This window comes from Eretmochelys imbricata, chromosome 3 (assembly GCF_965152235.1).
Source record: "Eretmochelys imbricata isolate rEreImb1 chromosome 3, rEreImb1.hap1, whole genome shotgun sequence".
NCBI lineage: Eukaryota > Metazoa > Chordata > Testudines > Cheloniidae > Eretmochelys > Eretmochelys imbricata.
Window position 1 is genome coordinate 21,529,443 of NC_135574.1, and position 144,179 is coordinate 21,673,621.

Below are 144,179 nucleotides of genomic sequence, written 5' to 3' on the forward strand. Positions count from 1 at the left end.
ATCTGTCAGCCAAGAAGGCCTAGTGTTGCCCACTCTCATTATTGGATTTTGAGTTGTACAATATTTCTCAGCTGTCATTTAAAAAATGAAGTACCTTTCTCAGTATTGCTAACCCTCACCGTTTAAAGGTCATGAGGCAGGCCCCACCAAATCATCAGATTGCTCTGCAATCATGATTTTTTTTTTTTTTTGAAAGAGTGAATCCTCTTTTTTGGGTATATTCCAATTTTTGAACTCCTCATGGCCACCACCACTGTATATGGCAACTGCAGTTTGCCATTTCTTGCCACAGTTGGTGGTTTTTTAAGCCCCAGATCCTGAAATTATGCAAATATACCCAGATCTCAGCTTTCATTAAAAAAAAGGAAGAAAGAAAGTTTCTAGCTCTTGTGGTTGTGGAGCTAAGTAGAGCCCTATGAAATTCTTTTTAATTTTTTAATTTATTTTTCTGGAATTTCACTTTATTACTCTTTAACATGGGAGGTGTCTGGGAGACCATACTGGATCCAGCCCCAGAGGGTAGGAGACCTGGGGAGGTCAGGTCTTGCCCCTCAGAGGAGAGTGCAGAGCAAGCCCACCCTGCACTCACTCCACAGGAACTGCTCCTGTCCTGCAGGGCTGGGCCCAGGTTTGGCCATTGAAACCTGGTGCCTGGGGACACAATGCCACTCAGGTCTGGCCCAGCTGCACCTCCATCATGATGGGGGTGGTGGTGACCAGGCCAAATTTGAGTGAGCAGCGCTGCAACCCCATGCGCCAGGTCACAACACCTGGAGCAGGGAGCCAGGCCCAGCACCACTGTACAATGGTAAATTATATTGATTATTTGCAAAACATTGAAATTTCACTTGTGAGGACACCAGGTATTTTACAACATCTAGTAGTTTTACTTTGCTTTGTAACAGCCAGACGACTTGGTTACTAAGTTACCCACCACCCATCTTCCTTAACTTGGAACAGACCATCCTGGAGCACCAACCAAAACAATCCCAAACCCAATGCCCTGTACCTCTGTTGCATTAATTGGAGGACTCAGCAGAGGAATCTGGACCTGAAAGGCGATTTGGAGCCTGAGGACAGGTCTACACTACAGATGTATATCAGTGTAACTGCGTTGCTCAGGGGTGTGAAAAATCCATACGCTTGAGCAATGTAGTTATACCAACCTAACGTCCTGTGTAGACAATGCTATGTTGCCGGGAGAACTTCTCTCGTCGACATAGCTACCAGCTCTCCGGGAGGTGGATTAACTAGGCTGATGGGAGAAGCTCTTCTGTCAGCATGGGAGTGTCTTCACTTAAGCTCTACAGCAGCACAGCTTCATCCATGTCGCATCCCTATGTCGCTAGGGAAGTGTTGGTATCCAGGGCATAGGGAGAGACATCAACAGCAAAGAGCAGCATAAGGCAGGACCAGCGGGAGGAGGGAAACAGCAGAAGTGAACCCAGAAGTAGCACTTTTTTAGGTGCAGAGAAACTGGCAGGTGGGAGAAGTTCAAATAAGAAACCAGCAACCGGGAACTGTGTTCCCTCTAAGGTGCGTGCCTGCACGGCCAGGAGCCCATGAAGGGCTGCGCATTGGATGAGGAGATCCGCACAGGCGCGCAGCCACAGGGGCCTGGACAGGAGAGAGGTTTAGGGTGAGGAGGGGAATTGCGGGTGGGTGGGGAGCTTGGGATGTGCAGGGAGAGACGTCTTTTCCTGGCCTCAGCCCGAGCCCCGGAGCTGCTGTGGCAGGGAAAGACGCTCTCCCTGAGCCCCAGGGCTGCTGCGGGGAGAGAGGGATGGGGGGGAGTCCTCTCTCCCCGCCTCAGCCACGGGGCAGCTTGCACCCCAAACCCCTCATCTCCGGCCCCACCCCAGAGCCCGCACCCCCAGCCGGAGCCCTCACCCCTGCCACACAGCCCAACCCTCTGCCTCAGCTCTGAGCCTCCTCCTGCACCCTCAACCCCTCATCTGTGGCCCCACCCGAAGCCCGCAACCCCAGCTGGAGTCCTCACCCCCCAACTCCAACCCTCTGCCCCAGCTCTGAGCCCCTTCCCACACTCCAATCCCCTTAGCCCCCCCCCCACACACACACACACATCACCTCCATATTGATGCACATAACAAAATTCACTCTGCACATGGATGGAAAAAATTAGAGGGAACGTTGCCTGGGAATAATTGCATATATGTATATTATGTCTAACTGTGGTGTGTTTTTTTTGTTTTTGTTTTTTTTGAGGGATGGGAAAGGATGTATGTGTGGTTAGTGTGTTTCTTTCAAAGTGTGAAAGTAAAGGCTTGATCCTGAAAACATTGACATCCATTACTAACTTTATTGCCTGGCCAGTATGAGTTTGTAAAATCAGGCCTCGAGTTTTAATAACATATTTTGGTGTTTATTTCGTTTCTACAGAAGAACAAAGACTCATGCTACAGTTTGTGTTTTCATGAGTTCAGCTACCAGGGGTGCCAAACAAAAGTGCCTCTAGGTCAGGATCAAAGTGCTCCTTTTGCGCTGAACTGCAAAGAGTTGCATACAAGGCTGAATCATATTCGGTATCTCATCAGAGGGCAAAGGTTATTAAGTGGGGGCATGAATCCTTCAGTGACAAATATATTGAGAACAATTCTGACACATTTTAGTTAGTGGATTCTTTTATTAAAGGTGATGACACTGCGTGGCACTATTGCTAAGATTTGGAAAGACTATGGAGCGGGAACTAGTTAAAGTACAAACACAACAGATGAGCGGCCTGTTTCAGCTTGGGACAAAGGACTACAGACACCCAGTGCCAGACGAACATTTTCAACATACCAAGAACAAGTGCAAGAGCCAGGAATTTGTAGAGTCACCCTTTGAAAGTAAGCTAGGCAAGGTGTAGTCGTGGCCGAGTGGTTAAGGCGATGGACTAGAAATCCATTGGGGTCTCCCCGCGCAGGTTCGAATCCTGCCGACTACGGGTTTCTTTTGGCTTCTTTTCCCCTTTGCAATTTAAGCAAACGCCCTCATGGGGCAGAGCAGCCGCAAAACAGGCCGGGGGAGCGACGCCTGCCCAGCACGGAGTCCCTGCGCGGCAGCTGGCTGCTAGCCGGGGAGCGATCGCGGGACTCCGAGCCGGGCCGGGGGCGGCAGGATGCAGCAGGGCGCAGCGCCGGCCGTGCTGGTCACCAGCAGGTGAGGCGGGCCGCCGGGCGGGGAACTTTCCCCGGGCCCGCAGCGGGCAGCTGCCGCTTCCTTCGCCGGGGCGCCTCGCTCCTGCGGCCGCAGCCCGCGCTGGGACACGGCCCCGGGACTCCCCCGCGCCCGCGGGGCTGCGGCCTGCGCCTCCCTTCCGCGGGCTCTGCCCCGACCCTGCCCGGGACTCGGTCTTGGCCGGACAGGGATTTGCGGGGGCTGCAGCGCCCTCCTGCTGGAGCCTCCCGCCCCAAGCCAGGGCAGCCTCGGCCGGGCGCCCCGCCTGAGCGCTGCCTGCGGCCACCCCCGGGCCAGGAACTGGGCGGCCGCGGCAGAGCCTGGTGCCCCCTCTGTGCCGCCGCGCTGGGGCCTCGGCCGGGCCTGGCTGCCAGGCGCCCCCCCGAGCTTCTGGGCTCTCCGGGGAGCCGCTGGCGCTCTGCCCTGGGCGGAGGAGGGGGTGGGCTAGGCAGCGCTCGCAGCAATCAGCTGTGATCCCTTTCCACAGTGCCAAGGGGGCACTGCGGAGGTGGGTGATGATCTGAAGGCGATCTGACCGCCTGGCAGTTCTGAATTGCCTCCCTCCCTCCCTTCCTCCCCCTGAACAGCTACCAGGCCAGCTTCCTGCTCTTGAGACTTTCTCTTTCCCAGATAGTGTCACCATTCTAAAGCCTGGCCCGCCTGGGAGGTTGTTAGTTCCTTTACTAAAAAGAAAAGGAGTACTTGTGGCACCTTAGAGACTAACCAATTTATTTGAGCATAAGCTTTCGTGAGCTACAGCTCACTTCATCGGATGCATACTGTGGAAAGTGTAGAAGATCTTTTTATACACACAAAGCATGAAAAAATACCTCCCCCCACCCGATAAGCTATTACCAGCAGGAGAGTGGGGTGGGGGGAGGTATTTTTTCATGCTTTGTGTGTAAGATCTTCTACACTTTCCACAGTATGCATCCGATGAAGTGAGCTGTAGCTCACAAAAGCTTATGCTCAAATTAATTGATTTGTCTCTAAGGTGCCACAAGTACTCCTTTTCTTTTTGCGAATACAGACTAACACGGCTGTTACTCTGAAACCAATCCCTTTACTGGTATCCAAAGTTATGGGACTGGCAACAAACTCTTGAACTTCAAAGGTTTCAGCGCTGACCCTTGGGTTCTGGGCTCTGCAGGTGAGAAACACAAACCTGTGGCAACAATCAGTCTCTTTCTGTGCAGCAGGACTCCCTTCATATTAGCCTGCCTCTGAATAGCTTTACAGGCAGGTACCGCCAGGCGATGGTTCTGCAAAGCCTGTTATGATGCTGCATGGCAATGCCAGCAATGCCTTCTTAATTGGTGTAAAGTAATCCATTTTAATTTCTGCCCTGCTAGGAATTCTGGATGTGAGATTACAAGTGAAAAATGTGTGGCTTCTCTTAAAATGTTCGAGGTTCTCTGCAGCTGTAGAGTACAGCTATCTACTGCTATAGAGTAGTGTATACAGTCATCAAAATTATTTATTTATAACCACGGAGCTGGGAAGGGCACAGGCTGCTTTATGGCCTTCTTTGTGACTGTAGGTAATTCACCTAAAACAATTTTACAAATGGGTGATTCGACAAATAATATCCTGAAAGTAAACATTGCTCACTCTTCAGTAAGGGCCTAATCCTGCCAGGGGCTGAGGGCATTTGGCTGCTCCTCAGTCAAAAGGATAATAATTAATTAATATAAACCTAATTTTTTATAAGAAAAGTTTAGAATTTGTAGAACGCAGCAGAAATTGCTGAGTTCCTAAAATTGTGGGATTGGCATGTTTGTTTCCATGCTTGTTGGAGAATGAGTATGTGCAAGGTACAGTAGAAATACCATCTTTTTGTTCTGTGTTTGTACAGCACCTCGCACAATGTGATCCTGATCCATGAGCAGGTATCCTTGTTGCAACCGTACAAATAATAAATAATCTTGTAAATTAAGTATAGGGGAAAAATCTGCATGTGCTTTTAATAGTACCCATTATCAGATGTGCATAGACCAGCCTTCATCTTTATTTCTGTTTGTAGTCTACTGTAAGCTTGGTGATATTTAACTAGGCAGCGTGCCTAGTGGCTTGAGCACTGGTCTGGGGCTTAGGAGACCTGAGTTCTGCTTGTGGTTCTCCCACTGACCTACTGGGTCATCTCCATGCCTCAGTTTCCCCATCTGTAAAATGGGGTTAGTGATACTGCCCTCCTCTGCACAGTACTTTGAGATCTACTAATGAAAAGTGCTATATAAGAATTATTATTATGTTCTATATGTAAAATACATTAAAAGGGGAGTGTTAACTAGTGGTAGGAGATTAACAAACACAACAGATTAACATTGTATATTCCTCCCCCTTTACTCTTTGGCTGTTGCTCCATCACCTGCCTTATTTCAGCATAACTCCAGCTGCCCTCCACTCCACTCCCCTTTCTTTTCTCATCTCCCTTCCTTTGTTTTTCCCTTTAGCCCTCTCTCCCTTCCCTTCCCATCTCTTCTCTCCTCCCCCCCCCCTTAACAGCTTTAATGGATATAATACAATGTACGATCAACAACACCCCATAAAAATCATATGAAAATCAAAATAAACTAACAAAAAATCATGGCACTAACATGTTGTTTGTGAACCATCACTCTGTTAGCTCCGCTTGTATGTTCTGTTGCCTTCCACCACCCCTTGTATGTCTTGTCTATTTAGGCCCCCAATTCTGCCATCATGCTTGCACTTAGCTTTACTGCTAGGGGCATCATTTCAGAACTATTATGGAAGGGGGAGAAGGAGGCCAAAGTTGTGTCAGTATATAGAACATTATATGTGATTATATCATATCCTGCAAAGTCTGGGCAGGATAGAGTGGACGATATATTGGTGCATATAGACCCCGGACAAGTCTGTGTGGGGGACCAAGGTCTGGTGGCAGGCAATTGCCTCCCTTGTCCCATAACAAATGATGCCCTGTTTACTACTATGATAGTCCCACTGATATCAATGGAATGACTCATGGTAAAGTTTAAGCATTTCTCTAATGTTGCAGGGTCGGAGCCTTGGATTGTAAACTCTTCTGGGCAGGGATTGTCTTTTACTCAGTGTAATTATAGAAGGCTGAGCATGGTGGGGCCCCTGGGTGCTACCAAAATTCAATTAATAACAATATTGAGAGAGCCAAAATGTCCTAGGGACATTCATTTTGAAACTTTTAATTCAAAAACTCGAAAGTCGCTTCAGATAATGCATCTGCCTGAATTTCCCTGCCAATTCTTGTGGTTTTAGGATCGCAATTTCCTAATTAAAAATAAATAAATAAATGAAATTCTCTCCCCTGTTACTGTGGGAGAGATTTGCCCAAATAACAGGGAAACTGCACCTGGGAAACAATGACGATGAATCTGACCATACGCAAAGTGCTGTCAAAGGCACAAAGTTAACAAACTGCAAACAAAAATATCATTCCCCTCTCTAATCTCTTTCCGTTATAGTAATCTTAGCTGTTATTTCTGACAATATGAAAAAAGCCCAAAAATCAGTGTGATTTTTTTTTCTGGGCAGGTGGATAGCCCTTTAAGAACTCTGATTCAGTAACCCTTGTAGTTAAACTAGTGTTTTGATCCCAATACATAGAAGTCATTTGCTATCTTAATATACAAGAATGTTGACTAGCTGCTAGATTTCATCTAGACAAAAGAGTTGTTCCATGGACTGAGGAAGCTGGAATAACGGTAGATGGTTTGTCGATACATTTTCCTGTTCTTATTGTTGGGGGTGGGGAGAGGGAGAACAGATCGCTTTATGAATCTGCAATATAGAGATGTGTCTAAGGATTTGTTACCAGAAACAGAACTTAGTCAAAACTACCAGCCTGCTGAACTGTTGACTAACTCTTACTGCTGCAATCTGAGTCAGTAAGCATTTGGGGAGTGTTGTCTCTAATGTAAATCCAGATTTAAAACAAAACAGATTTTACTGTCAGATGTCCCTTACTCAGCATTGTTGGCTGCCACTGATGGAGAAGACACTCCAAATAACAGCCATAATTTATATGTGAGCGAAGCCATCTTTTGTGCAAACATCTAAGCAGTATGGGCAAAATTCTGTTTTCTTACATCAGGACAACCCTGGTAAAGTCAATTCACTAGTGTAACTGAGAACAGAATTTGGCTTGATTTTAAAATGAGTCTTTGCCAGTGTTTAGAGGGAAAAAAAAGGGAATTTGGACAAGACAGAATACCACATAAAGCATATAACATTAGGTACCTAGGGTGAAATCCTGGCCTCAATGAAGTCAGTGGGCCTAGGATCATGTTCCTTTTCAACACGATCTGTAAAGAGGGGTGGGTGAGAAATTGGGTTAGTGTGCTTGGGGTTTTTTTTGTTTTTTTTTAAAATGATTTATAAAGAAATCTCAGTCTTTTTGTTTAAAAAAAAATTCAACTTGGTTTTTACATTAGAAATTATGTCTTGTCTACTCTGGAAAACTCATCAGTATCTAAAGAACTAGTTCGATTATGACATCACATTAAAGCACACAGGGAAACCTGACATGTTGAGAGGGGGAGGGATTTGTAGTTAGATTATTTAAAACTATTTCTTTTCTGGGTTTTTTTAAAGCACATTTAAAACTCTAATACCTAATGAACACTTGGAAGCCTGCCTGTAACAATTGAGGCGTGAGAATTTATAATGAACATCTCTGAGCCTCAAGAAATTCTCAGACAAATCCAGGGAAGACCGGATTTGTCATTCCTGTTATTTTTAAGGGTAAAAACAAGGAGGAAAAAAAAATTAATTCAAAAGAAACTCAATTTTTTACACATACACCCTCTTTTTCATTTCACTTTTAAAAAACAGGCAGGGAAGGAAAAACAGGGAGATGCGTGTTCAAATAATATTTAATGCTATTGATTACAAAAGCACCACTTGGTGGACCAAATTCCTTTTTGGTGGTAGTGTAAAGCTAGAGTTACACTAACAGTGTCAGTGGAATTACTGTAGATGTACACTGGTGAAATAGGAAAACATCACCATCTCTGTGCATAGTGTTTTATTTTCCAGCCAGTGATACTACACTATCTGTTTTGTTGAACACAAAGTTTGGCCCTTATAAAATGTCTTGCTTTCTACCAGTGAACAAGGGGTGTAATGGGATGCTGGCATTCCCTCTTCAAAACTATTGTAGATAATTTGGGGTAGCTTCTCAGATATGGAACCAGGTGGAAGATAATACTGTGGATCTTAAAATGGCAGAAGAAGAAAACAAGTTGGAGTGGGATTAAATGAGCATATTGATTGTGTTCTTGTCTAACTTTTTAAGCATTTTGGAAAACGTGTATGTTAAAGCATCTGCCAAATAATTTTAATTTCGTCTTGTGCAAAACATTATCTTTGTTCTTACCAAGCCAGGTGTCGCTGCTCAGTAACATTTCCTTGATCTGTTGGACTTTACCATTTCCAAACAGTTTCATCTTTGTTTCTTTTTCTCTTTCAACAAACATAGTTATAGGTGCATTATCTGAGTACTGTACACAATCTTAAATTATGAACATTTTGACACTAAAATATTGTTAATCGTTTTATATTAAACTTTCTTAATTTGTTTTGGCAAACTGAGATAAAGCTGCTCATGGTCTCATTAATATAGCTTTCTTTTGCTTATGACATGATCCCTTTTTCATTAACTCTTAGGACAGTGGGTAATCTTTCACTCTATACACTCTTATCTGAAATGTCATTACTGCTACCATCTGGGTCTTTGCCTACTTAGCATTTACTTGGTAAAATTCTTCTTTGTATAATACTTGTGCTTTTCTTTCTTTTTTTAAAGTTACGTTGAAAAACTAATCATGCTATTTCTAGCATCAACTTTGGATGCTTACCCTCACGGTATTGCTGGTTTCTGTACAGCACTTTGGCATAATTGAAAAGTGTTATCGAAATGAATTTCAAATGTAGGGCTAGATCCTCCGCTGATGTAATTTGGTATATCTCTCTGGCAGTCAGGGGAGCTACCGCAATTTACACCAGCTGAGGATTTACTCCATGGTTTTTTTTATGCATTGTGCGTACACATAGTGATACAGCACATACACATCTAGCCATTCTTTTTCTCCCTTCTGAATTACAGTGACTTACTTAGGGCTTGTTTGAAAAACTACAGTAGCACAGCTTAAGCGCTTCACTGTAGACACTCACTACAGCAGTGGTCCTCACACTTTTTCCATTGCGCCCCGCCCCTTACCCATAATGCAACCTGTCCGCCCCCACTCCCCCGAGCTGCAGCTGAGAGCGGAGCCGGGGCTGGAGCTGGCGACTGAGTGGTGCTCCCTCCCTGGCCTTTGTGGAGGCTGGTCCAGGCCCCACCGCCTCCTCCCCCGAAAAATATTTCCCTGTGCCCCGCTAGGGAGGCACATGCCCCACAGTTTGGGGACCAGTGCACTACAGTGATGGGAGAGATTCTCCCATTGGCATAGTTAATCCACCTCCCCGAGAGGCAGCAGCTAGGTCAACAGAAGAATTCTTCCATCGACCTAGCACTGTCTACACTAGGGGTTCGGCTGACTTAACTGTGTTGATTTTTCACACTCCAGAGCAAGGTAGCTGGGTTGACTTAACTTTTGAGTGTAACCTGGCTTTAGAATTTTTGCGTGTTGACCTACACGTAAGTACAGCCTTCTGGGACTATCCGAACAGCCGGAACATAGTGCCTTGGTGTATACTCTGGAATTTGTAATGTTAATGAAAATACTGTACTGTACTGTACGACTTAGTGTACTGCTTTTCCCAAAACCTCCCTCCATTAATCCTTAACCATACTCCACCACAAAACAATAAAGAAGGATCTTGAGAGCACTATCATATTCACATTAGAGAAAGGAAGCTCATTGGCTAGGGCACTTATCTAGGACTCAGGACATCCAAATTCAATTCCCTTCTCTGCCACAGACTTCATGTGTGACATGGGCAAGTCACTTAGTCTCCCTGTGCCTCCCTAAGGATAAAATCGGGAGAATACCTCGTAGGGGTGTTGGGAGGGTAAAGACTGAGAGGCACTCAGATACTACATTAATGGGGCCATATAAGTACCTAAAGTAAATAGCTGTCTGCTACTTAATCTGTCTAAAATATCTTGCACTTGCCTTTTGTCCTAATGGATAGGAGATCAAAGTACAAATTACTGTTGACCTATCACTCAAAGGTAGACACATCTGAGGTAACAACTGTTTAACTAAGCACAGCAACAGTGTACAATGATTAGAACAGGAGGATGAATGATACTCTTTTTGGAAAGTGAATTGGAACATCTTTCATGTCAGATGGATGCCTGGTATCCTCACTGCTCCTATTTGCTTTTGAAATGGTGCCGTAGTAACTGAAGATGGTCACTGTGGTTCTGTTTGGAAGACGAGTTTCTTTTACCTGGCAATAAACAATTTATATTAATAATATCTAGCATCAGCCCAGCTAAAGTTTGAATCAATTTCTGATTAGCTGGTAGTTCTCAATGCTCTTCTTCATCTTAGCTGCCTCGTTCACTTCATGAGCTTCAGCACAATTCCAGTGATCTGAAGAAACCTCTGAAGCACGTAAATCGATCAGTGTAATAAGAGGGAGGGAGACACTTGGAAAGAAGCAAAAAGAACTATGAAATGTGACCTGTTTCCAAACACGTGGCCATACTGGATAGCAAATACTTAAAACAGAGGCCAAGTTTGCAAGTCCCAGACACAGCTGTTGTTTTAAAATCTACCAAGTAATGTGTAATCCAGTTCTTCTGCAGGCCCAAGCTCTATCAAAACACTAACTTGTCAGTAGGTCTGGCTTTATGATTTGTGGACCCTGTGTAAAGGCAGGGCCCCAAGCTGTCAGAAAGGGAATGGGCTGGCTGATGAACTGCAGAGTTGAGGCTTTGTCTTCATTGCCGAAAGGGAGGGTGTGTATGTCTGGTCTACAATAGAAAATTAAATCAGCTCAGCTTGAAAAATCCATATACCCACATCCAAGCCAACCTAACCCTTGGTGTAGAGAGTGCTAGGCTGACGGAAGAATTTTTCTGTTGACCTAGTTACTGCCTTTTGGAGAGGTGGATTAAATACAGTGAGGGGAAAATCCCTCCCATCACTGGAGTGAGTGTCTACACTGAAGCACTACCGTGGTGCAGCTGCACAGTTTAAAGTGTAGACACAGCCTGTGTGTGTGTTTTACAGTGACTATTGCACAATAGCTATGTCACTGAAAAATCTTAATAGAGACAAGGCACTGTAGTTTTTACTGCCAGGTAGCTAGCACTCCCCACCCGTGGTTGACCTTGCCTAGTTGCCATGGTAGAACTACAGTGCATTGCCTCCATTAGGACTTTACAGTAGGATAGCTGATGCACGTTAGTTATCCTATGGTAATAACACACTTTTTTTTATCTGTAAAGACAAAACCTTAGAATCTGAATCTCTCTTTGGCTCTCAAGCACATGTTCACATTGTGTCTCAGGCTGTCCCTGCTTTCAAGCAGATTCCTGTTTTTCCTATCAGTGTTCCTTATTCCCTCCTTACTCAGGCAGAACTCTCCAGGTGAAATGCTGGCCCCTTGAAGTTAGTGGCAAAGCTCCCATTGACTTCAGTGAGGCCAGGATTTAACCTTCAGCCGTTACTGTGGACTTTGCCTGAGTATGCAGTGTTGCATAGGTCTCGTGAATTTTAGCCAGATGCAGCTCTGCTTATAACTCGAGGTGCAAAATCCAGGGCTCCTATTCTCCTGGCCCAGAATATGAGTAACTGTCACTGTAGTTGTAGAATAAATAAGTTAGCTCAAATTTGGTTAAAGAAATATGTGTTATAAAGAAAGGCCTTGAAAGTAATGAGTTATAAAGCGAGAAGGAATGAAGGAGGTTGTCTGGTCCAAAGAATCACTGATGAAATAAAGGGAAATTTCTAAAAAGAAGGGCTCTGACTGATAGGGGTGACTGCAGAGGCTTTAAATAAGACAAAGAGAATTTGTTGTAAAAAGAGCCACCGTGGGCTTTCCCACCCCACATACCAGCATTATCTCCAACACTGGGGCCTATGTGAATGCGGGTGCAAAGGAAAAACTATTGGTCAAGAAGAACGAGGGGAAGAGATAGGGAGGAAAGGGCTTAGGGAGAAACGCTATTGTAAATTGTATCTGGTTTAAGACTGGAAATAAAAGTGAACTGTCTCAAATTGTTTTTTAGCTGAAGTCAGTAATTGGCAATGACATTGCCTGTTTAAGGGGTATAAAAAGTAAACTCTTAAAAGGTTCATTACTAATACCTGCTTGAACATGTTGGAGCCAACCACTATGGGTCTAAGCACCACTGGGCTTAGCCCTTTTGCAAGTATCTTGATCAAAGTCTTATAAATGTTTTGCTACTGTTTGGATGCAGTAAATTGCTTGTTGTTTATTGCTTATTTTTTGGGCTTTTTAAGCATGTTTAGAGCAATTGTATAAATACCATTCAGGCTTTGGATTTAATAAAGGAATTTATGGTTAAATTAGTGTCATGATAATATCCTACATAATAATAATAAATATTTCCAACAGTAATCAATGGAAGTTATGTGTATACCAGAGAGGAGGACTGGGCCTAGAGGTCCAGTCCCGTAATTCACTGTGGCAACAAACAACCTTTGCAGCAATAATGTTGGTTGCTTTGGCCCCCGTGGTGTATGTTTAAAAAAAAAAAAAGTATTCTAAGATATCTGAGGGTTCAAAGCAGGCAATGCCACAGAGGCTGAGGCTGATGGTCCTTTCTCCATCTCATCTGTGGGTGGAGCATGCTGAAGGTGAGCAAATGGCAGGAAGTTCATTTGTGCACGTTTAGGTGATGTGGCTGTGAAAATCTGTAGACCTGCTTGTGGTGATTTGCATGCTATGAAAAGTGGTTTTGCTTTGGTTAATTGGAGTTGCTGTTCTTTGCAAAGGGGCAGGCATTTTAAACAGAGTAATACAAAGTACAATAGAAGGTATTTCTTAGTAGAATAGAGGATGATTAACCTTTTCACAGATAATCTCAAATAGTATAAAGTAGAAATTTAAATGTAATATATATTTAAAGGGGGCTTAGGTGCTTCTGAAATGGGAGTTAGGTGCTGATCTGCATCTTTACGCACCTAAATACCTTTGGAAATATGACCCTTTGGCTAAAATCCTGTGGAGGTTAGTTAGCAACATATTGGAGAAGTTTCTTTTGGCTGCAGCAAATTTCAAGTTTGCGATTAAAAATGAATGCAAAATACTTTTCAGTCTTGATGCTAAAGTGTATGGGTTTTGCAGTGTATCTTGTTAAGCTGAGTATAGTCAGTGCTGCTTTAAATACTTACATGTTACACAAGCAACATTTGTTATTTCTTTCACAGCATAGTTGGTGGTGTCATATTTTCACTAGATAGCAATGGTTTAAGGACCAAATTTAATTCCAGCTCCAAAGCCTATTAAAATGGGAGTCTTTTCATTGAATTCAGTGGACCTTGGATCAAGTGTTCTTTGAGGCAATCTATAAAGGTGTTTCTGTCAGTGCTGTCTATATTTGAATCAACATTTTGTTTTCGTTCTTAGGGAAGTTCAGAATGCTCACACAGGGATAGACTTGTCAGTGCCAGAGTACCAGGAAATCCGTGGGAAGATGATGTCTGGCCATGTGGAATATCACATTGTAGCTGTTACCCGACTGGCTGCATTCAAATCAGGAAAGCACAAACCTGAAGATGTGGTTCAGTTTATGGTAAGTAGTTAATCATTGCTGTGTTTGATAAAGAAATCTTTTGGGGTTTTTTCCTCTATCAGCGTTTATTGTTTTTATTCTGTTGTAACATTACATGTTTGATCATATTCATAATCTTCAATATGACAGTACAGTCTGGGCTGTTACCAAAATAACAATACTTTGCATCTATAATTGTGCTTTTCAGCCAAACATTTCAAAGCACTTTACAAAAGTAGATGAATATTGTCTCCACATAAGACATGGAGCACAGAGATTTCCTACCCTATCTTCAACATCTTCTGAGGCTACCTATGCTCCCCAAGCTGTTCTCGCTAAGTAATAATGTGATTTATTGAATTTAATATGTACTCTTCAGTGAGATTGGTCTAATTCCCTGTTTATTGTTAGTCATCCTGGCATTTCACCTTTCCTGGGGAAGTCATAAAGTAAAGCTGATTTATAGGAATGGAATTTTATCCCATCAAATATTTTTTGCTCAGTTGTCCTCCGACTTTGTTGGAAAATAGTTTGAGCATGTGGAAGTAATTTTAAACCCTGAGTTTATAGGGTGGTAAGGTATATGCTTCACATTTGGTTTACTGTTATTATTTGTATTACCATAGCGCCTTGGACTTAGTCGTAGACTAAGACTCCATTGTGCTAGGTACTGTACAAACACAGAACAAAAAGATGGTCCCTGCCCCACGGAGCTGACAATCTAAGTATAGAACAGGCAGAGGAGTAAAATGAGACATTATTGGTCAGCATGACAGGCAGTGATCTCAGCACACCAGCAGCCTAACCATTGTCAAGTTTTTTTGTAGACATCATGGCAAAGAAGAGTTTTGAGAAGGTTTTGAAGAAGGATAATGAGATGGATTTGTGCATGTTTGTGGGGAGCACCTCCCCAAAATGAGGGGCAGCATAAGACAAAGCATGAAGGTGCTAATTTGAAAATGTAACAAGTGGGCAGTGGAGGCTGGATCATGGGCCTATCAGAGTCAGGAGTCGACCTTTTGACAGTGAATGAGAGATGATAGGTAGGGTGGGGATAAGCTGTGAAGGGCTTTGAAAGTGAAAGTTTATGTTTGATGTAACAGAGAAGGGGGAAGCCAGTGGAGGGAATTATTTTGGGGAAGTTTGGCCTTCATTATATAGGACGTCAGACTAGATTATCACAGTGGTCCTTTCTGGTCATGGAATCTATGAATCTGTGATTCAGGGAGATGGTGACATGAACAAAATGATGGGATAGGAAAATGATCTTTGCAGCAGCATTCTGAATAGACATGAGCAGGGCAAGATTGCATTTGTCTAGTCCAGAGAGGCGTAATCAAGACATGAGATGATAAAAGCCTGGATGAAAGTTTTAGCTGTGTGGATGGATAGGAAAGACTGCATGTTTTTGAGTTAGCTGATGTATTCAACAAAGAGACTATTATCTGTAGTTAGTCAATTGAACTGATTGTTTCTGGTCATCATGTCCTTCAAGGTTTTCGAAGTAGTAGAGCTCATCCTCAAACACTGAGTTTTTATTCAGAGGTTGGAAAAGGAAAACAAGCTTTCCTGATTTTTCAACTCCCCACTAGTTTCCTAACTATGAATGAACAAGTCATTGAACTGAACTAGTTGAATAAACTGAAATGAAGAAAATAGTTTGTCTAAACCTGAAAAAGAGGCTACTGCAGCCAAAAGCTGGTTTCACACTTCATAAGAATGTAAGAACAGCCATAGTGGATCAGACAAATGGTCCATCTAGCTTAGTATCCTGTCTTCTGTCAGTGGCCAATACCAGATGTTTCAGAGGGAATGAACAGAACAATTATCAAGATATCCATCCCCTGTCGTCCAGTCCCAGCTTCTGGCAATCAGAGGCTAGGGACACCCAGAGCATGGGGTTGCATCTCTGACCATCTTGACTAATGCCTATTGATAGACCTATCCTCCATGAATTTATGTAATTCTTTGTTGAACCCCATTATAGTTTTGGCCTTCACAACATGCCCTAGCAAAGCATTCCACAGGTTGACTATGCATTGTGTGAAGATTTGTTAAATCTTTCTAACCTTTTGTTAGTTTTAAACCTGCTGCCTATTAATTTCATTGGGTGACCCCTGGTTCTCGTGTTATTCTAAGTTATAAATAACACTTCCTTATGTGCTTCCTCTACACCATTCATGATTTTATAGACCTCTATCATATCCTATTTTAGTAATTTCTTTTCCAAGCTGAAAATTCCCAGTCTTTTAAATCTCCCCTCATATAGAAGTTGTTCCATACCCGTAATCATTTTTGTTGCCCTTCTCTGTACCTTTTCCAGTTCTACTGTATCTTTTTCTCCATCCTAATCTAGAGAAAGGTCCGAGTTGAAGATGACACCCAAGTTATGGGCCTGACTGGCAGGCAGGATGGTGTTGATATTATTACTGATTGAGAAAAGAAGTAGCAGACGGGGTTTTTGAGGGGCCGGGGAGATTAAGAACTCTGTTTTAGCCTTGTTGAAATTGAACTGGCTACTAGGCATTCACAAAGAGATGTCAGAGAGACCGGCCAAGAAAGAGAGAGGCCTGGAGTAGAAAGGCATATCTGTGAATTGTCAGCATAGAGATGGTAGCTGAATGTGTGTTTGCGGATGAGAGTGCCCAGAGATAAGGTGTAGGTGGAGAAGAGAAGGGGACCAAGGACAGAGTCCTGTGGAGCCCGCACAGAAAGTTGGCAGGTGGATGAGGAGGATCATCTGAACGACATGCAGAAGGAGCAATTAGGATGGAGAGGACAGAATCATAGGAACCAAGGGAGGACAGAATTTCAAGAAGAGGAACATGGTCTGTGGTGTCAAAGGTGGCTGACAGATCAAGGAGGATGAGGATGGAATATTTGTTCTGAGCTTTGGCTATCAGGAGGTCATTAGAGACTTTGGAGGCCGCGGTTTCAGCAGAGTGAAAAGCCTGGAAGCCAGATCGGAGAGGGTCTAGGGTGGAATTGGAGAAGAGGAATTGCAGACAACAATTACAAGCAGTGTGTTCAATGAGCTTAGAGATGAAAGAGAAGGCAGATGGGGCAGCAGCAGGAGAGGCAAGTGGAGTCAAGGATTAGTTTTTTGTTTTTTGTTTAAAATGGGAGCAACTAAAGCATGCTTGTGTTCTGAGGGGAAAGGGCTAGAGAAAAGGGAGCAGTTAAGCAGAAGAGTAAGGGAGGGGGTTGAGAGTGGGTGCAAGGGAGATCTGGGAATGGGATAAGATCACTCTGACAAGTGGAGGGGGTTATAGGAGGAGAGCAGATGAGAAAATTCTGCATCTGACCAGAGGGAAGGTGAAGAGAGTTGTAGGAGGGGATGGGAGAAATGGAGGCGAGCCAAAGGGCAGGGGAAGGTCCCATTGTATGTTGTCAGTTTTCTCTTGGCAGAAAATGTTGAGATCCTGTGAGAGGGAGAAGAAGAGGCTGGAGGAGGGAAGGGTTTGAGAAATGAGTCAAAGGCAGTGAACAGCACCCGGGATTGCAGGCGTGATATTCATTTGAGTTGGAGAAGTATAGTTGCTTTGCTCAGAAGGTGGCAGAACTGAAAGAGACGAATGAATTAGTCATGGAGGAAGTCAGCTGGTTTCAGGATTTCTGCCAGAGATGCTCTGCAGTGCGAGAGCAGGAGCAGAGGAAACAGATGTAAGGGGTTGGCAGGGAAGACCTTGTGTAACGCCGTCCGACCCTGGTCATCGGCGGGCGGGATCGAATCTGGGATCTCTGGAGCTAAACGCATGAGCCTCTACTGCATGAGCTAAAAGTCATATGGCTGTTAGCTCAGGCTGTAGAGCAGTCTCATTAATATCTCTCTCTAAATGGCCTTGGTGCCACTAGAGGGGACAGAACACCACACCCAGGAGATGTGCGGGTTACACTTGCAATGGCAGAGAGAGGCAAAAGAATCAAGGGTGGAGGAGAATGAAGCATGGAGAGGATCAATAATGATATCAGTGGAAGAGACTAGGGAGGGAGGGCTGAGAGCAAATGAGAAGTCATCAACACTGATGGACTGGAAGGCACAGAAAGGCTGAGTGACAGAGTGTGAGGGAAAGGGCTGATGGGAGATGTTGAAAGAGATTAGGTGATGGTCAGAGAGGGGCACCTTAGCAAAAGAGGGCAGAGACTGGTGAAGACCAAGTTGAGTGAAGAGCCCTTTTTGTGAGTGAGAGAGCTGAACAAGAACTACAGGTCAAATTAAGAGATGGGGTCGAGGAAACATACAGCTAGGGGGTTGGATGGGTCATCAGCATGCAGTTGAAGTCACCAAGGATGAGTGTGGGAGATTGTGAGGAGAGGGAGAGAGAGAGCAAGGAATCAAAATCAGAGAAGAAGGCTGATGAGGATGAGTTGGGCAATGGTAGATGACAGTGACATGGAGGGGCAGAGGAACAGTGAGAAAGAGGAAGAGGGAAGGTTTGGAAGCAGCAGGAACAGGAGAGGAGAAAGCCCTACAGCCCCACCACAGTCTGATTTAAGATGGGGACTGTGAGAGAAGAAGAGGCCTCTATAAGAGAGGGCAGCTGCAGTGTCAGATGGAGGGATCCAGGTCTCTTTGAGAACCAGGAGCTGGAGGGAGGGAGATATGAAGAGATGCTGGATGGTTATGATTTTTTTAGCGATGGAATGGGCAAAGGGGGGGAGGTGGTGGCGGCATGTGGAACAGAGATGTCAATTTTCTGTCATATCCTTGGGAGATCATATTGAATTAAGTTTAAATATCTTTGGGGTCCATTGTAGTAAATGAATGGCTTATGTATTATTGTGGGCCAGGATTGTATGTAACCTCTCAAAGGGAGAGACAGATGTGAGACCCGGGGTTCTATATGGAACAATGTGCCAGACAAGAATGGATTTTTGGAACAAAAAGTGTTAAGTGGTTTTCCTGGGGAATATCGAGGGCGGAGGTGGGAAAACTGTGGCCTGCAAGCCGTTTTAAGCCGGCCCGAGAGCTGCACCATGTGGCTCGGCCCCGCTCTGGCCGGGGCGCTGGGTCGGGGGCCACACCACATAGGTCGGACCCGCTCCAGCGAGGGCGCAGGATTGGGGGCTGCACCAGTGGCTCGGCCTCTCTCTGGCGCTGGGTCAGGGGCCACACCAGGCGGTTCAGCCCCACTCCGGCATTCCAGCCGGGGCACAGGGTTGGAGGCAGCACCACACGGCTCTGGGAAGCCACGGCATGGCCCTGCTCCAGCTCCTATGCTCTCCAATGGGAGCTGCAGGGGTGGTGCCTGCGGATGGGGCAGTGTGCAGAGCCCTCTGTCCATGCCTCCATGTAGGTGCCAGAGAAGGGACATGCCACTGCTTCTGGGAGCCGCTTGAGGTAAGCACCGCTTAGAGCCTGCACCTCCTGAGCCTCTCCCCCTGCCCCAACTCCTGCCCCAGCCCTGATCCCCCTCCCACTCTCCAAACCCCTCAATCTCAGCCCCACCCCAGAGCTCCCGCCCCCAGCTGAAACCTGCACCCCTTCCCATACCCCTGCCCCAGCCATGATCCCTCTTCTGCCCTCCAAACCCCTCGGTCCCAGTCCAGAGCACCCTCCTACACCCCAAACTCCTCATCCCCAGCCCCATCCCGGAGTCCGTACCCCCTCCCACACCCCAACCCCAATTTTGTGAGCATTCATGGCCCGCCATACAATTTCTATTCCCCTGACGTAGCCCAAAAGTTTGCCACCCCTGATCTAGGGGGAGGTGAATGCAAATTCCCCAACTCCGATTATGCAAAATCCCAGCCTTTTGAAGCTACGTCCTGGGGAGGGGGCCATTATCTTCTGCTCACTGCTGCATGAGGGCAAGATCAAAGGCCCAAGCTATATAAATGAAAGGCTGAACTATTAATGGTAGTTCAGGTTCTGAATCTGAGACAGTTATGAACTTGTCACCCAGTTGTGGGTTTTGAAGGAATTATATCTACTAAAGCCCGAGGCAGGAGTTGGGGTGACCTCTGATAAGCTTTTTAGCATGTGCATAGGTTCTTTTATTGTTTTTAATGTTTTCTCTGTAATGCTTTCACCTTAACAATAAATGTACTTGCTTAGAAAGAACTCTAACTGCAGGCAGTACGCTGCTTTGAAGAGAAAGCAAAGTACAGATGCTGGCCTTTTTAGGCAGTCTGGCTTGCTGGAAATATCATATTGTAGGCAGGGAACTGCACAACTTTATAAAACCCCTGGTCGGGAGGGAGAGAGATGCGGGTCTCTGCCCAAGACAGGAGCAGTCAGCCTAGAGTGGGGCCTTCAAAGGACCACAGAGGGATTGGTGCAGATGCCCTGAACTGTGACAGGGGGGTAACAACCTTTTATTGACTTGTTCTACAAGGTATGATGTGTGCATATAATCAAAACTAGTTTAACAAGGAAGACATATTTCACTTACAAATGTGAAAAACTCTATCCCTACCATTTCTTTGATTTGAACAATATAGCTTTACCTATTAACCTGCAGTTTGCATGCATGTTGGTTTGCATAGCATTTGGTATCAGTACATTTAAAATGCAACGTTCATATTGAGTATCAGCACAGCAGTTCACTTCCAAGATGAGTCTTCAAATCAGAGTCTTTGTGCATGTGAAGCTATTTAAACACATCCGTTTGTAAAGCACTGCAGATTGTAGTGTGGGCTGTAGATAAGCATTAACCTTGGGGTCACACTTGCTAAACTAAAGGAAAACTTGGCTGTGTTTCCTTTTAAAGTTCAGAATGTTCTCGGTATATAGAAACAATGGAGTTGCTTTATTTTTAAAACTGAATCATACCTGCTACTGAGAAGGTAAAGCTTAATTAGTGCACACAAACTGCCATTTTCTGGGGCAGAGATACACCGGCTTCTCTTATCTCAAATGCGTTTCTGCTGTTCACGCCTTGTCTTTCCAGAAGTAACAGTCCTCCATTGCCCCCTCCCCTTTTAGAATGCACCCAGCCCTTGATATTTTGTTTTATGTATCAGCCTAATACTCAGTGTAATGACTTACTAGTTCACAATTCAATTTGCTGATAAAGTTTATTGAAGGCTAAAATAACCCTGCCCTTACTGTCTCGCTGTCTTACATACAAAATGCAGCTTTATTATGTATGTACTACACCCACTAATAGTTCTTTGTCTCTCTTATATACGTGTGCATGTATATTTTATCGATGCATGCATGCAAATTTTGGCCTAAAATCTCCTCGTATGCCATCTGTGAATGGGGGATAACATTTCCCCACTTTAGAGGGATGTTGTGCAGATAAGTTCATCGTTTGTGGAGCACTCAAATACTAGGTGATACATGCAGCTGAAAAGCTCATGGGCTAATGAAACAATTCCACACTCAGTGCCTCGGTTGGTTGGTGTGCAGTAAATAAGATGTGGGGCCACATCTTGCTGAAAAGAAATATTGAGCATCCTCCTATTTGCACTTAATGAGGCAGGGTGAAAAAAATAGCATGTGATCGTGTAACTATGTCATAATACTGTGGCACAAGATTGCAACCTTAATTACATCTTAACTTCTTATTTTTTGAGTGCTTGACTTTGCAACCTGGGATTGGAATCTCTGTAAAAAGAGTTTGTTTGTTTGTTCGTTTGTTTGCTTTCTCTCGTGTCCTTTCAAAGCCTGCAGTTGTTTCATTTCAAAGGCCACAATGCCAGGCCTCCATTTTCTCGTAGTATGAAGAAGTGCTTTTTTAAAATGGAAAACACAGTTTAAATGTGCATACTGTAAAATATTGCAAAATGAAGAGTTGTACTCAGAAAGCTATCGGGCAGTGAGTTAAGGATACACCATGTCTTCTGCACACTGAAATCCTTGTGAACAAAAAGCACAAGGGCATAAGTTTGGGACGAGGGCTTTGTTGTGGGGTGTGCCTGTCCTATAATGCCCCCTGCTGACCTAAGGAGGCCCTGCAGGCACTCCCTGCTCCAGGCACTCCCTTAACAACAACACAGCCGAAAGGGGGATGTAAGACAAAATTCCCCTGACTGAGGTACTACTTTATTAAAGCCAAATAACCTTGAAATAAGGTCTCTCCCCAGGGGATCAGGGGTTGTACAGCCCTCCTCCTTCTTGGGGCTTGTAGTTTCAGTCCTGGGCTCTCTGGCCAGAAGTCTCTCCCTTTGGGCTCAGGGATTGCACAGCCCCCCTCCTTGTGGCCTGTGGACTCTGGGAGTTCCTCTCTCTTGGGAGAGGTGGTCTCTCTGAGAACACTTCCCTGAAACTGAGCCCTAAAGGCCTTTTAACAGGCCCAAAAGTACCTTATTGAATTAACTGCCTACATGGGCTCTTTAAATTAGCTTCTCACAGTAGCGGGGGGCACGGGGGGTCTAGAAGAATCACAGGTAATTGGAGAATATTGTCTGAACCACATATTACAGCTTAATAGTATTGATTTTTATTTATTTGCTAGAATAAAAAAAGATATTTTAGATATTTAATCCTGAGACTGGTACATGATAGACTATTCCAGCAGAGGGCACTTAAGCACTGTCTCAAATTATTTTGCATGATGTAATAACATGCAGACTTTCAGGTAGCAGATTAGTATGCTTGGGTTAGAGTATTTAGCACATTCTGTGTGCTGTATTGCACATTATGGTTGGTTGTTGTGGGAAGCCCACAAGGATTTTCAATGGTTTAATTAGTAATAATGTACCAGGGTGCACATTTGCTCTAAATTCAATAGTATAATTAAACACAAATTGAGATTTATGAAAAATTTGCACATTTGGTTTGCATAGGAAGATTAAAATTTTCTGGGGTGAAGAGAAAAAAAGTAATATTTAAGGTTTTTTTGTCTCATCCCAATGCTCAGTTTTGAATTTGAGTGTAATATTTTTGGGGTAGTTCTATGGATTAGTTGCTCTTTCATATTAGTTAAATAAATTAACTTGCTACTTATTACAATTAATTCTACATTTGACATATTGTGCACATCACTGAAGAACAATATCTGTTCTTTTGGAGAAGAAACAAGGAATCTCCTCTCCCCACTACACTGCAGAGCCTATGCCCCAGCCCCCTAGTGTAGATGCAATGTGTGCCAACAGAAGGAGTTCTGCCAGTAAAGTGTAACCCTTCTACCAATGACCTTAGGCAGCAACAAGGGCTGGGTCCTTTTTTTAGGCAGGGGATTCTCTGCAGTTTCTTAATTTTTGGCTCGAATGTCCACCAAGTGATCACTACCAATAACCGCTCTGAGTACCTTTGCTAGGCAAATCTGTGCCCACTTGCAAGCACAGACATTTAAACAAACAAACTTCATTGCGGGGGGGGGGGAGGAGGGGTGAAGGAGGGGTGGTGGAGGAGAAAAGGGAAAGGCCAGGTTGAATGGGACAAATATTTACAATTTCACACCTTCCACCACCGTTTACCCCAGGGTGCATAAGTCACAGTCCCAAACAATTGGACCCTGAATGGCTGATGCAGTTTGTTCTGCCTTCCAGCCTCCCACACTCAGTTCATGGTTCCCCAGCTTCCACACTTACAGTTTGTGATTCCAAGAGTTCAGGAAAATCAGAGTCCCTGTTTCGTAGGCAGCCCTGGGGCTCTACCTGTCCTGCTTTATTGCTTTCAGCACCTAGGACAGGCAGCCTCATCGGAGTCACTAAGCTGGCACAGACAGTTGCTACAAATCTCTCTGCTCTCGCTGGAGTGCTCTCTGTTGCTCTCACTCTGCTGCTGGAAGCTGTGACCTGTGCGTGAAACCACCTGCTGCTTTTCTTTGCCTACTGAGTGCTATGGCTGGGCCCAACTCCAACCTTGCTTTGCCTGCTGCTCAGGTGACCAGAACTGCTGCTGGGCTCTGGGTTCTGCTTGCCGCTGATGGGAACCTTTGGTGAGCTCTGTTCACATAAGGCAATGACAGGTCTTACAGAGCAATTTCAGATACAAGAAGTACAGTGGTTTTAAAAATCCATCAGAGTCCCTACCACCTAACAAGGTGTTCCCAGCACAGCATGTCCAGCCTTTGTACTTCTATCCCCTGGGTCTGTCTGTCCCTGGGCTCTTACCCCACCCCAGCAAACATTGGTTTAATCAGGGTGACTCCTACCCAGTCATTGTCTAGGCTTTGTGCAGGTGGGTTCCCAACAGGGTAATCTCAAAAATATGGGCCCCAAATACAAAACTTTGTCAAATTATACCCCCGTGTCCCCAAACTACCTGTTGTTTATATGTAAATGAGATACTGTCACTCAGTTGATGGCCCTTGTTGTCCAGCAGATGATAGCAGAGAACACATTAATATTTAAATGAGGTACTGCCTCACTCAGTCTTCTTTGTCTGGCTGAAGTAAATGTAGATCAACAACTATAGTATTACATTAAGATGGTTAAGCCAGATAATTGTGTCTAGAGTAGCAGAGTGTATTGCTGTCATGGCTCCTTTGTATTTGTGGGCATTGGGTTGTTGTATGTTCCATGGTCTGTTCTGTGTGGCCACAGTCGCACGCTGGAGAGTCTTTAATTTTCCATTTGTGCAGCAAGTATCCATATCTGCCATGGTTTGTGCAGATACAGTTTAGGGTTGCCCATGAGCTTCACGGGAGACCGAAGTCAGGGATCTTCCACACTGGATCTTTCACAAGGTGTCCATTTGTGACTTCTTGGGAACTCCATTCGGCTTTTCAAGCTTCATCAGGGTTGAAGTTGCATTGTTGAAGGTTAAATGCATGGGTCCAAAAGGGCTTACATGACTTCAAGCGGTGGTGAGGGATGTTGTTAAGGTCCTGGTGGGTGGGAAGACATTCGTTTTCCATGATCCACTGGAATTCCCAAAGTATTGTGGCATTGCGGTGAATGGATGGGGGAGCAATGTGCAACAGTACTGGCAGCCATGGCGGTGGGTCGACTTGAGGTTTCCAGTGATGCACCACATTGCAGTGTTCAGTTGGACATCAACAAGTCGAGTATGGCTACTTCTGATCCATACCAGTGCGCAGTACTCAGCTACGGAGTACAAAGGGCCATCGTTGATGTCCGTGACACTGATGCTCCCCAGGTTGTGCTTGCCAGTTTCTGGACCAGGTTGACCCTTGGTCTTTGTCACGCAGTGAGCTCCCCTTGGTCTCCAGCAGGTGGCATCAGAGAGCTCACTCAATTATGTCCCTTCTCTCATAGGCTTCAGGCCACAGAGTTTACAATAGGAACACCACCTCCCCAAGCAGCTGATAGGTGCCCTGCTCTGTTGGCATAGCTGCATGTACTCTGGGTTTTTTGTTAGCATAGTTATGTCAGTTAGAGGGTGGGGTTTTCTACAGACCCTCTGACCGACGTAACTATGTCCATATAAATTTTAAATGTAGACCAGGCGTCTCTCTCACACTCACATGATTTTGGAAGGGATTCTGGTTTGAAACCCTCTCCTGTAAGCTTGTGGCACTTAGCTAAGGATTAATGGGTAGTGACTCCAGAATACCAATGTGGCCATTCCTTCTTTCTTTCACTTTTCTGTTGATGCTGTTTATCAAAAGGAGTATCCATCTATCCTAGGTACCTCTACTACCTGGATGCTCATGTGCATTTAGATCCCACCTACAGACCTGCCCCTGCAGTGCTCACAGGAAGTGAGTCTAAAATCCTAGTCAATCACTCCTCTGGGCTTCCCGGTGTATTCTGTCATCTCTTCTTGTCTTGTTTAGATTACATGCTCTTTGGGATAGGTCTACTAGGGTTTCATTATTCAGCACCAAGCACATTATTCAAATAATAAATAATAATATAAAACTTTTTAAACTCACCACTTCTGGATGATAGTTCCAGGTGGCAGCATAATATTAATCTGAGGTTGTTATTACATAAGTGTCCTTGGTAAATCTCAGTTTTGGTTCCTTTCTGCTTCTGTGCTTCGGTTCTGTGAACTTTCTTTTATCCTGGTGCCAGTTACAAATGTTTTGTTCTCCTTCCTATACCCTGAGGCATGGGGCTTGATTCTCCTCTCATTTATTCCAATGTAAATTGAGAGTCAGTCCTTTGAAGTCATTGGAATTACATGAGTGTAGAACTAATAATAAATTGCAGGAGAATGAGGTGCAAAGGGGTTGGACTGCAGAAGAGGAGCTGATGAATAATTGCTAGACAAGTACAGCATTCCTTTTTTTAATTACTTCAAACTCTCTAATTGCATCTATCCACATAGATTCAAAGGTTGTTTTTTTTTTAAGGCCAAAAGGGGCCATTTTCATAGAATATCGGGGTTGGAAGGGACCTCAGGAGGTCATCTAGTCCAGCCCCCTGCTCAAAGCAGGACCAATCCCCAACTAAATCATTATAATCATCTTCTCTGACCTCCTGCGTAACCATTCACCCATTCGTTCCTGTGTCAAGCCCATAATTTCTCTTTGAATCAGACCATATCTTTTAGAAAGACATCTTGTCTTGAATTAAAGACTTGAAGTGATGAAGAATCCATCAGATCACTAGATAAGTTGTTCCAGTCATTAATTACCATCACTGTAAAAATATTTGCCTTATTTCTAGTCCTGCTTCCAAACATTGTTTTTTGTGATGCCTTTTCTGCTAAATTAAAGAGCCCCCTACCATCTGAGATCTTCTCCCTATGTAGGTACTTACAGATTCGTAGATTCCAAGGCCAAAATGGACCATGGTGATCATCTAATCTGACCTCCTGTGTAGCATAGGCCATAAAACTTCCCTCAAATAATTCCTATAGCATATTTTTTTAGAAAAACATCCTGTCTTGCTTTAAAAATTGTCAGTGATGGAGAATCCACCACAATCCTTGGTAAATTGTTCCATTGGTTAATTACTCCCACTGTTAAAAAGTTACATTTTATTTCTAATCAGAATTTGTCTAGCTTCAATTTCCAGTCATTGCATCATGTTTATACCTTTCTTTGCTAGATTGAGGGCCCCATTATTAAATATTTGTTCCCCATGTAGATACTTATAGACTGTAATCAAGGCACCCCTTAATCTTCTGTTTTGTTACGCTAAATAGATTGAGCTCTTTGAGTCTGTCACTATAAGACATGTTTTCCAATCCTTTATTGTTCTTGTGGCTCTTCTTTGAACTCTCTCTAATTTATCAACATCATTCTTGAATTGTGAGCACCAGAACTGGGCACAGTATTCCAGCAGTGGTCACATCAGTGCCAAATATAGAGGTAAATTAACCTCTCTGCTCCTACTTGTGATTCCTACTTATGTGTTCCAGGATTGCATTAGCCATTTCGTCCATGTACTAGGAGCTCACATTCAGCTGATGACCCCCAAATCTATTTTCAGAGTCACTTCTTCCCACTGGAGGTAGGTTAGCAAATGTGGCAGACATTCAGGCACCAACAGCGTAGAGCAGCTACCTACCAAGGTTGGCAAATCTGCCTTAAAGAGAAGCAGCAAACTGGGAAAAAGATCCATGCAGCTTTTTCCATTAGGATGCTAGCCTGGAGACGTTCCTACTTCCTGACCTCTCTCAGGGCAGGCAGCAAAGAGTCTGTTTGTAGCTGAATGTTAGGGGTCTGTGCTTTCAAAGAAGAATGTCTTGAGTTCTAATCCACGTCGTGTGCAACTAGCTGATGGCCATGCTGTCTGACTGAATACTGTGCTGGATTTTTATTTCATTACAGTAGGGGATCACAGTAATGCTGTGTGGTGAGCTACAAAGATGACAAGCTGACACCAAGCCAGATGGAAAGCTTTTTGGTACTGCATATTTTACACTGAGGCATCCAGGGGAAATGTTTCGTGGAGCATAACTCCCTGCCTGTTTGCTGTCTGTCTTTCACTCTTCTCTGTTCATAAACTAATCCAACATGCATATTTCATTACAGGTCTCTAAGAAGTACAGTGAGATTGATGAGTTTTACCAAAAGCTGACTGCCCGCTACCCACAGGCATCTCTTCCACCATTACCGAGGAAAGCTCTGTTTGTTGGGGAATCTGATATCCGAGAACGAAGAGTGGTGTTCAATGACATCATGAGGCTCATTGCCAAAGATTTGGAACTCGCAACAAGTCCTGAATTATTGGAATTCTTAGGTAACTAAAATAATTATATTGCACATGCACTCAGACCCCCCCCCCCCCGTTAAAACGATATGAAGTTAAGCACTCAAAAGTTAGGAAATACTAGAATTACGGTCTCCTGTGCAACCTTAATTCAGCCCCCCGTGTGCATATGCATTATGGTACAGCCTTTAATGACATGATCACATGCTGTTTTTTCCTTCCCTCATTCATTGCACAGGATGGACCTGCTCTGGAGATGAATGAGGGCTGCATATTGAAGGAGGCTGTTGTCTATAGACCTTGCTTTATTTGTTGCTGAAGTTGGAAGATGTGTAGTGAAAGAGACGGGACTGCAGGAAGAGAAAGGATGGTCTTATGGTTCAGGCAGTTGAATGCCGCCCTGGAGAACCGGATTTTGCGCCTGCCCCTGCCACAGGGTACCTGTGTGATCACTTAAAGCAATCTTTTCACGAGTGGTCACTAATTGTGTGTTCCTCATTTTCTGGATGCCTGACTTGAGATACTGGGGTCTGATTTGCAGAAATTCAGAGCACTCACAGCTGCAACTGAAGTCAATGGGAGCTATGCCATGAACGTATAAAATGCTATATAATGCTCTGAAAAACCAGGCCTTAGGCATCTCAAATTGGGCATCCAATATTAATGAATGCTTTTGACTCTGATCTGTCTGTGCCTCAGTTCTCCACCTGTAAGCGGAGGATAATACACCCACTTTCCTCGCAGAGGTGTTGTGAAAATCAATTAATTAATGTTTGTGAAGCACATGGATACTAGAGTGATAAATGCCATAGGAAAGCCTATGAGGAAATTAATAATTCTGTCTTCATGGTAGGATTTGAACAGTGTGCAGTAAATAAGGTCTGGGGCCACACACTGAACAATGAGAAAAGACAGTATTTAATAGCTGCTCCCTAAATGAATGAAGCAGAGGGTCCTGTGGGAAAAACAGGATGTGACCATATAATTAAAGACTGTATCATAATGCATACTCATAAGGGGTTGCACAGGTAATCTTAATTCTGGCATTTCCTAACTTTGGGGTGTTTGACATTGCAACCTTAATAATGTTCTTATAAACACAGTATTTTTGTGTGTAATTTTCTAGGTTTTTTAAAAAGCAAATTGGAAGATTATCTGAAGAGTTGGAACCTTTACATCCACTGCACAGACATCTGCCACTTGAGCTAACAGAGTAACTGATAGCAGTAGTAGGCCCTTATCCTCTGTGTGGACCAGCAGTAGAGGGGGATGCAACACTTTGCCAGAGGCTTTCACAGATATTTTCTGGAAGCAGAGGAATGATGAGACTTGGGAATTTTGGGTTCCGTTCCAGGTTCTGGAGTGGTGCATGCTCTAATACAGAGGTTCCCCAACTTTTCTTATTGCTTATCTCCTTCCAGATCTACCAGATGCCTGCGTACTCCTATCCTTCTCATCACTGATATTTTGTGTGTTCTTCGCAACACTACCTGTCTTTAGCCATCTGTCCATATTTCACTGTTACGTACAGATATATTTATAGTGTAACGTACATAACCGAAATAAAACCCCTTGACTAAGTTCTGAGCTCAGTTAGACTGGACAGTTGCTGGGCAACTGAACCCACGTTGTATGGTGGCTGGAGATGAGGGCTGTATATGTCAGCGTCTCTGTGTATCTGTGTGTTCTCATTGGTACATCTTGAAGTAAATTAACTACCTTATTTAATATAACAAATTTCCACAGAGTTTTAAAGCTTCATCTGAGTAGCCTATTATGAAAATGCAATAAATAAAATAATTAAAATCCACCATTATACAATTTCTCCCATATGCTCCCCAGAGATGTCTTGCGTACCCCCAGGGGTATGTGTACCACAGGTGGGCACAGTCTCTTCTACCCATTTTAGATTTTAATTTATGTGTGCAAATTGAAGAATTGCACCACATACTTATCTCAGCTTCATTTTTCATGCAGTCCAGGGTTGTACTTTTAGTTTTCACTCTCTGATGGGGTTTGACCTGAGAGCAGCCCAGATATGTTAAGTCAGTATCAAATATTTCAGATCTAGAGGTGCATATAATGGCATGTTAGTGGATAGGGGGAACTAACTCTCCAGTCCAGATTGCTGGATATAGTTGACAATAGCTGATTGTAAAGCTAGGAACACATTCCCCAAGCCTAACTATTGGGAACAAGTGGAAGAAATTGACAAAAAAAGTATGGCTGTGAGTTTAAATTGGCTCAGTTCTTCATGAATTATTGTTTTTTCGCAGGGACAAAATCTACTAGTGTCATTGACTTGAAAGGTAAAAATGTTCCTGAGGAGGAGGAGGAAGATGAAGAAAATGAAGAGTTAGATTTTTTCAAAGAGGAGAGGACATCCGACATACTCCCTCGGTTTGGGTTAATAAAAGATCAAGATGCTGAAAAAGAGGAGGAAGAGGAGGAAGAAGATGTAGATCCTCTTGGCATAATCAGGTATGACTGTCTTCTTTCTCTGTTTTATGCCATTTTTACGTATAGCATATGGGGCAGGTTTCACTTACACCATTGAAGTTGGAGTTGCAACAATATAAAGCATTTTTATTATGGTGTCCACGTGTGGGCTTTCTTGTTCTTCTTCCTGACTCCGAAGACCTCATATGATCCCGAGCAAAAGCAACAGTATCTGAAGACTCTGAATAATTAAATAAAGACCTACTTAGGTAAACAAACATAGATATCTACTTAACTTGTAATTCTAAGGCAATTATTTTCTTTATTTAAATCTGAAATCCCTCACTAATTCCCGAAACCACTTCTAAATTGCAACAGAAGCCCTGCAGCTAAATTGGCTTACCTATGTATCCAGGATTGTCAGCAGTGACAACAGCAATATTGTGGATTGTCAGCAGTGCCTAACTTGAGATACTTTAAAGTTTAAAGGATCTTGATATTCAGGAAATGCTAAACAACCCTCCTCCGAAAATCGAGCTCCTTTAAGGTATGTCAAGTCAGACACCCAGAATCACCAGTTACTTCTGAAAATCTTGTCTTAGGACTTTAACACTGCTCTGAACTGGTTCCTCCCTAGGATGGCAACATGGGATGGATCTTTCCTTTTACTTTTCCCATTTAAATCTGAATGTGACTTAACCTAAGGTCATTCCCAAGCCTGGGTCTCCCACGCTGCAGTTGGGCCAAGCAGAAATGTTTAATTCTGGAAGCATGTTTTAGAGCTCATTGCCACTATTAGAACAAGTTGCAATTACTAACTTTCAGACGTTGTTCTTTTTACTTAGTGTACTTCATTCCTTGATTGTCATTGGAATAGTTTAACTGTTATTCATTTAGCAATTGAACAGGTTCTTTGCCAAGTATCCAAATTATTTCTTTTTTTTTTTAAAGATGGATTTTTAAAAATTGGTTAAATTACTGTTTACAGTGAGACTCTAGGTATAGCAATACTTCCCACAAAATCAGCCTCAGCTGGGCAATTTACAAAAGAAGCTGTCCTTTTTTGGATAGGAAAATGATCTTTTGAGTTAGAAAACGTATTGTTGGATTTCCCACTTACACCAAAGATAAGCTGTAAAGAATTCACAGTGCCAAAATAAACAAGAAGTTTGCTTTCCCGTTCTGTGGTGGTTTGACTTGTGTCTAAAAGTCTGAATCTTTGGATCTCTTGAGTGTATCGAGGGATGAACAGATCTGGCACTTAATCCCCATTTAACTTCCTGTTCGCCACTTCCTACGAAAGCAGCATTCTTGCTGAAATCAATGGAGTTTTTCCTAAGTAAGAGCAAACAAGGCACTTAAAAATATGTACTCAGCTACAGTGGGAATCTCTGCATTGTTGGTGAATTTTTTAAAAATCAAATGCTTTGAAAAATAAACTCTTAACAGGTGGCTGTTCTGGCATCCAGCTAATCTGGTTCTTCTTCTTTTAAAAAGTTCTGCACAAAGCACCCGTATTAAGGGTGTTACAAAAGCCAGAAATTTAAAGTTGAAATGATAAGCCGGAATCTGACCTTATGTTGCTGCTACACTGGTGTAACTCCACCAGCTTCAGTGGAAGTAACTCCCATTTTACACCAAGGTAATGGAGATCAGAACCAGGCCTCATGTCTTGAGCAGCTCCTTTTGTGCCTATATTACTGATCTTATGCTACATATCTTTATTTATTATTATTTATGTGTATTTTTGTGGTACTTGGCCCCCCGGGACGCCATTGTGTGGAAGCACTGTACAAAAACATAAATATGTGCTGAACCCTGGCTTCAGGCACTCTGCCATAATTAAATGTCACAGTAACATCTCAAATAACATGGCCTGGTTTTTACCACTATAAAATATAAAAATACCAGCCAATTACTCCCCTCCCCCACTGCAAATAACATCTGTACATGTTGATAGCCTGTGTTAAGTCTTAAGTGAAAGACTGGGTTCAACCTGACCCCACAACAAGGCAGAGAAATGGCTAGTTTTATATTGACAGTGTATTGAGTTTCTCTTTAATCAACAGTATTGTCCATCTTTTCCATTTATTGCACACTTTGAAAAGTATGTAACAGTGACATCTGTGGCTGCTTTTCCTGTGGGAGGCTTTAACTTTGGTGGTCCTGATTTTTTTTTTCTTTTTTGTTTTTTGTTGTTGCTTAACCATATGGGCGTAAAGCTTTAGCTTGCAAACATGCTGTACTTGAAACGGCATAGTATGCTTGTGGTTTCTGAAAATACTCGTGCAGCCGATTCTAAAATGTTGCAGTGCGGTTTATAATGAGGAAATGGTGGTTCACCAGCTGGGTAAGGCTCAAGGAAGAAAACAAAAATGAACGTGAGGTCAAAGACATTGAAAATCTACTATTGTTAGAATAGGATGGTGGTGATAGCTGCAAGGCAGGAGTGGTCATTTCATGGTGATTAGGATACTACAGAAGGGATGTGGACAAATTGGAGAGAGTCCAGCGGAGGGCAATGGAAATGATCGGGGGTGGGGCACATGACTTACGAGGAGAGGCTGAGGGAACTGGTCTTGTTTAGTTTGCAGAAGAGAAGAGTGAGGGGGGATTTGATAGCAGCCTTCAACTACCTGAAGGGGGGTTCAAAAGAGGATGGAGCTTGGCTGTTTTCAGTGATGGCAGATGACAGAAGAAGGAGCAATGGTCTCAAGTTGCAGTGCGGGAGGTCTAGGTTGGATATTAGGAAACACTGTTTCACTGGGAAGATGGTGAAGCACTGGAATGAGTTACCTAGGGAGGTGGTGGAATCTCCATCCTTAGAGGTATTTAAGGCCTGGCTTGACAAAGCCAAAGCTGGGATGATTTAGTTGGGGTTGATACAGCTTTGAGCAGGGGTTTGGACTAAATGACCTCCTGAGGTCTCTTCCAACCCTAATCTTCTATGATTCTATGATACTTCTAGCAAACACATCTGCATAATTGAAATGGGCTACATCAGTATCATGCTGAAGTATTTAAAAATTAAACATTCCACTAAACCACTGAAGGGAAAGCCATGGCATGTTTATATCTGAGGGGCAGGGACAGGGTTGAGAAGCTGTTTATTGGCAGCCAGAACATCCTAGATAAGATTGATAAGCACCAGAAAAATCTTCATTCTGCAGAGGAAAAGGGTATAATTTGTCAGCTGCTTGGGAAGAGGTTTATTTGGGGTGAAGTGACACAAGGAAAGTGAGACTCATGGAGCATTCAAATGTCTGCCATATGGGTCTGTTCTCTGTCTCCAGTGGAGTCTGATAGGGGCTCTGCTCTCTGCAGATATGCAGGCAAGAAATTATTTTAGAATTTTTTACCTTTCTTTTCTGATGGAAGGGGGAGTGTTTCTGAGGGACCAAAATTGGACATGTCTCACTTTGAAACTTAAGCAATTAAGTAAGTTGTGCAACCTCCTTCACTGGAGGTTTTCAAAAAGAGGCTGGATAGCTATCTGTCTTGGATCCTGCATCTTGGCAGGGGATAAAACCAGGTAACCCTTGCGTCCCTTCTAACACTATGATTCTATATTGGTTGGTTGTGAGAGGCATTTCACTATTTAAGATACTACATAGAAAGATTAAACAGGTATTAGGTAACTAATAAGATATGTAAAGTACTGGTTAGAAGGTAGATGTCAGATTGTTGAAGGTATGCACTCTGTGCTGAATTTGATGGGAAACGGAGTCCCACAGGGCTCTGAATTCAGTAATCTTGAATATTTGTATTAATGGTTTAGTTTAGCCAAAGCTACCAAGGGTAAGAGCCTTAAGTTTGCAGACAATATTAAATTAGAAGGAGGAGTTAAGAGATGTACCTACAATGAAGGATAATCTTGATAGATTAGAAAAATGGTCAAATGGAATATAGGATGTCAAAGTGGACTTGCATCTGCTCGTAGGGTTGCCAGGTGTCCAGTTTTCGACCGGAATGCCCAGTCGAAAAGGGCGGCCCAACCCTGGCGGCTCTGGTCAGCACCGACAACCGGGCCATTAAAAGTCCGGTCGGCAGTGCTGCAGGTCTAAGGCAGGCTCTGCACTCCCACTGGCCAGGAATCGCTGCCAATGGGAGCTGGGGGGGTGCTGCCTGCGGGCGAGAGCAGCGTGAGGAGCCTCCTGGCCCCCTCATCTAGGAGCTGGACCGCTTCTAGGGCGCAGCACAGTGCCAGGACGGGTAGGGACTAGCCTGCCTTAGCCTTGCAGCACCGCTGACCAGGAGTTGTCTGAGGTAAGCCCGAGCCCCAACCCCCGCCCCAGCCCTGAGCCCCCTCAAACCCACAACCCCCTCCTGCACCCCAACCCCCTCATTCCTCCCAAGAGCCTCCACCCCCCGCCCAGAGCCCATACCCCTCCTGCAACCCAACCCTCTGCCTCAACCCGCAGCCCCCTCCTGCACTCCAAATCCCTTGGCCGCCCCCCAACCTGGAGCCCCCTCTTGTACCCCAGACCCCGCACCTCCAGCTGGAGCCCTCATCCCCTCCCTCACCCCAACTCCCTGCTCCAGGATGGAGACCCCTCCCTCACCCTGAACCCCTTATTTCTGGCCCCACCCTGGAGCCTGTACCCCCAATTAGAGCTCTCACCCCCACCCACACCCCTCGTCCCAGCCCAGTGAGGGTGGGGGAGAGCAAGACACCGAGGAGGGGGAATGCAGGGAGTGGGGCCTCAGAAAGGGGCGGGATAGGGGTGCGGCCTCAGAAAGGGGTGGGTCCTCAGGAAAGGGGCGGGGCTAGGGTGTTCGGTTTTGTGTGATTAGAAAGTTGGCAACCCTATCTGCTGGGCCTTGTCATCCCTGCTGCCATCAGGATTCTACCATTTTGCTAAAGTTGTTGGTCCTCAGGCCACTCATTCCTCCCCTCCCCACCCCGCACCCTTCCCACACAAATGGACCAGTCCTTGAATTCACAGTTTTATTTGGTCCTATGTTAGTAGTTTGTTATGGGTCTTTGACTGTATTTTCCAAAAACGTGACTGTATTTTCCCTGAGCCACCCCGCCACCTGCATGCGAACCCTTCCCTGATCTGACCTCCCCCCGCCACCTGCAATCCCCTCCAACCTGGTCCGAGCCCCCCCGCTGCCTGTCTGCAATCCCCCGGGGGCTGGTCTGACCCCCCTTCTCCCTTGCACACGAGGCTGGTCCTCCGAGCCCCTGAATGCAGGCTGGTGGTCCAAGCCTCCCTGCCACACACGGGGCTGGTGGTCCGAGGCCCCCTGTCGCCTGCCTGCAGGGCTGGTGGTCCGAACCACCCCGCCCCCCCGCTGCACGCCTGCGCGTGGGGCTGCCTGAGGCCCCCTTGTCCCCCTGTATGCAGGCAGGCTGGCCAGCCCAATCCGCTCTTCCTAGCCCCTCCCTCCAGCACAGTGCTGGGGTTGCCATGCTCCCCCCCTCCCAAAGTTCCTCCATGTCCCCCTAAGGGTCCCACGTGTGGGGGCGGGGTAGGCTGCGAGGTGAGATGCTGCTCACAGCCTGCTCCCACTGCCAGGGAGCCAGCAGAGCCCCTCTGCCTGCGGGAGCAGGGACCCCCTTCCCTGGGCAGGGCACGTGGCACAGCAGGTGCACAGGAAGGTGGGCATTCCCGGCCCTGGCTTCTCCCCCATGCAAGGTGGGAGCTGAGGGTGGCGCAGCAGGAGTGCTGCCCAGGAGGGCGGTGGGGAAGGTGCAGCAGCAGGAACGGGGGGGTGGGGGAGTGGCGAGCCCGGGCTGCTCCTGGGCGCGCTGTCACTGCCCGTCCCCGGCTCTGGTGCTGCTGCTGCCGCTGGAGGAGGCGGCAAGGGAGATTCCATTGCGGGTGTGCGGTGGCGAGAGCAAAGTGGGGGGTGGAGGGCACAGCTGCTTGCTACTGGCTCTGTGCCGTGATCCCAGAAAATACGGGACAATTTGCCCATATTTAACAAAAAGTCAGGTCATCTGGAAGAATGCTTAAATACGGGACTGTCCCGTTAAAAACAGGACATCTGGTCACCCTAGTCTTTGGGTGTATGAGCTCACCTCTGAATCCAGTTGAACTCTCCCACATCAGCAGCGACCCCACTGCTCTGTCCCATTCCCTTCTACCAGGGCACTATAATTAGGAACAGGGGCCAAGGCAGCAAGGAAAGGGGAAGGCCCATGTTACAAGGTGGTTGTTCAAATGTACTTTGGATAAGAAAAACAAGCAAAGGAGAACTCACTTCAAACGCTGTATTTTCCTCGCATGCAGTTGTAGGGCAGTATGTGTGTCCAGGCACACAGCTGTGAAGCCTTTAGAGTTCTAAAACAGGCAGATCTTTATGTGCTGTCAATTGTTGAGTCACCAGTGAAGGTCGCAAACCATGCTTGGACATCACTGCTGCCAAGGGCCACAAATATTTGTGCTGATTCCAATCGCATTGCTGTCGGAACTGCAGCTTACAAACCCCAGTAAACAGCCCTTCCTTTCCTCCTGTCCATTCACTCCTCTTGAGAAACATTTTAGGGCAACAACCTGAAGAGATTTTCAAAGCTGAGAAAGTGGTGTGGTGCCATAGCTCTTTTTTTAAAACTGTGGAGTGTGTATTGCTGATCCGGAGAGGGGCTGAGCCACTCCCCTTTAAGCCAGCTTCCTTTGGCTTTATTTGGAGCCTCAGTTCTCAATTTCGTGGGATCAGTTCTAAAATCTCTTTGGTTAACTGGTTTCTTGGGTAGGCTCCCCTGCTGTTTTTAAAAGTCTGGCTTAGCATTTCTGTTCCCTTTCAAACCCAGTAGATAGGAGCATGGGAGAGGATGGAAGAGGTGCTCTCATTTCTCTAGGAATTTTATTGCTATAGTTTATCTGTATGTCTGTTGATACAAATTGATCTGTGTTTTAGCTGTGTTAATTTCTTGGATACTTCCTTGATTCAGATCCCGTCCATCTGCATCAAAACTGAGATCCTTAAAAGCTTTGCACAGCCCAACTCTCACCTGTTTCATCACCTTCTGTTCCTTGTTTGTCTGTCTTTGCTACATAACTTTTTGCCCCCATTATGGACTCCTCCCACTGTTTGTTTCCCTGTGGCCTCCTAGGCCTGGATCCCACTCCCTGACGCGGTCTGTATTTCTTGTACATCATGCCTGCTTTAATACACTTTGTCCAAGAGATCTATAAACCCTCTTGGGGAGAACAATGTAGATATAAGATATAATAGAAGTATCAAAGTTGAATTTGTTGCAATAGGTACCTCTGCTTTTGAAAAGATTGCCATGAGATCTTCAGTGGCTCCTATTCCTTGTTTTTAATATTTTAACATAATAAACAATAAAATTTGCCACACACTTTCTGTGTATATAAAGGTGGAGGTGTGGAGATTATTTAAAAGCAAACAAACAAATCCTGCTTCAGAGCAAAACAGAGTTGAGCTAATAAGCCACATGCTAAACCCCACTCCACTTCTGGCACTGCTTCATCACTCAGTAATTGCTGCAAGAGTCAGAAAGGGATTTTTCCTGTCCAAGCAGAGCATGTTGTAATTGGTGTGGAGTGCTATACAGGGGGACTGGATGGCTCAGGGAGTGGGTCATGGGTTATAGATAGGGCTCTACCAAATTCACAGCTCTGAAAAACGCATCATGGACTGTGAAATCTGGTCTCCCCCCGTGAAATCGGGTCTTTTGTGAGCTTTTACTCTGTACTTTACAGATTTCACGGGGGAGACCAGCATTTCTCAAATAAGGGGTCCTGACCCAAAGGGGAGTTGTGTGGGGGGGTCATAAGGTTATTTTAGGGGGGTTGCGGTATTACCATCCTTACTTCTGTGCTGCCTTCAGAGCTGGGCGGCTGGAGCGTGGCGCCTCCTGACTGAGGGCCCAGCTCTGCAGGCAGCAGCGCAGAAGTGAAGGTGGCAATACCGTACCCTGCCATCTGTACTTATGCGCTACTGCTGTCGGCCGCTCTGCCTTCAGAGCTGGGCACTTCTCTCCCGCTGCCGCCACTCTGAAGGCAGCACCGCCACCAGCCGCGCAGAAGTACGGGTAGCAGTATCGCAACCCACCCCCTACAATAACCTTGCGACCCTCCCCTTCCCCACACACACTCCTTTTCGGATCAGAACCCCTACAATTACAACACTGTGAAATTTCAGATTTAAATAGCTGAAATCATGAAATTAACAATTTTTAAAATCCTATGACTGTGAAATTGACCAAAGGGGACCCTGAATTTGGTAGGGCCCTAGTTATAGAACCTTTCCTCTGTGGGGCCTCTCAAACAGTGTTGAGTGTGGATGTGCTGAAGAACGAACCATCTTCTGTAACTCATGCCCTCTGTAATGGTTTCTTCCTCAGTATAAATATGCTTCCTGAAGGTCACAGCTGAAGTCTGGTTAGGCACTTGGATTTGAATTTGGGAGTTCCTGACTCCCACTCCCATGTTCCATCCACTGCTGCTCATTCAGGATATCAAATTTGGCAGCCAAATGCAAAAAGAGAAATAGTGAATAAGCATTCTGATTTGGATGCCAGAGCACTCAAATTGGCATTGAGGTGCTAACCAGGTAGAGAAGTGTCTGCTCTATGATAATTTAGGATCCTAAAATTTGTCTCTGTGTATTCCTTTTTTTCCAGGTATAATTAATTGCTGGTTATTCCTGGGACAAATTTCAGTTCTTCCTCTGTCAGTGAGGGACCAATATTGGAGCAAGTTTTTAGTGAGGGGGCATTGTGCTGCTGCATGTGCATCACAACCACCACTCCCAAGAGGAGAAGGCGGGTGGTGGTGGTCGGGGACTCTCTCCTCCGGGGGACTGAGTCATCTATCTGCCGCCCTGACCGGGAAAACCGAGAAGTCTGCTGCTTGCCAGGGGCTACGATTCGCGATGTGACGGAGAGACTGCCGAGACTCATCAAGCCCTCGGATCGCTACCCCTTCCTGCTTCTCCACGTGGGCACCAATGATACTGCCAAGAATGACCTTGAGCGGATCACTGCGGACTACGTGGCTCTGGGAAGAAGGATAAAGGAGTTGGAGGCGCAAGTGGTGTTCTCGTCCATCCTTCCCGTGGAAGGAAAAGGCCTGGGTAGGGACCGTTGAATCGTCGAAGTCAACGAATGGCTACGCAGGTGGTGTCGGAGAGAAGGCTTTGGATTCTTTGACCATGGGATGGTGTTCCATGAAGGAGGAGTGCTGGGCAGAGATGGGCTCCATCTTACGAAGAGAGGGAAGAGCATCGTTGCCAGCAGGCTGGCTAACCTAGTGAGGAGGGCTTTAAACTAGGTTCATCGGGGGAAGGAGACCAAAGCCCTGAGGTAAGTGGGAAAGCGGGATACCGGGAGGAAGCACAGGCAGGAATGTCTGTGAGGGGAGGGCTCCTGCCTCATACTGGGAACGAGGGGCGATCAACAGGTTATCTCAAGTGCTTATATACGAATGCACAAAGCCTTGGAAACAAGCAGGGAGAACTGGAGGTCCTGGTGATGTCAAGGAACTATGACGTGATTGGAATAACAGAGACTTGGTGGGATAACTCACATGACTGGAGTACTGTCATGGATGGTTATAAACTGTTCAGGAAGGACAGGCAGGGCAGAAAAGGTGGGGGAGTAGCACTGTATGTAAGGGAGCAGTATGACTGCTCAGAGCTCCGGTACGAAACTGTAGAAAAACCTGAGTGTCTCTGGATTAAGTTTAGAAGTGTGTGCAACAAGAGTGATGTAGTGGTGGGAGTCTGCTATAGACCACCGGACCAGGGGGGATGAGGTAGATGAGGCTTTCTTCCGGCAGCTCACGGAAGCTACTAGATCGCATGCCCTGATTCTCATGGGTGACTTTAATTTTCCTGATATCTGCTGGGAGAGCAATACAGCAGTGCATAGACAATCCAGGAAGTTTTTGGAAAGCGTAGGGGACAATTTCCTGGCGCAAGTGCTAGAGGAGCCAACTAGGGGGGGCGCTTTTCTTGACCTGCTGCTCACAAACCGGGTAGAATTAGTGGGGGAAGCAAAAGTGGATGGGAATCTGGGAGGCAGTGACCATGAGTTGGTTGAGTTCAGGATCCTGACGCAGGGAAGAAAGGTAAGCAGCAGGATACGGACCCTGGACTTCAGGAAAGCAGACTTCGACTCCCTCAGGGAACGGATGGCCAGGATCCCCTGGGGGACTAACATGAAGGGGAAAGGAGTCCAGGAGAGCTGGCTGTATTTCAAGGAATCTCTGTTGAGGTTACAGGGACAAACCATCCCGATGAGTCGAAAGAATAGTAAATATGGCAGGCGACCAGCTTGGCTTAATGGTGAAATCCTAGCGGATCTTAAACATAAAAAAGAAGCTTACAAGAAGTGGAAGGTTGGACATATGACTAGGGAAGAGTATAAAAATAGTGCTCGGGCATGTAGGAATGATATCAGGAGGGCCAAATCGCACCTGGAGCTGCAGCTAGCAAGAGATGTCAAGAGTAACAAGAAGGGTTTCTTCAGGTATGTTGGCAACAAGAAGAAAGTCAAGGGAAGTGTGGGCCCCTTACTGAATGAGGGAGGCAACCTAGTGACAGAGGATGTGGAAAAAGCTAATGTACTCAATGCTTTTTTTGCCTCTGTCTTCACTAACAAGGTCAGCTCCCAGACTGCTGCGCTGGGCATCACAAAATGGGGAAGAGATGGCCAGCCCTCTGTGGAGATAGAGGTGGTTAGGGACTATTTAGAAAAGCTGGACGTGCACAAGTCCATGGGGCCGGACGAGTTGCATCCGAGAGTGCTAAAGGAACTGGCGGCTGTGATTGCAGAGCCATTGGCCATTATCTTTGAAAACTCGTGGCGAACGGGGGAAGTCCTGGATGACTGGAAAAAGGCTAATTTAGTGCCAATCTTTAAAAAAGGGAAGAAGGAGGATCCTGGGAACTACAGGCCAGTCAGCCTCACCTCAGTCCCTGGAAAAATCATGGAGCAGGTCCTCAAAGAATCAATCCTGAAGCACTTGCATGAGAGGAAAGTGATCAGGAACAGCCAGCATGGATTCACCAAGGGAAGGTCATGCCTGACTAATCTAATCGCCTTTTATGATGAGATTACTGGTTCTGTGGATGAAGGGAAAGCAGTGGATGTGTTGTTTCTTGACTTTAGCAAAGCTTTTGACACGGTCTCCCACAGTATTCTTGTCAGCAAGTTAAGGAAGTATGGGCTGGATGAATGCACTATAAGGTGGGTAGAAAGCTGGCTAGATTGTCGGGCTCAACGGGTAGTGATCATGGCTCCATGTCTAGTTGGCAGCCGGTGTCAAGTGGAATGCCCCAGGGGTCGGTCCTGGGGCCGGTTTTGTTCAATATCTTCATAAATGATCTGGAGGATGGTGTAGATTGCACTCAGCAAATTTGCGGATGATACTAAACTGGGAGGAGTGGTAGATACGCTGGAGGGGAGGGATAGGATACAGAAGGACCTAGACAAATTGGAGGATTGGGCCAAAAGAAATCTGATGAGGTTCAATAAGGATAAGTGCAGGGTCCTGCACTTAGGACAGAAGAATCCAATGCACTGCTACAGACTAGGGACCGAATGGCTAGGCAGCGTTCTGCGGAAAAGGACCTAGGGGTGACAGTGGACGAGAAGCTGGATATGAGTCAGCAGTGTGCCCTTGTTGCCAAGAAGGCCAATGGCATTTTGGGATGTATAAGTAGGGGCATAGCGAGCAGATCGAGGGACGTGATCGTTCCCCTCTATTCGACATTGGTGAGGCCTCATCGGAGTACTGTGTCCAGTTTTGGGCCCCACACTACAAGAAGGATGTGGATAAATTGGAGAGAGTCCAGCGAAGGGCAACAAAAATGATTAGGGGTCTAGAACACATGACTTATGAGGAGAGGCTGAGGGAGCTGGGATTGTTTAGTCTGTGGAAGAGAAGAATGAGGGGGGATTTGATAGCTGCTTTCAACTACCTGAAAGGGGGTTCCAAAGAGGATGGATCTAGACTGTTCTCAATGGTAGCAGATGACAGAACGAGGAGTAATGGTCTCAAGTTGCAGTGGGGGAGATTTAGATTGGATATTAGGAAAAACTTTTTCACTATGAGGGTGGTGAAACACTGGAATGCGTTACCTAGGGAGGTGGTAGAATCTCCTTCCTTAGAGGTTTTTAAGGTCAGGCTTGACAAAGCCCTGGCTGGGATGATTTAACTGGGAATTGGTCCTGCTTCGAGCAGGGGGTTGGACTAGATGACCTTCTGGGGTCCCTTCCAACCCTGATATTCTATGATTCTATGCATCTCTTGATCTATTGTTAAATTTCTGGTTATAAAAGATCCTCTGGTCATTATTTCCCAGGCTCTGGGGAGCGTTGCTGTGTACTCTTAAGCAGTTACCATATTTTAGCACAGTGGTATGTGCATTTCATAGATGGATGGAGTTATTCCAAATTTATGTATATAATTAAAGTTTGTAAAGCACTTCAAGATCCTTTGGGAAAGAGTTTAAGTAAATTATTTTTAGTATGCTTCATTTTCCTTCTTTTTAGACCCCTGAATATATTCGGTAGTGCTTATAAATGGTAATTTTTGTATTTATATAACCTTTCTCATCCCAGAGGATTACAAAGAGCTATGCAAATTTAAACGGCACTCTGTATAGCATGATCTCTTCATCCAGAATGAAAATGCAGCTACCGCTGGGGTAAAACACAGTGATTGTTTACTACTTTATAGCATCCCCACATTGCAGCCTAGGAAAATAAGTGGAGAATACCTTATCCAAGAGAAATGCTGGGAGAATTGTAGGTAGATGTAATAGAAGTATCTAAGTTGGAATTTGCTGCAGTAGGTACCTCTGCTTTTGAAAAGATTGCCATGAGATCTTCAGTGGATCCTATTCCTTGTTTGTAATAATTTAATATATAAAACAATAAAATTTGCCACATACTTTGTGTATAGAAGAATTACAGAGAACCAAATAACATAAAAAAACTGCAATAATATTGCCACTAGGTTGAACAGACTGTTAAATAATTTCTGTAATCCTTTTGGCAAACCTCTCTGTTGTTGTTTTACCCCATTCTGTGGTTCGTTCTTATTTAACAATAATATGGAGAGTCACCTGTAGCCATGTGGAGCATAACATGAAATCAAGCAGAAGCTACAGAAAACAGCCTTGCAAGCATAGAGGACAGTCTTAGGCTAACTGATGTAAATATGTAGAAAGCAGCAGATTTCTTAAAAGCTGTGCAGGGTAATTTCACAGCTAAACAAAATCCAAAGTCCCTTTATACTCCAGCTTTGTTATGAGAGCCAAGCATGATGTAATTGGGAAGCTTTTAAACATGCTAAGTCTCATGGGCTTTAGCATAATGGGTTGACTCAAGCCCTCAATTAGAATTTTAAAAAAAGCATTACCTCATTGATTAGCCTGATGTCTGTACTGAGCCACAGGAAATGTTTAATCAATAGATCTACGGAACTGCTTTGTAGATTAAACAAATTGCTAATAGGGGATGAATTTCAGTTACCTGTTGTCTTCTATTTAATGAGTTTAAATGAATCATTTCATAGAATCTCAAGGTTGGAAGGGACCTCAGGAGGTCATCTAGTCCAACCCCCTGCTCAAAGCAGGGCCAATCCCCAATTTTTGCCCCAGATCCCTAAATGGCCCCCTCAAGAATTGAACTCACAACCCTGGATTTAGCAGACCAATGCTCAAACCACTGAGCTATCCCTCCCCATTTGCTTTGAAAGAAGCCTGTTTGTGGGAGTGAATGTTCCTTCAGTTTAAATCCCTGGAAAATCTTGCATCCCCGTCCATCTGAACAATTAAGCACGCAACCCAACAGACTGAATGTTGGTTCTGTGGTCTCCTGTCCCAACATACCTGGTACAAAGATATGTACCCTATTTTAAAGGACCAAAGAATTGGCCATTGCAAAATGATTTTTGGGAGCAAACCATAAAACATTTCCAGATGTGCCATTAATTGTCTGGTATAACTATACAGTTATTAGCTGATGCAGATTAAAGTAGCCTAGGATCAGATTCTCCTGTGGTAATTGGATTGATCTGTAGTCTGGTAACACACTGTGGAACTTTTCCCATCCAGACTGCCAGCCGAGGGAAGAAGAATGGCATTGTAAAAGTACAGAGCTTAAAATACAGAACTGGGAATTGGCAAATCTAGGTTCTGCTCCTGGATCTGGCACAAGGTGTTCTTGGGTAAGTCATTTAACAGCTGTATGCCTTGGTTTCCCAATAGGAAAACAGAGATTAATACTTACTTCATAGGTGGGTTTGTGAGGCTGAATTCAGCTCCACCAAAAGCTTTGAGATCCTGTAATTGAAGGCACTCTAGAAATGCAAAATCAAATCTAGACTGTTAATGATGATGAAGGGCATAGAAGTTCATGGGAATCTTTCCATTAACTTCAGTGGGTTTTGGATCAACCTCCAAATGCTTTTTCACGTTGAGCGGAATATCTAAAATGAACAGCCAGCCTCTGTCCAGATCCTAGCAGATGGACGTGACTGTCATTGAAAACTACCACAGCCATGACGAGCCCCCCTATGGCAGTCTCAGGAGAGAGGACAAGGACTGATCATGTGTGAAGCGAGGTTAGGGTTGAGGAAGCTTGCCTAGCAGTAGGCTGTGCAAGATGTCCTCCTGTGACAGGGTGGGACTAACCACTGCAGCGCCTCCTGCTGGCTGTCCTGGGGATTAGCTATGTACGCCAGTGCACCCTCTTCCAGTGATGTCTCACTACCATCACTTCTGCTCCAGGGACCCACATCACTCCCAGGGCCACAGCATCCTGTTCAGGACACAGCCCTCCAGCTGCACCACACTCTGTGTTCCCCCCGTTCCAGGGGACAGTATCACAGTCCCTCAGTCCAGCCACCTCCTCAGTAGCAAGTGGGAGTGGGGACCCAGGCCCACCCACTAATCCAGGTCCTGGCTCAGGGACCCTGCAGATGGCTGCTGCTTGCAGCACCCCCTCCGATGCTCAGTAGATGTCCTTAGGCCACTTCCCCACAGCCCCAGCACCCTCTTTGCCCTTGCCTCAGGGCCTCAGCCTGCAAATGCCTACAGCCCACCAGGAGCTGCCTTTAGCTCCCTGGGTCTCTGCCTGCAGCACTGTTCTGTCCAGGGTGCTTGCTGCCTTCAGCTTGTAAGGCAGCCAGTCCATTTCCCTCCTCAAACTCCAGGGAGTGACTGAAACTGCTCTGTTCTTATATGGACCAGCCCGGCCCTGATTGGCTTCTCCTCGCATCCCCTCTCTGATTGGCTGCCTCCTGTGCAGCCTCCCAAGAGCTCCATTAACTCCTTAGAACCCAGTGTGCGGCAGGTGCCCCATCACACCTCCCAATAGCTCAAGATGTTTTGTGGGAACTAAAAGGAAAAATAAATACATAAATGAAAAAGTCCCCAGTGAGTAACAGTAGATGAGCGATAATGGGCAGATTCTCCACTGATGTGAATTTGCATTGGCTGTAGTGGCTGAGCACCAAGTTACACCAGCTGAGGACCTGGCCCATTATCTCAGTTTTTCAGGTGAGTAAACTGAGGCACTGAAAGGTCAAACTACTTGCCCAAGTTCACACACTGAGTCAGCAGCAAGGAGCTCTTCCTGAGCAGGCCCATACACAGCCGCAGGCCTCTTTCCACCTCACTCCCCAGTGCAGAGATCATTTGGGATTCAAATGCTTGAGGTTTGTACTTGTGGGTCCATGAAAACCTATTTGTGCTCCCTCTCACACACACATGCTCCCTGGTGCATCTCTTCCCACCCACCCCCCAATCCTTATCCCCAAATGAAGGAAAGGAGGGGGGAACCTGCAGTGAGAGACCATAGCACACCATCAGTTAGCTACGTGGGAGCAAGGGGAAAATTCTGTAATAAATCATACAGCTGTCTCGGTCGCATGTTGTATAAAATAATAATTCTCGGGGCATATGGAACCATAGAGGCCTTGCTGAGCATATCTGTCTACAGTCTCTGCAAAGTGCTGCTGGAATAGCAAGTGTTACTGCACATTATGTGATCCTGCGGAGGTTATTGTCGATAGAAAATATGTTTAGAAATTGTGTTTTAGGAACTGTGCCATGAAAAACAGGCATAGCATAAAATACAACCTACAGCTGTTCCTTTCTGATGTGTTAAACAAAATTCTGTGTGGGCTCTGTTGGAGCTAAGATGGAACTTTTTTGCTTTTCCCCTCCCAAAGTGTGACTTCTTCCTATCCAGATTTATTATTTGATTGTACAGTAGGAATTGATCTATAGAGAGCACAATAAATCTATTCAGACTTTCAGAGGTTCATTACAAACCATAGTGTGGATATTCATTTTTCTTTTTAAAAGCAGTGATGATTACTATACATGCCCTTTTAAGCCATGGTTTTGATCTTTTCACATTAAACTGAGACTCCTGTCTGGGACTTGATGGCTCTCAGCCATCAGGAAAGGGATGTAGAGCCTATTATGTTAACACTGTGTCTGAAGCTAGCCCAGGCCCAGTAACTGATATTCATTACAAAGCACCATAACAGGTTACACACTTAGCAGAAGAGAGGACAAGGGGCTGAAGCACACTTACTCCTAAAGTGGTCCATTCTGGTTAGCACTGAGAAGGCTGGTGGAGCAGTATGGGAAGTTTGTCTGTGCCAATGACGTATCTGTTCAATGAATAAATAAGACACAGTCTCTGGGTCTGTCCTTTGGATGTTTTACAACCATGCTAAATTAACTTTAAAAATACTAGTCTGCTTTGGAAAGCACCAGTGACATATTGCAGCTGGAGCACACAGCACACCTGGGAGGTATGTCATGCTATTGTTATTGTAGAGGTGAGTAACAGTCACCAAGATAGTGACCTGTCCAGGGTCTCACAGGAGTCCGCGGTGGAGCTGGAAGTCCAATGACTAGTTTTTGAGACTGTTGTGTTATGTGCTGTCAAGGGGGTTGAAGGTTGGGTTCTGACTTCAGACGCACTTAGGCCTTGTGCGCTGAGGTCTGAGTTCAACAAAACGCTTAACTCTAAGCATGTGCTTAAGTGCTTTGTTGAACAGGGCTGAACCTAAATACATGTTTAAAATCCTTAATGTTGGGGAAGACTGGGCCCTGTTTTACAGGTCATTCACTTTGTAATAACAGGTGCTGTTTGCAGCACTCTGTCATCAGTACTAACCTTTCTGTGGAGGCTATGATGGTGCCTCACTCATTACCCGGAGAAAATGTGGGCGCAATGGCCAACTGGAGAGAGGAAGCAAGGAGGCTAGTCGAGTAGCATCAATCCTGGAGAATGGAGTACTAACATAGCTCGTTACATTGTGGAGCACTGGCATTTGGCTCTCATTCTTAGGACTTGTCTACACAAGGTATTCATGGGGAAATTAGTGTGAAATAGCTCGGATGTGAATTTAAAGCACAGTGGATATTCCGACTAAGTCTCCATGTGGACACTCATTCCACACTTAGTGCCTTTGTGCAGTTTAGGTTGAATTATTCTTCATTTAAAGGCCTGATCTTGCCAGATGCAGAGAGCAATCAGAATTTCACCAAATAGGGTCCTATGACTCCATATAGCAGCCACTTATCCAACTATTGTGATTCCATATACAAACCTCATGTGCCCAAGTCCTGAAATTATTTACATGCAAAATGCAAAGGTTTGTGGGTTGAGAATCCAGAACACTTAGTGTCGGAGTCACGTATAAATGAAGCTAATTCTAAAAACAGTGGAAGACCAGCCTAAGCCAGGTGCTTCCTGGGACCATATCATCAACTAGTCAAGGTATTATACCTTTTAAATGGAGTAATTGTGTCTACATACACTACCTAGCTGTTGCTGGAATTTGTCCACTGCCTTAGTAACCAGCATTTGTCTTGCTTATAACAAGCTACTGAGATGTGGTGTAACAGGTATGTCAGGGGACGTTTTAGATTGGAGCATCCCTTGTACTTTGCTAGAGGTCTCTCTTAGGACGGTGGTGGGACTGTGTATATACCAAGCTCAGAGAAGTGGGTATCTTGAGACCAGACATGCCAAACCCACGAAAAAAACACAGAAATTGCATTTGTTTTTGGCTTAATTGGCTTGTGAGTTGCTTGTTGGCTAGTTTTTGGCTTGTTGCTTGTTTGGCTTGTTGTAGCTTGTTGCCTCCTTTTTTTTGATCGGCTCCCGGCAAGCAGGGGCAAAGGGGGGAGAGAGTCAGGGGTGCACAGCGGGCCCACCACAGTCCCAGACTGCACGCTGGGGGGATCTAGTCTCATAGAGTGTTGGGGTTCTTAGGGATTGGCTTGTTTGGCCTTGTTTTGAAATGGGATTAGCTTGATTTTTGGCTTATTGTGAAAGTTGGGGTGCTTATTTACTCCGTGAAAGTTGGAAACTGTGCTTGAGACATAATTTTCCCAAGAACCTCGAAGGCTAGAGTGAGGGTTGGGGTGAGGGGAAGGGGAATAGAAGGAAACAGGCCCTTTTCTTCTAGGTTTCTCTGTTCACTTTGTACACACAACATCAGAGATCTGCCCATGTCCCTTGTGCTCGTGTCTGCTCAGCATTTGGATGTAGTAGTGATGGAGCAGGCAGCAGCAGAGTGCGAATTTTGTCTCTTATGCCAATGAGCACAGCGGGTAACGGAGAGGCTGACTGGCATGTGCAGCAGGATCCACTGTGGACTGCCAGGAAATGAAGTACACTGGATGATTAGGCAGCATGAAATTAAACCCCTGCAAAGCAGTTTCTAAATGATTAAGCGCTGCTCTTCCAGAAGAATAACATCCTGTATTTAGGGCTTGATGTTCAGAGGTGTTGGATTCCTGCAACTCCTATTGCTTTCACTTAGAATTGTAGATAATCAGCACTTTTGAAAATCAGGTTAATTTCACATTCAAATAAATTCCTTGATTGAGTGGTTCTGAAAAATTATTCAAATATGACTCTGAACTAGAAACAACTGTTATTGATCAGTTTTTCACCATTTCATTGTTCAAGGAATGGGTCACCAATGCCAGAAATGATTGCTGTTTGCATTCATCATTGTTAATTTTTAGAAGCTGTAGTAATCCTACTCACTGATATTAAAGGTTTCATTAAATTTGATACCGTAAATGCACACTGTGGAGACCTCTGAATTTCAGATTTTCCCAACCACAATCACATTTTCCAGCAGCGATATGTGACGTACAAAGTGAAATCTAAAGAGGTGCCAGAGCAGAGCCAAGTCAGAGAGCGATTGCCCTATGTTTAGATTAATATATTACTATAAACTGTTTATTTGTGGAACCTTCCTCTCTCTTTTTGTGTCTGCTGCTCTGAACCTTTCCAGTACACAGTGAATACACATTTATTAGGTGAGGTGTTTTACATTCTCTCCTTATCAACTTAATTGCCATAGATCATAAAGCTGCTCAGGACATTTCAAAGAGGAGGATATATAAAGTGTAAGGTTGGTTGGATTTCATTACGTTAGTCACTCCTATTTTCTTGTGTATATATGTATTTTTTTTCATGGTTCGATATGTATACAGCCATGTGCACAGTGCTTTACAGATGTGAGATGCGGTCCTTGCTCAAGAGTTTACTGACTAAAGGCCCACACTCGGAACAGTTAGTGTTGGATGTAAATTAATGGATCTGTGTTTGGGATTAAAACATTTGTGAATAACTCCTGTGTAGGGCTGGGCCTAGAACTGGTTGGGAATTTTTTGGATGAGACAGCTTTTCATCAGAAAATGGCAGCTCATTGAAAATGAGACTTTTTGCAGGAAAGGGTCTGTTTTGTTGAAGCTTTCATCGGGAAGGTTTCTCAGATCCAGGTGGAATTTTTGGTCATAGAGACAGACAGACAGACCCCAGAAAACCAAGAGCTCAGTGTTTAAGGCACTCATTTAGGATATGGGGAATCCAAGGTCAGGTCTCTGCTCTGCCTGATTCAGAGGAGGGACTTGAACCAGCTGCAGAGGAGCACCAAGAAGGCTACATCTGAGGTGGCTCTGACCACAACAGTACCCCTGCCGCCCAGAAAAGGTAGACCGAAAGATTTTGTTCTCCCTGCCTCATAAGGCAAGAAGAAGGTTTGGACATATGCAGTATAGTATGTCAGACTTTATGTCCATTACCTTTATCAACCTAATTTGTAATCTCATTAAAAAAAAATATCATGTTTGTCTGAGATGACTTATTTTCCATAAAACCATGCTGACTGGTATTAATTATGGGGCCATCCTTTTAATTCTTTACTGATTGTATCCCTTATCAGCCTTTCCATGATTTTATCCAGGATTGATATCCAGCTAACCAGTATAAAGATACCCATGTTGTCCCATTTAACCTTGTTACATATTGGCACAATATTAGCATTTTAAAAAATTATTCCTCTAGAACTTACCCAGAATTCAAAACATTGTTAAAATATCAACATCAGTGGTTCAGAGGGCTTCTTGGCCAATTCTTTTAAAACTCCTGGATACAGTTTATCCAGCCCTACGGATCTGAAAATTTTTAACTGTAACAGCTGCTGTTTTAATATCAACCCTAGTTACAGTTGCAATAGAAAGTATTTCATTATCACTGTACGCTGTGAATGTGTCATCCTGATAGATTTTGAAAATTTTATCTTGTTAGTTTTAACCTTTAAAACCTTGTTTTAGCCCGTTCCAAATGTCTGAACTGGTCTAGGGGATCCAGAAAGAAGGGAAAATATTTCCTGGCAATTTTCTTCCTTTGAGATCTCGTAAACCAATCCAGGTTCCTTCCCTATGTAAATTAGTGCCTGTGTAGATTAAAATCTGTGTAGATTAAAACTCTGTGTAGAGTTTTCATGGAACTATTTATATTTATGGTTAAAGATATTGGTTATTGTATATCAACAAAAATAGTTTCACTATAGTGTGTTGGAGGTCTTCCTTTCAAATGACATAGGAGTGTAGCGGCATTAAAAGCCAACGGCCAGATTTTCAGAAGAGCTAAGCATCCAATGGTTTCCATTCAGAACAACAGAAACTCCTCGGTGCTGAGCACTTCAAGAAACCTGGCCACGTGTTTAGGTTCCTAAATGGGAGCTGAACTCTTGTAAAACTTGCCCTTAATGATTTGTCTCCATCTGTTGGTTGGTTGGAACTATATAATCCAAGAGCGGCCTGGTCCAAAGATCTCAGAGAACAAAAATTTCCCTACTTGATAATTTTCTCACTAAAAATTGTTTCAAAACAAGGGTACTTTTCTACCTTTTATAACTTCTTCTCTTACTTTTTGAGACCCTGAAAGCATTTCCATCACTATTAACTGATTTTTCTGCCCTGGTGTCTGCAAGAAAAGGCTGACTCTTTGAGGTGAACTTGCCCTACAGCAAGCTCTTGTCACTGTTACTTAATGCTGAGCAGTCACGCTGGGTTGAGCTGGCTGGCTTAGATTTCCCATTCGGCACCCCTCCTCCCAGACAGATGAGAATGACCCTTTTGTCTTGTCGGTTATCATACAGCTTCGGAAAATGAACACTGTTGGAATAGAGAGAGAGCAGCAGATGACATTTTCAGTTCAGCACCTGCTGTCTTGTTTTCTCAGAGGCAATGACAGGATTAACCAGTGAGCAGTCAGCCAGCTTCCTAAAACTGTATTTGTCCCAGGATGTCAGTGTCACCAGACCCTGCCAGAACAACAGATGCAAAACCTGCAATCACATCTTCCCCAACAACATGTCTTTCAGGATCAAGGGTCCTACACGTGCCTATCACAACATGTGATTTACCTTATCCAGTTCACTAAATGGCCCAATAACAACTGTGTGGGTAAACAAGACGATCACTACACTTTTGCATGAGCTCACACAAAAAATTGATAAAAGACAAAAAAAAACACTGTATCACTTCTGGGTGAACACTTTTCACAAAGCACTCACTCTTTGTCTGACCTATCAGTCCTTATCCTCAAAGGAAACCTGCACAACACCTTCAAAAGACGAGCCTTAGAGCTTAAATTCATAATGTTGCGAGACATTAAAAATCATTGGCTGAATAGACACGCTGGATTTGTGGCTTAAAACAACAATCTGTAACCCGCTAACTGCCCTTCCCCCTGCCCTTCCCTTCACCTTTGACTGAAGAGGTGTTAATGGGCCACTTCTGTTCCACCTTTTATTTAGCTGTGACCCTCTGAGTACATTTCCCAGACCTGAAAAAGAGCTCTGTGTAAGCTCGAAAGGTTGTGGCTACATCTACACTACAGCACTGACAGTGCTGTCTACACTGGCGCTTAGGCTGATGTATCTTATGTCACTCATGGGGTGTGGATTATTCACACCCCTGAGCAAAATAAATTATACTATAGTAACCTGTAGACAAAGTCTATGTCTCTCTCCCAACAGAAATTGCTCCAATAAAAGATACCACCTCACCCCACCTTGTCTCTATAAACTGCAGATGCAAATAATAGTGCCCACAAAAATGGATTGAAAATTTGGCCCTTAATGCTTACACAGATGGGTTTTATGTACAGGCTTTATACAACAAAAAATTTTAGCATTGTCGAGTCTTTTTGAAGCTCATAATCTTCAAAATGTCTTAGCTTGATCTGAGAAAGTTCAGTGGCCTAATTAGCATTACACTTATGGAACTCAATAGGGGTGAAATCAGTCAGAACTTTAATAAGGATACGTAGAAATTATTGTGAAACTTTAGCTTCAGTTCAATAGGTTATCTTAGCTTTAGGGATTTTTTGGGATCACCTTATAGCAGAGGTAACATTTTGTGTTCAATCCCATAGAACGTTCCCATGAAGCTGTAGCATGCTTCAGGGCTCCAGGACTCTTTCCAAATGAGTGTCAGTTTTCTAAGGACCAGGGACCAATGAGTGGCATGGCTGATACCAGCTCTATTAGCATTTGATCCTGTCAGCTGCTGAAGGAAGTGCAGCGAGCCAAAGTGCAATGGTGTGCTCAGCCTTTGTGCACAGAGGTCATCACATTGTGCGAAGAAATATGCACAGTGCTCAGCATTACTGCCTGAACTGTGAGCCCTGCTGTGTAGGGAGAAGTGTATATGTGATAGGACAGGGCTGAGCATAGGGGCTTAAGTACTTCTGAAGAAATGTAAATGATTTGGTTAAGAGCCATTTTTAGGAGTGTCCATTAATCCTGCTGCCAGTCAGATGCAGTATCTTATTCAACTAACCTTCAGTTACCGGATACCAAGGTGATGAGTGTAATGCAGATAGATGAGCTGTGTGAAGGAGAAATTAATAACTGAGGCAGCCCTGGGGTCCAGACATAGAAATGCTTCTGAATGTTCCCAAGGACGGCAGAGCCTGCCCAAAAGTGTGGGGTGGGGGCAGGGCCCAAGCGCCCCATCTCTTCCGCCCAAGGCCCCACCCATGGCCAAGCTGCAAGCTGGAGCGGCCGAGAGCCATGAACCCTCCACCTGCCCGGGGATGGGGGGTGAGAGCAGCCCCGGGCCTGTGTCTCTGCCCTGCAGGCCCCCCACCCAAGGCAGGAGGGTCCGCAGCTCCCCACATCTGCCCGCATACGGCTTTTATCTGGATCCAGCTCTGGCTGGTGGGCCGCAACCTGGCCAGGGTAAGAGCCGCATGGGCAGCTGTGCCGTGGACCCTCCACCTGCCTGGGATGAGGAGGTCAAAAGCAGCCCCTGGCCTGTGCCCCCCCTGCCCTGGGCAGGTGAGAGTTCCACAGCACAGCTCCCCATTGCTGCCTGCACGGCTCTTACCATGGATGGGCTGCGGCCACCCCAGCCAGAGCCGGGACCAGGTAAGACCCAGGGGCAGCTGTGGAGAGCTGCGGACTCTCCTGCTCTGGGTGGGGGGAGGAGGCGCTCAGGGGGAAGAGGAGGCGTGGAGCACCTGCCAAACTAGGCCCGTCCACTTTCAAAAAGTGGGAGGGCTATGGCCTCCTGGGCCCCCCTATTCCGGCGCCCGTGAAGGTTCCCATGGAACATTACTCTCCCAGCCAGCTGCTTCATTCCTCATGACACATGCGGCGTACAATGTCGCTTTTAACCACTCTCTGTTCACCTCAGCTGACCTCACTTGTTGGGTCATGAGTGACAGAGCCACCGTATTGGCAACTCCTTGTTCGGCACTCTTTTATAAGACTGAGCCCTGGATTTATAGCAGTGCAACATTTATACACTCATGTTTTCCCCCTCAAAATAATCTTATTGCTACTGCAGTGTGTGGCATGGAACCGGTCAGCTAAATACAGAACTGTGGGGATTTTTTCTGGCTTAGATTCTGGTCTCAAGAAAGCCATGTTGCTGGTAAACATGAATCACTTGGCAGCACAGTGCTGGTGTCCTTAGAAGGGCAGTAAGGTGAAGCAGATCCATCACAAAGAAATGACCTTTTCTTGTTCAGCCTGGTAATGTTTAGAAAACATGGCAAGTCACTTTCTGTGCTCTCAGTCATGGGCCATGCAACTGTCCAGTGATGTATCCTGGCAAGACTAAAAATGACCAAGGGTAACTGGGATAGTTTTGATTGCTAGACTAAACAGAGGATTGTCAACAAGCCTTTGCAGTTCAGTTCATTTTCTTTAATACACTATTCACTGTGACAGTGTTATTCTGGCTCTACTCCCTTCCCCTGCCATTTCCCACCACTACAATGCTCTTAAATGCCAATAATCTCAGAGCCAGATCATGAAGCCCTTCCTCATCTTCTGACTTTCAAAGGGACAGCTTGCACGAGTACCTGCTTTCCATTGGAGGTAAGGGGTTCGGAATCTCAACCTTGGAATGTTACAGCTGGGATTTCCTAAGGAGCTTAAGGGAGTTACGTGCCCAATTCCCAGTGATATTTTGGCATCTAACTCCCTTAGGTTCTTTTGAGAATTCCAGACTGCATGTTCAGAGGTTGTAAGGTGCTAAAACCCATCAACTTCCATTGACGTTATCTGAGGGAGCTCAAACAGCTCTCCACTTCCACTGACGTTAGTGGACTTGATGCCTTGCAGGAGTTGCTTTTACCAGCTTCCGAGTCAAGGTTTTTTTAAAAAAAACCTTGACAATAAACTATTCCTCCCATGCCAGTGACAGCTTGGGCACAAATACAGAGTGAATGGAGCTGTGCTGATTTACACCAGCTGAGGATCTGGCCCAGAAAAGGTGTGTACCATCTAATTTGTCCAGGAGGAAATAATCATTTTCTGGAAGCTTCCTAATGATTCTCTTATCCCCTGGAGGTGCTCTCTCCATATCAGAAGTAAGACACATTGATTGATGGGGCAGTGCTTGGAAGCACTGTGCAGTACCCTGTTTTGAGGCTACAAAGATCTTCACTCTCCACAGCTGTTAAGCCAGTACTTAATAACTGAGCGCTAAAATCTACTTTTAAAAAAGGAAAATCCCAGCACAAATGCGCAATAATAGCAAAAAGAAAACATAACATTCAATTGGCTAAGTACATTTCTCTCTGTAGCAATGCGCCTGATTTTTCATCTTCACTCCTGCTGCAATATTTGAATGCCACTTACATGGAGATTTAAGGTATATTTTTCTTTTGTGTCATGTTGTAAGCAATTGCAGGATGGAGAAGAGCTACCTCCAGAAATCTGCCTCGGCGTGTTTTAATGTTCGAATTTAAAACGTGCCTCTCTCCAGTGGATGGATGAATGGTTGCATCTAGTCAAATAAAGGGAAAAACTGAGGCTGAAGGGCATGAAAGAAAGGATTACGGAAACCATGCTGCAGAACTATGCACCTTTTACTATACATACGATCACCTTGGATCAGGCAGAGAGGTGACTGGAAAGAAATTTACACATGAACTCCACTATCTACTCACCTATGTCCTAGGTGGCCATGCCATTAAAAGGCTTGTGTATTTGGAGAAAAATGGGCTCTTTGTAAGTTGGGAAAGAGAAGTTAACAGATCTGTCCATCAATCTTAGGTACCTATATAGCCCCCAGCTCTGTAGTATCTGAGCACCTCAGTCTTTAATGTATTTATCCTCAACACCACTGTGAGGTAGGAAAGTGCTATTATCTCCATTTTGCAGATAGGGAACTGACGCACAGAGAGATTAAGTGTCTTGCCCTTGGTCACACAGGAAGTTTGAGGCTGAGCAGGGTATTGAGTCTAGGTCTTTAGCTAACACCCTAACCACAGGAACCCCCCGACCCCCACTCCTGAACCACTGTACCTCTGTAGCATCTGAGCACCAAAACACAAACTGAATTTGTTGCCATTTGAAATTGTTTAGCAAGCTGTTTAGCAATTGCTTCCTTGTCATTTCCCGTCAGTATGGTACATTTCCAAAACATTCAGTGGTTAAGCATTACTTATCGATCTTGTGCAGTCATTTAAAGTGCATCTTTTGCTGTTGCTAAGAGATGAAGCAACAACAGGAACATGCTATTCACCAGGGCTTATGTTTTGTTGATGATAAACTCTTATGAAAAGTAGCCAGACTCCGCTTACCCTCTGTGTGTGGCCGCAATCTGGTGAGTATTTTACTGGCCTGTTTAACGTGACTGGAATGCACTTGTAATCTCTTCAACATTATTGCCTTGTTTTTTTGATGGCAATAGCATTTTAAATGCTGCTAATTAGTTTTACTGTAGACTGAAACCTGACCTTGTACTGGGTAAAGAAGAAGAGCAGATCTTTTAGTGCAAAAGGTGCCTTTTGGGGGTGCACTGGTACCTTGCGAGGACATGACTGTTATGCTTGTGGGTCCAAATATCAGGAGATTCTGTGCAAATGATTTGATGCCCTAATGAATAGGCATTTCCCCTTGTTTTGAATTAAATTCTCTCATCCAAAGATTTCCTCTTAGCCTCCCGTTTTTCTCTGGCTCCCCACATGCCGACTTCTCTCTTGAATTTTCCCCTTTCTTACCTCAGGCTGCATTGCTGTAATGTGTGGTACCTAACTGTGAAGGCCGCCTTAAAGCTTCAGCTAATACAGAGCATGGCTGCTCATCTTCTGAGTGGGTCAGTAGGTTCTGAGCAGGTCACTGTTGTGCTTCTCGCTCTGCCGTGGATGCTGCTACATGTTTGCGTGATTTCCAAGTAGCAGCCGTGTTAGTCTATATCCGCAAAAAGACTATGCTCAGATAAATTTGTTAGTCTCTAAGGTGCCACAAGTACTCCTTATGTTTGAGTGAGATTGCTACAGAGACTAAAGGGATGTGGGCTCATGGGCCTGCCTCTCCCTCAGCCAAAGGTGGTGCAGATCCTGGACAAGGCCCCCAGTGTCGTATGCCCACTGGTGGGGGTGAGTTTGCAGTGTTAAAGTATCTGCTACCTTCTCTTCACCAGTGAGGTGCACAGGACTAAAAGTAGTAGCCACTGACTGGGGAGGCTCACAGGGTTTTTTTTCTAAAACATCACACAGATTTAACCAGTGTCTGCAACGTGGCCAAATGGGTCCAGGCCATTCTTTGGATATCAAGCCATTCCCTTCCCCTCACTTGTATTTCAGTGGTGCTGAAATGTATTCAGGAGTCTACCATTGCTATTCCCAGACAAATGAAAAGTCCTGAAAAGGAGGAGAAAATTGCAACCAAATGTGATCATGTTGTAATTTTTAATATACATCTTGCTTCCATTTCTGGCTGAATTCCTTGATAGTTCTTGTAATGTAAGAAATATCAGCTGAATTTCTTTCTTGTTTCTTGTACTTTTAGATCTAAAAAACCTAAGAAGCCTGCACCTCCTGCAGCCAAGGAAGACAAGCCCAAGTTAACCATTTTTGATGAGGAAGTAGATCCTGAGGAAGGACTATTTGGCCCAGTAAAAGATTTTTCATCTTCCAGTTCCAAGAAGAACTTGTCAGCCAAAGAGAGTAAATATGTTCCATTTTCCATTATGTACAGTTAGGTTATGGTCCCCAAAGCTTCTATAAGGCTCTTGTATTTAAAATGGAATGGTGCAGTGCATGAAACTTGGGTTTCGATGTAAGAATGTTGGGCCAGACCTTCAGCTGTAAATTAGCTAGAAGTGGAAATAAACATGGCTTGCAGTTGCAACAGGCATACACTGTTGGACTTTGGATTGTTAGTTGTTATGGATCTGTAGTTGTTGTCTAGCTTATGTTGATGGGTGAGTAGAGCCAGTAGCTCCTGCTAGTGCAGTGTATCAAGAATGTATTTCCTAGCGCTTTGTGAATTTTTACTTTGGCTATGGAAGACTTTTTATAAAAATAAATTTTCTATAGGATGTTTCCTTTCAGCCACACAGCTTGATTCCCCTGCTAACAGTCATGGTGGTGATGTAGTTGAAGCTTGACTAAAGCTTTCTGATGATTCAATCTTTAGACCTGAAATTATTTGAAGACCCAGACCTCGGTGGGACTGTTAAACTAGGCGATTCACTGCTGCTGCCAACGGCCTGTGAGAACAAGGACTATGTGCTGAGCACCAGCCTCAAAGAGGACACAGAGGAGCTATTGAGGTATTCATCTAAAACAGTTCCTGTAGTAATGATATCCACTAGGCATTCTTGAGCAGGAAGCAATTTAGATCCCAATGCCACAAACTCCAGGGCAAAGCTTAAAAAACATTCTGTGCTGAAAGTGGATTGACATTCATACTAACCAAGACAAGGGCAGACATTTGTTTAAAAGCTTGAAAATCAAACACACCATCTTTATTAAAGCTTAAGAATAATGGGCACTGACAAACAGTAGCACCTTTACTTTCTCAAGGTGCTTTACAAATAATCCCCGGGAGGGTAGATGGGTAGGTTAGCTCTCCATTTTCCAAATGTGGAAATGAAGGCAGAGGAGTGGCTTGTCCAAGGGTAAAGATGAACTTTGTTTCAGAACTGAGATTAGAATTTAGGTGCTCATGGCTCAGACACTGTGCTCAAGCCACTAGACTGGGCTTCCTCGTTATTTAAACAGTGTCTCTTATAACGTTCATTTATATTTTAATCAGAACTATGCAAGATCTGGATTATCAGGAGGCTCTGAGGTAGAAGGAAGCATTCATGAACATGCCCTCCTTTTATCTAAGGTACTTAATATGGCCCCAGTTACCAGAATATCTGAGTGCCTCTCAATGTATTTATCCTCACAGTACTCCTGTTGAGGTAGTTTTGCTGCTCCGATCATTCCCTCATTATAAATCGGGAATTAAGGCTCAGAAAAAATAAGGTCCCATGGGAAGTGTGTGGCAGTACAAGGAGTCGAATGTGGGTCTCCTGAGTCCCACTCTGGCCCCCTAGCTGCGGGACCACCTTTTCGCTCATGTTATTAGTTACTAACCAGCTTTTTAGTATCCTACTTTAGTAACCAGTCCTTAGTAGAGATGAAAAAATTCTGATGTGTGTTCTTAATCCCTTGGAGCTGGTAGTTTTGCAGCCTCCATTGTTTATACAAAATGCCTTAGTACTAACATATCACAGCAGAAATACCTGGCTTAATTTATGCAGCAGTTAAGTTAGGTTATATGCCATCTCCTCTTACACTCTGATATTTACAAGACATGATGTGGCAAGACATAACTCGATTTACTGAGGTGGCACATTGGGAGTGAACACACACATTCTCAGCTTTTCATGTCTGCTTTATTCTGTGCTGCTAATCTAGGCATAAAACGCTTGACCCAAATTGGTGATATGACTAGAACAAAAGTGCCTTATTTAGTGCAATTCCTCCATTAGCCATGAAAGCAGTGGAAAGAGCCTGACCATTTGTCATATTATTGCATTTCAAATTATGCAGTCTTCCCTGCTCAGTCACAGTGAAAGAGGACCCTGAAGCCCGCTCTTCGACTGGCAGATTATGCCCTTATATAGATTTGGTGTTGAAGAAGATAGTGACAGTTGATCAATTACCAGAGCTGGTGATAATGACAGAAGAGGGAGAAGATACTAATTCTTTAAGTTATGACTGTTTTTTCCCCCTGAATTGTCACGGTGCCAGCATCAATGCCTTCAGCAGCCGGCAGTGCCAACATTCAGTTGTAAATGAGTAGGTGTAGCCCAGCAGAAAATCAAGTGTGTGACCCAGCTGGAAAATGGCATGGGAATCGCTCTTGATCTAGAGACAAATCTTATTCCTGGTAGGGATGTAGAAAGATAGTGCCCTATGGATATAGCGCAGAGCAGGTAAACTGAACGGAGAGAAATAGCAGGAATAAGGAAGAGCTATTGGAGGAAGAGAAATAATGAAGGATGGAAATTAGCAGAGAACCTGAAAAACATAGAAATGTTGGAGTCTGATTATGGACCTGATGGGAAGCAAAATAGAACAGGGACGATGTGAGGTGACAAATGAGATCCTGCTGTCTTAACCTAGTGGAGTTCTTCTTTTCGCCCCAAAGAGAATTTATCTGTGAAGCCAGAAGCCTTTGCAGCTTAACTTTCACAAGTAGTCGCTGATTCTGGGTACCTCAATTTTTGATGCCGGACTAGTGACACTTGTGGCCTGATTCTGGAAGCACAGATTATCTTCAGCTCCCATTGCATTCCACTGCACCTCATGGCACTTCTGAAAATCCAGCCCCAAGTTGTCTCAAGTTTGGTGCCCAAAACTGCAGCAGGATTTATTTTTTGACAAAGTTTGTGTTAGAGTTCAAGGAACTGATATCTGTGTAAGGATCTAGTGAAGGGTGAAACACTGAATTATTTAAACAGAGTCCAGAGACCACTCAGTGCACAAGTGGCCTTCAACTTACTCCCCATCCCACCCCATTAGTTCCAGAATTCCAATCAGCCCCTCCAGATACATCAACAAGCATTGCATCCCAGCTCCTGCAAACCTTGCTGGAGCTGGCATATTGGGGTAGGGACAGAGGAGGTCAGACAGGGATCTTAATATATATCTCTCCAAATCCATGTGGGGTATAAAATATTTTTTAAAAGGACTTTCCTGAGTCTTCTACCAAATCTTTGTTCCCCAGTGGGAATAGGGGAGTCTCTGTGACATCACAACCCGGAGCATCACTTTGGAAAAAGAAACTCCACGGGGTGGGATATGAAATAGTGGGAAGTACAGTGGAGAAGGAAAGGGGCGGAGAGGTTAAAAACCACATGAGGGGAACAGCTCTTTTGCCCTTGTTGTTTAGTGCATGCAGCACACAACATACACTTAATATTGATCTGCAGGTCACCTTTGAAAAAGGCATAGTTGTCTCATCATATTATATATATGTGAAGCTCTTTTGAAAACCCATTTTAGAGAGCGCAAACGCAAGGCCTAAAACCATCTACGAGTGCCCCTTGAAATGAAAAATGGAGCAAAGGAAGCCTGAAATCAAGTCAGTACCATAACCTAAGTGAGGTCCTGAAGTCAAGACCCTTGCAAATAGCTTGCCTTAGACCAGACAGATACATTTAGTGTAGGATAGTATGATTAAAGGATATACTGTACTAAGCACAAGCATCAGTGAAGAATGACTGTATTCTAAAACTGTGAATACAAACAAAATGTCCTGATTTCCCCCCTCTTGTAATAACCACTAACAGACTATGTGGAGGACGGCTCACACATGTATGCCCAGTGGTGGTGTACTCAAGACCATGCCAGTACATGCCCACTTATCTGAGATTAGATTTTAGCCCTAAATTGACTTGTTGTGAAGCTTGGGGTCTGTTCTCTTGTGAACACCAAGGGATTTATCCACATAACTTTTCCATAAATCAAGAGAACAGCAGATCCCTTGTTTTGTACTTTATTACATTAAGCAAGTAAACCCAATGCCCTCGGTATATGTACGTAACTAAATGGACTCCATTGGGAAACCCCCTTTGAGGTTCCTACTCCCTGCAGATGCTTTCCCACAGGGATTGTGTGTCATAGTCAGATTATTGTTAATATGGAAAATGATTATGATTTAAAAAGATTAATAACTCCCGTCCCACTGGGGGCTTTGGTCACAGAGAGCAGCTGCTGCTTTCTCCTCCTGTGTAGCAGTAGCTCCTAGTAAAAGTAGGTAGATTGGCACCTCCTCCTCCTTTCCACCCACTTTCCCAGGCCCCTACATCTCCCATACATTGAAGAACCCAGAGGTCTGTAGAAGGAGCTGGAAAGGAGGGGGAGGAGACTGCACCATGTGGCCTCCTATACTACCATGAGTCACAGGTTGGGGGCTGCACTTGTGTATGTTTTTCTCTCTCCCTTTGGGTCATGTAAGTTGAAAGCTGAATCTAGCAACCACTGGCAGTTGGAGAGTGTCACCTGCAAGTTTGGTTTGCATATAAGCAAGTGGCTGTAGATGGTTCAGACGCTGATTAGACATTCTCTGCAAGTGTAGAGATTTGTGGGATCTGCTGCTAGTGGTTTTTTCTTTTTGTTTCTCTTGAAAATTTTGTCAGGATATTTAATGTGGGAGAGGGGCGTCCATTTGACCATTCTGAATCCACCTAAACTCTATTTGTTGTTTTTCCTGTATCTCTTTGATGGTGTTTGGTTGACTGACTGTAAATGGTCCTCTCAGTGTACCAACAGGAGAGAGCCTCTCAACTGCCAGTTTTCACTGCAGCAGAACATGGCCAGGGTCTCTTAGGGTATGTCTGCACGGTTATAAAAAACCCACAGTACCGAGTCTCAGAGCTTGGGTCAGCTGACTCGGACTTGCAGGCCTCGGGCTGCAGGGCTATAAAGTTGTAGTGTAGACATTTGGGCTCAGGCTGTGCTGTGGGTCTTCTATTGCAGTGTCGACATACCTTAAGATCTGTCATCTCTTTTGAATATGAGCGCTTGAATGACTGCACTACGTGTGCTTTTTGTCCCTTGTACATAGTCCATTAATAGTGAAGTCATCCCAGGCACTGGACGAGGGAAAGACACAGGGTAGGATTTTCAAAGCGCTCACCGTTGGCCTATCTTTGTTCTAAATGAAGTCATTAGTAACATCCCTGTTGACTTTAGTGGGAGCAGAGTGAGGCCAGTGTTTGAAGGGCTCCCCCAAGATATTTAAAATTACTGCTGTAAGTTAACTTCCCACCCACCTAATGCTGTGTCCCAGGCAGCTCAGCAATTCGCTGGCACTGGTCAAAAAATGCCTTTTTTTGTTGAAAAGTCTTCAACTAGCTGTACAGTGTGTCTCCATGCCTCATGCAGGGGCTGGTGATATGTGTCAATATCTCGTCCTCGCTCCTGAGCAGGGCTAGTGGTTTGCCACAGAAATGTTTGCAAAAAAATCATGACTGATTTACGGCAAATGTTGATAAAATCATGGACTTGATTGTTCCATGGGTCCCTCCCCCATAGTGACCTGTGATGTTCCTGTCTCCCATGCTCTCCGTCCCTCACTTATTCTTGTTATTTGTTTAACAGGGGCAATGCCTCTGTGGTTTCAGGACACAAAAATAAAGTCAGCCTCAGCCCTGACATACTTACAGTCCTGCTCCCCTCTGAAAGTGGAGCAGAGACCTCTTTCTAGCCACCTGGGGTTGAGGTAGGAGCAACAACCGATCCGTCAGTGGGCCAGAGATGTGGGGCAGCGGAGAAGGAGGCAGCCCTTCAGCCTTCTGTAGGGGACCTTGTAGTAAGAAGGTACTCGGTGGATTCTGAAAAAGCACCAGAAGTCACCCCTGTGGAGGATATGTGAGGTGACCCTTATGGAGGACACCTGAGGTCCCAGAGAACTGGAGAGGGTAAACATAGTACTTATCTTTAAAAAGGGGAACATAGAGGGCCTGGGGACTTATAGACCAGTCATCTTAACTTTGATACCTGGAAAGATACTGGAACAAATTATGAACCAATCAGTTTGTAAGCATCTAGAGGATAATAGGATGATAAGGAATAGCCAGTTTGCTAATAGCTATTTGTCAAGAACAAGTCAAGCCAAATCAAACTAATTTCCTTCTTTGACAGGCTTACTGGTCTACTGGATGGGGGAAGCAGTAGACGTGATGTATCTTGGTTTTAGTAAGGCTTTTGATACAGTCGCACGTGACATTCTAATAAGCAAACTAGGGAAATGTGGTCTAGATTAAATTACTGTAAAGTAGGTACACAACTGGAAAACCATACTCTGAGTAGTTATCAATGGTTAGCTGTCAGACTGAGGGGAGGGGGCATATTGGAGTCAGTCCTTGGTTTGGTACTCAACATTTTCATTAATGACTTGGATAATGAAGTGGAGAGTCTGCTTGTGAAATTTGCAGATGACACCAAGCTGGGAGAGGTGCTAGCTCTTTAGAGGACAGGATTAGAACTCAAAAGGGGGTTCTTGATATATTGGCAAATTGGTCTGAATTCAACAAGATGAAATTCAATAAAGACAAGTGCCAAGTACTTCACTAAGGAAGGAAAAAATCAAATGCCCAACTACAAAATGGGGAATAACTGGCTAGGTAGTAGTACTGCTAAAATGGAACTGGGGGTTATAGTGGATCACAAATTGAATATGATTCAGCGACGTGATGCAGTTGTGAAAAAAAGGCTAATATCGTTCTGTGAAGTATTAACAGGAGTATCGTATGTAAAACATGGGAGGTAATTGTTCCACTCAACTCAGTACTGGTGAGATCTCAGCTGGAGTCCTGTTTCCAATTTTAGGCACCAGACTTTAGGAAAAATATGGACTAATTGGAGAGAGTCCAGAGGAGAGCAACAAAAATGAGGAAAGGTTTAGAAAACACTCTCAGAGTGAAAGAACTCCATTACAGATGACGAACGGTAAAATAAGTGTGGGTTGTTTATGTCACAACATAAAGGAGCATTTATAATCTCTCCTTCCAACAGCACAAACTGTGAAGACTCCACATTCTCTCTGAAAGCGTTAAAAATGAAATATGAAAAATTATTATGAACAAAGCCGCACACTTTATATTAGCAGCGGGGGAACTTTAAAAGGCTCTAATCAGATTATCTCCATTTAGATCAGGGGTGGGCAAACTTTTTGACCCGAGGGCCCCATCTGGGAATAGAAATTGTATGGCGTGCCATGAATGCTCACAAAATTGGGGTTGGGGTGCGAGAGGGGGTGAGGGCTCTGGTTGGGGGTGCAGGCTTTGGGGCGGGGCCAGAAATGAGGAGTTCAGGGTGCGGGAGGGGGCTCCAGGCTGGGGTGGGGGAGTGGGGTGTTGGGAGGGGGTTAAGGCTCCGGCTGGGGTGCGGGCTCTGGGGTGGGGCTGGGGATGAGGAGTTTGGGGTGTAGGATGGTGCTCTGGGCTGGGATTGAGGGTTTGGAGTGTGGGAGGGGGATCACAGCTGGGGCAGGGGGTTGGGGCACGGGGAGAGGCTCAGAGGTGCAAGCTCCGGGCGGCGCTTACTTCAAGCAGCTCCTAGAAGCAGCGGCCATGTCCCTCCTCCGGCTCCTATGTGGAGCCGCAGCCAGGTGGCTCTGCGCGCTGCCCCGTCCGCAGGCGCCGCCCCTGCAGCTCCCATTGGCCGAAGTTCCTGGCAAATGGGAGTTGCGGGAGTGGTGCTTGGGGTGGGGGCAGCGTGCAGAGCGGAGCCTCCTGGCTGCTTCTACGTGTAGGAGACGGAGCGAGGCTGTGCTGCTGCTTTCGGGAGCTGCGTGGGGCGGCCCCCAACCTTGCTTCTCATCTGGAGCGCCGGAGGGGGGCCATGCCGCAACTTCCGGGAGCCACATGGAGAGGCCCCCACACTGCTTCCCTGCTGGAGCGCTGGACCAGGGCAAGCCCCGCTCCACAGCGGGAGCAAAAGGGCCGGATTAAAACGGCCTGCGGGCCGTAGTTTGCCCACCCCTGATTTAGATAATTTTCCACATACCACAAGGCTTTTGCTTTGCCACAAAATCCCCCTGTCGACTCCAACACAGCTCCTCCCTACCATGCATATTTGTTGCTCTTATTAAAAGACCTCCTCTGAGGTCAGCTTTCCTGGACTCTTAGCAAGTGTGTGTGGTGGTGATGGGGAACCTGGATGAGGTACCTCCCCCTGGGTTCTGGCACTGTGGCTTCATTCACTCTTTCCTGCCCTCCAGGGCTTCCAAGTGGACTGGAGGCCTGAAACCTCATAACCCCAAGGTCCTGCAGGGCAACACACTCTGGGTAGCCCCAGAATGTATAGGAGGCAATGGCAAATGAAATTCACTGTTGATAAATGCAAAGTAATGCACATTCGGAAACATAATCCCAACTATACATATAAAATGGTGGGGTCTAAATTAGCTGTTACTACTCAGAGAGATCTTGGAGTCATTGTGGATAGTTGTCTGAAAACGTCCACTCAATGTGCAGCGGCAGTCAAAAATGCTAACAGAATATTGGGAATCATTAAGAAAGGGGTAGATAATATGACAGAAAATATCATACTGCCTCTATATTAGGGCTGTCAATTAATCGCAGTTAACTCACATGATTAACTCAAAAAATTAATCGCAATTAATCGTACTGTTAAACAATAGAATACCAATTTAAATTTATTAAATATTTTTGGATGTTTTTCTGCATTTTCAAATATATTAATTTCTATTTCAACACAATACCAAGTGTACAGTGCTCACTTTATATTATTATTTTTATTACAAGTATTTGCACTGTAAAAATGATAAAAGAAATAGTATTTTTCAATTCACCTCATACAAATACTATAGTGCAATCTCTTTATCATGAAATTGCAATTTACAAATGTAGATTTTGTTTTTGTCACATAACTGCTCTCAAAAACAAAACAATGTAAAACTTTAGAGCCTACAAGTCCACTCAGTCCTGCTTCAGCAAATCACTCAGACAAACAAACTTGGTTACAATTTGCAGGAGATAATGCTGCCTGCTTCTTGTTTACAATGTCACCTAAAAGTGAGAACAGGCATTTGCATGACACTGTTGTAAACGGCGTTGCAAGGTATTTATGTGCCAGATATGCAAAATATTCGTATGCTTCTTCATGCTTCAGCCACCATTCCAGAGGATATGTTTCCATGCTGATGATGGTCATTAAAAAATAATGTGTTAATTAAATTTGTGACTGAACTACTTGGGGGAAAACTGTATGTCTTCGGCTCTGTTTTATCTGCATTCTGCCATATATTTCATGATGACCCAGCACATGTTCGTTTTAAGAACACTTTCACAGCCAATTTGACAAAATGCAAAGAAGATTCCAGTATGAGATTTCTAAAAATAGCTACAGCGCTCAACCCAAGGTTTAAGAATCTGAAGTGCCTTCTAAAATCTGAGAGGGACAAGGTGTCGAGCATGCTTTCAGAAGTCTTAAAAGAGCAACACTCAGATGCGGAAACTACAGAACCCGAACCACCAAAAAAGAAAATCAACCTTCTGCTGGTGGCATCTGACTCAGATGATGAAAATGAACATACATCTGTCTGCTCTGTTTTGGATTGTTATCAAGCAAAACCCATGATCAGCATGGATGCATGTCAGATGGAATGGTGGTTGAAGATGAAGGGACATATGAATCTTTAGCGCATCTGGCACATAAATATCTTGCGATGCCGGCTAGAACAGTGCCATGCAAATGCCTGTTCTCACTTTCAGGTGACACTGTAAACAAGAAGCAGGCAGCATTATTTCCTGCAAATTGTAACCAAGTTTGTTTGAGCGATTGGCTGAAGTAGGACTGAGTGGACTTGTAGTCTCTAAAGTTTTACGTTGTTTTATTTTTCAGTGCAGTTATTTTTGGTACATAATTCTACGTTTGTAAGTTCAACTTTCATGATAAAGAGATTGAACTACAGTACTTGTATGAGGTGAATTGAAAAATACTATTTCTTTTGTTTTTTACAGTGCAAATATTTGTAATAAAAATTAAATATAAAGTGAGCACTGTACACTTTGTATTCTGTGTTGTAATTGAAATCAATATATTTGAAAATGTAGAAAACATCCAAAAATAACATTATTGTTTAATGTGATTAATCACGCAATTAATCACAATTTTTTAATCGTGCAATTAATTGTGATTAATTTTTTTAATCGCTTGGCAGCTCTGCTCTATATAAATCCACGGTACACCCTTATCTTGAATATCGCATGCAGATGTGGTTGCCCCATCTCAAAAAAGATCACTATGGATAGTTCTCTGAAAACATCCACTCAATGTACAGCAGCAGTCAAAAAAGCAAACAAAATGTTGGGAATCATTAAGAAAAGGATAGATAATAAGACAGAAAATATATTGCCTCTGTATAAATCCATGGTATGCCCACATCTTGAATACTGCGTGCAGATGTGGTCGCCCCATGTCAAAAAAGTTTTATTGGAATTGGAAAAGGTTCAGAAAAGGGCAACAAAAATGATGAGGGGTATGGAACGGCTGTCATATGAGGAGAGATTAATAAGATTGGGACCTTTCAGCTTGGAAAAGGGATGACTAAGGGGGGATATTATAGAGGTCTATAAAATCATGACTGGTATGGAGAAAGTAAAGAAGGAAGTGTTATTTACTTCTTCTCATAACACAAGAACTAGAGGTCACCAAATGAAATTAATAGGCAGCATGTTTAAAACAAACAAAAAGAAGTATTTTTTAACACAACACGCAGTCAGCCTGTGGAATTCTTTGCCAGAGGATGTTGTGAAGGTCAAGACTATAACAGGGTTTAAAAAAGAACGAGATAAATTCATGGAGGATAGGTCCATCAATGGCTATTAGCCAGGATGGGGGAGTTGGTGACAGGGGATGGATCACCTGATGCTTACCTGTTCTGTTCATTCCGTCTGAAGCACCTGGCATTGGCCACTGTCAGAAGACGGGATACTGGGCTAGATGGGCTGACCCAGAATGACCCAGTACTTATGTTCTTATGAGAATGAATGGAACTGCCCTGCCTGCCCTGAAGAGCTTGCAGTCAGGGCCGGTGCAACCATTAGGGGAACTAGGCAGTCGCCCAGGGCACCAAGTGGTTGGGGGCGGCCAAAAGCGCGCTCTGAGGAGGAAGTGGACCGGAGGTGAACTGGGGCAGAGGGGCGCGGGGAGGGCCGTCTGCAGCAAGTAATGGTGGGGGTTGAGGGGCGGCACACAGAGCCCCAGCTCACCTCTGCTCCACCTCCTCCTGTGAGTGCACCGCCCCGCTCTGCTTCTCTCCCTCCCAGGCTTGCGTGCCAAACAGCTGATTGGCGCTGCAAGCCTGGGAGGCAGGAGAAGCGGCGGTGTGCTCGGGGAGGAGGCAGAGCAGAGGTAAGCTGGGGCGGGGAGTTGCCGCATGGCTCCCCAGGCCGAGGGGAGTTGCTGCACAGCTCCCTGAAGGGAGAGGGGGCAGCAGGGAGCTGCCGCAAGGGGGGCACCTCAGGGCAGAGGGGAGCTGCAGCGCGGGGGAGGGGGGGCGCTTCAGGGCGGGGGGGCGGGGAGCTGCAGCGGGGGGGCGCCTCAGGGCAGAGGGGGGGTACAAGGTGGAAGTTTCGCTTAGGGCGCAAAACATCCTTGCACCGGCCCTGCTTGCAGTCTAAATAGGCAAGACAGACACCAGGTGGAGGAACAGACAAACAGACTGGTCAGTGTGATGACAGCATTATCTGTTTCTCTACATAAAATCCTTCTCCCTTTCAAAATTCACATCTCAGCTTTAACCTCACACAGCTGAATTTGTTATAAGCCTTTTATTTTTAATAGGAGATACTTTTTTATTCCAGGAAAAAAATGATATTTTCCATTACTACTTAGAATCTGCACTGTAGTTGAATAAGCACATTATTATGACAAGAATTTCAAACACTACAGTGCTCCTTTTCCAAGAGAAGTCAGACTTTGGGAGAAGAATTCATTAGCTGGATATCTGTGCCCTATAATCTTTTAAACAAATGTTTTCTTTTTTTTTCCTGTGAGAAGAGCTCCATGCTGTTGCTAGGTTTCATTCTCCCCCCCCCTCCCCCCAGCTCTGAGTTAAATGTGATAGTTATGCATGGTAACAATTCATTTACTTGCCAAGAAATGTAAGTCCTTGGTTCCACCTTGGCCTAAGGCATTTTACGTTGTTGTTAACCATGTCTTTCACAATCAAGCAACAAAGCATCAGACATTCTGACTTGCACAACAGCACTGAAAGTGGCTTGTGAGACAAAGATTGCGCGTTATATACTATATTTCTCTGTAAAAGATCTCTAGCTAACCCATGTCTTTCAAAATCTAGGACTACCAGTTCCCAGACCCGTTTGAAACTGAACTGTCCTCTGGTATCAGGTTCTGTTTTTTTTTTAAATTATTATTTCTATTAAGCAGCATTCTGAGGCCATATATTGTTTGGTGTTTTAAGACTGTGCAATAAACATTTTAGCTGCTATGACAAAAGCTAACTAAGATTAAAGTGCAACTCCAGATGAGAGTCAGAATTTCTGAAAGTCACAATAACCAACCAGGTTACTGGTCAATGGCATGCGTATTCCTGCCCTCGAGGGGACAAAATGTCTGACCTTGACAAATGCTACGCCTAATGGAGAGCAACGTGAGTAATAGTTTTCATTGGACCCACTTCTGTTGGTGAAACGGACAACCTTTCGAGCTACAAAGGGCAACCTACATAGGGCGATCAGATGTCCCGTTTTTAAGCCTTCTTCCAAGTGTCTGGACTTTTAGTTAAATATGGGCAAATTGTCCCGTATTTTTGGGGATCGCAGCACAGCCATCAGTGGGGGGCAGCAAGCAGCCATGCCCCCCTCTTTGCACTCCCCAGCGGGTGCCGGAATCTTCCTTGCTGCCTCCTCAGTGGCAGCAGTGCCGGGGATGGGCAGTGAGAGCGCGCCTGGGAGCATCCTGAACTCCGCTGCTCCCCTCCCCGTTTCTGCTGCTGCTCCTGTCCCACCGCCCCCCTTACCTCCTGGGCAGCACTCCCGCCACACCGTCATCAGCTCCCGCCTTGCACGGCTGAGAAGCCAGAGCACGGTGTGCCCCCGCCTGGGGCAGCCCGTGGAGAAGGGGGTCCCTGCTTACCCATGGTGGGAGGATCCCTGCTCCTCCATATGGCGGGGCTCCGCTGGCCCTGTGGCAGTGGGAGCAGGCTGTGAGCAGCGTTTCACCTCACAGCCGACCCCCCCCCCCGCACATGGAACCCCTAGTGGGGCGCGGAAGAGCGTGTGTGGGGGGGCAGTGGTAACACCAGCCCTGCACTGGAGGGAGGGCTACAGAGAGCAGCGCGGGCAGGCTGGCCCACCCTGTGTGCAGGGGGACCTCAGGCTGCCCCATGCGCGGACATGCAGTGGGAGGGCTCGGACCACCAGCCATGTGGCCATGCATGCAGGAAGGGTAGCGGGGGGGGGTGGGGGAGGCATTGCTGGTGGGCTTGGACCAGGTGTGGGGAGGATGTCGCAGGATGGCGGTGCGGTGGCTCGGATGGGGGCGTGTTGCAGGCGGGCAGCAGGGTGGCTTGGGCCAGCCCCAGGCACCGGTGGGGAGGGGGACCTCAGGCTGGTCCCATGTGGGCGGGAGGCAGGGAGGGCTCAGGCAGGCCCAAGTGTGGTGGGGACTGGGGGACCTCAGGGAGGGCTTGGGCCAGACAGGGAGTGTCCCGTTTTCCCTTGGGGAAAATATGGTTACCCTTGACCTACAGGACTTGAAGAGGAACTCTGTGAAGCTCGACAACTTGTCTGTTTCACCAACAGAAGTTGGTCCAATGAAAGGTATTACCTCACCCACCTTGTCTCTCTCATATCCTGGGACCAACCCAGCTACAACACTGAAAGCACCAAGTCGAGCCTTTATATTTTAGTTTGAGGTCCTGAAATCTATACCTGATCTCTCTGTGTGCATTGTATATGGCCAGACCTTTGTCACTCTAGGCTGCTTATTCACTCAATATTTGTGCAGTGGGGGCGGAGGGGATAGAATTATTACTTATTGCATAGTGTACCAGAGAACAGGGAATCTGTTCTGGGGATATGTGGCAGCAGTTTGATCTCCAGTTCAATATTTTCAACTGACTGTAATACAAACATGATTTAGGGCTGATGTGACAAATTCTGGAGAGGATGTTAAGGTGAAAACCCAGAGCCAAGTGCCTGGCTTGGGTAGCTGGGCTGGGTGTTTGGCAGGTGCATGAGAGAGGGAGGAGAAACCCACCATCAACATCAGGCACAAAGTTCCTGGGCAACCACTCCATAGAGGCTCCTATCAAAAGTAACCTCAGTGGGCTGTCTAGCCTCACCCAGATCCATTCCTCATCCTCTACCCATCACCTGTGCTCTGCCATGCAGCAAGATTATATGGAGCAAGGTGTCATATAGAGGGAATCTCCTTCCCCTCCCTCTCTATTCATCCTTCCCCTTGCACAGCAGAAACCCACCTAAGCCACTAAGGCAGAGGAAAGCTCTGAATATTCCCCTAATGGGTAAAATTTATCTCTGGAACAATTCTGATGTCAGTGAAATTACATCAAGGATGAGTTTGGCTCTATGTGTAGAGCTTTACTGAAGGATGACGGAGGGCAGTTGTGTAACTAGAGGATATGATTACTGACTAGAAGTATCTGAAGGAATTGTTTCGGGTATCCAAAGGATTAAGGTGTGATGAGGTGAAATTAACAAAAATTAAAAGAAATTAGGCCAAGGATCAGGAAATGTTTCCTCACAGTCATAGCTTTTTAGCATAGGGAATAGTCTTCCGGGTGACAGGCTAGAGGCTCAGTCCCGTGAAAGATTTTTAAGATTAGATTTGACAAAGCACCAGAGGGCGCGCTGTATGAAACAGTCCTGCCCTGAGCATTCGGGCCCTGATGCTCTTAAACTCATTCTTAGCTCTAACATCTGGGATTACTCACGTTCTTAAAGTTCAGCAGGTGCTAAAGTGCTTGGCTGGATCATGCCTGAAAAGGTCTGTTCCATCTCTGACTTTTGTGATTGTTCTACCCTGAGTTGAAGTGAAAGGGATTTTATTTAAAAAAACAAACCCACACTGCACATGTCTCAGTAACCTTGCCTAGCGTCACAGACCCTTCTCCTATCCCCTCTGGTATTCAGGGTTATTTACTTCAGATTATAATATCTGTGGTTTTGAAACATAATTGGCAGAGACTTGCAGGTTGATAGCCAATTGCCTGATCTGGACATTTGTTCATACTGTCTGAACTCCGTTAAGCTAAGTATTGACTAGACCATGGCAATGGTGAACGCTGATGCCAGCTTAATTAACTTTTCAGTACTATGCCATCTATGTGACATCGGGGAATCCCAGTTTATGGCATCAGCTAGGAGTGAGAGAGACCAAGGTGAATCTTTGGTTCCTCTGATTCAGTGCAGATGAAAAAGTTGCAAATTTCTTCTTTTTCAAATTTTCTTTTCAAAAGCTTCCTATGTTTGTTATTTGAAACTATTTCTAATTTTTTTTAAAAAAAGTTTTTTGAACGCCTTAATAATTTCCCTTCTGAGCTGATGGACAGCTACAAATGTCTACGCATATTTGCTATGTTAATAATTCAAACGATACTTTGCATCTTGAGCACAGGCACAGCTAGGCCAGAGAGAAGAAGGGAGTGGGAAAGGCAGCTGGCTGGACACCTGGCGAGAGCTAGTGAAACTGAGGTGAAACTGGCTTCACTAAACTGCCTGGGATACTAGGGGAAAATTTTCAGAAACACTGAAGTGACTTAGACTCTGAAGTCCCATTGCCTTTCAGTGAGGCTTAGGCTGCCAAGTGCTGGCCCAGATTTTTAAAGGCATTTAGGTGTTGCTGTACTCAATGTTGCAAGTTTCAGAGTAACAGCCGTGTTAGTCTGTATTCGCAAAAAGAAAAGGAGTCCTTGTGGCACCTTAGAGACTAACCAATTTATTTGAGCATGAGCTTTCGTGAGCTACAGCTCACTTCATCAGATGCATACCGTGGAAACTGCAGCAGACTTTATATATACACAGAGAATATGAAACAATACTTCCTCCCACCCCACTGTCCTGCTGGTAATAGCTTATCTAAAGTAATCTTCAGGTTAGGCCATTTCCAGCACAAATCCAGGTTTTCTCACCCTCCACCCCCCCACACAAATTCACTCTCCTGCTGGTGATAGCCCATCCAAAGTGACAACTCTTTACACAAATGCACATTGTGTAAAGAGTTGTCACTTTGGATGGGCTATCACCAGCAGGAGAGTGAATTTGTGTGGGGGGGTGGAGGGTGAGAAAACCTGGATTTGTGCTGGAAATGGCCTAACCTGAAGATTACTTTAGATAAGCTATTACCAGCAGGACAGTGGGGTGGGAGGAGGTATTGTTTCATATTCTCTGTGTATATATAAAGTCTGCTGCAGTTTCCACGGTATGCATCTGATGAAGTGAGCTGTAGCTCACGAAAGCTCATGCTCAAATAAATTGGTTAGTCTCTAAGGTGCCACAAGGACTCCTTTTCAATGTTGCAAGTTAGTCTCTAAGGTGCCACAAGTACTCCTGTTCTTTTTGCTGATTTAGAAGCCTAAATCCTATTGACCATCAATGGGATTTTGGCTCCCAAGTGCCTGTCACTTCTGAAAATAAGACATAGGCTCCTAAATTGGTTAGGCATTGTGACGCTAAGCACGGTAATGCCTAAATACTTTTAAAAAACTGAGCATGTCACTCTTGAAAATGGGATTTAGGCACCTAAATCACTTAGATGGTTTTGAAAATTTTACTTTAGAACTTTTGATGAAAACAAGGACATCTGCTCACCCTACAGTCGAGTGGAGGATACACTTCCCAGTCTTAGTACATGATCCATGCTGCAGAGGATAGTGAAAAACCCCAAGATCACTTTGAGATATTCCTGGAAGTCAAGTCCTTGTCTACCTTAAAGTTAGCAATCAGCTCTATCCTGTGTATGTGAGCAACACTCAGCACAGCTAGTTAAATATCTTATCCCACTTTTACCCTCATTATTACAGATGAACAACTCTGTTTTTGTCAATTTGGATGACAGCTCAAACCCTTCTTGTTTGCACACGCAGTATATTAAGGTGTGTTGTTTTGATTTAACACAGGAAAATATAATTCAGTGCCTAAGGGAAAATAATTGTGGAAAGCCTTGATGTACCATAGTCTTTCTCTGTCCTTTACGTCTTTGTGGGTTGTATATTTCTGGTTCATTTGTTGCATTGTACTGTGTGAACACAGGGCCTCTTTTTCCTTATGGCCTAAGAATATTCATGCAGAAAATGTATTATTTAATTGTGGCCTGCTTTAGAATTTAATTCAGTCAAAAATGAAAGAGAATTGTCATTGTGCAAAGGGATACCTCTAGGAATGGGACTCACCGTGAGGCTAGCAGACAGATTATTACAGAAAACACATGTGGACATTGAGAAATGGGGTAAGAGGAGACACATCCTGTATAAGTTTTACAGGAAATTTGCTGATAATTTTTTAAAAAGTCATACATGACAAAGCTTTTTCCGTTTTTATAATCTAAGATGAAGATAGTAAAACCCAGGGCATGATAAATATTAGTTGTTGGTTGGTTGGTTGGTTCTGTGGTATTGCCCACAATGTGCTAGGTGGTTTTCAGACAACCTTCCTCTGTAGCATGGAGCACGGGTCACTTGCTGGAGGATTCTCTGCTACTTGAAGTCTTTAAACAACGATTTGAGGACTTCAATAGCTCAGACATAGGTGAGAGGTTTTTCGCAGGAGTGGGTGGATGAAATTCTGTGGCCTGCCGTTGTGCAGGAGGTCGGACTAGATGATCATAATGGTCCCTTCTGACCTTAGTAGCTATGAATCTATATAGTTCCTGACCTGGAGCTCACAATCTGAGGCCCCAGTCTGCAGACAACAATGTATGTGTTTGACTGAAGGATGGGCAGGCAGACAGAGCGTGGTGGAAAGGGGAGCAATACCTTCATACGGTGTTTTTGAACTGGTGGGTCACTGCTAGAGCGGAGAAAAATTTTTCAAACTAATAGTTTATTTGACCAAAAATGCAGTTTTGGTCGACCTGAAACTATTCACAAATTTCAGAGTAACAGCCGTGTTAGTCTGTATTCGCAAAAAGAAAAGGAGTACTTGTGGCACCTTAGAGACTAACCAATTTATTTGAGCATGAGCTTTCGTGAGCTACAGCTCACTTCATCAGATGCATACCGTGGAAACTGCAGCAGACTTTATATATACACAGAGAATATGAAACAATACCTCCTCCCACCCCACTGTCCTGCTGGTAATAGCTTATCTAAAGTAATCTTCAGGTTAGGCCATTTCCAGCACAAATCCAGGTTTTCTCACCCTCCACCCCCCCACACAAATTCACTCTCCTGCTGGTGATAGCCCATCCAAAGTGACAACTCTTTACACAATGTGCATGATAATCAAGTTAGGCCATTTCCTGCACAAATCCAGGTTCTCTCACTCCCTCACCCCCCTCCAAAAACCCACCCCCATACACACACAAACTCACTCTCCTGCTGGTAATAGCTCATCCAAACTGACCACTCTCCAAGTTTAAATCCAAGTTAAACCAGAACATCTGGGGGGGGGGGTAGGAAAAAACAAGAGGAAATAGGCTACCTTGCATAATGACTTAGCCACTCCCAGTCTCTATTTAAGCCTAAATTAATAGTATCCAATTTGCAAATGAATTCCAATTCAGCAGTTTCTCGCTGGAGTCTGGATATGAAGTTTTTTTGTTTTAAGATAGCGACCTTCATGTCTGTGATTGCGTGACCAGAGAGATTGAAGTGTTCTCCGACTGGTTTATGAATGTTATAATTCTTGACATCTGATTTGTGTCCATTTATTCTTTTACGTAGAGACTGTCCAGTTTGACCAATGTACATGGCAGAGGGGCATTGCTGGCACATGATGGCATAAATCACATTGGTGGATGTGCAGGTGAACGAGCCTCTGATAGTGTGGCTGATGTTATTAGGCCCTGTGATGGTGTCCCCTGAATAGATATGTGGGCACAATTGGCAACGGGCTTTGTTGCAAGGATAAGTTCCTGGGTTAGTGGTTCTGTTGTGTGGTATGTGGTTGTTGGTGAGTATTTGCTTCAGGTTGCGGGGCTGTCTGTAGGCAAGGACTGGCCTGTCTCCCAAGATTTGTGAGAGTGTTGGGTCATCCTTTAGGATAGGTTGTAGATCCTTAATAATGCGTTGGAGGGGTTTTAGTTGGGGGCTGAAGGTAACGGCTAGTGGCATTCTGTTATTTTCTTTGTTATGCCTGTCCTGTAGTAGGTAACTTCTGGGAACTCTTCTGGCTCTATCAATCTGTTTCTTTACTTCCGCAGGTGGGTATTGTAGTTGTAAGAAAGCTTGACAGAGATCTTGTAGGTGTTTGTCTCTGTCTGAGGGGTTGGAGCAAATGCGGTTGTATCGCAGAGCTTGGCTGTAGACGATGGATCGTGTGGTGTGGTCAGGGTGAAAGCTGGAGGCATGCAGGTAGGAATAGCGGTCAGTAGGTTTCCGGTATAGGGTGGTGTTTATGTGACCATTGTTTATTAGCACTGTAGTGTCCAGGAAGTGGATCTCTTGTGTGGACTGGACCAGGCTGAGGTTGGTGGTGGGATGGAAATTGTTGAAATCATGGTGGAATTCCTCAAGGGCTTCTTTTCCATGGGTCCAGATGATGAAGATGTCATCAATATAGCGCAAGTAGAGTAGGGGCTTTAGGGGACGAGAGCTGAGGAAGCGTTGTTCTAAATCAGCCATAAAAATGTTGGCATACTGTGGGGCCATGCGGGTACCCATAGCAGTGCCGCTGATCTGAAGGTATACATTGTCCCCAAATGTGAAATAGTTATGGGTAAGGACAAAGTCACAAAGTTCAGCCACCAGGTTAGCCGTGACATTATCGGGGATAGTGTTCCTGACGGCTTGTAGTCCATCTTTGTGTGGAAGTTTGGTGTAGAGGGCTTCTACATCCATAGTGGCCAGGATGGTGTTATCAGGAAGATCACCGATGGATTGAAGTTTCCTCAGGAAGTCAGTGGTGTCTCGAAGGTAGCTGGGAGTGCTGGTAGCGTAGGGCCTGAGGAGGGAGTCTACATAGCCAGACAATCCTGCTGTCAGGGTGCCAATGCCTGAAATGATGGGGCGCCCAGGAGTTCCAGGTTTATGGATCTTGGGTAGTAGATAGAATATCCCAGGTCGGGGTTCCAGGGGTGTGTCTGTGCGGATTTGATCTTGTGCTTTTTCAGGAAGGTTCTTGAGCAAATGCTGTAGTTGCTTTTGGTAACTCTCAGTGGGATCATAGGTATTGTTTCATATTCTCTGTGTATATATAAAGTCTGCTGCAGTTTCCATGGTATGCGTCTGATGAAGTGAGCTGTAGCTCACGAAAGCTCATGCTCAAATAAATTGGTTAGTCTCTAAGGTGCCACAAGTACTCCTTTTCTATTCACAAATTGAACATGAACATTTTCAGCCATTCACAAAACAGCCAGAGGTGGAAGTGGTGCTGCTTCCCTCTTCCCCCCACCATATAACCTTTACCTCATTGGTTAGGTTTCAGAGTAACAGCCGTGTTAGTCTGTATTCGCAAAAAGAAAAGGAGTACTTGTGGCACCTTAGAGACTAACCAATTTATTTGAGCATGAGACTCCAGTGAGAAACTGCTGAATTGGAATTCATTTGGAAATTGGATACTATTAATTTAGGCTTAAATAGAGACTGGGAGTGGCTAAGTCATTATGCAAGGAAGCCTATTTCCTCTTGTTTTTTCCTACCCCCCCCCGCCCCAGATGCTCTGGTTTAACTTGGATTTAAACTTGGAGAGTGGTCAGTTTGGATGAGCTATTACCAGCAAGAGAGTGAGTTTGTGTGTGTATGGGGGTGGGTTTTTGGAGGGGGGTGAGGGAGTGAGAGAACCTGGATTTGTGCAGGAAATGGCCTAACTTGATTATCATGCACATTGTGTAAAGAGTTGTCACTTTGGATGGGCTATCACCAGCAGGAGAGTGAATTTGTGTGGGGGGGTGGAGGGTGAGAAAACCTGGATTTGTGCTGGAAATGGCCTAACCTGATGATTACTTTAGATAAGCTATTACCAGCAGGACAGTGGGGTGGGAGGAGGTATTGTTTCATGTTCTCTGTGTATATATAAAGTCTGCTGCAGTTTCCACGGTATGCATCCGATGAAGTGAGCTGTAGCTCACGAAAGCTCATGCTCAAATAAATTGGTTAGTCTTTAAGGTGCCACAAGTACTCCTTTTCTCATTGGTTAGGGTGCTCACAGTGGATGCTGGAGACCCATGTTGAGACCCAGAATGCACTTTTTTGACTAATCAAAATTTGTATACATTTCAGATTTGATTGAACCGAAATCAAATTTATTTTCAATTTTTTTGGAACTGCCACTGTACAGAAAAATCATTTATTTGCCCTGCTCTAGCTGTAACTCCTACCGGGACATGGAAGGCAATCAGGGAGGTTGCAAGGCATTGAAAATGTTATTACGATCTAAAGCAGAGAAAATACAATTTTCAGAATTATTTCATGGTTCACAACACCTTCCAAGTTTGTGAGGTCAAATGTAGTTGTATTATATAGGCTTATCGTTTATACACTTTTACTTTTATAGTAAACGTAAGGGGTTGTCAAAATGTTTGACTTCAAGTAAGGGGCCAAGTTCCAACAACCTTAAAAGGCTGAAAAACCCTTGTGAAATAGAAAGGTCAAGGTGCTACTTAGCCATTGTATGTCCAAATGATGTTAAGTTCAACTAGATTCACTCTACACGAGTGGTTTTCAACCTGTGGTCCCCAGACCACTGGGGTCGGCAGACTATGTCTAATATTTCCAAAGGGTCTACATCTCCATTTGAAATTTTTTAGGGGTCCGCAAATGAAAACAGGTTGAAAACCACTCCTTTAGGCAGTGCAGTCAGAAATTCTATGTTGTATCTTTCAGGAAAGGCAAACTAATACTATTTCTGCTAGTAGTAATAATGACAAGGGAGTTCTTTGAGTACCTGGTATTTTAAAATTCAAATATTTATAGAATTGTAACTGTGATGGATGATGTGATGAGAGAAGCGTCCCAGATTTGTTGATTCTTCTTTTGTTATTGCCTGTGTGGAATAATGGCCGTGGTGCTGGAGCCATAAGCAGAATAAACTGCTTCTATGGTTACGGGACTCCTCAGCGTTGCTTTGCGTTTAATAACCTGCAAATGGCTCCTTTATTGCTCTGCTGTACTTAGTAGAGAGACTTATTAAATCTCTGCTAGGGGACACCAGTAAATAAATATTTAAGGGGTGAAATTCTGGCCCTATTGAAGTCAGTGGGAGTTTTACCATGGACGTCGATGGAGCCAGGATTTCACCCAGTATATCCCAAAGCCATCAGCTACCGCAACAGGAACAGATACATTGGTGGAGAAAATATGAACAACAAAGAATAAATGACATTACAGGGAGCCAAAATACCGGCTAACTAATCTGAGATAAGGACCAAATCCAAGGCTCTGGTCACCACCCAACGAGCATAGAGTTGTGAAAAGGGACACAATTAAAAGGAACTTTGCCCACCCCAGGCAGTAAAGTGGCTGCAGAGCTGCTCTGCCAAACCCATTTTAGCCACCGGTGTCACAGCATTAGCAGGAGGACCAGAGAATCCCCACAGAAGAGAAGATTCTGGCTTTGCCCCTTCCCTTATCCCCATCTCCACTTGCTCTGCGCATATTGCTTCTGGGGAGCCATGTTTGCTGCAGAGAGGGGTGCACCCTATCAATCTAGCACTCCCAGTGCGTGGCAGAACTTCCCCCATCCTGTTGCCAAGGGGGGAGGGGCCTTTCCAGCTGCAGCTTTCAGAATGATCAAAGATGGGATTTTTCAAAGTGTTCAGCACTGACCCTGCTCCCATGTTTTGGCACTGACTTCAACGGCAGTAGAGTTAGACCAATGTAGAGTGCTTGATCCCACCCTGAAATCTCACACTAATACCTACAGCATTCAATCCAGCCGAACAAATACCATTGACACTATAAATTCCAGTAATTTATTTTAATTTTTCCTTCTATGTTTTGATGTTGTTTGAATATTATTTGATTAGAATGTTGGGAAAAGTTACCCTAAAAAAGCATAGTGCACACAGATCAAAAGAGCCTTCTGTTTCACAGGAGCATGTGTGAACAAGCCATTCTGTGGTTAACTTTATCCAGATCAGCGTTAGAGGCTAGATATGTAGTTCATCTTGTTCATCTGAGAAGCAGACTTGGGCAGGAAAGAGTTTACCTGTCCTGTGAAAAATGGTGAGATTTCAAAAATATTTTCCCATTCCAAATTGAGGCAAAAAATCAATCTCAAAATTTTGTGAACAGGAAAAAAAAATTTCAGTTTGGTTCAACGGAAAGGGTTTTATTTCCATTTCAATTTTTTTAACTTTTTCTTTATTCTACATTAACTTGCATTTCTAAATAAAAAGTCATTTCACATTTAAAAAAATGGAACTTTTCATTTAGTGTCTCATTTTACTGGTTTCTGTGACAATTTCAAAGTTTCCAGAATTTTCAGAATGGGAAATGTTGAAATCAACCCTTTCCCATGAAGTTTCAGTTTCAGTGAATTGGCATTTTCTGAGGAAAAATATTTTTAGTCAAAAAATTCCCAGTCAGCTCCAATGAGGAGTCATGTGTGTTTTTGTGTTTTTATTTTCTTTCCTTAGGGTTGAAGAGGATTTAGAGAGGCTCTGGAGAGTGAGTTCCAAGCCAAAACCCAGGCTGCCACATAAACCAGCATTGCTTAAGAAGCCATTAATCACCACTAAGAACAATGTTAGTCCAGCCCCTCCAGCAAAGCTGAAAGAAGACAAGATTCAAACCATGGACGAGGTAGACATTCTCCAGTACATTCAGGACAATGAATCTATCAGCAACCAAGACATGAGTCTCTTTTGAAGAGTCTGTTTCTTTTCTGTCTTCCGAGGCTGCCTTATCCAAGTGCCATTGACCTCGTATGTGAGGGAGGCAGGAGTTAGCTCGAATTCTTCATTGTCGCTACATTTGCCAACTTGTCATGATTAGGAGAGCAGAAAGTCTGATTATTTCACAAGCTCTAAGTGGTAAAGAGTATGTGTTTCTACTCAGTGTAATTATGGTCTAATGTCTTATATTTTCAGGCTTTTTTTTTAAGAGGTGTAAAAATATACAACACTATAGATTCTGTGTACTATAATCATATCAAATTATTGGATAACTGATTACTAGACCGAAAGGGCTCACACAAACAGCCGAGGCTACAAGCATGAATACAGTCTGGTGGGGCCCCCTTCCCTCCATTAGCTGAATAAGAGACGGTATGTTTCAATTAACTGGAAATGTGATCCTTTTTCTTTTGTCCATCCTTGTAGTAACCTGCCCTCCCTTGCTGTCATTTTAGTGAGATGCAGCCAGTTAGTGCTTCTGTGGATACACTAAAATCCGTCTCCATTGTATCTCAGAGAGAGATTAAAATCCCAAGTTGCCTGACTGTTCTTCCCTTATTCGGGCACTCATTTTGTCCCAGAGAAAGTTGTCCCTACCCCCAAATAGATACAGCCATATAGTGTCAATGTCTGGCCATTGGTTGTTTAGGTACACAAATTCCAGCTCAGGGGAGATCTAGTGCAATAGTGAAAGAAGGCTAGACACTGCAAATCTATGTACAGATTTTCTGACTACGGATAGTCAGCACAGGGACATGGCGCAGAGTTAGCAAATGACTGGAGCTGTATTTCAAGCCATCTGTAGATACACAGACACTGAAATGTTTAGGAAGTTTGGATCTTTCTCCTGATCTAAATTTCAGGGCTTGGGACCATCTCTATAAAGACATGGGAGTGGAATGATGCTCAATGGTGGTCCCTTTGGTTACTGTTTAATTTTTATAGCCAGGCAAGAGCAACTCTGGGGTGATAAGACGTTTTTGAAAAAAAATCTGTATATTTTGGTGAAATTTTAGTGCCCGTGAAAAGTAAGAAATTAACCCAGCACCTCACCAGCAGCCTGCACTGCCCCTCCTATTCCAGGGCTCTCTTCTTGAATGTGCTGAATTATAATTTGGGCAAGTGTCTGTAATCTCAATTGAGACCACTGAACGCATCTTACCTGCGAACTAAATCAGACTGGAGGCAAGGTCTCCAGCCGTGAAATGCTAGTATATTTAAGCCATGTCACACACCCCAGATCTGCCTTTTTAATGCATAACATCATAGCTTCTAAAGTGTTTTAAAAATATATTTGTAATAATTATCATGTTCTCTATTAATAATTTTCACTTTATTCCAAAAGATAATGTATTAAGTACATTTTTGTTTAAATGAACAAAAAAATCAATATTAGATCTGAACCATGTAAATAAGATTCACTATAATAAAATGACATGCTAACCTGTAAATACTGTTGTTCTTTATTATATCCTAAAGTAAGGGATGATGAGAGTAGAAAGTTGGGTTCTAATTACCTAAGCTGTGATGAATGTTCCGTTTTTATTGCCATATGAGTGCAGTAAAATATGTGTTTAAATAAGAAAATATTGAAGCACTGTTCAGATAAAGCTTACTGATGAACACAGAACTCTGTCTATGTTTTTTATGTGTCTTCCATTAGTATCTGAGCAAAATATTTAATTAGCCTCCACAAACTTTTTTTCCTCGTCTGCAGATTATAGTGATCTCAGCCCAAGAAGCCCTGGAATGCAATTCCTTCCGAGGACATGCTCAGTTGAGACAGAATATTGACTTGGTGTCCAACAGAATGTAATAAGACGAGCATGGAATGGATTTTTATTAACACTATTGTGCTGCTTGTGAATGATTTTGGGACTATACTTGTCTAAGCATGTGTGTGTGTATAATTCTCTGTTGAATTCTCTGGAAATTTTGTTTAGTGGCATTTTTGACTCCTTTTGAGTGCTTAAACAGCCACATCTAGTGACTTTTCAGGGTTTGTCTGGTGACTTCCTGCTATGTAGAGTTGGCAACAAACTAAAAAAAAAAAAAAGCACTCAGTGTTGGCCTAACTCTGCTCCCTCAAAATTAACAATTACAGTCCCTTTGACTTCAGTGGAAGAAGAGTTCAGCAGAGCATTTTTGAAAATGCTACCATATGGCATCCTGTAATTTATATAATTAGAAGCTATCATGAAAGTTACTTGGTTCGGAGGGGTGAATAACAAATCACAGATTTTCCAAGTATCACTTCACTGTTGCAAGAAATGTCATTTTCTTAGAGCTATATAGGAATAAATTCTAGTAGAGTAACCCCTAAATAGAACTTCTACAATCAAAGAATTTTCTTTTTCAACAGGATGCTCAAGGATTCTGCAGTCAGGTTTTTCAGGAAGACATGGTAATCTCCAGCTGTTTGGTAATACAAACAATACACAAGAGTGGCATACCACAGAGAAACACAGGGCTCTCTGATGTGTCCGTTCACTAAAGTGATGATGGACAGGCAATTGGTTAGATCAGTGGTCTCCAACCTTTTTACACCCAAGATCACTTTTGGAATTTAAGGGCAACCCAGGATTTACCCCGCCCCTTTCCTGAGGCCCCACCCCTTGCCTAATACTCCTCCCCACTCGCTCCATCCCACCCCTCTCCGTCACTCACTCTCCTCCACCCTCACTCACTTCCACCGGGCTGGAGTAAGGGGTTGCGGTTCGGGGGGGGGGGGGTGGGCTCTGGGCTGGGGCCGAGGGGTTCGCAGTGTGGGAGGGGGCTCTGGGCTGAGCCTGGGGCAGGGGGTTGGGGTGCAGAAGGGGGTGAGAGGTGCAAGATCTGGGAGGGAGTTTGGGTGCAGGAGGGGGCTCCAGGCTGGGGCAGAGTGTTGGGGTGTGGAGGGGGGTATAGGGTGCTGACTCTGGGAGGGGATCAGGGCTGGGGCAGGGGCTTGGGGTGCAGAAAGGGATATGGGGTGCTGGCTCTGAAAGGTCAGAGCTTGGGCAGAGTGTTGGGATGCAGGAGGGGGTGGGAGTGCTGGCTCAGGGAGGGGAGTCAGGGCTGGGGCTTAGGATGCAGGAGGGGATTCAGGGTGCAGGAATGCATATGGGGTGCTGGCTCTGGGAGGGGGCTCAGGGCTGGTTTGGGGTTCTGGCTCTGGGAGGGGCCTGGGGGTTGGGGTGCGGCCTCCTGCTGGGAACACTTACCTCGGTTGGTTGCACAGCATGGCTTCCACTAAGGCAGGCTCCCTGCCTAACCCGACCCCACGCAGCTTCCGGAAGGGGCCAACGTGCCCCCGTGGCCCCTGGGGCAGGTGTGGGTGGCAAATGACTCTGTGCGCTGCCCCTCTCTGCAAGCGCTGCCTCTGCAGCTCCCATTGGCCACAGCTCCCTTCTTCCTGGCCAAAGGGAGCTGCGGGGACGGTGCTTGCAGGCAGGAGCAGCACACAGAGGGAGACCCCTGCCTCCCCCTCCTCCCCCCGCCCCTGGGGCTGCACTGGCTGCTTCTGGGAGCAGCATGGGGCCAGGGCAGGCAGGGAGCTTGTCTTAGCAGCAGCCCCACTGTGCCACCACAGATTGCAATCGACTGGGAGATCCTCTAGGATCGACTAGTCGATCGCGATTGACCCGTTGGTGACCACTGATTTAGATGGTAGCATGCTCAGTCTAATGAGTAGTGAAACCAAATCTGGCCAATACCTGAAACATACAACTATTTCAACATGTGTTGGTAAAAATCTAGGGCTAGATGATCAGCTAGCATAAATCAGCAAAGCCCCATAGAAATCACTGATGCTATGCTACTTCATGACACCTGAGGATTTGCCTCCTAACTTTCTTTCTGTGAAAAATGTGTCTAGAAAAATCTAATATTTAGAATCTCATGTAGATGAGTAGCAGCTTTGTGGTTGCCAATCAATCTGACCTGATCTAAACAGATGGGATGTGACTAGTCTGATAATCTTGGGTCTATGATAATGGGTGAAATTTGATGACAAGATGTAATTGAAAATGTATGCCTGCCTGATATATGTAGGTTGTTACAAAAACCTGATTTCCCTTTAAGAAGCAAGGTTGGGACCCTGAAATGAATAGGTTGTTAAGTGTTTCTATTGCAAGATGTGCTTCATCCTCTTTTAAATGTTTATTAACATCTTTCACAAAGCTATCTGTGCTCTATATTTACCCAAATAGCACATTTCTTATTGCTCCTACCATTTCTGTTCGCTCTTTGAGTTTCTTGGGCATTGTCACTAATGATCCCAAAATTCCCATATATTATTTCATTGGTGGTAATTATTAATGCCAATAATCTCACCTCAAAAGAGCTAACAATAACTTTTCATTATGTTAGCAATCACTCCTTGGCCAGGCATGCCAAGGATCCCAGCTATACATTGCTGACCCTAAACAAGAACGTCTCAAGGCTTCTATGGTTTATTTCTCTATTTATTGTTTTGTGCACCTGGGCCTTTCTTAGCTTATCTTTTTTTTTTTTAACCTCTATTTGCTGTGTCTGGCTATAGTTGTAGTTTTCTACCTAGAAGCACAACCTCCCGAGATGGGGAATAATGGGGAAAATTAGGTTGTTGCTTCTTGTCTGAAGAGTCAACAGGTAGGCCCTGGAAAACTAGGCTTGCATTCTGGTAAAATGAGCATCTGTTTGGGCTGTCAGTAGGATTTGAACCTGGAACCTTTAACTTTAAAAGTATGAGCCTGTATCAGGTGAAATAAGGGAGCAACCTCCTTACCTGGCAGCAGTGACAGGCTTTTATCCTTTTGAGGATCAGCCATTAGAGGAAGACAAAAATAACACTGGTTTCAGAGGGGTAGCCGTGTTAGTCTGTATCAGCAAAAACAATGATGAGTCCTTGTGGCACCTCAGAGACTAACAAATTTATTTGGGCATAAGCTTTCATGGGCTAAAACCCACTTCATCAGATGCATGGCATGAAAAATACAGTAAGCAGAATATATACTAGAGCACATGAAAATATGGGAGTTGCCTTAACAAGTGTGGGGTCAGTGCTAACGAGCCAATTCAATTAAGGTGGAAGTGGCCTATTCTCAACAGTTGACAAGAAGGGGTAAATACCAAGGGAGGGGAAATTGCTTTTGTGGTGCTAATGAGGCCAATAACACTGGGCTAGTGTGGATTACACTGGTTCAATCCTACTAATCCACTCTATAGAGTTAAGTGCCTTCACATTGAGCCCAGATAGCTCTTTATCAGGGACAAATCCAGAGAAGGAACAGGAAATTCCCATAGAGGCAGACATTTTAGATCCTATATTAAAACAAAACACAACCATGCTCACAGGAAACTGGCAGACACATGAGAAAACTGGCAGACACATTTACTGAGATACACTTGTCAGTCTTGCAACAGTTCCCCAGGTTCTCATCCTGTATATTATTTCATCAAACTATATGATGAGATAAATACAATGATACTGACCTATTTCTTTACAGAGTGGTAATTGCAGGATTGACTTAGCCTTCCAGATGTTGACCATGCAATAGCTCATGCCTGTCAGGGCTTTACACAGTAATTATATTGAATGAAATCTGTACCATTTGTATTTCACACTGCTCCTTTATCCATTTCTATTTTCTGTGCTTTTCCACTTTTGGTTTGACCTGGCAATAACCTGTCAGGGTTTTTATAATGCTACCGAATGAAGTGTGTGGATTTGTATTTAACACTGTGACTTTTGCTCTATTCTATTTCTAGCTAATTACTAGCTTTCTGAAAGAAGTGTGTGTTTCATGACTCACTCACCTTCTGAGGTGAGAGACCTTAAAAAAATGTGAGTGTACTAGAAAAAGTCAATGTTTTCCTTTCTTGGGAAGAGCTGTATTTTAGTACTGCTACTTTGGAATTCTGCAGCAACTGCTAGTAGAGAACCCCAAAGGGTCTCAGACATACAAACACTAACAAACTTAGCATTACAAAACCCCTATGAAGCAGGTAACTATTTTTATTACTATAATTTGTGTTACAGTAGCACCAATTAATAGTGGGGTCTCATTGTATTAGGCACTCTGCAAACATAGAGCTGAGAAAGAAAAAGAGCTGAAGAACTCATAATCTAAACTGTCAAGACAGGATGGGAGAAAAGCAAGTATCATCTCCATTTTACAGATGGGGTACTGATGCATAAAGAAACCAACTGTTATGTCTAAGGTCACATGGGAAATCTGTGGCATAGCTGGAAATTGAACCTAGATGGCCTGAATCCCAAACTAGCAACTTAACCACAAGACCAGCTTTCTTCTCTAGTATTATACCCGTTTGACAGATGAGGAAATGGAAAGATAGGCTGATTTACTGTCACACAGTTAAACGAGAAGCTGTAGCTAGGAAAAAACACAGATCTGCATCCTACCCTGGCCATGAACCTTTGAGGTGACCTGAAAATGAAAAACAAATGGGCTTGTGGTATTTTTTTAGGGTATTTGTTTGTTTGTTGCTTCTTTATGATGTATAAAGATGGCCTGAAATATTTTTCCAAAAAAAGCTTTATTGCTTTTTTCTTGTATTAGAAAGTCAGGAAAACTCTATAGTCACTAGACAACCAGTAAAATGATGACATCACAACTGACAAAAGTGAAAGATGAACAATTTGAGAGAGAGTGGGACTTTTATACAGACTGTTGTATTTTGTTTCTGGTAAAACCTATTTAATTCCAAAATGTGTAACAAACAGTTGGGAGAAAAGATGTCTTTATTAAAAATTCAGTACTCCTAATCCTTTAATAAGGGTGTAGGAACTCACAATACACATCACTGGCATCTCCAAGCAATCTTCTGCGAAGCTAAGGAAGACCACATTTGAGATGCCTGGAACTTTTTAAAGTAAAACACTGGAAGGAAACGAATAAACTTTTAAAACCGGTACATTTTGTGGCAGCCACATACCTAAAATGGAAATGGTTTCAAGTACTGCAATGTAATAGTTGGATTATATTTGCTCCCTCCAGACTGAAAACAACACACTTGCATTCTACAATAGTCTTGACCCTTGTGAATGCAATCTGTGAAAACAGTTCAGACTGAAGAAATGTTTACTAACTAGCCATTATTCAAGAATATGACCACACACTTCAGAACTAGAGAGAGCAATGCTAATGACTTAAAGTAGAAATGCTTAGGTCACTGAAGGAGGGTAAATTGACTCAGGTGATTCTAATTAGCCTTCATATTTTTTGTTTCTATTTCACTTCACTTTTTTTATTAGGGGAGGGGCTTGTGGGGAGAGTAAGAATTCAGGTTTTGGAATCCAGATCCCTGGTTTAATTTGAGATATGAATTGAGCTCTTTCAAATCATCTAATGCTCCTTGCTACTTCTACTTTATAGACTAGAGATCGCAAGCAGTTGCAAGTAAATCAGTGAGCCATTTCTGCACTTAATGAATTCAGTGGGAGCACGATTGTTATTATTAGGTAGCACAGATACCACTGCCTCTAGTTAAGGTTGCCGAGCAATTTCCACTATACGACCCTGTTTTCGGTTCCCTATACCTTTGCCAAACTTCAGCCATTCTCGGTACTTTGAACAATCAAGTCCTAGGTGTCTCAAATTGGGCACACAAAATGGTGGATATTTTGATCTTAATGTCTCTATGCCTCAGTTCCCCAGCTGTAAAGCAGGGCTGGTAGTATTTCCTCACCTCAGAGGAGTGTTGTGAAAATCAATTAATGTTTTTGAAGCACTCAGCTGTAACTAGAGTGATAAGCACCATAAAAAGCCCATGAGGAAATTAATAATGTTGTCTTCAGAGCAGGGTTTGAATAGTGTGTAGTAAACGGCATAGGGCCACCCACTGAACATTGATTTCACTTACAATATCTTTACCACATGCTATAAGATAATACTTACGTTTTTGCTTTGTGACTGTATTTGCTCCAATTGTTTGCTCCAAAACCGGGAACCAAGTTAGGGATTATCTCCTGCCCATCAAGAAGGCCTATCAAAACTGAATGGGCCATTGTGGGACATCACAATACAAAGACTTCGTAAACCCATGAAGAGGCTATGTGCAAAAGGGCTCATCCCATCAGCTTGAATTCTGGAAGAAGGAAACAAAAATAGTTGACAAGAAAATTTTTCATCTCTTTTTCTGTTTGGATTTTCACAGGGCTGGAGCTACAAAACAGAAGCAAAATGGGGTCAATCTGAATTAGCTTTAAAAGACATTAAGAGCTGACAGATTACTACAACTCTGTCACCTTTAAAACCATAGACTGTAACTCATTTGTGTATATGTTTGCCATACTTTAATCTTTAATTCTCTCATTTCTTTTTTCTAGTGTATAAATCTTTACTTAGTTTATTACAGAATTGGTTACAAGCGTTGGTGAGAGATCTAAGGTATACACTGACCTGGGGTAAGTGACTGGTCTCTTGGGACTGGAAGCAACATGAATATTTTGTGATCTTGGTGTATAGCAACCATCACTAAGTCCAGCTTGCCTGGGTGGCAAGATAGACTGGAATGTCCAAGTTGACTGTGACAGGTTCGATCACAGAAACTCCCTCAATACTGTCACTAGATGTTCTGGGATACCATGAGAACAAACCCCCCTGCCAGAGAACAGTTCCCTACACTCCTGTCTTGCTGAGTAAGACACTGCAGTCAACTACAGCACAGACCAAGTGGTGGGCCACGCCCCCCCTGCAGTTCACTGTAACTGAGATCCACTCAGCTCAGGGGCTTCTTAGTTAAAAGAGACTTTCCAAGCACTCAGTATTCAGTCTTTCTGGTAGCCCACACCCCAAATGAATCCGTTTTACTCTGTATAAAGCTTATACAGGGTAAACTCATAAATTGTCCACCCTCTATAATACTGATAGAAAGATATGCACAGCTGTTTGCTCCCCCAGGTATTAATTACTTACTCTGGGTTAATTAATAAGCAAAAGTGATTTTATTAAGTATAGAAAGTAGGATTTAAGTGGTTCCAAGTAATAACAGACAGAACAAACTAAGTTACCAAGCAAAATAAAACAAAACATGCAAGTCTAAGCCTAATACAGTAGGAAACTGATTACAGATAAAATCTCACTCTCAGAGATGTTCCAATAAGCTTCTTTCACAGACTGGACTCCTTCCTAGTCTGGGCCCAATCCTTTCCCCACTCCTTTCCCCTGGTACAGTTCTTGTTAGCTCCATCTTAGGTGGTAATTAGGGGATTTCTCATGACTGGGACCTCCTTTGTTCTGTTCCACCCCCTTATATAGCTTTGGCACAAGGCGGGGGTCTTTTGTCTCTCTGGGTCTCCACCCCTCCTTCTAAATGGAAAAGCACCAGGTTTAAGATGGATTCCGGTACCAGGTGACATGGTCACATGTCCTGTGAGACCCCAAGCCTTCATTCTTCTTGGCCTGACTCACAGGAAGACTTGCAAGTAAACAGAGCCATTTACAACCAACTGTCCTAGTTGATGGGAGCCATCAAGGTTCCAAACCACCATTAATGGCCCACACTTTGCATAATTACAGTAGGACCTCAGAGTTATATTTCATATTTCTAGTTTCAGATACAAGAATGATACATTTATACAAATAGGATGACTACACTCAGTAGATTATAAGCTTTGTAATTATACCTTACAAGAAACCTTTTGCATGAAGCATATTCCAGTTACATTATATTCACACTCAGTAGCATATTTTCATAAAATCATACGGAGTTCAACGTCACAGGGACTGTCTGTGACTCCATGGTAAGATGGTTATAGTGCTTCGGGAGTTCACTCTAGTTACTGCGTTGGAGAAATCTAATGATAGAAAACACAATCCAGGCCATTTGGGGTCTCTGTCCTGCCTCTTGACAGTCTGCACTGAAGGTGGCACTCATGGTTGTGAACCACTCCAGACAGTGTGACAGAGCTCATTCCCTCATTCAAAGTCATACAGAAAGTCAGTGGCTGAGCTGGACGGAGGCTTAGGAATTGTGATGCTATCTGTTCCCTAATCTGAATAATGATAACACTCTCTCTCAGCCATTTTTGATGCGACATATGAGGTTGACGTTTGGTTGGAGGAGTTGGCTACAGACATTCCTATCACATGCATATGGAGAATCTTAAGCATTATCCCAGCTGAATAATTTTGCCTACAGCTGGCTGTAATGTTGTGTTTCCTTAAGGCTCCCATGTGGCTGTAATGTGAGAAGGATAAACATTGCTAGTAGCTTCAATGGTTTATACACAAACTCTTATAGGTTGTGGAGGCATTTGCTGGAACTCTGCCAATACAATAGTGTTGAGTCTGTTCTGTGCATGTGCCTGGAGTCATTGCCAGACACTGACTGTCCAGCCAAAAATATATTGGCAGCAGGTACAGGAGGGATTTCTTTCTTGTCTATCCATTCAGACGAAAGAATGGTGTGCCATTAGCTTGTCATGGATGAAGCACAATGCTGTCTCTCAGACCAAGGGAAGAGATTGTGTCATCTCCTGTATGAAATCCCCTCCCAACATAGCTCCCTCTCTATCTGCCATTTGCTCCTCTTCCTAGCAAAAACTTGTAAAAAGGTCTGAGGTCCTCCAAAAGCTTCTTGCAAAATGGGCCTTTGTAAGTTAATTCATATAATGTCATCCAGCAACAAAAAGGGAAAAAAAGTAGAGCAGGGTGGGAAATGGTTTTTCCATCCTGGGAAAAATTTTGATATTATAAAAATGTTTGAGTCCCAAAAAGGGACAAAAAGTTGAAAATTTAGTGAACCAAAACTCAAAAAATATTTCAGTTTGGGTCAGTCTCAATGTTTCAAGTTTGATTTTTATCTTTTTATTTAAAAAAAGATACAATACATTAACTTACATTTGGAAATGAAAAGTCATTTCGAACTGAAAAAACAGAACTTTTTTTTTTCAAAAATGTTGAAATGGGACTTTTCAACTATTTCAAAACGTTGTTCGAAGTGTTTCCGAAATGGGAACTCTGTTCCCCTTTCCTGCAAAATGTTTTGGTTCTGATGAATAAAAAAAAAAATGTTGTTGAAAAATTCCCGACCACCTCTAGAAAAAATGCCTGAAGCATCCACTGGGGAGATGGGCTAGATTGTCTCCTATGGGGGCTTTCCCCAGTAGGGGACTGTACGCTGCAGTATTAGACTCTCAGAGCCTGATGGTCAATTACCACCAACATCCCTGTATGCCACTCTGGCAGCATAAAGGAACCTTTAAAAGCAGCTTCATAAGGCTGTCCCCCCGCACAGCAGCCTCCCGGTCAGCACACATCTAGCATTAGGGCTCTATGCCAGCTCTACTCTCAGACCAGGTGTATAGCTGGAGGGCATCCATAGGAAAGTTTCCTGTGCCAGGCCCAGAACAGGGAATGCAAAGATCACATAAAACAACCTCTACTCCTATCCCTCCATCTCTGCACCAAGCTCAAGAACAGAGGACTGACTGAGAATGTGGTTCTCAGAACTAATCTCTCCCTTTGGGGTGGGGTATCCCATTCCATGGAGAAAGAGGGTTTTGCCCCCAAACTCTAAAAACTGCTAAGAAGTGAACATACATTCTCTGTCTACAAAGCTGTTGAATATTTACAGCCAAGCATACATTAGCTGCAGGGTTATGTGGGTGGGGAACTTATCACAAACACTAGGGATACATTTGATCCTGTTTGTTATGGGCATTTTGTTAATTAACCATACATCAATTGTAACATTTCTGTGTTAGGATGACACAGGGTATACAAGCCCTGGTCTACACTACGAGTTTAGGTTGAATTTAACAGCATTAGGTCAATTTAACCCTGCACCCATCCACACAACGAAGCCATTTTGTTTGACTTAAAGGGCTCTTAAAATCAATTTTTGTACTCCTCCCTGATGAAGGGATTAGCGCTAAAATCAACATCACTGGGTCGAATTTGGGGTAGTGTGGATGCAATTCGACGGTATTGACCTCCGGGAGCTATCCCTGAGTGCTCCATTGTGACCACACTGGACAGCACTTTCAACTCAGATGCACTAGTCAGGTACACAGTAAAAGCCCCAGGAGCTTTTGAATTTCATTTTCTGTTTGGCCAGCATGGTGAGCTCATCAGGGCAGGGGACCATGCAGTCCCAGAATCGCAAAAGAGCTCCAGCATGGACCAAACAGGAGGAACTGGAACTGATTGCTGTATGGGAGATGAATCCGTGCTATCAGAACTCCGTTCCAAAAGACGTAATGCCAATATATATGCCAAAATCTCCAAGGGCAAATGTGAGCTGTTTACAATGCTCACAACTGCAGCGATGATCTGAGCGGGCTCCTGCTTGCAGTGCTATGGCGTATGCATGGGCAATCCAGGAAAAAGGGTGAGAAATGATTGTCTGCCGTTGCTTTCACGGAGGGAGGGAGGGGTCACTGACGGCATGTACCCAAAACCACCAGTGGCTACCTTGTCCATTATCTAAATTTTTAAAAATTAATAAAGAATGCATGGTTTCAAAACAATAGTTACTTTATTTCAAAGGGGAGAGGATGGTTGGCTTATAGGGAATTAAAATCAACAAAGGGAGCGGGTTTGCATCAAGGAGAAACACACACAACTGTCACTCCGTAGCCTGGCCAGTCATGAAACTGGTTTTCAAAGTCTCTGTGATGCGCAGCGCACCTTGCTGTGCTCTTCTAATTGTCCTGGTGTATGGCTGCTCAAAATCAGATGCCAGGCAATTTGCCTCAACCTCCCACCCCACCATAAACATCTCCCCCTTACTCTCATAGATATTATGGACCACACAGCAAGCAGCAATAGCAATGGGAATGTTGGTTGCGCTGAGGTCTGACCAACAGCGCCAGCGAGCTTTTAAACGTCCAAAGGCACATTCTACCACCATTCTGCACTTGCTCAGCCTATAGTTGAACTGCTCCTTACTACTGTCCAGGCTTCATGAGCCATGGGAGCAAGGGGTAGGCTGGGGTAGGTGCAACCACGTGGTGCTGCCAGCTGGGAGAGCAGCCTGAGGCAGAAATACCAGAAATACAAGAAATACCAGGAGAAAGGGTGGTAGGCAGCCACTCAATGGAGGGTGTGCAGTGATTACATGAAAGGGAAAGGAGACAGTACAATGTAATAGCCAGTGGGCTATCACAGTTTTTAAAATGCACATTAAGATTAGTGTCATTGGGTCTGCTGATGGGCAACTTCTTAGAAAGGGGCTCTCATTTTTAGCGAGAGCTATTTGTACTAGGTTGAATTTGTCTTTGTCTTTTAAAGAAGAATCATTTGAATATTATAAGTGGGGGAATTTGAGAAGAACAATATATTTACCTCCATTGCATTATATTAGATTGGGTTAGCAGTGTATTTTGGAAGCCCTGAATGGTGAATTCTTTAATAATGATAAAAGGGACTACACCATCTAAGGAGTACAGCTGGTGTATATGATTTTCATGGGAAGCTCCCTCTTTTGTCTACACTATCATAGATGAACACGTCCAAAAAAAAAAAAAGATCGATCCTTTGTGTAAACTCCAAAATAGAGACCACCCTCTACGACTTCATTTCTTAAAATGACAATTCCTTTTTGCTGCATTTACAATAAATAGTACTCAATGTCACCACCTGCTGGCAGAATAATAATACCTAGCACTTTTCATCAGTAGATCACAAAGCACTTTACAAAGGAGTTAAATATCATTATCCCCATTTACAGATGGGGAATAAATTTGTTCCAGCTCTTCAAAGGTATTAAGGCTCCTAACACCCATTGAAATGAATAGGAGTTTGGCCCTACGTACCTTTGAGTCTCTGGGCCTACATCACTCCAGTGATAAAATAACATTGAAATGGACTGTTAAAATATTTTACAGTCTAGACATTTAACTAGGAAACCATCCCAAGGGCATCACACCTACATAAAATCTTGTATATAAAAATATTTTGCCTTTATATGGTGTCTTCTATCAGAGGATCTCAAGGTAGTCCACAAACATTAATTGAGCTTGCAAAACCCTTTTGGTATGCTAAGTGTTATTTTACCCAATGGGAAACTGAGGCACAGAGAGCTCCTTGGGCCACCCATTCTCCACCCCCACTCATTGAAATAAGTCTAATTTGTTGGGTGAACACCATTGCCTTCTCAGTTTGTTTTGTAAAATAAAAAGTCTTCGGGATTTAAAACAGCAACTCTTAGTCTGGTAGAGCATCGTAGTGAAGTCAGTGAGAGTTGCTGGGTGCTCAGTACTTCTGAATAGCTGGGGACTTATTTAGGCATCTAAAATACTGTTTAGGAGCCTAACTAGAGACACCTATTTTTGAAAAAGTCTTGGCCTATGTACTTAACTGAATCCCACATATTTTTAAAAAACTTGGGCTCTTCTAGTCATGTTTCCCAAGAAGGTAAAAAGCATCTACTCCAAACATAGGGGGAGCTCTTGGCTTATTGTTTGATTTTCATGTTGTAAGCAAAAAATCCCAGAAAAGCTGCCTTACGCAACCAGATTCAATAAATACAATGTGCTCTTGGCAACCAGCTCCACAATACAAAATTCACACTCAGAGTACTCAGAGTCTGGAAATCAATTAGATGGGTTTGTTCAGACAGAAGCTAGTAGGGAGACCTGTTTCACTGAACACATCCCTATAGATGTACAGTCCTGGGTGTCTGTGTATGCTAACACACACATGCCTGTACCGGTGTCAGCTGGATTCAGTACAGTAAGATAGAGAAGGAAAGGGAGATAATATAGGAAGTTCAGCCTCCAGGTGCCATACATCCTCTGCCAGCTTTATACTTTGAATTTTATAGCTTGGAAGTGGAAATGGTTGGTGGTAGGAGTGGAGGGGAAGATGCGGAAATGGGGAGGGGTCTGTTCCAGCATAAAAGTTAAATTTGTCAGGCAGAATTGCTGCTACATGAGGGTTGGACTGGACATGTGTATTGTGTAAGGTCGATTGCTTCCAGACAGCCACATGTCTAAGTGGGATTTCTTGCCCCAATTCAGCAAGTGTCTCATCACCTGAGTAATCCTATTTATTTCAATGAGATTGCTCATGTGAGTCAGGATTTGCAGGATTGCAGAATAAACTTGATATGAGAGACAATGTTTTAGGAACCTAAATCTGTGTTTAAGGATTTGAAGTATCCCTTGCTGTTCACAGCAACACAGTGCTACCAGCTTAGAGTTACAGAGAGAAAACGGCAGTAATGAATGAATGGACAGAGAAGGCTTTGGCTCACAGGCTCTATGGGCCCTTTCATCCACATTTAGAAATAATACCCTGCCACCCCACTCCTCTGAAGACACCAAACCCAGGAAATTCCAGTGTTATTGGGACTGAGAAGGAGAAACTAATTTGCTTGAGGTGCAGCTAATGTGCCATGGCAACCATCAGCTCACTTGTGTTTGTCTTTTTTTGTGACTAGAACTACTGCTGCCTGACTTCCCCTGCCTGGGTGGAGACTCTCAAATACCAGTGCATACAGTGATGGAGGAGGTTTTCTCTTAAAGAGCTTTGCAGCGTGGTGACTTGCTGGCTGCTTTTTTAAAGTGGAGACTAATCTATGTGAAAGTCTCTTTATCACTAAATATCATTCTGGTCTGGCCAAGACAGAATGGTCTAATGATCAGAACGTGGGATTGTGAGACGGGACTAAATTCTGTCTTGGGCCAGTCATAGAATCATAGAATATCAGGGTTGGAAGAGACCTCATGCGGTCATCTAGTCCAACCCCGTGTTCAACACAGGACCAAACCCCAACTAAATCATCACAGCCAGGGCTTTGTCAAGCCTGACCTTGAAAACCTCTAAGGAAGGAGATTCCACCACCTCCCGAGATAACCCATTCCAGTGTTTCACCACCCTCCTAGTGAAAAAGTTTTCCTAACATCCAACCTAAACCTCCCCCACTGCAACTTGAGACCATTACTCTTTGTTCTGTCATCTGCTACCACTGAGAACAGTCTATATCCATCCTCTTTGGAATCCCCTTTTCAGGTAGTTGAAAGCAGTTATCAAATCCCCCCTCATTCTTTTCTTCTGCAGACTAAACAATCCCAGTTCCCTGAGCCTCTCCTCATAAGTCATGTGTTCCAGTCCCCTAATCATTTTTGTTGCCCTCCGCTGGACACGTTCCAATTTTTCCACATCCTTCTTGTAGTGTGGAGCCCAAAACTGGACACAGTACTCCAGATGGGGCCTCACCAATATTGAATAGAGGGGAATGATCACATCCCTCAATCTGCTGGCAGTGCCCCTACTTATACAGCCCCAAATGCCGTTAGCCTTCTTGGCAGCAAGGGCACACGGTTGACTCATATCCAGCTTCTTGTCCACTGTAACCCCTAGGTCCTTTTCTGCAGAACTGCTGCCTAGCCATTTGGTCCCTAGTCTGTAACAGTGCATGGGATTCTTCCGTCCTAAGTGCAGGACTCTGCACTTGTCCTTGTTGAACCTAGCAACAAGATTTCTTTTGGCCCAATCCTCCAATTTGTCTAGGTCCCTCTGTATCCTATCCCTACCCTCCAGCGTATCTACCTCTCCTCCCAGTTTAGTGTCATCTGCAAACTTGCTGAGGGTGCAGTCCACACCATCCTCCAGATCATTAATGAAGATATTGAACAAAACCAGCCCAAGGACCAACCCTTGGGGCACTCCACTTGATACCAGCTGCCAACTAGACATGGAACCATTGATCACTACCTGTTGAGCCTGACGATCTAGCCAGCTTTCTATCCACCTTATCGTCCATTCATCCAGCCCATACTTCTTTAACTTACTGGCAAGAATATTGTGGGACACCGTGTCAAAAGCTTTGCTAAACTCAAGGAACAGCATATCCACTGCTTTCCCCTCATACACAGCGCCAGTTATCTTGTCATAGAAGGCAATTAGATTAGTCAGGCATGACTTGCCCTTGGTGAATCCATGCTGACTGTTCCTGATCACTTTCCTCTCCTCTAAGTGCTTCAGAATTGATTCCTTGAGGATCTGCTCCATGATTTTTCCAGGGACTGAGGTGAGGCTGACTGGCCTGTAATTCCCAGGATCCTCCTTCTTCCCTTTTTAAAGATGGGCACTACATTAGCCTTTTTCCAGTCGTCTGGGACCTCCCCAGATTGCCATAAGTTTTCAAAGATAATGGCCAATGGCTCTGCAATCACATCCGCCAGCTCCTTTAGCACTCTCGGATGCAACGCATCCAGCCCCATGGACTTGTGCTCGTCCAGATTTTCTAAATAGTCCTGAACCACTTCTTTCTTCACAGAGGGCTGGCCACCTCCTCCCCATGCTGTGCTGCCCAGTGCAGCAGTTTGGGAGCTGACCTTGTTCGTGAAGACAGAGGCAAAAAAAGCATTGAGTACATTAGCTTTCTCCACATCCTCTGTCACTAGGTTGCCTCCCTCAAGTAAGGGGCCCACACTTTCCTTGACATTCTTCTTGTTCTAACTTACCTGAAGAAATCCTTCTTGTTACCCTTAACATCTCTTGCTAGCTGCACCTCCAGGTGTGATTTGGCCTTCCTGTTTTCACTCCTGCATGCCAGAGCAATATTTTTATACTCTTCCCTGGTCATTTGTCCAATCTTCCACTTCTTGGAAGCTTCTTTTTTATGTTTAAGATCAGCAAGGATTTCACTGTTACGCCAAGCTGGTCGCCTGCCATATTTACTATTCTTTCTACACATCGGGATGGTTTGTCCCTGTAACCTCAATAAGGATTCTTGAAAATACAGCCAGCTCTCCTGGACTCCTTTCCCTCTCATGTTATTCTCCCAGGGGATCCTGCCCATCCGTTCCCTGAGGGCGTCAGAAAAGCAGACTTTGAAGTCCAGGGTCCGTATTTTGCTGCTCTCCTTTCTTCCTTGTGTCAGGATCCGGAACTTGACTATACTATGCCACCCTTACTTCTGCGCTGCTGCTTTCAGAGCTGGGAGGCTGGAGCATGGCGGCTGCTGACTGCGGGCCCAGCTCTGCAGGCAGCAGCGTAGAAGTGAAGGTGGTAATACCGTATCCTGCCATCCGTACTTCTGCGCTGCTGGCGGCCGCTCTGCCTTCAGAGCTGGGCTCCCGGCCAGCAGCCGCTGCTCTCCAGCTGCCGAGCTCTGAAGCCAGCGCCGCTGCCAGCAGCAGCATAGAAGTAAGGGTAGCAGTACCGCAACCTCCCCTACAATAACCTTGCGACCCTCCCCTTCCCCCCACACACTCCTTTTTGGGTCAGCATCCGTACAATTACAACCCTGCGAAATTTCAGATTTAAATGGCTGAAATCATGAAATTTATGATGTTTAAAATCCTATGATCGTGAAATTGACCAAAATGGACCATGAATTTGGTAGGGCCCTAGCTGTTAGGGCTTGATTTCTGATCAACATGCATCAGGATGTGGAGACTGCACAATGTGACTGCAGACAAGGTTAGAGAGACAGTCACAAGGTTTGAGCCAAGAGATGCCCAAATTTGAACAACCGAAGAGGAGGGGTGTATCTTCAAGAAAGTATTGATATGACATGCTATGTGGATGCCCTAAGCTGATGGACCATGATCTTGTAAAGAATGGTGGTGGAACAAAGAGGTGCAGAAAGCAGTAAGAAATAGGAGAAAAGTCAGAAAGGTGAGGGGAAAATGATCCTTCAGAAGAAGCGGTTGCCACTGTGGCAGATATGGCAATTTCCTGCAATATCCTTGGGAGACCTTGTTGAACTAAGTTTAAGTATCTTTGGGGTCCATTGTATTAATGAATGGTTTATGTATAATAGTGGGCGGGGATTATATGTACTCTCCCAAGGGGGGAGATATGACAGATGTGATACCTGCAGAATATCTAGGGGGAGAAAAGTGCAAATTTCCCACCTCCAGTTATGAAAAAAAACATCCTTTTGAAGCTACACCCTCAGGAGTGAGCCACTGGCTGTTGACCACCTGTTATATGAGGCCAAGACCAAAGGCCCAACCTGTATAAAGGAGAGACTGAACTCATGGTTTTTCTGACTCTGAGACAGTAACCCCGTTGTGTATTTTGAAGGAACGATACCTACCAGATCCTGAGGTTGGAGCTGGGGTAACCTCTGGTAAGCTTTCTAGCATGGGGGTAGGTTCTTTCATTGTTGTTAATCTTTCTCTATAATGCTTTCACCTTAAAAATAAATGTGCTTGCTTAAAAGGAGCTGTGTGGTAACTCATAACTGCTGGCAATTACATTGTTCATAGCCTTCAGAGAGAAAGCAAAGCACAGATCTGGGCCTTTTAGGCAGTCTGGAGAACTCACTATGCAGCCTGGAAAAAACCCTGGTCAGGAGAGAACGAGACATGGGTCTCTGCCCAAGAGAGATGAGGGCTGAGGAGCCAGGAGCTTGGAATGGGTGCCCTTGAGGGACTATGGAAGGGGACTAAAGATGCAGTTGCCCAATACTGTGACAGCCACTTACAGAGCTTCCAAGCAAGCAGTTAGAAAAGTGAGACATTTAGCTTTAGATAAGCTGCATAATGAGTTGAATAACTGCCCTAAGCTTGCCAAAAGGGAAATAGATGTGATTGTGAGGACAAGAAACAAAAGGAAGGAAGACAGATTGAATATGCCATTCCTAAAGGATGCAGGGGGCAGATGGCTTGTGTCAGGAGACACGGTACATGGGCAATAGAGTGAATACTATTAGGGTCTTCTTAATGAGGAGAACCCTTTATATGCCACACTACCATTGTGGGAACCAATAATCACAGATGTTGACCTGTGAGAAGCAGACATCACTGCTGAAGAGGGCACCTGGCAAAGCAGCAGGTCTGAATGAAGGCCTGGAGGAAATGATCAAGGAGAGAGGTTAATTTACGGTGGGTCACATGAGTCCTGCATGCAGTTTGAAAGAGAAGGAAATCCCAAGAGCCTAGATAAAGTCCACACAGGTACCAGTATATAAACGAAATGGTGACCTACACAACTGTTCAAAGCATCAGGGAATTAAGTTGCTGTTCCACTTCATTAAACGGTTAGAGAGAATCATAGATAGTCACATTTGTCAAATAGGGGAGCAGTTTGGCTTTGGGAAAAGAAGCTGGAGGGAAACACTGAGCATGGATGGGCTTTCACTGATTTGGAGAAAGCTTTTGACAAAGTACCTAGGTGACTGCCTCTGCTATGATTCTATGGGGGTACCAGAGGCCCTTGTCCAGATGGTGATGGGTTGTCTGGTGGTTCTATGACAAAAGTGCAGATGCCCTTTCAAGGTGAAAGTTTCAAGGTGAAGGTTGGGCCCCACCAGGGATCAGCACTTAGTCCATTACTAATCATAATTGTGATGGACTTCATGAGTAAGCAAACCCAAATGGAAGATGGTAAATAGTAGATCTATTCAGACAATATTGCATTAATGGCCAATAGCGAGGAAGCTTTGGTCCACGCGACTGATGCCTGGAACAGGGAACTAACAAACTGTGGACTCAAAATGAATAAAGAAAAGACTGAAGTCATGTAGGTGACATGCACGGAACCAAGACAGATGAATATCAACATTGAGAACTTGTGCCTAAATCAGGTTTCTGCATTTAAGTAGGGACTGGTTAACAGCAAATGGAGAAATCAACAGAAAAGAGTAAGCAAGGCTGCTGAGTGTGGGGAAAATCAAGTGCAAGGTAAGTGGAGTGATTTATGATAAACAGATGCCCAGACTACTTAAGGGACAACTATACTAAATCACGATAAGACCAGCTCTTCTGTACGGATCAGAGACATGGTCAATCAAAGAGAGGCACTTGAGAAGACTGGAATCCATTGAAATAAGATGTCTGAGGGCAGTCAGGGGAGATAAAATTGCTGGACCGCTTGTGGAATGATGAAATCAGGAGTGAGACTAAGGTCATCAGAATCAGAGAGAAGCTGCAAGAAAGGAGGCTGAGATGGTGTGGGCATGTGTGAAGGATAGATGAAGGGATTCCTGTTTGAGAATACAGTTTGTGTGGGTGGAGAACAAGAGGACAGCCAAGAAAACAGTGGATAGACTGTGTGTGGGAGGATGGAGAGGATATGGAACTGGTGTTGGACAACAAGCCTGGAAAAGATGGTGTCACTCATGGTGCCTAGGGCAGCCCTCACTGGAAATGCCAATGTCAGGGCAGGCTGCAAAGGGGAGAGCAGATGCTCCCAAGACTGGTGGTTAACACTGAAGTTAAACTCTCTGACCAGTCACAAACTGTGCTTCTGATTCCCCACCATGGTTATCAAGAAGCAAAAAAGAAATCATACAGCCACCTTTATGCATTCCAGTTCTCTGGCTCCCAGTCAGCACCTAGTTCCAGTACAATGAGAAGTTATTTAAAAAAACTCTGCTCACATATAAAAATGTTCTTCTGACCCAAAAGGGTCAGCCACATTACCAGATCAGTAGAGGTTTGGATCTTACCCAAAATACCACGCTGCCAGCCAATCCTTTAGTGTCTATAACTAAAGGTTTATTATAAAGAAAAAAGAAAGAACAAGAAGAGAAAAGTTAAATGGTAAAACGGTCACATACATACAAAGACTTCAAAGTCCATATATCAGGTTCCTAGCAGTACTGGTGAGTTTTCTGGCTTGAAAGTCCCTCTGGAATACATCCGCAGCTTGGATGGGTCATTCAGTCCTTTGTTCAGCGCTTCAGTTTGTAGCAAAGTTCCTCCAGAGGTAAGAATCAGGATTGAAGACAAAATGGAGAAGATGCAGCTGCCTTTTATAGTCTTTTGCCATGTGGCCTGTGCTTCCTTTGTTTCAAACTCAAGCTGCCCAGAAGAAGCGTTTTCTGTCTGGGTCATAAGGTGTATCCCTTGCCTTCTCTCAGTGGGTCAGTTGTATAACTGATGGTCCTTAATGGGCCATCAAGCAGGCTAGGCAGTGCTGATGCCAAAACGTCTGGGGGTGTCACCCAGAAGCATAGCACAAGTTTGAAATGCAGACATACATACATGTCTATAACTCATAATACAAAGGAGATACAAGCACATAAACAGGATTATCATATCTGACAAATTATAACACTTTTGCAGATATCTTATATGGCCTATCTGGCATGACTCATTGCAATTTTACAATATTGGTATTCATAATATCCTAATGTGTCACCCAGGTTCCATACAGCGTCACAGTTGGATCCAGTGACCTGACCCCAGCTAACTGGGAATAAGGGAAAGAAGAAGATTTCTGATCTCACTTACACCCTGGTCGAAATGAAGTCAGAAACCATTATTATTTTTATCCTGAAAGATGTGTGGAACCAAATAAGAATCTTCAGGAACAGGAGAACCTGTAAGAATTAATACAGACTGTTGAACCATTTTGTGGCTTAATAGCCAGATGCTTCTGTCCTTCAATTCTCCATTTCTCAGAATCATTAACTAAATAAAAGTGACATGAAAAAATATATAATGGATACATTTGGGTGATTGGGTGGTGGGTTGATACATACAAACTCACACTTAGACCTGAGGCAAGTGGTCAGTGGAGTCATATCTACTTACACCACATCTAGATTTAGCCCTCAGGAAAACAACCATACCACTGTAATTGTTCTGGCCCTGGCATAATCAGGATGAATTAGCTTATCTATTTATGCCCCAAATGTACATCTGGTCTGTTGCAGAGTGCTGTGGATTAGTGACAGGTGGAAGGTGTTGGGATCTTTGCTTGCTTGGTTAAGTGGCACTCAGTTGTGTGTGCTCTCTGGCTGAAGTCACACATGCCTGGGTCTTTAAAGTTCTGCTAACACTGATTCTACCCTGCTCCCATTTGGGCCGGTGTTCTCATTCCATCCATAGCAGGAGTCAGGGAATCTGCTGTGAACAGGACAGAGGAATGTGCCTCAGGAGTTTCAAAAATGCCATAAAAGTGCATTAGAGAGACAAGCAGGGTGAGGTAATAACTTTTCTTGAACCAACTTCTGATGGCAAGAGAGACAAGCTTTCTAGCCACACAACCAGCCACCAGCATGCAGGCTATGCCCAGATGTGTTTGTGTAACTGCAGCCTGCCAGTCACATCCTGGCTTTCACCAGTCTGGGTTATACTGCAGGGCCACCCCAACACACTCCTGGTTCTGGACTTTCCCCCAGAAATATATGTCCAATACTGCCCAGTCCTCTCCGGGACAGTCCAAATATATTAAATCCATTATTCCTTTAAGGGAATAATATACACTAGCCTGCTATTCCCAAATAGAGTTACCCAGACACTTTAATTTAAACACACTGGATTAGATAACAATAAAAGAAGTTGATTAATTACAAAGAGAGAAGTTATAAGTGAGTACAGGTAATCAGGCATAAAAGTCAGAAATGGTTACAAGAAAAATAAAGATAAATCACTTTCCAGTGTCTAACTTAACAAACTGTATTTGATTCAAGCAAACTTTCTCACCACATGCTTCCAGTAATACTGACCAAACTCTTCAGGTCAGGACCCCTCCCCCAAAGCTCAGCAGCAGTTTCCTTTTGTCTTCTCGGGTGTGGAGAATGCAATCGGCAGGGAGAGAGAGACAAAGAGGTGTCTTGTCTCTGTCACCAACAGAAGTTAGTCCAATAAAAGATATTAGCTCTCCCACCTTGTGTCTCTCTTATCCTGGGACCGACACGACTACAACTACACTGCATACATAAAAGCACATGAACATTTTGTTCCTGACTCCAAGGTAAATATCCCTAATGAAAACATGCTATTTACATGTAACATGTAAAACTATCTGTTATAAACATTTCAGTCCAGAAGTTAGTGGAATCCTGCTCTGTGGGTTTTAGCCACCTTATTTTTAACCAGTAATAGATCAGGAGCAACAATAAAGATTTCTGTATTGCCTGTGCCTACTGAGTAAATGTTGTGCTCTTAGCCACACAGACACTGGGAGATGCCTCAGCATTGTTATGCTGGTCAGAACCAGGCCACAGGGGATGGTGTCAGCTAGAGGTGATACTGCACAATGCCTAGAGTAAACTTGTGATACTTATAAAACCTTTAGCTGATGGGGGCTGCCATAGTCCCAAATGTACAATGACTAGGGGTTCTGTCCCAAATGTACAATGACTAATACATTGCCAAGCAAAAAGCAACATGGAATTTATTCTCTCTGGGGGGCAGGGGAAACACTCCTCTGTGCCACCATGTGGAAGAAGGGAAGAATAAGATTAATAATACCTAGCTCATGTAGAACATCTCATCTAGGGAGGAACCCAATGGTGCCAATTCTCATGGTTTTGATTATAATATGCTATTGGATGTTTTAGTTAAAGCCCCAGCACTTGGGGACAAGTGATAAGATGTGAATCTCAGCTTTCGTTTAAGAAAGGAAGGCCCTTGTGGGTGCAGAGAAAAGCTTGAGAACATGACCCAAGTGCACCCTAAAATTCAGAAGCTAGAAGGCAAATCAAAAGAGTCCAAAACTTATTTTAAAAATCATATGATTTTTAAACCTATCTCATGCCCATTTGGGGCCTGACTGAATGCTTGGGGTTAATAATGCTTGACCCCAGTCTCCTGAGTCCCAGCCCCAGTGCCTTAACCATTAACCTACACTGCCTCCTACCTCCTATTGGAGAAAATCTGATAGCTCCAATGTGGGTGGATAATAGATAGAGGATACAGACTGGGGAAAATGAGAGAAAGAGATTTGTGGGGTGTCAACATATTGAGGGTATGGGAACCCCCAAAACTAATGTATATTCTAAAATCAGTTCTGTTCATCTTTAAGAACATGGCTGTTTTATTCTGAAATGATGAAGAAAAAGACAAAGCATGTGAAACACTTTACCCTAATAAAAATCAGAGGTGAGAAACCTGCATGCTGAAAGGTACCGTGCTTACATCTTCAAGTAGTTGAACTTCTCCTTCCCCAGAGAAGGCAAATTCTGTTATGGGTGTATGTCTCTTCGATTATAAATATGTTCACTACAGACAGAACTTACCTACACACAGTATATTACATTTCTATGTAAAGGGACAGTAGATGCATTATATCCATATGTTTATCTGCTTCTAACAAATGCCGTTTCTTTACTGTGTAAATGATTATATCCTTTATTAAATGAATGTTTTGTGTAGAGACTGAAGAGGTTGAGAATGTCGCTTGCTGCTTTGCAAATACCTGTGAACTGAATACAAAGCACTCCCTCTTCTTTTAATATAAGTGCCTTTGATAAATTCCTTAATAGAGAGTCACCCGGTTCCCCATAGGAGAGATAAGAGTGTGCATATAATGATGACAAGAAGCAAACGATTAAAGAAGCCAAAAGGAAAATATTCTCAGTGCTGCGGTTTTGACACAGTGGAATTTCCAACAATGAACCTTGACTCTAAGAAATAATGTGTTCTGGCAGCTGGTGACACATGATAAGCAGCTGCTAGCACTTTGAATGGGTGGAAATGCCATCTACCTAGTATAAAAGGCAATGTATTAATGGTGATGGTAGCGCCTTCATTTGTGAACCTGCCTATTGTCCTTCCCAAGTCAAAATATATATAAACACAAACTATTGCGTTAAGACTTGGATATGTTTAAACTTACTGCCAACAACCTGACATTTAAAGAAAATATAATGGAAATAGGACCCTTAAAAGAACCTGAAACCTGCTATTACTTTTTTAAAAATACCTCCACAGATATTTTGATTTTACAGGGATTAAGATGTGGTTTTTGCATCTCAAACAATTATTTGGTGTCTCCTTCACTACATCATAGTGGGGGAAATAATCATTTTACTTAGCTAAAGAATCTGGTAATGAGTTTAAGAACAAAGAGTCCGATCCTTATCTCCCTCACACAGGGTTTGCACAAGTGTAACTATTGAGTTACTCCTAGTTCATATTACCAACATGAGGGAAGTCAGAATCAAACCCAAAGCAATTTTGTGTGGATAAAGCTCAAGGCTGCTATGATTTGCAGTATTATGAAATTGGAGCTCCAAGGAATGGCTTAGAGGATATTGACCATTGTTCATTTTTTCCTGTCGCCAACTTTCATTTCCCTTAGATATGGTTATGGAGAGGGAAGTGAAATGGCTTTTCAAATGTTCCCCTGTCCTTCAGGGTAAAATTGCAAGCTTTAGAGGCCAGATTAAAAGATCCAGTAAATTGGCTCAATAAACTCAATAAACTGGAATTCCTGCTGATACTGAGAACTTTCAGAATGGCTTGCTGCTTTTGGCCAACTCCACCATTAATCCTAAACTATCAAACTAAAGACTGCGGGGCTGCATGACCACTGGTAGCACTTTCAAAGAGAAGAAGGGCTGAGAAGATGATAAGGCTAGTTTGCGGCTAAATTAGCATCTTTCATACAACTATGTGTTAATCCTGCTGGTTGCAGCGAAGAAGCCACCTTTGCCTTTTTATACCCCCTTTTCCTCTTCCAAACACAGGAAGGCGCTTGATGTGAAATCCTGGCTTTGTTGAAGTCGAGGTCAAAACATGCACTGTTCTCAGTGGAGCCAGGATTTCACTCCAGAAGAGCCATTTCCAAAGCCCACTCCAGGCCTGATCCCTGAAATTAGTTGTATGTCGGCACAAGGAATGCTAACAGCAGAATAACAAATCCAGGTCCTGGGAGAGGCCACTGACTGCTTTGTGAAAAGGACTCATACCCAGGCCATAGGCTGGGGACTGTTTCATTGCAGGTTTCAATGTAGCCAAGTCTAGTACCTGAGATTTTGATCAGTAGTTTTGAATTCCTCTCCAGACTACTAAATACTGGGGTATCTAAAGCATGCTTCTCAGTTAATTTCTCTGAGGATCTCAGAGCATTTTACCAACATTAATGAATTAATCCTCAAAACAACACAGCAAAGCAGGATGGCCTGTAATTCTACTTGATTGGGCCCTATAGATGCTGATTTGAAGCTTAAATGATGCTGTGTTTTAAGGCAGAGGACAAATTTCAGTTTGAGCTTTCAGTAGCTGATCCTTTGCTGGAGTAAATCACCATAACTCCATTGATGTCAATGGAGCTATGCCAATTTACACCAGCTGAGGATGTAAAGTGATGGTTAAGGACCTCATTTCTGGACTCCCAAGAGCTTGATTTCTTAGCCTTAATGTTGCATTAATGGTTTCTTTATTAGCTATTGTTTCTAGACTCCCTGTTCTGACTTTTCTTTTGTCAAACTGGAAATGCACCAAACCAGGGTGACTGAAATATCAGAGACACAAGGTAGGTGAGGTAATAACTTTTATTGGACTTCTGTTGGTGAGCGAGACAAGCTTTTGAGCTTACACAGAACTCAAATATCAGAGCGAATTCTCTCTATCTACAAATTATTTTTGTTTAAAAAAAAAGTATGCTGAAACAAAATCTTGTGACAAAAAGTATCCTCAAGAATAATAGGGAGTATAGCTGTATCATTGCAAATAACAAACATTAACATGCTAGTGCACATAGATCTGATTCCCTCTTGGATTCTTGCTGATGGTTAGAAATTGCTCCTGTTGTGTTTCTGTGGTTTGTGACATAGTAGAAACTTCAACAAGAGATTTATATCCTCTCTGGGAACATCAGTTATCATATACGTGACAGATTTCAGGCTCTAAATTTGACTGATTTCATAATTGTTATAATCTGATGGGAAAAGGTCTCTGGATTCTAAATGACATCCAATAAAATGAAACTGGAGTGACTAGTCACAAAACTATAGGGCCTGATTCGATGCAGTCACTCAACACTATGAGGGACAGGACGCTTAGCTAAAGAATTATGTGTATATTACAGAGAGAAATTTCAGAGCACTTTATAGAAATATCTTTCTCTGTTTCAGTATTTCAACAGGTCTCTTTTCTCTCTTGACAGGTTCCCATCTAAATAATACTTACCAGTAAGGCTTTATTCACCCCTTAGATGGTGAAAAAATCAGACTCTATATGACAGGTGTGGCCAACCTGTGGCTCCGGACCCACATGCGGCTCTTCAGAGGTTAATATGTGGCTCCTTGCATAGGTTTCCACTCCGGGGCTGGAGCTACAGGTGCCAACTTTCCAATGTGCTACAGGGTGCAACCTGCTCAACCCCTGGCTCTGCCCCAGGCCCCACCCCCACTCCACTTTTCCCCCCAAGGCCCCCGCCCCTTCCCCTGACTCTGCTGTGCCCTTGCTCCTCCTCCTCCCACTCCCCACCCAAGCCTCCTGCACACCACAAAACAGCTGATCGCGGTGGGCGGGAAGTGCAGGGATGGAGGGTTAGGTGCTGATTGGCAGTGCTGCTGGCAGGTGGGAGACACTGGGGGTGGGGAGGAAGCTGACTGGGGGCTGTTGATATATTACTGTGGCTCTTTGGCAATGCACATTGGTAAGTTCTGGCTCCTTCTCAAGCTTAGGTTGGCCACCCCTGCTATATGAAAGTTTTGGACATTTTGTCATTGTGTGAAGAAACAAACACATACTGTGTCTACAATGATTTCCATTTTAGGTTAAGGAAAAGCAACAAGGAAGAACAAAAGGCAGTCTTCTCCATTACTTGTTACGACAACTCTGAAAATGACACCTGATCTTTGCATCGAGGTAGACAACTTATAAACGTAAAGGTGTGGTGCAAAGAAAAAGCTGCACCAGCTTCATAGCCGCCTACACACCCAAATCATTTGTAAGTTCTACAACTTTCCTTTAAATGTGCTTGGGTGAATTAGTGTCCTGAGCGATGTCTGTATCTATGTAAATAGAAAAGGAGGACTTGTGGCACCTTAGAGACTAACCAATTTATTTGAGCATGAGCTTTCGTGAGCTACAGCTCACTTCATCGGATGCATCGGTTGTTACTCTGAAACCTGTCTCTATGTAAATAATTACCCGATAAAGTGCCAGTAGGTGGCACTCAAGAATTGTAGCACAGTCCCTAAGTTTTGTAGGACCCAAAAAACTAGTTGCTGTGCATTGGGAAGGGCTTCCTCTCTGCAGCTCTTTACATCAGCTCTTAACAGTAAGCTGATGGTTTCACCACTGTTTAACTTCTCTAAAATTATGGAACTTAACTGTGACAAATTCCATTTTCTCGAGTTTTCAAACTAGAAAGGTTTCAGAGTAACAGCTATGTTAGTCTGTATTCGCAAAAAGAAAAGGAGTACTTGTGGCACCTTAGAGACTAACCAATTTATTTGAGCATAAGCTTTCGTGAGCTACAGCTCACTTCATCGGATATTGTAGCTCACGAAAGCTCATGCTCAAATAAATTGGTTAGTCTCTAAGGTGCCACAAGTACTCCTTTTCTTTTTGCAAACTAGAAAGCAGATTCTTTTCTTTCAGTCTTGAGGGCTGGTTCCACAGAAACAGCCTGTGTAACCTTCTTAACTATATACTTTGCATAAATTAAGATAAGGAGGAATAATTTGTGTCATTACAGTGAGGTAAGCAAAGTTTTATTTCTAGTGTATTATTCTCTCCCACCACTCCCTGCCCACCACTATTGCTCCTGTCAACAAGACAGCTTCTGCTATTCAGGTAGATTCTTCTTTCTTTCTTTCAAAATCAAAACCCAGGACATTCATGGCAACATTTGTCGGGTCACAAAATTCTCATACAAAAGAGAAGAGAACAGAAGTGGATAGCTCAGTGGTTTGAGCATTGGCCTGCTAAACCCAGGGTTGTGAGTTCAATCCTTGAGGGGGCCATTTAGGGATCTGGGGCAAAAATTGCAGATTGGTCCTGCTGTGAGCAGGGGTTTGGACTAGATGACCTCCTGAGGTCCCTTCCAAATCTGATATTCTATGATTCTAAGACAGAAGTGACTTGATCACAGTCTACATGTAGTAAAGTGATCATCAATACTCAGCGTATTATGTGTTGGAACTATGCTCCACCCCTTCCTTTCTTCATGTTTAGCTAGTGGCTGTTTCTCCCCACTTTGTTGTGATGTATTTATATAAAGCAGCAAGTTCTCAGCTTTCTCGCCTGTGAGTAGCCTTATTTTTGTTGTACTGAGCAGTATACAAAATGTAGGTATCTACAAGATCCCTTTACAAAATGATAGGTATCTACATGGGGATAAGATTTCTGATAGTAAAGGGCTCCTTAATCTAGCAGACAAATGCTGGTGGTTCATGGATCATGGTTTGAGAACCAGTTACCATTCTAGATTATTGAGACCAAGAATGGCTGAAAGTTCTGCTCAGCTATCTTTCCTTCCAGTGCAGTGTGATTGACACTACACAAGACCTAGTCACACTTTTTTCTACAGATCCCCGTGGGACACAGTTTTAGAACATGGTTATTGTGTGAGTGCAGACAGTGCCTGTGACTGCCTTGTTTTTCCTACACTTCCCTACATTGACTCAGACCCAAATCCAGACCTCATAAAAAATATTTCCCAAACAAGAAAATTCCAGGAACTGCCCGTTAGCTCCCATGGGCCAAATAACGACATTACAGTAATATATTTGTAGTCGCCATGTTGAAAAGTGACTGGCAAAGCCTCTTGGAAAGGGGCAAACTTTATGTTATTTAGTAACTTGTGGACTATGGGTAAAAGAATTGTTTCCCATTACACGACCCATTTCTCATAAATTCTAGCTTGAAGCATTTATTTTCTTGTGTTTCAATCAGGCTTTTTGTTCTGTATGTACAGTTGTGAGTAATGATGACTAACAGGCTAGGCCACCCAGTGTGTCCTCAGGTGGCCTGATTCTGATTCACACTAGTTTTACACAGGATAGCTACATTGACTTAAATGGAGTTAATCCTGATTTACACCAGTATGAGAGCAGAATGAGCACCTGAGGGTATGTCTATACTATGAAATTAGGTCGAATTTATAGAAGTTGGTTTTGTAGAAAGCGTTTTTATACAGTTGATTGTGTGTGTCCTCACACAAATGCTCTAAGTGCATGTAGTCAGCCGAGTGTGTCCACAGTACCGAGGCAATCGTCGACTTCTGGAGTGTTGCACTGTGGGTGGCTATCCCACAGTTCCCGCAGTCTCTGCCGCCCATTTGAATTCTGGGTAGAAATCCCAATGCCTGATGGGGCTAAAACATTGTGGCGGGTGGTTCTGGGTACATAGATTCATAGATTCATAGATATTTAGGTCAGAAGGGACCATTATGATCATCTAGTCTGACCTCCTGCACAACGCAGGCCACAGAATTTCACCCACCACTCCTACAAAAAAAAACCTCACACCTATATCTGTGCTATTGAAGTCCTCAAATTGTAGTTTAAAGACCTCAAGGAGCAGAGAATCCTCCAGCAAGTGACCCGTGCCCCATGCTACAGAGGAAGGCGAAAAACCTCCAGGGCCTCTTCCAATCTGCCCTGGAGGAAAATTCCTTCCCGACCCCAAATATGGCGATCAGCTAAACCCTGAGCATATGGGCAAGATTCATCAGCCAGATACTACAGAAAATTCTTTCCCAGGTAACTTGGATCTTACCCCATCTAAAACCCATATCATCATTACATATCATCAGGCCCCCTCTTCCCTCCCTCCTTCCCTGAAAGCAAGGGCAGACAATTGTTTTGCATCTTTTTTCTTGAGTTACCTGTGCAGACGCCATACCACGGCAAGCATGGAGCCCGCTCAGCTAACCGTCACTGTATGTCTCCTGGGTGCTGGCAGACGTGGTACTGCATTGCTACACATCAGCAGTTTATTGCCTTTTGGCAGCAGACAGTGCAATATGACTGGTAGCCGTTGTCGACGTAGTCCTGGGTGCTCTTTTAACTGACCCCAATGAGGTCGGGGTGCCTGGGCAAACATGGGCGTGACTCAGCCAGGTCATTTCCCTTTTAAGTTGTGTCTCATGGCGATTGAGTCCTACCGGCAGTGCACTGTCTTTTAATCAGCAGCCAGCAGAAGATGATGACCAGCAGTCATACTGCACCGTCTTCTGCCGAGCACCCAGAAGATGACGATGGCTAGCGGTCATACTGCACAGTCTGCTGCCAGCAAGATGTATAAAGATAGATGAAGTGGATCAAAACAAGAAATAGACCAGATTTGTTTTGTATTCATTTTCTCCTCCCTCCCTCCGTGAAATCAACGGCCTGCTAAACCCATTTTTGAGTTCTATCCTTGAGGTTTTAAGTTCTATCCTTGAGGGGGCCATTCAGTTTCTCACAAAGCCACCCTCTTTGTTGATTTTAATTCCCTGTAAGCCAACCTGTAAGCCATGTCATCAGTCGCCCCTCCCTCCGTCAGGGCAACGGCAGACAATCGTTCCGCGCCTTTTTTCTGTGCAGATGCCATACCACGGCAAGCATGGAGCCCGCTCAGATCACTTTGGCAATTAGGAGCACATTAAACACCACGCACATTATTCAGCAGTATATGCAGCACCAGAACCTGGCAAAGCGAAACCGGGCGAGTACGTGAGATCAGCGCGGTGACGAGAGTGATGAGGACGTGGACACAGACTTCTCTCAAAGCACGGGTCCTGGCAATGTGGGCATCATGGTGATAATGGGGCAGGTTCATGCGATGGAATGCCGATTCTGGGCTCAGGAAACAAGCACAGACTGGTAGGACAACATAGTGTTGCAGGTCTGGGACGATTCCCAGTGGCTGCGAAACTTTCGCATGCGTAAGGGCACTTTCATGGAACCTTGTGACTTGCTTTCCCCTGCCCTGAGGCGCAAGAATACCAAGATGAGAGCAGCCCTCACAGTTGAGAAGCGAGTGGCAATAGCCCTGTAGAAGCTTGCAACGCCAGACAGCTACCGGTCAGTCGGGAATCAATTTGGAGTGGGCAAATCTACTGTGGGGGCTGCTGTGATGCAAGTAGCCAACGCAATCAAAGATCTGCTGATATCAAGGGTAGTGACCCTAGGAAATGTGCAGGTCACAGTGGATGGCTTTGCTGCGATGGGATTCCCTAACTGTGGTGGGGCCATAGACGGAAGCCATATCCCTATCTTGGCACTGGAGCACCAAGCCGGCGAGTACATAAACTGCAAGGGGTACTTTTCAATAGTGCTGCAAGCTCTGGTGGCTCACAAGGGACGTTTCACCAACATCAACTTGGGGTGGCCGGGAAAAGTACCTGACGCTCGCATCTTCAGGAACTCTGGTCTGTTTCAAAAGGGGCAGGAAGGGACTTTATTCCCAGACCAGAAAATAACCATTGGAGATGTTGAAATGCCTATAGTTATCCTTGGGGACCCAGCCTACCCCTTAATGCCATGGCTCATGAAGCCATACACAGACAGCCTGGACAGTAGTCAGGAGCTGTTCAACTACAGGCTGAGCAAGTCCAGAATCGTGGTAGAATGTGCATTTGGAAGTTTAAAAGCATGCTGGCGCAGTTTACTGATGTGGTTAGACCTCAGCAAAACCAATATTCCCACTGTTATTACTGCTTGCTGTGTGCTCCACAATATCTGTGAGAGTAAGGGGTAGATGTTTATGGCGGGGTGGGAGGTTGAGGCAAATCGTCTGGCTGCTGGTTATGCACAGCCAGACACCAGGGCAGTTAGAAGAGCACAGGAGGGTGCGGTGTGCATCAGAGAAGCTTTGAAAACCAGTTTCATGACTGGCCAGGCTACGGTGTGAACGTTCTGTTTGTTTCTCCTTGATGAAACCCCCCACCCCTTGGTTCACTCTACTTCCCTGTAAGCTACCACCCTCCCCTCCTCCCTTCGATCACCGCTTACAGAGGCAATAAAGTCATTGTTGCTTCACATTCATGCATTCTTTATTAATTCATCACACAAATAGGGGGATAACTACCAAGGTAGCCCAGGAGGGGTGGTGGAGGAGAGAAGCACCAGGAGGGGTGGTGGAGGAGGGAAGGACAAGACCACACAGCACTTTAAAAGTTTAAAACTTTAGAACTTATTGAATGCCAGCCTTCTGTTGCTTGGGCAATCCTCTGGGGTGGAGTGGCTGGGTGGCCAAAGGCCCCCCCACCACGTTCTTGGGCGTCTGGGTGAGGAGGCTATGGAACTTGGGGAGGAGGGTGGTTGGTTACACGGGCTGTAGCTGCGGTCTGTGCTCCTGCTGCCTTTCCTGCAGCTCAACCATATGCTGGAGCATATTAGTTTGATCCTCCAGCAGCCTCAGCATTGAATCCTGCCTCCTCTCATCACACTGCCGCCACCTTTCAGCTTCAGCCCTCTCTTCTGCCCGCCACTTACTTACTCTCTTCAGCCTGCCACCTCTCCTCCCAGTCATTTTGTGCTTTCCTGCACTCTGACATTGTCTGCCTCCACGCATTCGTCTGTGCTCTGTCAGTGTGGGAGGACAGCATGAGCTCAGAGAACATTTCATCGCGAGTGCGTTTTTTTCGCCTTCTAATCTTCGCTAGCCTCTGGGAAGGAGAAGATCCTGTGATCCTTGAAACACATGCAGCTGGTGGAGGGAAAAAAAAAGGGACAGTGGTATTTAAAAAGACACATTTTATAGAACAATGGGCATACTCTTTCACGGTAAACCTTGCTGTTAACATTACATACATAGCACATATGCTTTCGTTCCAAGGTTGCATTTTGCCTCCCCGCACCGCGTGGCTGGCTCCTCATCCCTCGCCCCTCCCCGGGGCTAACAGCAGGGAACATTTCTGTTCAGCCACAGGCAAACAGCCCAGCAGGAACGGGCACCTCTGAAAGTCCCCTTAAGAAAAGCCCCCTATTTCAACCAGGTGACCATGAATGATATCACTCTCCTGAGGATAACACAGAGAGATAAAGAACGGATGTTGTTTGAACGCTAGCAAACATACACTGCAATGCTTTGTTCTACCATGATTCCTGAGTACGTGCAACTGGCCTATCTCCAGAAGATCTTTCCCTACCACACTCAAAACTGCTGCTATCTCAACACCCTGATGGGAAAGGAAATCTTTGTTTGAGGTGCAGGATTGGCACTTGGGGATGTGGATATCTCAGACTACAATGGGTGCCAGAATGGACCCAATTCAGAAGTGGCACTGTGCCAGCACCCCGCCCAGCAGCAGATCGGCTCAGAGTTCCATTAGGTTCATGTGAGAATGTTGCAGGGGGAAATCACCAGTTGACTAGCCAGCCATATTGAAACCAGGACCAAACCTCCACTGAAATGATCAGCAGGGTCACCCCCATCTCAGAGAATAGACCCCAGAATTGCAAATCAGCTATGGGCACATTCAAGAGGATGGGACCAGATCTGCAGGTAGGGATAGACTTAGAAAAACACTTAAGCACGTGCTTAACGTTAAGCATTTGGTTTAATCCTATTGAAGTCAATAGGAACTAAGCATGTGATTGAGTGCTTACTGAAGTAGGACCTTAACTTGCAACTGGAACTCCCTAGTAAAACCTGTGTGCCTGCTAATTGACCCCAAGTTTCTAACTTCCTGCATCTGAGACCTCACTATAAAACTGTGCTTTAGAGTACAAAATTACACTGGCTGTATTCTGGCTTTTCAATGACTTTTTCACGTCAGGGTAACCACCAATCCCTATTTTAAGGGGCATCCTCTATTTGATGACTAATGTCCTGCATCCTGCATCAAGGGTGCAGTTTGGCCTTTATTTAATTATGGATCATGCAAAGGGTCAAACATGATAATACAAAGAGAGAAGGCCGCATGAGGAAGCAGCAGAGATGGCTGTGAAGACAATGGAAGAACAATAGCTAGACAGTGCAGGGAAACATCTGTGCAAAGGTGAGAGAGACCAGCCAGGAGAGACCGAGAAATGCTGAACTGTGGAGTTTTACTTGTGATTTTTTGTGTAGGAAACTTTCCCAAGATGTATTTCAGTGTATTGCATGTTCCATGGATATATGTGGCAGCCTTTCCAATAGCCAAGAGTGGTTAATAAATATAATGCTTTCTCCCTCTTTTTTTCTCTGACCTTTAGTTCAAGAACTAGCCCAGCAAAGCCAGGGAAAGAGAGAGAGAGTAAGAAGAGCATTTTTGGCAACAGCAACCTCTTAATATGCCACATTTAATGGTAGTAATAAGTACACATAATCCCAGGATCTATACAGGTCTTTTCACAGGGAGGCTAATTTGCATCTCCCTTGGATCTCTGACCCTAATTATCTTTTTTTCTTGCTTTATTTATTGTTGGGATGAGTACTAAGGCATTTCCTCTGCCAAAAGAGAGGCAGAATGATTAACACCACTTGATTACCGAACTGGGCCACATTTGAGCAGGCCGGTTATCAAGATTCCTGGAAGGCTAGTGCCAAGCAGGAAGTGGAGCGTTGGGGGCACAAAGCTGTGGCTTTGAATGTCTTGAATGTTTTTTTCTGCCATAGTTCTCACAGCATTTTGTAAACTGCAAGCATGACTGCGACCAAGAATTGCCAGCTGTTACTTGTGAATGATTGGATGGAGTCAAAATAGCAAAGGCTGGAGTCTGGAGTCATAATAATACCCTGCTGAGGCAGCCTTTATTTGTGAAGTATTTTACAAACATTAAGGGCTTATTCGTGCCAGGAAGGCACATGCCTGGGAAGGGGTGAGGGGGGTTGGTAGTACTCTGGAAAGGAGTCCAAGTCTTCCTGGAGTTTCCATAGTGATGTGCTGACAATATATTACCAAGGTCTTCTGGGGAAAGGGTGCATTGGCTTGAAAAGAAGAGGGGAGGCTTGAGAGCCTATTCATTGTTTTCAGAGTTGCTTTGTTGTCCATAACTGAAGAGGGGAGGGCACCAGAAATTGGCAGCCAAACATAGATTAGGTTTGTGTGGGAAATGTTCCTGTAAAACATACCAAGTGTCTGAATATACTGCACAGCAGCCAGTGTATAGGGCTTGAAAAGAGGGTTGGGGTAAAGAGCTTGTTGAGGGTCTGGGTAGATACCCCCATACTGGTGCAGTGTGATTCTCTCTCCATGGCTGGTTAGCACATGGGGGAGTGCAAAGGCCACACCTACTATCTGTCGCCTTTGGAGTGGCTTGCATTATGGAGGTGGTGCTAGGAGAGAGCAGTCTGTGTTGCGGGGGGCAGGACACTGGGCACTGTGATTGATATTTGCGGGGGTGGGGGAGGAGGGGAGGGGTATTGCTTCAGCTCTAGAGGATGGCCAAGACACAATCTGTCCCTTCACAATACACCTGTGAGATAGTACAGAAAATTTAAGTGACTTGACCAGGATCCCACAGGAAGGTGGCCAGAGAGCCAGGGAAAAACCCAGATCTCTTGACACCCAATCCTGTGCCTTGACCACAAATTCATCCTTCTTGTAATAAGCGTGATAGTGTCCAAACAAGAACGTGGGAAATATGTCCAGCATAAGTTACCCAGAAGCAGCTGCGTCAGTGTGTGACAAGAAACCACACTCATAGTGACTGGCCTCATGGCTGTACTGTAAATGAGAACTGCTTTCAGTTTCATTAAGGACCAGCCAATCGTTCGCTCATTTACTGGTGTTGGGTTTTACTGAGGGGAAGGACAGGGTCCAAAATGTTTGTCATAGAAACAGAGACAAAGGGTAAAGTGTTACAGCACCTTATCATCCAGCTGCCGCAAAGTACAGCTGAGTGCTACTAGCCAGGGAGAAGAGATGCAGGCTCTGCAGCTGAGAGGCTAAAAACAGCATGAGATTGTGTTTGTGGGGAGGACACCTGGGAAGAAAGTCAGGAATTGGGAGGAGTCATGCGAACGGTTGCCATTTAGGACATCCTGACAAGGGTGAATTAGCTCAGCTTTTGGCATATTTAGATTTCAGCAACTCAGGATGGAGCCTTGTCAAGGGAAATGAGTAACAAGTATGGAAAGTCATATGGCTTCTATAAGAGCAGGAAAGGCAAAGATAAATTCTAAGGTTGTTCAGTCCCCCCAGCTGAAAGTCCATTTACAGAAGGCTATGGTGTCACCACTGTTACCTTTAGCAACCAAACCTGTATTCTCAAAGGAAAGAACTAGAGTGTGCTACTGAAATCAAAGAACCCTGGTGGAATTCTCCCTGGTGGAATCAACATCAATGACTTGCTGCTGGGAACCATTTTATTATTCTGTTTACTCACTATAAACTGACTGGCTGACCTGAACATGAGTCCATCCATTTCCCCTCTTATTCAGCTACCTGTACCAGACCTGAAAGAGCAATTGCAGGAGTGAGTGGCCAAGGAAGGGGCATCTACCCTCCATATCTGAAGATGAGCTTTCCAGATGAGGCATATTTGTTGGGGAGCATGCTTTACTGCCACCTGTGGGGTGACTAGGGCGAGGACATCAGTTACTGCAGCCCTCTGTGTGCATCTCCTTAAAGCAACAAGCACGTACAGCTGGAAAGAGGTTGAGTGCCTAGATAGGCCTTGAGGTTTCGAAGACACCCGTTCATGAGTGGATCCGCAGCGTCTCAGTGCTTTCGCGTGCATTCTAATGTAAAGGCTGCCTGTTAGCGCAGCTCTCCTCCTATAAAGCTGTCTGTCCTCTGCATTCAAATCCCACACTCTTTATCAGCGAATGCTCAGGGTGCTTCTTTCCTATGAAGCAAGGTGAACAATTTGATTAACACTTACAAATTGAATTTCAGCTTGTGCAAAACAGACTCTCAGTTCGAGATGAGGATTAATATAGAGCCTTTTCCTTTTCACGGTTCTCGTTTTGGCCGGCTTTACTTTCTTTGCATGTCTGTGGCCTGCATGTTTGAACAGGCAGCGACTGTTCTCAGGCAACTCTGGCATATGCTGGACTGAGCTGGTCTTTGTTTTCTGTGCCCAGGTGTTAACTTATGTATCTTGCATTCATTATAATGTGTAGGGCTCAGTGCTGTGAGCTGAGAGTGCTCAGCTCCAGGCAGGATAGAGCACGTTTAGAGTTTATCTTATAGTGCATAGATATAATGACTGAAACAACTAATTTTTAAGTTAAATATTTGTGCAGGGGGTCAGGGGGTGAGGAGAGGACACACACAACACATTCTGAGAGCATACACAGTCATCAATGTAATTCATTGTTCTCAGGGAACATGACTCCATTTCAGATAACAGGTAGTTTCATATAACATAAGTTTGGATAATCCAGGTCTCAGTGTAATATACAAAGGGGTATCTATCATATTCACTCATATATTCTTTATTGTATTGCCTCACATAGTTAAAGTGGACACATAATGTTGGCCATAAATGTAGAATCATGAAGGCTTGGGAAATGAGAGATCACACAAGTCCTAACTGTAAAAGGAAAACACATAACTTGAGTCCAGCTACTGTAACTAACCCATAGGTCTTGCCATTTACTATTCTTGGACAAAGCGGCCTTAAATAATTTGTTTAGAGACTCCTGTTTTGAAAAGTCCTTATCTAAATCCAGATTAACACCTCTGAAGCCAGTGGAAATGAGACCTGAATCAAGTCCAAAGAGACTGAGGTGTCTGATATTTTTCCATATGATGAGCTGGTTACCTTCTGAGACCATATGAAACTCAGGCTCCTGTTTATCTGGGCTATTGAGAACTGGTTTGACAGAGCTGACCCACCTGTAAGCATTACTGGAAGATAACCCGCGATGCTAAACTTCTGCAGGAAACCCTCCCAAAGAGGGACTAAGAATGTCCCATCTTTCTACTATCATTTCATGAGTCTGGGAGCCCACTTGAATTGTTTTCCAGCTAATTAGCAGACTGGTAAGATGCAACTATGTCTGCCAACTGTGTTTGGAAGAATGATCAGTGTGGACATTTTTGGTACAAGTAGGTTTTCATTCATGGGATTTATTTGAGGTAGCAGAAGAGTGGCGAGAAACTGTCCAGAGAGTTTCTGCCTTGAGGTATGGAAAGCAGTCACCCTTTCAATTAGCAATTAAACTAATATTGCTACAAATGCCAATTTCTGGTTTAAGCTTGATATGGATGGCTGTACATTGCCCTTTTCTTATAAGTTGGTTTCAGAACTAATGCTTTCATCTCACTGAGATTATTTTACTGTAATGCTCAGTTCTGTTTCTACAGAGGCCCTAGCATGCGTGGAAATAGTCAGTTTTTAATTCAGTTATTAAAACTCATAAGATTCCCTTGTAAGTAATGTAAACAATGAGAAGATTGGAAAAGTCTCTTGCTAATCAGTAAATTGCTTATGATCATATTGAAACCTTACACCAGAGAACACAACCAATTGGTGCAGCACAAAACCCCATATTCTATATGAAATTTCATTGTGCCACTATGCCCCCATATTCTTCATTGAGATATTGTTATGATGTGAGTATGGCATAATTAGGATCTACTTTGTGCAGGATAAGGCATGTGAGGTATCATTGGAAAGCTTGTGATTTACTGAATATGATTATCCTACTTGTATGCAGGTATCATTTCTGAATCTGAAGTTAGGGAACCCAGTGTGTGGAACCCAGTGTGTGGAATACATAACTGGGAAGCAAAAAGCTGTTGCATATCTCTCTCCACTTTGAGGGAGGGGGCGAATTTCATGGGCTTACTCCAGGGTTGGGCAAACTTTTTGGCCTGAGGGCCACATCTGGCAATTGAAATTGTATAGCGGGCCATGAATTTTCACAAAATTGGGGTTGGGGAGCGGGAGTGGGTGTGGGCTTTGGTTCGGGTGCTGGCTCTGAGGTGGGACCGGAAATGAGGAGTTCAGGGTGCAGGAGGAGGCTCTGGGCTGAGGCGGGGAGGTGAGGGCTCTGGCTTGGGGTGCAGGCTCTGGGGTGAGGCAGGGGATGAGGAGTTTGGGGTGTAGGAGGCTGCTCTGGGCTGGGACTGAATAGTTTGGAGGGCGGGAGGGTAATCAGGGGTGGGGCAGGGGGTTGCGGCGTGGGAAGGGGTGCAGGCTCCGGCTTGGGGTGTAGGCTCTGGGGTGGGGCTAGGGATGAGGAGTTTGGGGTGCAGGAGAGTGCTCCAGGCTGGGACTGAGGAGTTTGGAGGGGGATCAGGCCTGGGGCAGGGGGTGGGGGTGGGGAGAGGTTCAGGGGTGCAGGTTCCAAGTGGAGCTTACCTCAAGCAGCTCCCAGAAGCAGTGGCATGTCCCTTGTCTGGCTCCTACGTGGAGGTGCGGCCAGGCAGCTCTGCATGCTGCCCTGTCCGCAGGCACCACTCCTGCAGCTCCCACTGGAATGCCAGAGGGGGCTATTGGAGTGCATAGGAACCAGAGGGGGCCCATGCAGCTGCTTCCGGGAGCCACGTGGAGCTGCCCCCGACCCTGCTCCCCAGCTGGAGTGCCGGAGTGGGGCCATGCTGCTGCTTCTGGGAGCCACGGAATATTGAGCAATATGCCGTAATGTGTCACTCATTAACAGCTGTGTGTGGTTCAGTCACTTACATCAGTGGTCACCAACCAGTTGATCGCAATCTCCGGCAGCAGTGGAGCCTGGCTGCTGCTAAGGCAGACTCCCTGCCTATCCCCACACCACTCCCGGAAGTGGCCACTGCAGCCCCGGGGGGCGGGAGGGCAGAGGTCTCCCTCCGTGCTCTGCTCCTGCCAGCAAGCACCATCCCTGCAGCTCCCATTGGCCGGGAGAGCTGCGAGGGTGGTGCTTGCAGAGAGGAGCAGCACGCAGAGCCATTTGCCACCCGCCCCCCTACCCCAGGGGCCACGAGGGCATGTTGGCTCCTTCCGAGAGCAGTGTCGGGCTGGGGTAGGGAGGGAGCCTGTCTTAGCCTCACTGCGCCCGCCACCAACCGGGAGACTCCTGGAGCCAGCACCCCATACCCTCTCCTGCACCCCAAGTCCCAGCCCTGACCCCTTTCCCAAAGCCAGCAACCTGTACCCCTTCCTGCACCCCAACACTTTGCCCAAACCCAGAGCCCCCTCCTGCACCCAAATTCCCTCCTAGAGCTTGCACCCTCCCACCCCCTCCCGAACCCCAACCCTCTGCCCCAGCCTGGTGAACATGAGGAAGGGTGGGGGAGAGCGAGCGACGGAGAGTGGGGGGATGGAGTTAACAAGGTGGGGCTTTGGGGATGGGTTGGGGCCTCGGGGAAGGGGCGGGGTAGATCCTGGGTTGTCCTTAGATTAAAAAAGTGATCTTGGGCGTAAAAAGGTTGGAAACCACTGATTTACTTTGTTACAGTTGTAGTAGAAGAGTCAGTATTCATCTGACTCCTAATAAATGAGCACAATATATGGGTCAGGGAAGATGGAGGTTCTCTATGAAACGTATTTCAATGCTGAACATCCAACCACCACCCACAGAGGCTCCGATTTGAAAATCTGAATTTTGTTTTCTTTGCATCAACAGAAGACAAGCACATTAAAACTAGGTCAAGGCCACTTCTTGTTATCATAAAGATAGATTTATTGGGCCAGGTTTATCCACTGGCTTCGCAAGAGATTAGCCAGGGATAAATCAGGCCCAAATTCGGTTAGTGGATTATGAGAGGAAATGGAGAGTCTGCTCTTCAAAGTTTTTCAGTGGCATTTTTCGTTTGAGCCAAGGCCAAAGCCTCGAGACAAACAGCTTTAGTGGAAGATGGATCATCCTGAAAACATTAACAAAGCTTTGCCTGATGTCATAGGGCCTTGTGATGGGGTGTTTACTTCACACAGGTTGTGACAGGCTTAATATGGGCCTGAGAAGCTGATTAACTAGCCTGCATATGCCTGGAGGGTGGGCCAGCACTAATTAGAAATAAAGCCCAGCTTGGGGGAGAGGAGGGTTTGACTCCAAAAAGAGTTGGGTGAGCCCAACTGGGGAAAGAAGACCCAGAGGGCAGGGGGTGGGAAGTGCCCTTTCGCTGGGAAAAAAACTGAAAAGAAGGCTGAGAGTATGTCTACAGTGCAGTTAGACACCCGGGGCTGGCCTGTGCTAGCTGTCTCCAGCTCGCAGGGCTCAGACTAAGGGGCTATTTAATTGTGATGGAGATGTTTGGGCTCAGGCTTCAGCCTGAGCTCTGGGAGCCTCCCACTCCAGCCTGAGCCCGAACATCTATACTGCAATTAAACAGCCCCTTAGCCCAAGAGAGCTGGCATAGACCAGTTGCGGGTGTCTAATTACAGTGTAGCCATACCCTGAGAGGGAGTAAGGGGAAAAAGGCAGGATAGGTTTCTCCAAGCGAGAGCTGGAAGCCTGACTGAGACAGGGCCCTGATGAGCTGGAGCATGTTAGACACGCTGAGTAAAGGGAGGAGTGTGTCAGCCCCTGGGTTTGAGGGACTAGTTGAACCAGAGAGCAGCAGTAGTAACAGAAGCATGCATGCACTGAGGTGACAGTCTGTTGAACCCAGCGAGGTCTGATTTGTGTAGACTTTTGTTGGGCTTTGATCAAGGAGTCTGTGGCCCCAGAAGGAGCTGTGCACTGTAAAGTGGCCTGGCTGGAGGGCCAGGACACTTCTATGGCCAGAATAGGCCAAAAGAAGGTTGGGGAAACTGAGGCAAAAGTTGTTGAAACACTACAGTTTATTGGGTGTAGCAACTTTTCCATAGGCCTGCAGAAGCCGGAAGAATGAGCTACATAAGAATTGTTGTGAGTATTAACTCTTGAAGGTAAATTTACAAAAGAGGAATTTATGGTGGAAAGCTTTGCTTGAGATTAGCAACCCACATCTTTAAATCAGGGCAATGAATTTGTGTCCCATATTCTATCCTGCAGCAGCCAGGCAAACGCACAACTTCCTGGAGCCAGGAGTGAGAGAAAGACCTTATCTTCTATTCTGCTTAATTTCTGTACTATACCCAACCCTGAGATAGCTGAGTACCTAATAATCCTCCCCCACTAAAAAAATCCCCACTATCCGCAGCCCCCCCATCCTACACATTCAATGCTTCTTAAACCCTCTTTTTTAATAGTCATGTTTTCTCTCCTCACCTGAAGAACATAACTTGTTACAAAAAGAGTAGGTTTTTAATCTCCCGGAGATGACTCAGAAAGCCTCCTGACCCAGTTATTTATATCCTTGTTGCTTTAGATAGGATTCTAATATTGCTATCTGCATTGTCCCCATCCCTGTCTAGCATTGCTAATACAGCCATACTATAGTGTGTTTGGGGATGGGGGTTCCCCATACACACAGAGTAATATGCCCAGAAGAACAAAGGCTGGCCTAACTCTGCTCCCATTGAAGCCAATGGTAGAACGCCCATTGACTTCAAATGCTGAGTGCTTTTTGAAATCTCAGCCAGGCTATAAAATGCTATTTTTGGATTTTTAAAATGAAAAACACTGTATAAATACAAGGGATTGTTATTAGAAGCAGACGTGCCTACCTTTTCTCATGGATCTGCATTTTTTCCAGAAATATTTTAATATACATCGAAACAGAAACGTTTAAATTTTGCATTGAATAAGCTTTCTTGGTTTGTTTACAACCAGTGATCCTTTGTTTTCCTGACAATTGGCCAGACTAATTTAAATGATTGGAAAGAACACATAAACATTATTTTGATTTTCTTTGAAAGATTGTGAGCACTCCAAGCAATATTTAAGAGCACTTCTGCCACTAGCTTTTAGGAGGAAGCTGATCACACTAACATGAATGGATTAGAATAGTTAAAAAAAAAAATCTTTAGCTCGATCGGAAAACGAACTAAAAAGGAGAAACATCTTGAAAGAGAAAAAAAGATGGATCGGATCTGAAAAGGCCAACTGCTGCTTCTGTGATTGTAAGAGAGGCTGATTTTTCTCCCCAAGCCTGTAATTTGTCTTTTCCTTTGGCTATGGTTATGACTAAAGGGAAGACAGCCATCCAAAATGAGTTTCATCTCGGTGGATTAAATGGGCTCAAAAGGAGGCTCCATTTGTATTCATGAAAGTGTAATTCCACATGCTGCAGGGGTTTCATACATAGTACAAGGAATTGGTATAGTCTCTGTGGATTCTCACGACCGCTCCTTGCACAAGTTTTGATTACTTCATAAAAGCAAATCCCAGTGACCACAGAAATGACCCTGCCCAAGTAAAATGAGGCATTTATAAAATTGCACAATAAATACATCATTAAAGCAATGTGGCTGCACACAGGCTCAATTTCTAGTTTATTGAGGGATGGTCAGATTAGCTGCTTAGATCTTGCCTGCACTCGGGAAATGTTCTGCTGTTGCTAATACCAAGTCAGCTGAGCCATGTCAGCACACTTGAAAGCTCTAGAGGAGATGGACTCTGGTGGCTAGCGCCACTTCGCACACTACGGTGCTGATTCAGCAAGGTATTTAGGCACATATGCAATGTTAAGCAAATGAGTACTCTCATTATTTAAAGTTAGCCACACACTTAGGCCCTGATTCAGAAATGTACCGATGTTCGTTAGACTTGCTCCCAGCTTGGTTAGATGGCATGCTGTGACGCTGGAGAGTCTGCACTGGTGGTTTCAATGAGTCGGGGGAACTGGGTTCCGATCAGCTATACGGAGCACAGTCAATTCTGCTGCAGTGGAATAAGAAAGCCTGGAATAAGTCCAAAAGAAGAACTTCAGCAGGGTTTGTTGGCGCCTGCATGGCCCAGCACACGCTGCCAGCGCCATTCCTGCTTCCTGGTCTCTGCTGATAACATCTGGGAGGTCGAACTGTAGTTCTGTTGGGTTTTAAGAGGGTTTCCAATGTGCAGACTGATGAGCTCCAGTCAGATGCATTTTTCTGTGGTCTGTGCATCACTTGGTCTCTTACACATGTGGGTCTCCCATGTTATAAACATCATTAACTGTGTTTAATTATCAGTACTGTTTTGTTGCATTTACATTAAAGGTCTGATCATGTGCGTTGGTTGCAATGGAAGTTTTGTGTGCAAAAGGACTTCAGGATCAGGCCTTACATTCTCTAGGGTGACCACGTGTCCGATTTTTAACTGGATCACCTGGTCAAAAAGGGATCCCACTGGCTCCGCTCAGCACCACTGACTGGGTCGTTGACTGTCCAGTTGGCGGCACCGCACAGTATAGGTTGGCAGGCTCTCTGCCAGCCTTCATGCCACGCAGCTCCCAGGAAGCAGCCGGCATATCCCCCCTTTGGCTCCTATGCATAGGAGCAGTCAGGGGGCTCCACACCTCCAAGCACCACCCCAGCAGCTCCCATTGGCCAGGAACCACGGTCAGTGGGAGTTCTGGGGGTGGCACCTGTGGACAGAGCAGTGTGCAGAGCCACCTGGCCACGCCTCTATGTAGGAACCGGAGAGGCGACATGCTGCTCTTCTGGGAGCCGCCTGAGGTAAGTGCCTCCTGGACCCTGCACTCCTCACCCCTTCTCGCGCCCCAACCCCTGCCCCAGCCCTGATTCCCCTCCACCACCCTCCAAACCCGTCAGTCCCAACCTGGAGCACCCTCTTACACCCCAAATCCCTCATCCCCAGCCTCACCCCAGAGTCTGCACCCCCAGCCGGAGCCCTCACACTCCCCCGCACCCCAACCCCCTGCCCCAGCCCAGAGCCCCCTCCCGCACCCTAAACCCTTCAATCCCAGCCCAGAACATCCTCCTGCACCCCAAACTCTTATCCCCAGTCCCACCCCAGAGCCCGCAACCCCAGTCGGAGCCCTCAAATTCCCCCTGCCCCAGCCCTGATCCCCCTCCCGCCCTCTGAACCCCTTGGTCCCAGCCTGGAGAACCCTCCTACACCCCAAACCCCTCATCCCCAGCCTCATCCCAGAGTCTGCAGCCCCAGCCAGAGCCCTCACACTCCCCTGCACCCCTGCCCCAGCCCAGAGCCCCCTCCCACACTCTAAACCCTTCAGTCCCAGCCCAGAGCACCCTCCTGCACCCCAAATCCCTCAGCCCCAGCCCCACATCAGTTCCTGCACCCCCAGCTGGAGCCCTCACCCCCTTGCACTCCAACTGCCTGCCCCAGCCCAGAGCCTTCTCCTGCACCCTGAATCCCTCATTTCAGGCCCCACCCTGGAACCTGCACCCCCAGCCCAGAGCCCGTACCTCCTCCCACTCCCCAACCCTTTGCCTCAGCCCAGAGTCCCCTCCCATACTCCAAACCCCTCAGCTCCACCCCCCAGCCTGGAACCCCCTCCTGCACCCCAAACCCCTCATCCCTGGCCCCACCCCAGAGCCCACACCCCCAGTTGGAGCCGTCACCCCATCTCACCTCTGAACCCAGTGCCTCAGCCTAGAGCTCCCTCCTGCACTCTGAACTCCTAATTTCTGGCCCCACAGCTGCAGCCCTCACCCCCTCCGGTACCCCAGCCTCCTGAGCCAGCCCGGTGAAAATGAGCAAGTGAGTGAGGGTGGGGAGAGCGCGCGACAGAGGGAGGGGGGATGAAGTGAGTGTGAGGTGGGGGCCCCGGAGAAGGGGTGAGGCCTGGGAGGGGCCTTGGAGGAGGGGCGGGGTAGGAGGCAGGGCAAGGCTGTTCGGTTTTGTGTGTGTAGAAAGTTGGCAACATTAGCTCATTCGCAGCCTTAATTTAAACCATTACAAAGCTGTTCCTTTTGTTGAGGATCACCAATATGAAAGTTCAATACTGGACGAAGCCACTGAGTGAGAAATCAGTTAGTTGAATTACTTGACTCTAAAGGAAGAGAGATAAGATAAATAATGCACAGTAAGCACGAGCCAAGATACCACTTTTCATGCCTTAACAATAACTTCTCGGCAAACACTCTCATTTTGAAGATTTCCAGAGTCGCTTGTATTTTGTAGAGGATTTTCAGACTCTTACAGGATGCAGAAAGCTGTAAAATGTTGGCTGTGTAACTCTGTGACTAGGCCCTGGAGTGGGGCAGGGGGCTGTTCCTGGCTCTTTTCTTGACTCTGTGCATTTGACTGGGGACCAGTCAGGTAAACTTTGTGACTCAGTGATAAATTGTTTTCCTTCTGTAAAATGCCTTGAAATCTATGGATGAAAAGTGTAAAGCTGGTAAAAAAAACTATAAAGATTTTTTCCGGGAAAAAAATCAGACAATTGTGATGCTTGTCATGTGGATTTTGAAAAGGAACAGGTTTTTTTGGAAAATTTTTGATTTTGAAAATGTGAAGGGTTTGGGTTTTCCCCTCCATTATTATTTTTTCCCATCCCTCCCTTTTCCCGTTTCTATTTTGCCACTGGAAAAAAAAAATGAAAAAATTTTTATTCGGGGCTCTGCAAAAAATGAAAATTTAAAAGAAATCAAAAGAAATCACTTTAATTTTAAAAATAATTTAAAAAAGTTAGTTTGAAAAAATTTGACCAGCTCAAGAGGACTATTTTTATTATTGATTAATTACAGTGATATCTGATGAAACTATTGGACAGGTTGGATACAGCTTTGAACTGTAGGATGAGGTCAACATTTTTGCTTTGTCTAAGTGAATTGAAACATAGAGGCATGAAGTACCTGAGCTAAAATTCCCATGAGGCACAATGGAAGGTCAGGCGGATGCAGTTCAGTGTCGACATGAACTGAAATGAAATGTTTTTGCATTTCCAAATAGATTTTTTTAAAAACTTTCTGTGAAAAATGGTGGTATTTTTGACTCCTCCCCCTTTGCTCCCCGTTTTTGGGAGGAAAACGAATGTTGAACAATTGGAATTTCCCCCAGGATGGAAATTCCAATTCTGAGCAGCTCTAGTACAAAGGCATAAGGTGCCACTTTTGTGTCCCGTTGGGTTGCGTGTGGGGGAACAGCAGCCTGCACAAGGCTGTTATGGGCTCTCTCCACAGCAGAGTGGGCAGAAAAGGGGAATAGACAGAGCCTTGCCTGTACCATCTTCCTTGCAATGCACCGGCCAGCACAGAGGGCTAAGCTGTGCCCACTATAGTGCTGGCATGCAGCTAGCTCGGGCCACATTACAGCTTATTTTTCTGTCTGCTCCTGGGACAGTGCAACTGTGCACTGCCCTTCACTCATGCCCCTCCACAGCCTATGCAACCTCACTTGCTGTGAGCTTCTCATTTTCTTTAGCCTTTGCAATCCTCTCAGAGGAAAGTACAAACCAGTTTTTACCAGCACATGGAAAAATTTCAAAATTTCTCTATAAAACAGTTTTCCACCAACTTTAGCCTATGACTTGCTCATCACCCACCTTTGCTCTGGTTGCTCCAGAGGCACCGACTTGTGAGTTGCCAGGGGGTGTTCGATCCCCACCCTGCCTCTTCCCACCCCTGCTCCACCCTTCCCTGCCTCTTCCCGTTCCTACCCCATTCCTCCCCTTCCCCGCCTCTTCCTGCCCCTGCCCCTCCCCCGCCCCACCAGTGCCTCCTGGACGCCTCTGAACAGCTGATCATGGTGGGCAGGAAGCGCTGGGAGGGAGGGGGAGAAGCTGATCGGTGGGGCTGCTGGTGGGTGCTGAGAGCGCCTATGGATTGCCCTGTTTCCTATATTGCTTCTTCCCATCCAAACACAACCTAGAAAGTGATCTCAGGGGTTGAGGGGCCCACTCCTGGCCCTCTGGACTTCCCTATCTCCACGGCATTGGCCAGAAAGTTTCCCTAAAGTTCCAGCTGCCAGAAGCTGGCATTAGACAAAATAGGGTATGGATCACTCAAAATTGCCCTATACTGTTCATTCCCTCTAAAGCATCTGACACTGACCACTGTCAGGGACAGGATACTGGGCTAGATGGACCATTGGTCTGACCCAGTGTGGCCGTTCTTATATTCTTACAATAAAAATTAGGACCAGATCCTGAGAGCTGCTGCACCTCCTATTGAACTCAATGCTGAGGAAATAAAAGAGAAATTCTGAGTAGCTAAACCTTTCTGCTATAAGAATCATTACTAGGATAAATATCTGTCACTCTTCTCAGTCAGGAAAAGTACAATGACCCTCTTATGCCATTAGCTACAAAGTAGGGTGAACATATTTCCTTAAACTGAAAACAGGCCACTGGGTAAGTGCTCAGGGGAGTTTACTTACTGTATGCAAAAAAGATAAGGCGGTTTCATATATTTTATCTATATGCTCATATTTTTTTTTTAGTTTCACATATTTTACTTACAATTCACTAGTTACTGGTATTGCCCCTTGTCTGCTGCTGTTCTTCAAGGTGTGAAGCTACACAGGACTGCCCAAGCCTGGTTAGGTGTTGCTGCTGGCCTGAGCGCCACTGCATGGGGCAGGCACGAGCTGCCTGGCATGGCTGCTGGCACGAGCTCTGCCTAGGGGGGCTGGTCCGAGCTGCCTGACATCACCACTTGCCCCACCCCCCCTCCCAAAACATTCCTCTGTGCCCGCCCCACAATTTGAAAACTTCTAGTTTATGATGTTGAAGTAAGCCACCACTTAATTGATCTAAATGCTTTTTAATTTTTTACTGTATCCTGGACGGTCTGAATAATAATATAAAAAAAGATTTTCTTACGAGTAGACTAGTCTATTCTGAATAGCATACAAGTCATCATTTGGCAAGAGTAAACGGGACAAATGCCTGGTTTTGCCAAAAAAAACATGGCATCTGGGACAGAACTTAAAAAGGGGACTGTCCCAGCCAAAATGAGACGTATGGCCACCCTACTACAAAATCACTTTTAAATAAAGGTTCAAGCCAGATGTTAAAAGCCCATTTGTAACCCTCCTTTGAAAGTAATTTTTGCCACAAAGAAATACTGCAAAAGATCTAGTTTGTGACTAAATTGCCTTTTAATGTAATTGTGAATATTTCAACAGCAAGTATTTATTTCTAATAAAACCAAAAGCTTCTTTCTTTAGAATTAAGCTAGTTTCTTAACCTCTTGTATAATGGAGATCCATAATTTTTTTTTCTTCTGACATCACTCAAATTGTTGTCATGAAAATTACTCCACAGAAAATGGTTGTGAGAAAATAACCTCTTGAGGAAGATTGCTGCTTGAAAAGCATATATTAATTCTAATAATTTGATCAAAAGCATAAAGTGCTCAATCTAAGAACCTATGCAAGTATAATAATTCAATTCAAGAGCCTGGTCTTTCTCTGCTGTTCATATCTGCTACACTATTGTTAGAAATCTATTAATAATTAATCTGCTAGTATAGTTTTCCAGGACATGACCCAGTTGGCCAGTGAAAGCACTTTGCAAAGGAGACATTGACGCGTTTGCTGTCTAGTGAAATCTCACCTTTGCTTTTTCACTTGATGATAAAACCAGTTTTCATTGGATATAATGTTCTTCATCATGTCCTTTCTTAAATTGCTGAGGTGTTTCTGCTTAATGGGCTGTTTAATGAAGTGGCTTCACTTCTGCAATGGGTGAGTTATCTACATGGGACTGATCTGGACCTCACTAAAGTAAATGGGAGTCTTTCCATTAACTTCAATGTATTCTAGATCAGGCCCCATATTTCCAGGAGGAAAACTTTGTTTGCACAGAATTGAGAATAGATATATTGTTGAAAAAGTTTTCATTTTTAAAGTATGGAAATCTAGAGTAAAGGTTAAAGGAAGAAAAACCTGGACATTATAGAACAAAGCAAATACCCGACAGTCTGGAAAGGTTTTAATTTAACTTTTGCCCTGCTCACGTCCTCTTGTTTAATCTTTTACTAAAGGTTGGGACATGAAAGAAAATTTCAGTCTTCTGTAACTATATATGTAACTATCATGGTATGTTGGGCTCTTCATAGTATAGATAAATAGGGACTATGTTATCATTTAACTTATTTGTCCTTCAGTTTACCCATCTGTAAAATGGGTTTACTGTTACTTAACCCCTGTCTAGTTTTTAATGCCATGCTCATCATCCTAATAGCTGAACACTTATACAGTGGCTTTCATCCAAGAGAGTCTGCGTGCTATACACACAGTAAATCTCTGAATACCCAGGAGAGATTTGTAATTATTCTGCTAATTTCTAAGATGAACATAGTGAGACATAGAGCTGTTAAGGGACTTTCCCATGGTTACATAGATAGTCACTGACAGAGCTGGGACTAGAACCCAGGATAGCAAATCCCAGTTCCCTGCTCTAACTCACTCCCTTAATGAATTGTAAAATGGTTTGAGGTCTCTGGGTGATTCACACTATATAAATGTGAAGTGCTGTACAAATAGGAAAGCTATGACAACTAATAAATTGGAGGAGAAGGTGGGGGAAAGACAAATACAGCTAGAAAAAAACATGAAATATAGAATGAAAAATAAGCTTGACGTACCCTGGGAGAGCAGTATTAACTGGAGAGACCTGAATGCATATTTATAATGTACGCTCCAGACAGAGACAGAAATGATTATTCCTTGAAGGAATGATAGTGGGGAACCAGTCTAAAAATAACAGAATATCAGAGTTATTAGACCACTGTTTATCTGGCTTTAGGACTGAAAAGTGTGGACTTTTACATAAACTGGCGATCAGATTTACAGGGAGAGAAGCTGGAGAATTAGGAAGTCTGCAGATAAATCCTTTGAAGATTTAGAGCCTCTTGGTATTGACAAGGCATTAAGTGCAGACAACATCCGTCCAAGAGTGCAAAAGGAAGTGGGGGGAGGTAACGGGAGAAGCCTTGGCAGAATTTTCCAAGGTCAGACGCTTCAGAAGAGAATCATTACACTGATGTGGGGATAGGACAGTATTAGCTTAAGCAAATAAATAGTACTAAATGAAAGGCCCAGGAGCGTAACAGCCGCAGCTTCTAAGTCCATTTGATATTAACTGTGAGGGAAGTTTTAAAGGAACAAATTAGGAAGGGTATGAAACAATTTCTAATTGAGAATAAGGAGAGAGTAGATCCAAGTATTTGTTAAAACAAGTGGCCTTCATTCAGCAAAGCACCTGTATTCAGGACAGGATTTAGGCTCATTCTGAAGTCCCATTAAAGTCAATGGAATATTTGCACATGTTTAAAGTTAAGCACGTAGTTAAGTGCTTTCCCAAATCAGGGCCAGTGATAGTTACAAATTTAGCCCTTTCATGAACCAATCCTGATTTCAGTGAATGTATTCATTATTGATATGTAATCACCAAATAGTTTCATTTAATGTTCTACCTCAGTGGTTCCCAAACTGGGGATCATAAACCCCTGGGGGTTCGTGAAATGTTACAGGGTGTTCTCAGGGAAAAATTCCCTAATGGCGGACAGAGATGTCTCTTGGGACCCCAGAGAGCATGGGGCCAGCAGCCCGGAGCCCCTGGACTTCCAAGAGCTAAGCATATCAAAGCAAGCATATCTATCACACTGAGGAGATTTAAACTTCAAGACTCCTTATAAGAAATGGAAAGGGAGGTGGATATTTTTTGCTGTTTTTAAAATTAAATAGGCAACTAGTATTGTTTTTAAAATTATCATGAAGAACAAGTTTAAGCTTTGTTGTAATGTGAGTTGTTTGCCTGGACTGCTCAAGACCTGAATGCTTGTGTAAGAGGAACTCTTTGAGTTGGCTTCTTAAATTCCTTCATGCTGTTTCACATCTGATACTCCTTGATGAACCATAGGAGCATTGTCTTATAACAGGCTTATTCAAAGTGATACAAGCTACGAAAGTGAGATCTTGGAAGAGTGTTGCTTCCGTTTTCATAATGTAATAAAAATACTGTAATGATTAATAATAAATAGTGTGTAATAAGCATGTCATAAAAACAAATTTTATATTTCCAAGATCACTGCTTTATAATTTATACTCAGGTAAAGGAGAAAATGCCTGGTAATATTCATTTTTAGGAGGGGGTTCGTGAGACTTGACATTTTAGTGAAAGGAGTTCACAGGTTGTTAAACTTTGGGAACCACTGTTCTACCTATAGGTGGTTCTCATTCTGATGATTTTGTTATTCATGTTAGGTGATTGGTCCCCTAACCATATGTTGTTGTTCCAGCTCCCTGACAGGATGATTGAAACTTTTTCAATGCAAGGAAAACAGATAATGAACTTTCCTAATGAATTTCGGATGAATAATTTGTACTAAAATTGTAAAATTGCTTGGACTCGTAAATACTCAGTAGTCCTATGAATAACAAATAAAATATCCCCAGGAGTCACAGGGATCCAAACTGAGCATTTTTATTCACAAATTTGTTTTTCTACTCAACCAGCCCTAATAAAAAGGATCATTTCAGAAAAGGAAGTACAGGCATCCCTGACAAGCTGGTACATTTTTGTGTGTGTGTGTGTGTGTATGTGTGTGTTTTTTTTTTCTTTTTAAGATACAACCATTGTAAAAGAGTGGCTTTGATTTTCAGAAAGCATTTGCCTTGGATTCATTAATAATTGAAATGCAGCAACTATGGAAAGGGGAGACGACTGGAGCATAACCGGCCATAGATAAGAAGACTATATTTAAGCTAAAAGAAAAGGAGCACTTGTGGCACCTTAGAGACTAACAAATTTACTAACAAATACATTGCAGTGTAGACATATCCATAAACTCCTCAAATGTTGGGAATCCTGCTTTTAGTATAGTACTAAGTATATTATGCAGCTGAGAGGCCATAATTCAGTAAGACACTTAGGGTATGTCTACACTGCAATTAGACATCCGTGGCCAACTCGTGCCAGCTGATTCTGGCTAAGGAGCTCGGAATAAAGGGCTGTTTAATTGTGGTGTAGATGTCTGGGCTCAGGCTGGACCCCGGGATCTAGAACCCTGCTAGGTGGGAGGACTCCAGAGCTTGGGCTGCAGCCCAAGCCCAAAAGTCTACACAGCCCCATAGCCTGAACCCCTGTGACCCAAGGTGCCTGGGGTAGCCTACACTATAAATGCCAAGGTCAGGGCATGCTGCAAAAGGGAGAGAGATATTCCCAAGACTGGTGGCTAACACTGAAGTTAATCTCCCCAACCAGTCACAAACTGTGCTCCTGATCCCCAACACTGGTTATCAAGAACCAAAAAAAGAAATCACACAGCCCCCTTTATTGCATTCCAGTTCTCTGGCTCCTAATCAGCACCTAGGTGCAGTAAGGTGAGGAGTTATTTTAAATATCTGCTCACTATACAAAATGTTTTTCTGACCCCCAAAGGGCCAATCACATTGCCAGGTCAATTTTAGGTTGGATCTTACCCAAAATACCACGCTAGCAACCAATCCTTTAGCATTTAAAACTAAAGGTTTATTATAAAGAAAAAAGAAAGAAAAAAATAGAGAGTTAAATGGTAAATCAGTCATAAACATACAAAGACTTCAAAGTACATATCTCAGGTTCTTAGCAGTACGGGTGAGTTTGCAGGCTTGAACGTCCTTCTGGAACACATCCATTGGATGGGTCGTTCAGTCCTTTATTCAGAGCTTCAGTTTGCAAAAAAGGTAAGAAGCAGGATTGAAGACAAGATAGAGATGATGCAGCTGCCTTTTATCATCTTTTGCCATGTGGCTGGTACTTCCTTTGTTCCAAACACAAACTCATAGCACATGGCATTGAAAGGCCTTAGAGTCTCACCATAGGCATGCCTTACTGAGTCATAAGGTGTAGTCCCTGGCCCTTTCAATGAATTCATTGTACAGTTGATGTCCCTTGGTGAGCCATCAACTAGGTCTAGTGCTGATGCCAATCTGTCTGGGGGGTGTCACCCAGAAACACAGCACAAGTTTGGAAATACAGATATAGCAGACATATCTATAACTCATAATACAAAGGTGATACAAACATATAAACAAGATTATTATACTTGGCAAATTATAACATGTTCACAGATACTTTACACAGCATATCTGGCACAACTCACTGCAATTTTACAATATTGGTATTCATTTTATCCTAAAGTGTCCCCCAGAATCCATATAGCGTCACAGCCCCTTAGCCCAAGTCAGCTGGCATGGGCTAGCCCTGGGTGTCTAATTACAGTGTAGACATACCCTTAAGACATACCCTGACAGAACTAGGAGTAATGGCCTCAAGTTGCAGTGGGGGAGGTTTATGCTGGATATTAGGAACACTATTTCATTAGGTGGATGGTGAAGCACTGGAATGGGTTACCTAGGGGGGTGTGGAATCTCCTTCCTTAGAGATTTTTAAGGTCAGGCTTGACAAAGCCCTGGCTGGGATGATTTAGTTGGGGATTGGTCCTGCTTTGAGCAGGGGGTTGGACTAGATGACCTCCTGAGGTCCCTTCCAACCTTGATATTCTATTCTATGATTAAGCATATCTGTAACTTCAAGTATGTGTGTTAGTCCCTGTGAATTCGAAGTTAGGTAAATGCCTACGTATGTTGCTGAATTGCGGCCATAATGGGGAAATATGGAAAATCCAAATAAGTTGCATAAAATACTTTCAATGCAAAATGCAAAATATAAAATCTACCCAGAGATGTCACAAAGAAATTCTGAACTGAGGTTGCTGTAGGGTCCTAGTGAGCCAAAGTTGTCTGTTGGTTAGAGAAGGGCATTAGGACTTATGACAGATGGGTTCTATCCCTAATTTGTTATTGTCTCACTGTGTGGTCTGTATAGGGTGACCAGATAGCAAGTGTGAAAAATCGGGATGGGGGTGGGGGGCAATAGGCACCTATATAAGAAAAAGGCCCAAATATCGGGACTGTCTCTATAAAATCGGAACATCTGGTCACCCTAGGCCAGTGCTAGTAGCTTAACTTCTCTGTGTCTTTCTTTATTCTTTCTTTACTTCTGTAAAATGGGTTTGGCTAGATCCATAGTTCCTAAATGTCAGAGGTGCAGTATAGACTGAAAGGCTTAAATAGCTTTCTCAGGATCTCTTAAAGGATTTTAAACTTTTCATCAGGCTATTCCCGACAGGCTGTTAAATCCTTGATGAACTTAAAAAGCTCAAGAAGTGAATAGTGTAAAAAGCCTTTTTTTCCTTTACTATCTTTCTTCTATCTATCTATCAAAACCAGATTAGCTGTTCAATATTACAAGCTTCAGAGATCTTTCTCCTTTCATGTAACCAATGGAGGAAAAGTAACCTAACAACTTTAACATTTAATTCAGCTAATAAATTCTGTAAAGAAAAATAAATAAAATTGGCACTTTGCTTTTGAAAGCATTGTGTTCTTTTTAAATAACCTATTTCTGGTTACTTAAGAAAAAGATCTGCACTCAGAAGCATGCTGGAATCTGGAAACAAACTTTGCTTTTGAAAGCATTGTGTTCTTTTCTGCAAACATTTTACAAGCTTGGAAGCAACTCTTTCTCCTTATCAGGCCCATCGACCGAAGGTGGGTGGGGAGAAAGGGGACAATTGCCCAGGGGTGATTTAAAAGGGCCCAGGGGTCCCCAGTGGCTGCCACCGCCAGCAGCGCAGTGGAGCTAAGGCAGGCTTCCTGCCCACTCTCACTCCACGCCACTCCCAGAAGTGGCCAGAACAGCCCTACAGCCCCTTGAGGAGGAAGGGGGTCTCCGCACACTGCCCCTGCCCTGAGCGTCGACTTCGCTGCTCCTATTGGCCGGGAACTGCGGCCAATGGGAGCTGCGGGGGCAGTGCCTGTGGGCAGTGGCACGCGGAGACCCCCTGGGTCCCCTGCCTAGGAACCGCTGCCAGAGGGTCACTTTTGGAAGCCGCCCGAGGTAAGCACTGGCCCCCAGCCCCACTTCTACACCCAACCCCCATGCCCCAGCCTAGAGCCGCACCCAGACTCCCTCCCAGAGCCTGCACCCCAAAACCTCTCCTGCACCCAAACTCCCTCCCAAAGCCCACACCCCTTCTGCACCCAAACTCCTTCCCAGAGCCTGTACCCTGTCCTGCACCCAAATTCCCTCCCAGAGCCCGCATCCTCCACCCCCTCCCACACCCAAACTCCCTCCCAGAGCCTGCATCCCAAACCCCCTCATGCACTCAAACTCCCTCCCAGAGCCCACACCCCCTCCTACATCCAAACTCCCTCCCAGAGCCTGCACCCTGAACCCCCCCCCACACCCAAATTCCCTCCGAGAGCCTGCACCCTGAACCACCTGTGCACTCAAACTAAGTCCCATAGCCCGCACCCCCTCTCGTACCCAAACTCCCTCCTGGAGCCTGCACCCCGCACTCCCTCCCGCACCCAAACTTTCTCCGAAAGCCCGCACCCCCTCCTGCTCCCAAACTCCCTCCCAGAGCTTGCAACCCACACCCCCGCCCACACCCAAACTCCTTCCCAGAGGCCGCACTCCACACCCCTGCCCGCACCCCAACCCCCGGCCGCAGCCTGGTGAAAGTGAGTGAAGGTGGGGGAGAGCGATGGACAGAGGGAGCGGGGATGGAGTGAGAAGGGGCGGGATGGGGTGGGGCCTCAGGGAAGGGGCGGGGCAGGGGGCGGGGCAAGGATCTTTGGGTTTGCGCAATTAGACAGTTGGCAACCCTGCCAGGTGGGGTATGTGGAAGCCCTGGCCCTGCTAGAAGAGTGCGCCCAGCAGCGCAGCCGGCAGCTGGCTGGGCACCAGCCAGCACAGATGCAGCATCTGCGGGTGCGGCTTGTGCGTGTCGGGGGGCCCATTGGCTGTTCTGCCCTGGGGCCTGGAATAGCTGTCGGCGGGCCTCTTCCTTATTAGAGGCCTGATCCCGAGTGATGAGGAGTATCCGCCTCTCCCACTGCTGTCAATGATGTCACGATTTGTGCATTTAAAAAGTGGGGGGAAGGGTGTAAGTATCAAATATCTTTAAGCTGACCTCATGAAGCAAGCATTCTGTTGGGAGGGCAAAACTACTGCAAACGAGCCTAATTGCATAGCGTATAGGGGGAAAGGGAGAAAGCTAGCCAAAAAAGGGCATTTCAAGGGAAAAAAACCCCTAACACCATTAATTAGATGCACATCGTTTGGCAAGTGGATAAATTGTGACTCCAGAGTATTCCTTGATAGCGTATGCGGCGTTTTACCCAGTCCTGCCTGTTGCTAGGGAACGTTTGCCATTGGCCATGAAACAGCTGTAACGAATGGGCCGAGCACAACTATAGAAAAGCAGGCAGGGCAAGGTCAGAGAAGAGGGGGCGAGGACAAACAGAAACAGTGGCAGAGATGCGCGGCTGGGGAACAGGAAAGGTCCTTTAGTCATATGGTTCGCTAACCTGTGTAGCCAGCAGAGGGCAGGCAGTATCCATAAGGTAAAATAAGTAATGCAGGGGCAAGGGTGACCGTACCAAGTACGTGTTACAAGAGTACAGAAGGCTCACTAGGTATCAACAGAAATAGGGTTCACCACCCCCAGTGGAACTAAGGCATGCCTGTAATTTGAGCATATGCTCGCACGCACACAGTTGCGGAACATAAATAGTTGTTATCAGGGCCGTCCCTACCCATACGCAAAGTATGCAGCTGCGTAGGGCACCAGGAAATTTGGGGCACCACATTTCCTGGTGCCCTACGCAGCTGTGTGCTACTCCAGCCCCCACTCCACCTCTTCCTCATGGCTCCCACCCCTGCTCTGCCCCAGCGCCCCCTCTTCCCACCTGCTCCACCCCACTCCACCCCTTCCCCAAAGCCCCTGCCCCTGCTCTACCCCCGCCCCACCTCTTCTCACCCTTGCTCCGCCCCAGCCCCTCCCCCACTCCAGCCAGCCCTTCCCTTGAGGACTACAGCAGGGGTTGGGCTTCCTTCACTCACCGGCGGCGTTAAGTAGAGCGACCCGGCCCCAGCCTGCTCCGCTCCCCTGGCTCCCAGGCACGCTGCCGGCGAGTGCTGGTGGGGCGGTTTCCCCCCTGCCCTCCAAGCCTGGGAGCCAGGGGTGCAGAGCAGGCTGGGGCCGGGTCACTCCACTTTCCGCAGGAAGTGGCCAGCCCCTGTGCAGAGGCTTGGAGCCAGCCCCCCCCCCCCCTCACGGAGGCCTGGGGGGGCTGCGTAGGGCACCAAAATGGCTAGGGACTGCCCTGGTTGTTATGTTTGCTTAGCTCACAATGGCTCCCACTTGTTTTTCTGGGTGGCTGTTCCCATACCCATTGCAGTCGGTATGTACAAAGTTACCACCATTGTGCAAATAGCAACACACATGGCTCTAGGGGGTATTTCACTACCCACTGCAGCTGATGGCACGCCACTCCAAATGAGGCTTCATTCGAATTTCTTACTATAGATAGAATATAGTCTGCCGTAGCTGGATAATGGCGGGTTACATAAGGAAAGGCAGAGACACAGTGATCAAATGTAAATTATCCAACATAATACACAGACACATTTTTGAATGATTAAAGGTCATTGCCTCGTGGACAACTCGCTGCTTCAGCAGCCTTCTGCAGAAGCAAATACATAGTTTGGCATTATTTGCTGGCAGCACACTCCAATTTAGTTTTTGCTTCATCTCGTCGTTCCCTTTTGATCTAGAACAAGCAGCATATCACTTTCAGATACCGGTAACGCCAAGTTAAACTGGTTGCAATAGTGGCAGGCACCACTGGAATTCATATTTGTGATGGTTTTAGCGAATGGGTTAACTATTTAAGCTTAGCCCTTTTTTTTGACTTACAAAACGCTTGTCTCGGTCAAGCTACAGTCACAAAAATAGTTAAATGACTAAGGACCTGTTCTCAGTGGTAACTGATGACAGAACAAGGAGCAATGGTCTCAAGTTGCAGTGGGGGAGGTTTAGGTTGGATATTAGGAAAAACTTTTTCACTAGGACGGTGGTGAAACACTGGAATGCTTTACCTAGGGAGGTGGCGGAATCTCCTTCCTTAGATATTTTTAAAGTCAGGCTTGACAAAGTTCTGGCTGGGATGATTTAGTTGGGGATTGGTCCTGCTTTGAGCAGGGGGTTGGACTAGATGACCTCCTGAGGTCCCTTCCAACCCTGATATTCTATGATTCTATGATTGTATGACCTAACGTCATCTTAGAATTTGGCCACGTAGCTAGAGACATTGAACCAAACTCACTGAAATGGATCCCAGGGTGATTTGTGCTGTGGGACAGCAGGCAGTACCGGAGGTGTTGAGGGCCTGGCAGGCCAAGACTCTCTGTTAGAGGAATAGATTAGTTCTGCATCAAGCCAACCACGAGCACAGGAAGCGTAATAACCTGCCTTAGGGATCAATCCTGTGCAGTTCTATTTGTCAGACATAGCATGTGCCTTAGCTGACAGCTACCGGAGACATTAAACCAGGGGCCTGTTTCTAGGTAACAAAGTAAGCTCTTGCTCAAAATGAAGCACAGTTTAAGAATTGATGAAAATGAAGCACAGTTTAGCTCCCAGAGAACACTCTTTGCCAGCTCGATAGTAGGCCATTGAGGTCTCTTTGTGAAGCGTTGCCATAGTTATCATACAGATAAACAAGGAACGTGCTCCTTTGTCCCAGCTTAAGTGGAACAGACTTCTGGAGCAAAGTCTGCCAGGATACAGCTGGAAAGACGCATGAAGCTCACTTGCAGCTGCCGTGACTTTAACATTGTCACTGTGTGTGCCTGGAGCCACCAAAATTAGCAGAGGAAGAGGGGATTGATTGAAATAAATATTTTTAAAACAAACCCACCCCCAAAGCAATGGCAGGAGATTTCTGGTGGGGATTAAATAACAAGCAAAGTCTGTAACTTTAAACTAGAAAGCATTAGCCTTAGAACTAAATCACGTCCAAAACTGTTGTAAAAGGCCTGTTCCTGTTCCCGGGGAAGTCAATGGGAGTTTTGCCAGTGAGTCCTTTATGATGTTTTGGGGGGTACCCAGGATCTGCCTGAAGCATGAGAGAGTCTTGCTAATGTCAACTCCTTAACCCCACCAGCCTTTCAGCCACTCAAGCACTCTCCTCCAGGCAGCGCCAGCCTGTGTTTGCCTTGCACTCCAGCCCCTAAGTCCCCTGGAAGCATTCTCCTGTGATATCAGCCCCTGACACTGGCTACTCACAGGAAGCCCAGAACTTTTGCCCCCAAAGGAGCAGTGTACCACAATTTACCAGTTTTACCTTTAACTGCTGTCCCTGTAAAATCACACAACGCTTGTGAGCACTTATAATAAAACAAAGGTAGGTTTATTTAAGAAAGAATGTAGAGAGAGTGGTGGAAACAAATGGTTACAATACAAAGCCATGAATCTGGGTCTACACCCATTAACAGTCACCTTTCCTATCTAACAAAGTAGGTTTTCCCCCCAGAGAAGTCTGTGGCAGAGCTGGCTGGCTAGATAGGAATCAGGATCCAATTTTTCATGAGAACATCTGCACACGCTCCAGATGTCTCCTCAGTGAAAGGCTACAAGGTGCCTCTCCTCTTCCATGTTATACTGAAACTGTCTTTTGTCTTTTTCATAGGCAGGGTGATTCTCTATCTGTTGTAATGTTCCTTTTTAAACCTCCAAATTATTTTTATTGTTTGCAGTTGTTGCTGATGGTTTGGTTTGATTGAAAGTTTTGGGATCGACAAACTCTAGACAATTGAGCCTTGCATTATATCACTGGCTAACCAGGGTGGGGGCTAACTCCCTCCTGCTCGAATGGGTCATCACCATGACATATAATCCCCACGGGACTAACTTTTACTCCAAATCCATAAAGCATGTTTGCACTATAAATACATTATTCCTTAAACATTACCCATACATACATCTCGTAATGATTATGAATCTCAATAAGTTACGCTCTTTCTGTAGATAGTTTACATGTGACTCTATGGATAAATAGCCTGCAAGACATGTGTTTGGTGTAGTGAGTTTGTCAGGTCTGAGTGAGAAGTGTTTGCAAAGGACAGGGGACCCTTTATGTCGCATCTTTAGGAGTAGGATCATGACTCTGAGTTTGATTAAATTAGGATATTAAAAGGTAAGGTTCTCAACAAGCTGCAAGTCATGATAGCAGGCACTGGAGAGTGTCCACTCTGCGTACAGTTGCAAAATGGTGTCTGTAAACAATGGCCCTTGTTTTCTCAGGCTGGTTTCTTTCTGAAGCATTTTGGCTTTTCTGATGAA

At 44.7% G+C, this 144,179-nt stretch overlaps 1 protein-coding gene and 1 non-coding gene across 2 annotated transcripts; both read left to right on the forward strand.

Annotated features, from left to right (window-relative positions):
• The first annotated feature begins 2,865 nt into the window (after positions 1-2,865).
• TRNAS-AGA (transfer RNA serine (anticodon AGA)) lies at positions 2,866-2,947 on the forward strand. Its single transcript has one exon. It is a non-coding gene; the product is annotated as a tRNA-Ser (tRNA).
• Positions 2,948-3,026: 79 nt separating this feature from the next.
• HS1BP3 (HCLS1 binding protein 3) lies at positions 3,027-83,458 on the forward strand. The gene is made up of 7 exons (XM_077812479.1): positions 3,027-3,162; positions 13,729-13,894; positions 27,661-27,868; positions 30,115-30,319; positions 57,853-58,010; positions 58,483-58,618; positions 81,600-83,458. The coding sequence occupies exons 1-7, from the start codon at positions 3,122-3,124 to the stop codon at positions 81,829-81,831; spliced, it is 1,146 nt and encodes a 381-aa protein (XP_077668605.1). The 5' UTR covers positions 3,027-3,121; the 3' UTR covers positions 81,832-83,458.
• Positions 83,459-144,179: the final 60,721 nt, after the last annotated feature.

Coding starts and splice junctions, on each gene's coding strand:
- HS1BP3 (XM_077812479.1), top strand. CDS start 3,122: ATGCAGCAGGGCGCAGCGCCGGCCGTGCTGGTCACCAGCAG. Junction 30,320..57,852: donor GATCCTCTTGGCATAATCAG/GTATGACTGTCT, acceptor TTGTACTTTTAG/ATCTAAAAAACCTAAGAAGC. Junction 58,619..81,599: donor GACACAGAGGAGCTATTGAG/GTATTCATCTAA, acceptor TTCTTTCCTTAG/GGTTGAAGAGGATTTAGAGA.